At 40.1% G+C, this 144,179-nt stretch overlaps 2 protein-coding genes across 2 annotated transcripts in view; one reads left to right on the plus strand and one right to left on the minus strand.

The window, feature by feature from the left end:
- Positions 1-1,913: 1,913 nt before the first annotated feature.
- rspry1 (ring finger and SPRY domain containing 1) lies at positions 1,914-45,637 on the minus strand. The gene is made up of 14 exons (XM_052028115.1): positions 44,804-45,637; positions 35,473-35,525; positions 29,491-29,603; positions 28,105-28,231; positions 22,339-22,397; positions 18,297-18,363; positions 17,188-17,319; positions 14,730-14,845; positions 12,569-12,712; positions 11,747-11,858; positions 8,579-8,681; positions 5,422-5,574; positions 5,136-5,240; positions 1,914-4,077 (listed from the first exon to the last, which is right to left on the minus strand). Exons 1-14 carry the CDS (start codon positions 45,202-45,204, stop codon positions 3,981-3,983), a joined length of 1,782 nt encoding a protein of 593 aa, XP_051884075.1. The 5' UTR covers positions 45,205-45,637; the 3' UTR covers positions 1,914-3,980.
- A 53,567-nt stretch (positions 45,638-99,204) lies between these two features.
- The window catches only part of psme3ip1 (proteasome activator subunit 3 interacting protein 1), a 55,179-nt gene continuing 10,204 nt past the window's right edge, over positions 99,205-144,179 (plus strand). Inside the window, exons 1-5 of the mRNA XM_052028363.1 lie at positions 99,205-99,226; positions 101,966-102,104; positions 126,321-126,419; positions 128,297-128,418; positions 135,645-135,778. Coding sequence (XP_051884323.1) covers positions 101,981-102,104; positions 126,321-126,419; positions 128,297-128,418; positions 135,645-135,778 — 479 coding nt within the window. The 5' untranslated portion in view covers positions 99,205-99,226; positions 101,966-101,980. The remainder of the gene's footprint in view (positions 99,227-101,965; positions 102,105-126,320; positions 126,420-128,296; positions 128,419-135,644; positions 135,779-144,179) is intronic.

Raw genomic sequence — 144,179 nt, forward strand, 5'->3', positions numbered from 1 at the left:
TATACATATTCAGAGCAAATGTAGGCCACTCAACGCCTCCAGCCTGCTCCATCATTTAATAAAATCATCACCAACTTTTTCATTCCTGTCCACACATGATAAACTTTCACCGACCTCTGCTAAAAGAATATTCACTGTCTTTCTTCCTCAAAAGGGCAGTGGGAGTAGTTCCCATGACTCGTGATCCTCTGAGAAAAACAAAAATTGCCTCATCTCAGTTTTAAGTGTGATCCTTAAACAGTAATCTCTAGTTTGCACTGGAACTGTGGGCTGATGTAGCACGTAGTCCTGACACAAAGCTGGACATCCTAGTACCCAACTATGCTGCTATGCAAGTTGAAGAAAAGCTTGTACTGTGCCAAGTGCCTATGTAGCCTCAATTGCCACTTTCACTGGATAATAATCCCTCATAATTGTGATCTTGTAATCATCAAATGTTATGGGCCCTCATGCAGGGCAGTGATGATTCTATTATTATTCATGATAGCCCAATTTAATTGTACTACCTACTCTGTAGGGTGCCTGTCCATGTCCACTTTCTCACACAAGGGTGCAGGACTTTACCTCCTTTCAAGTTCTTGTGACCCAAGAAATCCCTGCTCATTTGCTCTCTATAATTACATGACCTACTCTGGCCAAAGAAATGCCCCATTATTATCCTTCTTTGCTTGCCTAACCCTTTCAGTACAGAATCACATCCCAAGTGAAATTGTAATTCAGAAACATCATTTTCATACTCCAGATCTAGACTCAACAAGGTCCTACACAATTGCAATAAGACTTGCTTCCTGTATTCAAATCCTCTCAAAGAAAAATGTACTATTTGCCATTAAGGACCTGCACACACTCACATTGGTCTTCAGTGATTTGTGTACAAGTATGTAAAAATCCATATGGATCAGATCAACTGGTTTTCCCCTTATCTATTCTACTAGTCAGATGCTAGAATTCCAGATTAGTCAATCATCATTTTCCTTTCAAAAATCCATGCTAACTCTATTCAATTCTATCATCCTTTTCAAGATGTTCTCTTACTACACATTTCATTATAGATTCCAGCATCTGAGTGGCATTTACAAGTTTGCAGATCATGCCCCTGCAAGACCCAAATCGATCATTAACAAAATATAAAAAGCACTAAGTCTCAGAATCCCTGCAGCAAATCCCTACAAATTGATTTAAATTTGTATTTTTTTTTACTTCATTGTACTGGCTAGTTTTGTGTTAAAGACTTCTGAAAGTAGAATGAATAAAAATTGCACCTTTAAGTACCACCTGCATTAAAGTCACTTACTATCGCTAACTTGATTCAGTATGTCACCGAAGACCCTTACAAATTTCTATAGATGTACGGAAGAGAGTATTCTGACTAGTTGCATCACAGCCTGGTATGAAGGCTCCAATGCACAGGATCGCACAGCTGACTGAGTCTATAACCCTGCAGAGGGTTATAGACTCAGTCAGCTCCATTATGGGCACAACCTTCCCCACCATTGAGGTCATCAAGAGGTGGTGCCTCAAAAAGGCAGCATCCATCAGTAAGGACCCTCACCATCTGGGATATGCCCTCTTCTCATTACTACCATCGGGGAGGAGGTACAAGAGCCCAAAGACCCAAACTCAATGATTCAAAAACAGCTTGTTCCCCTCCACCATCAGATTTTGGAACAGTCCATTAATCCTACCTCTATTCCTTTTTTTTGTACTATTTATTTTTGTAATTTATCATAATTTTGTCTTTGCACTGTACTGCTACTGCAAAACAAATTTCCCATCATCTAAGTCAGTGATAATAAATCTGATTCTGAAGATTCTTGATTCCAGTTCAAAATAATCTTGCTTTATCACCAATGATGACAATGGTACAAAACTGCACACATGCACAAGGCAAAAATAAACAATCCAGGATTTTACATGTGGTTGGCTCTGCATCTTCACTTATGGGAAGTCTTTGCTTGTCTATTAGGCCGGATGAGAATTTTCTGACACCCTAAACTTGTTAGTATTTACTGCAGACAAGTACTATGTCTAACGACCAGAGAACCATGTGGGTGGGGATAAAATTAGTGTTCATACTATCAAATGGTTAGATAGAGAGGCACAAAGAAAACACAAAAAGGTAACTTTTCCAAGATGTTCTCAACAAATTGCAGAGCTTATTTTCCACTCCCCTCTGGATTTTTTTCCTCCCAAATGCAGTCATGAGCAAGAGACTGAAACATCAAATGTTTTTCCACAACCATCATTTTGTGAAAAAAGAAAACAGTGTTGAAATAGAGACTACATTTCAATAGACAATTATGTAAGGTATTTCAACACTGCAACAGGTTAATTTCAGTTTACTCAGTGGTTATGTTTCTCAGTCTTTTCATGCTACCACTGTAAAATTACATAAAGTTGGCAGTTGTAAACAAAAGCTAAATTGGGAAATTGTATATTTTCTGACCAGATTATGCAAACAGACTAAACTATAGAAAACAGCTTGTGCAAGTGTCCTAAACATTAATGTACATTTTAAACAGTGCTAATAAAATGTGTCAAGTCTTTAAATATTCAAATTTTATTACGCAAATAATTCTGAAACACCAGTTGTTCTGGCATTTGACACTGGGCAAAGAATACCATTATTTGTTTTCATTTTTTGTACAGCAGTAAACAGGAATGTAGTGAGATTTTCCATAGTACTTTTAATGCAGTACAATATGATTGGGTTACCATTTGAATTCTCCAACAATAAAATATCACATACCAAATCAATCCAAAATAGCATTGCTGCTGCTTTGTCAAGCCCAATAATTCAACAATTACTTCCCAAACTGCTTCATATAAGCTTTGTAGCACATTGATTTATCCAGTTGTGAGAATCCTTTCAACTGCACTGTATTCAAAATACCAGTTTCATAATTAATCTATCAGCGCGTGCATTTCTGGTCCAATAGAAAATTAGGAGGAGAAAGCCAAAATCTATTGCATTACAAAATGTAGTAAATGCAATCATTAAGGACAAAGGTGGATGAAAACATCTTGGATCTGTAAAACACGTACTGTATTAAATAAATAATTTATAACCACAAGGCTTGGTTTTGTGGACGGATTACAAATGCTGTGTTCAAAACAAAATTTAAGTATGTTAATTACCACAGATGTTTTGTTAAAAAAATGTTCTTTGGAATCATCACATCTCAGATTCTACCAACTAATTTGGCAAATCAGAGCTTTGAGTAGTTCAGTTTTCTATGTATTTCTCCAACAAAAGTTGATACCATCACTCTTGTCACATGCCTGGGGCCTCATGGAACACTGCCTATAAAAAGTAAACATTTCTGCATACAAGTAATAACGTAAAGATGAAAATTTCATTATTCAAACATTTTTGCATATATCCTTCGCAATCTTCTGTAGTCCTTCGGAGCTACAGGTGCTGAATAAAAGTACAGCATTGAGAGCATTATCATCTTGCAGCCAGAAGGGGAAAAACAACAAATTAACCTCTTAATTCTTGAAACAAGCTGGAACTTGCATCTTTAAAATCAATTTTGTTTTGCGCTCGTCAAGGTGAGGTACGTTCATTGCTGATGTCCACGTCAAGCATTCTGGCCAGATATCATGCGAGCATAGGTTTCTCTACTCCGCTCCAACAACGTACCTCTTCCAAACAATCCAACTTTGTAGGAGCACTCTACTGTTGTAGCATACTGTTTCAACATTTCCCACAATAGCCAACCTGTCTCACTAATTTAGTGCTATAATTCAGCCTTGCAGGTGCAGTGTATTCATGCACACAAGGGACCTTGTTGAAACTGTCCAAACTGTTCCACTGGAGTTATGCCAAGTTAGGATCTTTTGGCCAATATGGTAATACGAGCATCCACACACATTGCATTTTGTAAGGTACATGTCCCAGCTCAATTATTTCATTCGATAGCACTTTGTATTAATGATGATGATGATCATGATCAGAACAGGTTTTAAGTGAAAATTCAGGAGATGTGTGAAATCAGCCTGGCACGGGTCTTTATTTCTTGACGGCACAGGGGACAGGTGTCCAGTTGCAAGGCACATTCCATGCAAAGGTCACTGGTTAAAAAAAGACCAAAGTGTTAAGCCTTTTTCTTTAAAAATATGCAACTGCCTACTGTACAACCATACAATTAATCTTAAATTTTTTATTTTTCTAAATTAAAATTGTGTAATAAATTAAAACATGAATACACTGCAGGATCACTGTGAAACATACTGGCTTAATGTTAGCACCATGTTACCAAGACCAACACAAAGTGAACATATTTTGAGTTTCCGCAAGACCAGTCCTCCCCCATTCTACTTTTCATAATTACTTTGGAGAAACCATCATAGAACATCAAAGGCTACAAAAACTGTTTGACATCGGTTCTTTAGCATTACCAAATCAATCATGCCAATTATAATGAGTCACCTTAGATTCGATCTTGTACAACTCCTACTGGTCAATGAATCACCAGAGCTTTTTTGATGGGTCCTTGCTCAAGTGATAATACGTTTCACCTGGCTGGGGTGTCTCGAACCAGGGAAGAGTCTCAAGCCAATCAGTACAGAAGAAATTATCAGCTAGAGAGCAAAAAGTCTTTGGAAGAGGGCTCATTGACAGAGCTGTACAGCACAGAAACAAGCCCTTTGGCCCAGTTCACCCATGCTGACCACAATGACTACCTTCGCTAATCTCACTTGCCCTCATTAGGACTGTATCCACCTACTTCTTTCCGATCCAAGTATCTCTCCAACTGCCTCTTATCTGCAAATACAGTCATTGAGATTGATAGATTTTTGGATATTAATGGATTTGGGGTCAGTGCAGGAAAACAGTACAGAGGTAAAAGATCGCACCAAATGGCGCAACCATGAGGGGCTGAATAGTTTGCTCCTGCTTCTATTTCTTATGGGAAAGATAGGAAAGGGGAAATTGCAGTTACTGTTTGGAGACGTTCACAAAGCCATGATAACTTTACTGAAACTACTGGAATGCTGAAGTTAATTAAAAATCTTCAATGGCAAAGTGCTTCAAAATTTTTAGGGGGTGGGGGGAATAGTACAGGGAATTAAAGATCACCCTGAAGAGAGTACTCACACACTTTAACCAAAACAAGACTGCAATATACCTATGTCCACAAGGTCTGAGTTCTGTGTCAGCCATCTCATCACAGCAGAGCGTGCAGCAGTTTTCTCGTATGCTCACTTGTTTCAATAAAGCGAGTCGTCTGTGTCTTAAATACAACACAATTGTCAAATTTTTTTTAAACATTATACCATCTCTCTTAATTCATTCACATTACTAATCACCACTACCACACATGCAGATAAACAGACTGGTTATGAAAAAAAAATACAATTTTTTAAAAAATACAGGATAAGGCAATTGGTCTGCTTCATACTGAATGTACTCACCTTGGTAGAATTATTTTCTCTTCTGGGGTCAAAGAGGCATATTCATTAAATGTGCTGAATTTGACATTTGGAGGATACTTGAATGGTTTTGCTCCAAAATTAAACTCGCATTGTTGGTAGGACATGAAACTAGCAGCAGCAAAGAAGCCAGATCTGCAATTAAATAAATTAAAAAACACTGAACCACACTCAGGATTTGATCTTAACTTTGGAGAAAATTTCTATAGTATGATACAGTGAAAAGATATACATAACAAGCAACAATATTTAAACTTTGGTGTTGAAAGGACAACTCATTAAATTTGAGGAAAATCCTCAAATCCAACTTGGAGATAAGGAGGCATTGTCTAAAGTTACACAGATCTTTCAAGAGTGAATTTAAACAACACTTTCACATGTAGATGATGGCACTCTCTGCAAATGACAAATCGAAAACCAGTTGTTAACTTAAAGATGATAGATATTAGTCAAAAGATTTTAAGGAATATGGAGTAAGAAGGCTGGTTCATTGAGTTACGTTTTAGAACAATCACAATTTCACTGACTGGCAGAATTGACCAAACGAACTAAAAGACTAACCCATTTCCAAAGTCTCTAACTTCACCCAAAACTATTGTAATCTTGGTTCTTCACTGCGTTTGGAAACGCCACTGGAGTTCAGAGTTCAATATCCTGCCTCACAACTGTTTCTAAGGTGATGCTGCAATATCCAAATGGAATTGTTTGAAATCTAGACATTTCTTGAAGTTCAGCTTGTGACTATTAATCCAGCTACATGGTTTCAATTACAGTAGCATGGCCATCTCGTTCCCACATTCAACTCAGCTCAGCCCAAAACACTTGACCTTACCTTGGAAGAGGATGACAGGAAGAATATTTAAGTGCTCCCCCCTCCAAAATCCATTTTTATATTGTCCACAATTTTGTCTCAGTCCCAAGATGCTGGATTCCAGATTTTGGATTTGCAACAACTTTTGTCATGACCAGTTTTTCTATTTATGCATGCAGTTTGGCCGCAATCCTAGATCCAACCTATTACTTCAGCTAAATAACCAGAAGGTTAGCCCAGGTAATGGGGGGAACTATATAGAAATTTTGGGTAGGATTTCTAGAATTTCCCACTGACAGCTGAAGGCAAGGCCACCAATGGCAGCATCATTAATCTGATGTGCAAAATGCCAAAAAAACTGAGGCAAACTGTGTCAAAGCAATTGTCAAAGGAGGTAGGGAGGGGGGTAGGGTCATGGTCAAATTTGGGAACAGACTGGAACAGACTGGAACAGACTGGAACAGACTGGAACAGACTGGAACAGACTGGAACAGACTGGAACAGACTGGAACAGACTGGAACAGACTGGAACAGACTGGAACAGACTGGAACAGACTGGAACAGACTGGAACAGACTGGAACAGACTGGAACAGACTGGAACAGACTGGAACAGACTGGAACAGACTGGAACAGACTGGAACAGACTGGAACAGACTGGAACAGACTGGAACAGACTGGAACAGACTGGAACAGACTGGAACAGACTGGAACAGACTGGAACAGACTGGAACAGACTGGAACAGACTGGAACAGACTGGAACAGACTGGAACAGACTGGAACAGACTGGAACAGACTGGAACAGACTGGAACAGACTGGAACAGACTGGAACAGACTGGAACAGACTGGAACAGACTGGAACAGACTGGAACAGACTGGAACAGACTGGAACAGACTGGAACAGACTGGAACAGACTGGAACAGACTGGAACAGACTGGAACAGACTGGAACAGACTGGAACAGACTGGAACAGACTGGAACAGACTGGAACAGACTGGAACAGACTGGAACAGACTGGAACAGACTGGAACAGACTGGAACAGACTGGAACAGACTGGAACAGACTGGAACAGACTGGAACTCATCACCTCTGCAAAGCTACTATGATCCAGTCATTCATTTTTAATCCCAAGGAATTTAAAATTGCCTCTTTCGTACTACCAATTACTTTGGCCTTTGGTTTTCCATTCTTCAATCTGTCAACAGCTAATCCACTACCACTCGTCCAGCTTTCATCTCCATGCAACCAGTAAGACTTCTACCTTCTCCCATCCTGGCACAATACAGCCTTCGGAACTCCATACTGAATTCAAAAACATCAGTCTTGAATCCCACATTCCCAGGTTTTTCCTCCTCTCCTTTTCCTCCTGTAGTTACAGATTTAATCAGTCTCCAATTTACACCCCCCTCCCTCCACCTCTTTGTCAACTATCACTACCACTGCATGTTATTCATTCTCTCCAAGTCTCCATGCTATCATGTTCCGCCTTGTCTACACTTCCCTAACTTCACCCAGTTCTGAAGGCCACTCACCTCAAATGCTGATCCCATTTCTCACAGATGCTGCTTGACCCAAGCATATCCTATGTTTTATTTTAGGATTTCCAGCATCTGCAGTAGTTAACTTTTGGACACAGGTGAATGGAGAAGGGTGGCTAATAGTTACATGAAAACTTGTTCAAATGTCAGTTATAAAAAACCAGTAAGATTTTCATACATGGATGTGAAACTGTGTCCTGAAACACACAACACCTTTCAACAACAGTGACCCTGAAAACAGCTGTATTTTACCCTACCTTTATTCACTTTTTGTTGGCTTACTCAATGTAATATTGATGAGGCTGCAAACTGATGTTTGAGATACAAATCCTTTCTTTGAAATCTCTTCAGGTTGCAGTATTAAAGTTAACATAAAGCAAGTACAAAACATTTGTATGGACCCATTCCAAACGTCCCAGGCAAGTCATTGTGCAAAGCAATGCCAAGTAACTTATAAAATGCCTCAAGGGCACGATGATTGTGGAAAATATTCCCTATACTATTGCAGCTTTCAAAAATAAACTGAAAGCAGTTATACAACTCATACAAATTAGATCAAAACACTGACAAAAAGAATCACTTAACAATAATGAAAAATGTATGAATAAAAATTGAAAATTTTAAAACAACCATACTGAAAAACTGTGTTCTATTACCATCTGAAACATCTGCATCAAGATGGCAACAGTGGAAGAGCATTTTTCAGCCTATTTTCAAATTTCACTATTCCAAGAGCAACTGGATTTATCAGTATTAATTTAAAGCAGTTCTTTCCAAAATCTACTTACGTGGCAGACGAAAAGACTTGCATCTCCGGGGGTAGCTGGTTTCCATTAAGATAGAAAACCATCAACTTCTTATTTAAATCCAAGAGAAATCCTATTGTGTCCCCTGCATGGAAAGAGCAAATGCAATCCTAGGTTACAGCAACACAAACAAAATGCTAGTCTTTTAAATATCACATTCTCCCCTCTCCCATCAGACAGAAGATACAAAAGCCTGAAAGCACGTACCACCAGGCTCAAGGACAGCTTCTATCCTATTGAACAGTTTCTTTGTATGATAAGATGGACTCTTGACTTCACAATCTACCTTCCATTCTTACATATTACTCTACATTTAAAAACAGCACATACAGAGAGCAGCACTACATGAGACAGTACATTATGTAAAGTTTTCTATATCAATTTTGGTCTTTGTTAATTGGATTTCACTAAAAAAGGGACAGACTTGAGAGCAATCAAACACATGAACGTTGAAAATTTTGAAGCTTCAAACGAGTAACTGTTGTTATAACAGAAAGAAATTTTGAAAACTTAAGTGAAAAAGCCCCTGCCAGGATTAACATCTGATCCTGCTACTTCACTCTTTGCTCATTTTCCACTCAGAATTTACAACACAGAAACAAGCCATCTGGTCCAAAAGGTCTACTTCCATATTCAGTGTCACCTACTCACACAGTAAATCTTTGTTTCTTTCCTCATCATGTTTATCCATCTTCCCCTTCAAATGCCACATTCAAGAGATACCCAAGTCAAATTGGGAACTCTATGATCTCAACAATCCTTGGGTGAAGTTTCGTCGGAATATCCTAAAGTTAACGGTTTCTCTTTCCAAAAATGCAGCCTGACCTGTTGAGCATTTCCAGCATTTTGTTTTCATTCCAGACTTTCAGCATCTGCAGTTTTCTTTAATGCTACTGGTTTTATTGGCAACTGTCCTTTTAAATGAATCCAAGTTCTGGTCTCTTCCCCAGCCCCCACCTCCATTAAATGTTATTTTCACATGTTGTGATGGCATAAGTTGGCTATGTCCTCAATTGACTCAACTATTCAAATATCTGTTGTTGGGAAACAATATACTGAGCTTCTTCCCTGATGGTTATAACCACTCCATTCTGGTATCATTGTTGTGAATGCATTTGATTTTAGGGTAGAATATTAGGCTGGAACTATGCAGTGATCAAAGTATGGTAAATTCAAGGTTTAACATGTCTGCTTTTCAATTCTACTTTACTTAAAATGAACCCATAGCAAATTTTCATAGCCAATGTGATATAGGAGTTTACATTTTAGTTAATACTGGGTGCTAATAAGCTTATGCAACTGATTCATTAAGACATATCGCACTAAAGGTTATTACATAAAATAGCTTGAAAACGGCAAGTTTGCTCCTATTGGGATTTTTAGCAAAACCCTTGATCCTCTCTCCGTACTAATGTACCCAGAATTCTAAGCTGTCAGGCTATTAGTGGAGTTCCAAAAGGATCATTACTGGGACTTTAAAATATTCAGAGTTTGGATGAAAATAAAATGTACCAAAGATTACTTCAGATGCAAAACTGAAGGGCAAAATGGCAGGGGGGGGGGGGGGGGGGGGGGGTTAGAGAGAGAGAGGAAAAAAAGACATTAAATAAGTGGATCAGATGTCAATGCTTTGGACAACCAAGAGGCACAAAGATCGTGAAGGAAGGAAGATGCAAGGTAGAGAACCTGATAAATTAAAGGCTCTTATGGCCTATTCCTACTTTTCTTACATTATGCTCCAGACTATATCCAGACAAATGCAGACCATCAAATGCAACTGCCTTCATGTTTTGTTCTGCCAGGGAAAGGACAAAAGCAGCACTTAAAGGATCGACTGGTTTTAATATTTTTCTCCCTCAATATTATTTAAAGAGTTCATTCTTGATCTCTGTGCCATTTCCTTTCCCCCTCAAAAATATATCCACTTGCCGATTGCTACAGCTGTGTAACAGACATTGTCCCTCATTTTGCCCAAGAAGCAGTCATTGCTCTCAATCGTGAATATTGTTCTATCAAGAAACTTTTAAGATACATCTCCATCCCACCCCGTTATCCATTATTACAACAATTTATTTTTTTTTAAAATGTATTGCACCTTTAGCATAGAAAAATGTTGCCAGTCATTTCAGAAGTATTTCAGCAAAACTTGACACTAAGCCACACACAGTAAAACTCCAATAATCTGTTTTCGGACTACTCCAAAATCCCAATAGTTCAGCATCTGGCTTTAGTGAAAGAAAGGAATGACGCAAATAGACAGGTGTATCTGCCCAAACTAATGCATTTAAAAAGGTACCAATGATGACCTACGATTCCCCGAGTTATGCTTGCCATGCTTCCCATCCACTTTCCAGAGGCCTGGTGTCTCGAAACACACCTGGTTACATTGGCTACACTTCCTTGAAAAAATTACCTGCTACTGTTTCCCGAGTTCCACTTAAACTTTGGGCTGACTGTAAAATTTATTATTCAACTGTGTAACGTTTAAAGTATAATAAATGTGATGGGGCATTAATACCAAAAAAAATGTTCTAATTTGCCTGAAAAAAATCTGCTAGTCTGGCTCCAGAATTCTGAGCCTGCAGGATTAAAAGGACTTTTAATGTGTTAGGATGGCACATTTTACAAGTCCTAAAAAGTAAATCACAGGTGCAATAAGACAATTTCACAGAGCCAAAGCAGCAAATAGCTCAGATGCCAATTCTGGAGTGATTAAAATCAGGGAATTGCATGTGAGTAGTTTCAGAGTGCAGCAAGGAGGGCTGTGGGGTTAGAGATTACAGGAATGGGGTTGGTGAAGCCAACAGGTTTTGGAAACAGATGAGAATTCAGGAGGTTTTGTGGATCAGAAACTAAAATGGATCAGCAGGCATTAGAAACAGTCAGTTTGAGAAAGCTCAACTGATTTTTTTTACTTCCTTATTTGGTAATCAGTGCAACTCAAATCCACTGATCAGCATAACTCAGATCAGGAATCGTGTCTGGATAGGTCAGTTATTTAATGAGCTTCTAAGAAACACATTCCATATTAATTAAATTCCACATTTATTGTTAGCCAATGAGGTGCATCAAATTCCACTGTTTGCTGAAATTAGGTTTAAATCTACAATAAAATTCATTAATGTCAAGTGAGTAAATGTCAACACTTACCTTCTTTCCAGCAAGGGTGAATGTGTGGTTCACTTCTGGCATTGTACCAAATTAGCTGCCGGCAGCCATCATATGCACAAGAATATTCATCATCTCCAATCCCATAACCCTCCTTTAAAAAGGAACATAAATCATTAATGCTCCCTTTGAAATACTTTGACAAAAGGTCATTGATCATGAATTTAACCATTTCTCCACAAATGCTCCCTGAGCTGACGAACAATTCCATTTTTATTTTACAGTTCATTAGTTTGGGGTAACCAAGTAGATATTTTTAATGCATTATAATTTATAGATGCATTTACTAAAAACACAGGAACCAAATATGTACTATTATTAAATACCAAGAAATTCAGCACTAGAATACCAGATGAACTCATGTTCACAGTAAGTAATAGCCACATTAACTGTATTTGCTCAAGAAGTCTTGAATGGCTGAAAAAAAATTGTTTTTCTTTTTTAAAGACTAAAGTTCCAGGTTAGACTCCATGGCTGTATGGAAGGTGCAGATCCCAATTGGGATCCTGCAGGGGTACACAAGTCCTAGATTTGAAAAAGGATGAATTATGAGGATTACTAATCCTAGACAGCTATTCAGTAACTCTTTCTGAAAGTACTGATTGATATTCACATCAGGATTGGATTTAGTTGTGGTGCTTTCCCCTACTACAAAAACCTACCACTCTATTTTCAGTTGTATTATCAGCTATTATGAAATGACTCACTACATTTCAACTTTTGAGATTTATTTGTATGAGTATCATAAATCATTTAAGAAATGTAAACATAATTTAGTTTTAAACAAAGATTTTGACAACTTACATGATTAAGAAATTTGCTATCCTTAGTTGCCCAACCAATCTGCATTACACCAGAAGTAATTACAGTTACTTCGTAGTACCATACGCCAGAATCCACACAGAAAGTACACCGGACACTTTCAAATGAAGATGCATCGCAGCGAGCCTGCAAAAGCACAAACAGACTAAATCTCCAATGCTGCAATAACCTTGGGGGTTAACAAAAAAAGCCAGATATACAAATTTCTGGAGAGTGTTTAAAAGTTATAATTTTAAAAATATTAGTGCAGCAGTATTTTGTGGCCTAAACTTGTATTGTTATAATATTCCAAGACCAGTGCAGCCTATCATTAAGGTCAGAATCTCAAAGTTAGCATAGGGCTCCAAATAGAATCTGGCTGTAGACTGTAAAACCATCTGTGCAATTGAAGCAATGCAATCAATAACTTGTCAAAGAATCGAGTTACCTGCCATTTTTCCAAATAATGCTGTACAATGTCTAAAAATACAATCAATGCAAAAATCACTGAAATAAATTCCCTAACCTGAAGGGTTAGATTAAGACATAAACTTTATATTCTATTGATTTTAGAAAGCTCAATATAAATGATACTAGATTACTGATGATGAAAGGAAATAAAGCAGTTGGGTGGTGCTAACATTTTCCTCAGTGAGAAAGTCCCGTTGAGGAAAGGGCAGGCATCTAAAACAAAACTCAGTACAACTAAGGAATTTAGAATATTTTACAAGGAAAACTCATTTTGTTGCTTCAGTTAAGGAGATATACATACTTACTGAGATCATGTCACCGTTCAAGTAGTTGATTTTTGTATATTGTTTAACTTTAAAGCCGTGTAATATCCAAATTCCAGAAGTAACTGATCACGCTAAAAATGAAGATGAAGGGCAAACACTCCTGCCTGTACATCCGATTTTATTAATCATTAAATATGGGACAGTGCCCAAATTAGGAGTTAAGTGACAGGAATTGGGAGGAGTCACAGGTAGATTTCCCCTCTTTGGTGCAGGGAACTCTATGGTGACCACAAAATTCTTACTACTGACTTGCTGATATCAGTTAACGGAATGATGATCAAACCAGAGTCTTTATCTGCACATCAAGATTCCACACTACAGGATACAATTACATTGCTGATGGGGTGTAATAAAGCAGGCAGAATTATTTGCATCAGTAGTAGCTAAACTGCCATTAACTTGTAAACATCTGTAACTGTGTAGATAAGCATATGGCAGTTTTCTGATAATGCAGTAGTGCAAACAGCCCTTAAAAACCATCAGAATGTCAATACTCAGTGGTTCAGCAGTTCATAATTTGGAAAGTATACTGGGTAAGTAGCCCATACTATTTAAATTTGCATTGATAATTTCAAAATGAAAAGTTCACAAAATGTACAAGAACTGGAGAAGATTGGTCTAAATTGATTGTGCATTTCCTTTCACCGTGAATGGGTTCAACTTTTAGGAACTAGGACAAGATCATTCGCCATTAAAATAATAGATCACATTCCTCTATTCCAATATCAGCAGCATAGCTTTTAATATTCTAAAATTACCCTTGAGAATTTTACACGTTTCAACAAGCACCTCCCCTAAATTCTGGGAATAAGTTTACACCTTCTTGGTCAATAAGCCCACCAGAAATTACTCCAGTAAACTTTTGTTGCACTTCCTCTAAAGCTAGTTGATTCTTCTTCAGGTAAGGAAATCAAACCTGTACCATGTTTTATGTGCAGTCTCATGAAAAATAAGGACCTTGATGACTACAGCAATATCTCTACTCATAAGCGATGCCTTGTGATCAAAGATTAGCATCTTATTTGGTTGCTGTATTTGCATGTCAACTTCGGGATGTACGTGACAATCCAGCACATCCAAATTCAACATCTCCAACTCTCCCAATTAAAAAACACATTTCTATTTTCCTGCCAAAGTGGCCAACTTCATGTTTTGTCACAAGCTTTCTATTTGCCTCATCTTCCTCTGTAATTATATTCAAATTCTATGCTTTTGTCCACCTGTTTTTATCCCTTTGCTTTTTTTTTGCTTCCTTCTCATAACTTGGGGCTCAGAGGTTGTATGAAATATTGAATTGCAATGTTTCAAAAATCACTTGAAGAAATAACATGAAATCCTACAGAAACAGTCCCGAGACAAACACTCACCTCTAGTCCATCTGGTGATATTTTGAGGTATTCACTAACATCATTGCTATTCAACATTGCATTAATGTGGCTGAGATTTACCTTCTCGTAAGTGAACTGCCTTTTCGGTTTCAAAACTACATTTAAAACACAAAAAGTTATTAGGCAGGACATGTAGCATTAAGAGGAATAGCACCCACAACCATTATGCTTTTAGATTAGCAGCAAGAGGCAACTCATCAATTCTGTACTAGGATTACTTTGTGCAGCAAAAAAAATACACCAATTAGCTTTGGCAATATATAATTATTCTCATCACATTTAAGTGCCGGGATATATCCATCGCATTAGAGGTAGCTCCAGCTGCAAAAGTGCAAATGCAAGAACAAATCATCTTGGAGGAGCTAATGTTTTCTTCCCCTCTAAAATTTATATTTGTAGGATGATAAACCTGTAGGCATTTATAAAACTCACCAAAAATTAAAGTGTGCCAAATTATCATTGCTTGGACAATGGATTTCATAGCTTGTGCAGACAGGTAACTCCACCCCCACCATAGTTAGATTACTAAAAGGAACCTCTTTCATAAGTCGGAGTTCAAAGCTATTATAGATTTTAAGTGAGCTTTGAGAAATTTGAGAGTTAGTGTTACTTAACGAGTACAGTCCAGCATGGCTGTCTCTAGGTCCAGACTATCACAGCTGATGAGGTAGATCTCAAGATCTCAAACTGCGAGTATGTTAACACCCACGATGTATTGGTTTTTACTTATGGTTCTTCTCAAGGGTGTTTAAAGCACCAAAATGTAGATGGATATTTTTCACAACAGTTTAAACTAATTACTGACTGGCTGTGGGACCTAGGAATCCAGCTCTGTGAGCAGAAGACCCACACTGACCTATATTGTTGCCAGCAGTCCAAATAAAAGTCTACTCCTGAACTTTAAAATTCAAAGAGAATGGATTTGTGAGCTGAGAAGAGGAGCTATCTGCTCAAAAACTACCCCCAATTATAAAAGTTTGCTTATTTACTTCATTTAAAATGGCAAACTCATCATTGCTACCATCTTGTCATTTCCAAAAGAATTTTATTTCTGCGATAGGCATTATGATGCAGCAGAAAGACAAATCTTTTTGCTTGTCAAACACTTGTAGCACGAGGGGAAATAAGTGGGGGAGAAAATACACATGCAAGTTTGGAGAAGAAAATCTTCCTTCAATAATAGCTAATGCAGACTTCAATAAGAGTTTAAAGTCCTCCACTTTCCACTTGCCACGCAAGGGTGGAGTTCAAGAAAGAATGGAAACAAGATCAACTCACTTGATTTAGATGCAATTATGAATTGGGATCATAGTGCCATTTAGCCATAGAATAGTAATTTAAGGTAAGATTTCACAAGAAAAACTTCATGAAAATATTACCAATATGCAGCAAAATTACACTTGTTACCTTAATGATTATAAAGTACATTGTAAAGATGTCCACCCCACAATATAATCAAAATTTTGTGATTAGGATGCACAAACCAGAACATTCCAGAGGTATACCATTGCCAGATTAGTGGACCTATGGAATAGGGAACTAACTAACGAGTGAATGCAAGCTTTCAATTCCCTTCTTGCAAGAGATGGCTAAAGCAGGTGTCTTCGTACAAGATGTTACGAAACATTGGACTCATGGATTAGATTAAGATCGAGCAAAGTATGGGGCCAGAAGCATTTACCAAAATTTCTATCCCATCCTTCTCCACTGGCTTGGGAGGTGGGATGTGGAATAGTTATGATTCTGTGCCTTTCTAAAGGCTGCAGATAGGGAAAGAGGGATGTGTGTGCAGTACGTTAAACATTTCAGTTGTGTGGAACAAGCTAGATGTAACAGTGGGTCTTTTCCTATCTACCAATGTTCATGCATTTCAAAGAAGCGAGGGGAACAGAATATAAAAAGCAGGGAGGTTATGACAGATGAAAAACGCTATGAATCTGGGGTCATCCATTTAAGACAGATAAAATAAGTTTTTTTTTAAAAATTCCCTTTGAGGGAATGTTTTTGGAACTCTTTCCATAGGTGGTAGAAGCAGCAATTTTGAATATCTTTAAGACAGGTAAGCAGACACTTGATAAGCTCAGAGGATAAAGCTTACCATAAATGGATGGGAATGCAAAACTGAGGTTTTGATCAGTTCATCTATGATCTTCAATGGAAAAAACAAACCCAAAAGATACTCTTGTATGTTCATATTCTTGTCGGCAGATTTCAAAATCTCTCTGGATACAATAGCTTCAATTTTTGTCCCCGTGTTAATATCAGAATTATTTTCATGCAGCAGTAAGGATTTTACCTTGGCATTGGGTACTTCTATTTATTCGGGTCTTGAATATACATCAACATCCCCATTGACGATAATATCACAAAAATTACAAGCATTCCATTTGAATATTTTAGCTCCAATTGGCATATTGTGTAAAAATTATGAACTTACATAAATTATCCAGACTCCACTGTGCACAGAAGCCAACTTGTCGTTTCAGGTAATCTCTGTGATTTACCCATGACTCCAACATTAGTAGTTGATCGCTAATATACGATTCAGAGACGGTTAATTTATTTTCACCTGCAATTTAAATTGCGTCATTTCAACAAGTACTCCCTCCTGAAAATTTCAAGGTACATACTTACTTCAACACTTACATTTGATAATACCTGCAGCTACAAAAAGTGTTTTTTTGTTACACAAGTACTAACAGTTGCAGTTTGCAGCTTCAAAATCCTGTGATACACCAGTTCAAATATTTAATATTTGTAATAGCACACAAATCCAATACTGAAACTTTGCCTTGCACTTTGTGCCTATGTTCAAGGAGCAAAAGTAGCATTAAATTTGTATGAAGATATTACACAAGGAAATACTGTGGACAATTCTGGTCTACATTTTACTGGTTAAACCGCAAAAAGAACATCTGTTGTGAAGTGATGCAAGATGGACCGAGCACATAGGGACGATCAAATTACAGGACTTCAAAAATGCAGAGCGCCTCAAGAAGGTAGACGTATTTGTTTTGGGGGGCGGGGGGTAATAAAATTAGGGACCATAAATACTAAACAATCACTGATGTATCCAATTAGGATTTGAAGTGCAAATGCAGGACATATTGCTACATGGAGTAGTTGAGGGAAAACGTAGGTCAAAACTTTCTGTAGCTTTCTTTAGATAATTAACTAGTCTAACTTTTCTAGGATGAATTAAGCCATAGTACACAAAAAAAATTCTAATGTGTACACTTTATAGGAACCTTTCAGAAATATGTTAGAATTTCAGTGTAAATCGTTGCCTTTTGGATGGAAAGGAAATATCATAGTTACCGATGTTCTCATGGGTTACATCACAGAGTGATGGAGACCATGACTTCACACACAATATTCCCAAGTCTCAACCATGCCGTTGGCTGCCAAGGGCCAGCGAGTGGGAATTTCAGGAAGAGTCATTCTGGCCTTACCCATATGCCCCAGCAATCAGTGCACTATTTCAAACAATATATTTACACCAAAAAAAAAAATCTCTCCTAGATCAGTATATTATCAAAAACTTACTTGTTTGTGCAAACTTCTCCAGGGCAATAAGAGAGAAAAGCATGACCATGGGGTGAGACTGTACACTCTGTAATATTAAGTGTTACACAATAAATAAATTTCACAGATTTGTTGAAGAGTTTTTTTCCCCAAAAAGTCTCAAGTCTTACAAATCAACATTTTGGATTCTTTCCCATGAATGTGCAAGCAGACAACAGATTTTATAGCTCGATTTGTAAATGGATGAACATCAAAGATAGATTGTTGTACAAATTACTGTTTTGAAGTAATTTACTGGGATGAGCCATTTGAAGGCAATCCAAGAATCTAAAAGGCACCACAAATTCAACTGAATTGGATTAAGAATCATGTAATACTAATAAACTCAATTACTATCTTACTAAAAAATAGAATTGAATTCTTATTCTCAAGAACATACCCTTAACTATGAAGTTAAAAATAATCCAATCACGCAAAAGCATTTTGTAACAAATTAGCGAAGCAGCTCCTCAAAACAGAGAGCCAGGAATCACAGGAAAATTAACCAAGTTGACCTTGGACTAACGCAAGATCCAACTCCACAAAACCAGCTGGGCCAGACATTTAGTCTGAGCTCAGAATTAGAGATACTAGGGCAAGAATAGGTGCCAGTGAGCACAATGGAGATTCACCGATTAATGTTTGAATATTTAACATAAGTATTGGTTGGTCCAGAGAAAGATAAACAGAGGGTCAGACAGATCTGCTTTTGATCACTTTGTCTAATATGGTTAAATGTTTAACTGATGGGCGAATCTTTAAAAAAGTAAAACGACACAGAAAAATGGAATTCTACTCCCTTCACTGCATTAAAGTATAACCAACACTCAATCTCTTTCTTACTTTCAGCATTTGGGGCAATGGTTAAATGAAAGTGTAGAAGGCAGCATATTTAAACTTAGTACATTTCCAATCGACGTGCAAATCACATAGGACACCTTTTCTGATACCCAAGTCTGTGTTTCTCAACAACATTCCTGTTAATCCTGTGCAGCACAAGAACTTTACCAAATACTTTCCCTTCAACAGTTTGAGTTGCTGCTTTTGGTAGAGGCATGAATTAGTGAAATTTCATTGGTGTACAAGGGAAAACTGAATGTATTATTGGGATCGGAGATCAAAGGCTTGTATCAAACATCTTCAGTACTGACCAGTTGGGCTACCAAGATGATGTTTAGAGAACAATGAGTATATAGAGCAAATGCTGGTAAATCATAAGGCAGACATAATCTACACAAAATAATCTTCCAGTTATGTCCATTAACTATGCCTCAATTGGAGTACATAGGCTTTGACTACAAATTTTCTTAAGACCACCTCATTCATCACCATGCAGAAATGCCAAAAGATCTTTTACTCATACATTTTTGTTTTACAAGATCTCCCAAGTTTTTGGGAGACTGCAGAAGATTTTTTACCACTGGCTCTTCCATCAAACCAAACTCACTTTTTCTGGAGTCAATTCTCAATTTCAAAAGTGCTTTTGTACCATCTATATTGTTGCTACAGTAACATACTGCATGTGAAAAAACTCAAATATTCTGCACAGGGTAAAGGTTTCCACCGTAACACTAAGTATAATGAAATACTTGCTGCAGGTTTTCTGTTGCTGAGTTGTCAGAATTTTTTCTTCATTGGATTAAAAAAACCCACTGCATCCAATGTCAAATTCTATACCCACTTCAGTAGAAAAAGATAGTATTGCATCCAAAGACTTGAACAGTTTGAAATGTGATACAAATATTTGGCTCTTAAATAAAATGCCACAGAAGTGCATGTGCAAATAATCTCTACTAAACCACTCCAATGATTTTAAAGATCACCATCAGGTCACCTCTCAGCCTTCAGAAGGAAGCCTGTTCACTATTTTCATTAATTTATAAGCCCTCATATCAGGGATGAAGGTTATGGAAATCTAGCAGTGGAGCAGATTCCAACAAAAAAAGATCAGCTGCAATCTTATTGAAAGGCATTGCAGGCTCATGGCCTACTCTTGATGCAGGATTTCCTCCTGAAACACTGACAATTCCTCTCCACCCACAGATGCCGTTTGACCCACTGAATTCCTCCAGTGGATTGTTTATTGCTCCAGATTCCAGCATCTGCAGTCTTGTGCCTCCAGGGCCTACACCTGTCCCTGTTTTAATGGCAGGTGACATGCCTCGAGGTTTAAGGTCTTAGCAGCTGAAACTCCAGCCACAAATGGTGGAGTCAAACTGTAGTGCAAGCTTGAAGCTGGAATTACAGATGCCTAAGTATCTGAAAATTATAGGGCTGAATGGAGATGAGGGATTTTTCAGAATAGAGATGAGAGACCAGAGTTTTAAGAAACAACATTTTTAAACACCGAAACATGGTTCGGCCAGGAGCCACTGTAGGTCTATAAATGGAGGGGATGATAGGCAAATGGAACTTTGCAAGTTAGCAGTATTTTTGGATAACCTCAAGTGAAAATCATAGATAGGGATTTTATGCTGCACATGAAATGAGGAAGAGGGACATTATGCAGGTAGAAATAGACAGCCTTAGCAATAACACTGATGTGTGCTATTGCACAGCTTTGGAATAAGATTACAAACTGCCTGGCTTGTTTCAGTGACAGGTAGGAGTGGGTGGCAAACAACCAGAGTTTGTGACTGGCACCGATAATGGTCTTTCCAAACCCTGACTGGAGAAAATTTCTGCTCAACCAGACCATACACGGACAGCCAAGAACTGGTGACAATAAAGGTAGATATCATCAGCAGCAGTGAAGGAAACTGGCAGTTTTTGGATAAGTGTTACTGAGGGGCAGCACAGATGACAAGTTGGAAGGGGCCAAGGATAGATTTCTTGGGGTCAAAGGAGGCAGTGGTATAGATGCAGAGAAAGGGTTATTGCTTGTGATTCACTGCATGACTTATTACAGTCAAACACAAAGTAGAATTTATTGTCATATGCACAAGCACATGTACGCACAGGGGCAATGGAAAACTTACATGCAGCATCATCACAGGTACATAGCACACAACATTCACAAGTAAAACAAATTATATAAAAAGCATAATTGGAACAAAAAAAGATCTATTGTAGTGTATCGTGGTCATAGCATTGCTATATTGAGGTAGTGATTAGTGCTGTGCAGGTTGGTTCCAGAACTGAATGGTTGAAGGCGAGTAGCTGTTCTTGAACCTGGTGATGCGGGACTCCAGGCTTCTGTACCTCCTGCCTGATGGTAGCTACGAGAAGATGGCATGGCCTAGGTGGCGGGATCTTTGATGACAGATGTTGCCGTCTTGAGGCAGTACCTCATGTAGATACTACTGATGGTGTGGAGGGATGTGTCAGATGTATTGGGCTGAGTCGACTTTTTGCATTCCTTAGTTAATTAAGATTTGTTAATTGATACTATAGGTTGAAGTGCCTAAGAAACTACTGAATATGTTTAGACTGCAAGAGAATTTATTCGAAACTTCAGTCAATTGATCTCCATTATATAACAGTTATGCATTATCCCAACTTGGGTGAATATTCTAAAACTGCATACCAAGCACAGCAAGTTCACACTCTAGCAGTTCAGTGACGCACAACCTAGACGACAAGCAGTGATTAACTACTGATCTGGCTTGATCTACAACCACCCAAGAACTCCAGCCTTGCTTCATTTACCTAATCATCGGCATTTCTGCCCTGAATCCCTGGAATATCACTTCTAAACTTTTCCACCCTATTTACCCAAAATACTCCTTTAAATTGTCCTCATGGTTCAAACCTTTGGTCATTTGTCCCAACACCTTCTCCTTTGGTCAAAATTATAATTTCTGATTGAACCAGAGTGGAGCACATTTAACATCTATGCAGTTTTGAATGAACTACAATATGTACAAATCAGTCAAAAAAAAACCCATCAAGATTGCTACCAATTGTAACATTAATGAATGAAATAGAATCAATTCCACTTTTCCCATTCTGAGTTTCAGCAAGAATACGACTACCCAATTATTTGGTTCTTTAAAGGAATAATTAATACATCATTCATACTCACCAAACTTTCCAGTAAATATTCCAAGGTGCCTGGGCTGAGAAGGCCAATGCTGGCAGGACCTACAAAAATTGGAAGTTTTTTTTAAATGTAGTTGTCCTCTGTCACAACAATTGCAAATTAACAAAAATTAAGGGAATTTAAGAAATGTTCACTTTCTGGATTTCAAAATTAACTATTACTGTTCATGAACCTACAAATTAAAGCAGTGCACTAGAGGCAAACACAATTTTGGGTTGCATTAGATTATCCTTTCCACGTCACACCCATAATTAAAGAGGCACACAATTAACCCAAGAATTTGATTTTTCCTTTAGTGCCAGGCTAGAGTAGTTGGAAATGGCTCCAGGGTCAGTGGTGTGTTCATCTTGTGAGATGTGGGAGTTCTGGGAGACCTCCAGACTCCCGGATAGCTACATCTGCATGAGGTGCATCAAGCTGCAGCTCCTTATAGACTGTGCTAGGGAACTGGAGATGCAGCTGGATGGCCTTCGGCTCCTATGGGAGAACGAGGAGTCCATAGATAAGAGCTACAGGGAGGCAGTCACTCCTAGGCTGCAGTAGGCAGGTAGCTAGGTGACTGTCAGGAGAAGGAAGGAGAATAGGCAGGTAATACAGAGTAGCCCTGTGGCCATTCCCCTGAATAACAGGTGTACTGCTTTGAATATTGTTTTGGGTTGGGGGGGGGGGGGGGGGTGGTGTGGAATGACCTACCAGGGGAAAGCTGCAGTGACTAGTTCTCCAGCACTGAGCCTGGTTGTGTTGTGCAGGAGGGAAGGGGGAGAAGAGAAGAGCAGTAGTGATAGGGATTCAATAGTAAGGGGGGCAGACAGAAGATTCTGTGGACGTGAAAGAGACATGAAAAGGAAAATGGTATGTTGCCTCCCAGGTGCCAGAGTCAGGGACGTCTCAGATTGGGGCCACAGCATTCTAAAAGGAGAGGGCGAACAGCCAGAAGTCATGGTATATACTGGCACCAATGACATAGGTAGGAAAAGAAATGAGTCCTGAAGGGGGAATATAGGGAGCTAGTTCGAAAGCTAAAAGCAGGACTTTAAGGGTAGTAATCTCTGGATTGCTGCCTGTGTCACACGCCAGTCAGGGTAAAAATAGGTTGATGGCAGGTGAATGCGTGGCTGAGGAGTTGGTGCAGGGGCAGGGTTTCAGATCTGTGGATCATTGGGATCTCTTCTGGGGAAGGTACAACCTGTACAAAAGGGACGAGTTACACCTGAACTGGAGGGGGACCAATATTCTTGAGGGCAGGTTTGCTAGAGCTGTTGGGGAGGGTTTAAACTAGTTTGGCAGGGGGATGGGAACCCAAGTGATAGGTCAGAGGTTGGTGCATTTATTGTACAAGTAGATGCAACATGTCGAAAGACTGTGAGGAAGGATAGACAGTTGAAAGGGCAAAATTGCAGCCAGTTGGATGGACTGAAGTGTGTCTACTTTAATGCGAGAAGGAACAAGGGTGATGAACTTAGAGCATGGGGAAGTACATGGAACTACGACGGGGTGGCCATTACAGAGACTTGGCTATCACAAGGACAGGAATGGCTGCTGGATATTCCGGGGTTTAGATGTTTCAGGGACAGAGGTAAAAGAGGTGGGGCAGTGGCTTTGCTGATCAGGGACAGTGTCACAGTTGTAGAAAAGGAGGATGTCCTGGAGGGATCGTCTACCAAGTCGGTGTGGGTGGAAGTCAGAAACAGGAAGGGAGAGATCACTCCATTGGGAATATTCTACAGATCCCCCAATAGCAGCAGAGACACTGAGGAGCAGATTGGGAGGCAGATTTTGGAAAGGTGCAAAAATAACAGGGTTGTTGCCATGGGTGATTTCAACTGCCCTAATATTGATTGGCACCTCCTTCGTGTAAAGGGGATAGATGGGGTAGAGTTTGTTAGGACTGTCCAGGAAGGATTCCTGACACAGTATGTGGACAGGCCAACCAGAGGAGAGGCCATTCTGGACCTAGTACTAGGCAATGAGTCTGATCAGATCACTTGGTGAGAGAGTATTATGGATTCAGTGACCATAATTCCTTGACCTTTACCAAAGCCTTGGAGAGAGATAGGAGCAGACAATATGGGAAAAAGTATTTAATTGGGGGAGGGGGAATTATGATATTAGGCAGGAATTTGGGAACATAAATTGGGAACAGATGTTCACGGGGAAGTGCACAATTGAAATGTGGAAGCTGTTTAGGGAGTACTTGCATGGTGTTCTGGATAGGTTCGTTCTATTGAGGCAGGGCAAGGATGGTAGAGCGAAGGAACCATGGCTGACAAGAGATGTAGATATCTTGTCAAGAGGAAGAAAGAAGCTTACCTAAGGCTTAGAAAGCAAGGATCAGACAGGGCTCTGGAGAGTTACAAGGTAGCCAGGAAGGAGCTTAAGAATGGACTTGGGAGAGTTAGAAGGGGGCATGAGAAGTCCTTGGCGAGTAGGATCAAGGAAAACCCTCAAGCTATTCTTCACATACGTGTAGAATACGAGGATGACTAGAGTGAAGGTAGGACCGATCAGGGATAAAAGAGGAAACGTGCCTGGAGTTGGAAGAGGTGGGGTAAGTCCTTAACGAATACTTTGCTTCAGTAATCACCAGTGACAGAGACCTTGACGTTTGTGAGGATAGCGTACGACAGACTGATACGCTGGGGCATGTTGATGTGAGGGAAGAGGATGTGCTGGAACTTTTGAAAAACATTAGGATAGATATGTCATGGGGGCCAGATGGGATATATCCAAGGTTATCATGGGAAGTGAGGGAAGAGATTGCTGCACCTTTGGTGATGATTTTTGTATCCTCACTGGCCACAGGAGTAGTGCCAGATGACTGGAGGGTGGCAAATGTTGTTCCTTTGTTCAACAAAGGGAGTAGGGATAAACCCTGGGAATTACAGGCCAGAGAGTCATACTTCAGTGGTGGGCAAATTACTGGAGAAGATTCTTAGAGACAGAATTTATAGGCATTTGGAGAAGCATGGGCTGATTAGGGACAGTCAGCATGGCTTTGTGAGGGGCAGGTCGTGCCTCACGAGCCTGATTGAATTCTTTGAGGATGTGACAAAGTACATTGATGAAGGTAGAGCAGTGGATGTGGTGTACGTGGATCTTAGTAAGGCATTTGATAAGGTTCCTTGTGGAAGGCTCATTCAGAAAGTCAGGAGGCATGGGATCCAGGGAAACTTGGCTGTTTGGATTTAGAATTGGCTCACCCATAGAAGACAGAGGGTGGTTGTAGATGGAGCGTATTCTGACTGGAGGTCAGTGACTAGTGGTGTTCTGCAGGGATCTGTTCTGGGACCCCTGCTCTTTGTGATTTTTATAAATGACTTGGATGAGGACGTGGAAGGGTGGGTTAGTAAGTTTGCAGACGACACGAAGGTTGGTGGTGTTGTGGATAGTGCAGAAGCTTGCTGTAGGTTACAACATGTCATTGATAGGATGCACAGCTGGGCTGAAAAGTGGCAGCTGAAGTTCAACCTGGAAAAGTGTGAAGTGATACACTTTGGAAGATCAAATTTGAAGGCAGAATACAAGGTTAATGGCAGGACTCTTAGCAGTGTGGAGGAACAGAGGGATCTTGGGGTCCACGTCCACTGATCCCTCAAGGTTGCCGTGCAGGTCGATAGGTTTGTTAAGAAGGCATACGGAGCGTTGGCTTTCATTAGTCGGGGTATTGAGTTCAAGAGCCGCGAGGTGATGTTGCAGCTCTATAGAGCTCTGGTTAGACCACACTTGGAGTATTGCGTTCAGTTCTGGTTGCCTCATTATAGGAAGGATGTGGAAGCTTTCGAGAGGGTGCAGAGGAGATTTACCAGGATGCTGCCTGGATTGGAAAGCATGTCTTATGAGGATAGATTGAGCGAGGGATTCTCTCTTTGGAGCAAAGGAGGATGAGAGGTGACTTGATGGAGGTGTACAAGATGATAAGAAGCATAGATCAAGTGGACAGTCAGAGACTTTTTCCCAGGGTGAAAATGGCTAACACAAGGGAGCATCATTTTAACGTGATTGGAGGAAGGAATGGGGGGGGGGGGCAAGTTTTTTTAAAAACAGAGAGTGATGGGCATATGGAACGCACCGCCGGCAGAGCTGGTGAAGGCAGATACATTAGTGACATTTAAGAGATTCTTTGGCACATGAATGATAGAAAAAGGGAGGACTATGTGGGAGGGAAGGGTTAGAGTAGGATAAAATGTCGGCACAACATCATGGGCCAAAGGGCCCGTACTGTGCTGTAATGCTCTATGTTAATGATGTATTTACACTGCAGAAATTCTTCGGGGAGGCTTTGCAATACCAATTTAAGAGAAATCCAGAATACTTAATTGTACATACAAAACAAGGAAAAGTTTCAATTTGGAAAATGGAAAATGAAAACAGAGAAATACATCTTTGAGAAAACAAATCGGGATGTTTTTCCTTCCTCACCCCTCCTGACGTACAATACATTACTTTGCATGATGTTGAAAATATTAGGACACTTCTTGCCTACCCATGCATCAGTACAATAAACCACAGCAGTTAACGTTTATGGGTAAGCTACCAGTAGGTTTCCCAGGCAATTTCACAAATCATTTAAATAATCAATCTCATTGGCATGGTGAGAGTATATCAGGTAAGTGATTATGTAATAACAAATATGCCAGTAAGCAGGGACACTAAGAACATAAACATCTGGATTATTAAACAGAGAACCAGGTTTCTAATTCAAACAAAAACCAAAGTGACATTTGATAGCATTATCCAGATTAGACCCGACATCCAAATGACTATTTCACTTTTATTCACAAGACCAAAGGGATATGATTTTTCACAAAAGAAAGCAGCCAATACTTTAAGGACTTTTGCACTCTGCCAGTAAAATTATAAGGATGAACTAACAGGCATCAGTACTGATAGGTAGTAATCCTCTAGCATTCTAACCCCAGGAAGAGTAGCAATTACTGAAAATATATTGTTTTTGAAAAGATTGCATTTCTTCTCTTTTAAAAAGCTCACAGCACATGCTTAAAGATAAACAATTGCTACAGGATTAAAAAAAAGAGACATAATTGAGAAAATTACAGTTGACGGCTTGGGAAATTATGAGTAAACAACAATACCTTAAATTTGAAAGCACACATTTTCCCACCATTTCCTCAGTTAACCAATATGACCACTTTGAAAAATGAGTATATACATTAAGAGTACATATGCCAGATTGCGCCCCACAAATGTGTGCATAATATATAACTGCATCAGTATGTGAAATTTCATGCAGTAAAGAGCATTATGCCAGACAATATCGATGACGCGATCACTAAATTACATGACACAAGTACCAGAAAACCTTTGTATCCATCTCATAATAATAGTACCCTGCACCAACTTGCTCAACATCTACCCTCCCCCTCCGACCCTCCTCATGCAGGCAAATCAGACTGTTAAGTAATGAATACCAAAGGCAATTAATTAATAAAGCTTAATTTAGTACTTCAATCATGCCTGCTCCACAGGTTAATACCTCAAGACTATCCACTGATTTCTAGTATTTGATTCTTTCATAATTTAATTTACTTTTCCCTCCCACTGTTGAATGGCACTAATTTCAACACATTCTGATTTCACAATAACAGTTTAAGCACAACTGTAACATTGTATTACCGGAAGAGAGCTTAGGAACTATCCAAGTTGTGGACTTTGTGCATTTCTGCTGACCATCACCCACACCCTCCACTGAAGGCAAAAGTGTTTAGAGAATTGAAATGGTATTCATACCTGCAAGCTTTTCAGCCAGACATCCCAGTACTGCAGTGGTGTTGCGATGTTTAGCTGGGTTGCAAGCATCCTGTTTTGCTAGAGACGCACTTAAATTCAACATTTCTGATAGTTTCTGTAATGCATCCTAACAAAGATATTTAAAAATATTTGACACTGTTCAATTTTATATTATTTAAATAAATCAACAAAACTATTTCCATGGAAAGCTTTGCTGTTGCAAACGTGATCACTTTATTTAAAATCTCAGTCTCCTTAAATGCAAGTCATTGCCAAGTTGAGACTAACTGTAAAAATATAGGAAGGTTATGCAGAAGTGGTAATGATTTTTTGTTATTTATTCCAAAGTTAGTCCAATTTGCACATTACTTGATAACTTTTGCCACCTTCTTTTATGCAGTTTACATTTAAATGTGCTGATCTTTACAAAGCAATATACATATTGTAAACAGTAGTTATACACCAGCTGAGGTGGAAAGAGAATAAGATGGATTAACCCAAGCATTTTCCAACATATAATGCAAGTTGGAGTGAACACTTAACATGAGAGAATAAAAAGAGACTACTTACATCTACTTATGGAAATTAATCTAATCTTGAACAGTAGGCAGGTATTGGAAAGAGACAAGCTTAGCAATGCTTACCTCTTAATCACAGAGCACATTGTAACTGGAAATCGCTACAAGTAGCATAGATTAATGTCATATTTTGTAATATTTTAGAAATGGACAGATGGGAAGATTTAAGAGAATGTAAGTGTACAGGAAGATCTCTCACTGGAAACTGTAGAAAACACATCTTGGATTGACTGGTACACAACTACCATATTTATAGACTCAAGCATAAATGCTTTGTCTTACTTTGTCTGATCTTTGGGTGCTGTTAAGTCCAGGCTATGTTGAAAGAGGTTAAATTACAATGGAACAACTGGAGATCAAGTGTACACATTATCCAACTAGTTTAAAAAACTTTGCAACATGTTTAATTGCCTCAAACTACAGTGCTGTTTGATAGGTCAATTCCTCCATTTTACAGCCATTCACAGGCTTGAAAAGATTGATTCAAAGGGGCAAGTAAATTACATCTATATTTATCATTATTTTATTGGATCAAGATTCTCCCTGCTTCCCCCCCCCCCCCACCCCCCAGACTACATACATTTTCGATACAACTTAAATGTTCCCTATTTAATAGAGTACATTATGTTTCCTCCTTTAGAACTTGAAAACTTGGATTTAAAATTTAGTAACTTCAAATGTCAATTACAATTTTATGAAAAATCATTGTATTCGATTACACCTAATATTAATGCAGATTTGCATCACTTAAGACTGTTTCTTCTACATTGGATGTGGTATATGATATTAGAATTTAAGAACTGCTTACTTTGGTTGGCAGTGGACACTCATCAAGCAGTAACGTAATAACAGCTGGCCCCAATGGATCTTCTAGAGGGATAACTCTGATCAGCGACTGCACTACTTCCAGCCAGCCTTCATCTGTCACCAAAAACAAAATGAACATTAAATTCAGCTCAGTCCAAATCAATGAAATATACAAATTTTCAGGAAGTCTCATTTTCACTTCAAATTGTTTTATTTAGGCGATGTGTGGTGGGAAACTTCACTTAATTATCTGTCCCAGAGCATGGCATTTAAAAAAAGAATTTTTCTTTACTATTTAAATGAATAGGAATACATAGGCGTTTCAGGTTTTAAAACCTTTGGACATTGCTCAAATTATACCATCAACTAAATACATATTCAAATCACTACTTCTACCTATCTTAAAGATGGTCAACTATCTGACCAATGATATCATCTACCTCAAGTCTACACCAGTTATTGAATGATAGCAGCACAACAAAATGTAATGCTAAACAAATGAAAAATGCAGAAAAATGCTTGGGGATGGTTGACAGAAAGAATTTTCAATTTGCACTCCATCCTCAATCACATTTGGCATATCAGTAGTAACATGTATCCATCAGAAAAATGCTAAGACGAAATTTGCAATTATAATGACAAAACACCACATATTGCCATGTTAAACATGGAAATCTATCAGCTATTGTCAAATTCATCACTATTCTAATGTGTACTCTTTTGCACCTTCAATGGAATTTCACCTTTCAATGCATTGATGACAATGTCAGTATGTATGGATTTTCACTGTTAGGTACCCTTAAAATTAAAAGTTTGTTACACAATTTGTAACTGGATTTTAGTTAGGTACTTTCGTCTCCTCTATGTTTCAATCTTTATTTAGTACACTATAAAAATGTTTAAAACACTTGTTAAAAATGTTGCATTTTACTTCTTAGTTTGCTATCTCTGATGCATTCGATGCAATTTACCACTCAGCCAGTTTGACGATATTATGTTGTTTGATGCTCGGATTTCTTTAGAAATGGTGTCTGACGGCAACGAATGAGAAAAAAGGAGTAATTTACCAAGACTGCTTGATCTCACTGATCAGCCCCCTGAAATCCAGACCATATTTTAAGAAAACTATTCCAAACAATCAAATACCTTCATGATAGAGATAACTTTAATGAAGTTGAGAAAATTACATTTGGGCTTTGTCAAATGGCCAGAATCGTTGCCTTATTCAAAAGTGCTGGTGTCAATGCAAGAGAACAAAAAGAAAGGTGGAATATATTATTTTGCTGCCTCATATCTGCTTTTCTAGAAACACAATGAAGATAAAAGTGTCAACAAATTATGACTATAGCTCTCAACTACACAAATCATTAATAGCCAACTGCTCTAATCAGACAAATGATTTCTAGGCAGAGACTTCACATTTAAAAAAAGAAACAAATCCTGTGCAGGTACAACACTTATTAATGGAAGAGAGCGTTCTCAATGCCACTGCTCAGTGAATACTGCCTGGTTGAGGATATTGCTTACTTTCTAATGAAGCAATGCATATTTTGATTGTCGAGTATTCAACTCAATTTCAACCATTTTCAAGAATTAAACTACAAAATAAAACCAGATTCTGAAGCCAAGGCTCAGTTAGTCACGTGAGTTTGTGCAAGACATGCTTGAATTCATCTTGTATACCAACCTTGGGGGAAAGAAAAGAACAGCTAGTCTACACATCTGACTCACTCAGACACGTTAAAACAAATCAACACAACCAACTCTCCACATCTCACTCATTAGTAGATATATAAACTTAAGAACACCAGAAGTAAAGAAATTCTGGGAATGACCAATTCAGGGACATTTTTTTCCCTACACCATAAAGGAAATAATAACCAAGTGATATTGCACAAAAACCTGTATACCATTTGCACCAATAACACAAGCTTTTGCAAGAGAACGTTCAGTTTATGAATGTTTACGAGTATCTACGACCACTGTTCAAACTGGCAGTGTGCACTGTACAGGTGCATTATAATCTCCATTACAAAGTTATTTAATTACATGCTATTAAACCCGCACCGCACATCAATTTACTGCATTATGCCCATTAAGTTCAAACAATTGGAGGCAGATTTTCACCATGTGGCACAGTTCTTTAAACCTTAAAATCAGCCAGGAAAAAGGTGTCATACCTTGAATTTATAATATTTAAATGTTATGAAAACACTCAGTGCACACTCCCATTTGTGATCACTGCTGTCAGCCTACTTAACAATAAAAATCCCAAAAATCAAACCTTCAAAAGGGAAGCTCCTAAGAGAAGGCAGCTCAAAAATAAAAACCAATAAAATCTGGACTGACACAAGATTTTTATACATCTTTGCCCATCATTAAAAGTAGAATTCCAGTCAGCTTCACCTTATGTACGCTGCACTGGCAGTTGTGGGAAAAAGCAAGAGAAACTTACACACTCAAAGTCAATTGATGTCCTTCAGTTTGCATTAATTAATACTTAAGCATATTACAGAAAGCTCACATACCTAGTCATTATTTATTCCAACACTTGCAGTTCAATGTTTTATTGTCTGGACTACAAATAATCTGCATATGCTCATTGTTACAAATCACTTGCATTCCATTGGGTTAAGATTTGAAAAGGCAAAAAAAATTAGCCCAAATTTCAGATGGCAGACTTCTAGCCACTGCAATCAATAAAATTGTAAGCAAGCGCTATACTGTCAGTTATAAATTCTATTATTAACAGCCAATTCCACAAGACACTTTTCTTCAATGTTTGGATCTGGGCAAGTGCCAAACTACTCAGCTTGTGGAACTTACTTTGGCTAGTTTAAGCAATCTCAAACCTCAAGGAAAAAAAATATACTCTGGAGTTCCATATTACAGACTCCTCCACAATAGTTTCTTCAATTATATTATCAGAGCATGTCTTGATTGAGAGATGAAGCCCAAATTATCTCTGAATACTTGCTCTTCTACAGCCAACATAAGAGCTACCAAGATTTGAGCTATGAGTGGTCAGCACCTGGAAGCCTATCTGCCAACTCATACAGAAAATACTTAGTAACTTAAATCAAATGACTAACAAATTTGTCTTGATTTATATAGCAATGAAGAGATTAGAAAAAGGTAACAAAAAAAAAGGAATGGACATGTATGACTTGAGTCTCAGAAGACTGCCAATGAGCAGAGGCAAATTACCAAAACATGGAAGTCTGGATTAGTGGGAAGAGAAATCGTGGGGAAGGAGGTAAAGCACACAAGTTTCTCCTAACGTGGAGATAATCAAGTCGGTGTTACAGATTTACTATGTTGCACAAAGGACAGAAGAAACTTTGAGAAGTTGAAAACTCAGCACATTTCAAAGTAGCCTCTTATTTCTTCTCTCAAGTGGCATTGTATGCCATTCAATTTTATTTAAACTATCTAGCAATTCAAGGCAACAGACCACAATCAGGCAATAAATACTAGTCTTGTCAGAACACACTTGTTTTTTTTTTAAAATGCTAAAGCCGCCCAGAAATGCCCTCATTTGCCACAAATCAACCATTATAGAATACATAGAAAATAGAGGCTGTACACTTTTTTTTAATTCATAGTCTGCTCTGTGTTTAAGATGGCCGCTGGGTCTCTTTCTCCAGCCCGAGTGCGGGAAACTCTTAGTGTGGGAAACATATAGCTCATTAAACAAATAGTTAGCCCATTCCTAGGAAGACACTGTTGATCTATTGTGTAGCTAATGGTTGTTATGGCTAATGTGATTAATAATTTTGTAGCAGTTCTGTAGCTGATAGTTTTCATAACTGATAAGCCTGGTGCCAGCAAGTCTTAGGACTCATAAGTAATAGGGGCACATTGTGATGTTTTATAACCGTTAGCCTTGTAGCTAATAAACCTAGTACCAGTACTCCCAATGCCCTTGAATAATTGGGGCACCCTGTGACTGAGTCAGGAAATGACTGTGGCGAAAGGCAAATGGTTGAAGGATGAAACTGTGGAGATAAGAAAGAACATGATGAATTGTGATAATGTAATTGAGCTATGAAAAAGGTATATAAAAAAAAGTTCGCCAGCTTTGCTCGGGGGCAGTCAGAGAGAGCAGTAATCAGAGGGTGATTGGTAACTGGCTATCTGACTGTCACAGATTTTGTTTGCAAATGGAAGTTTAACTTCTTGGAGAGTCCTGTGTCTCCTGGTTATTCTCAAATCTCGGTAAACCACAACACCATCAACCCCATATGGGAGCAAATTCCATTTGTGGCAGCAATAGGCATACTCAGTTCATTTTAACCACTTGTTCTTTTTTTTTGCTCAACTTCAGCAATGATTAATCGTCAAACCCAGAACCTCTCCAGTAGACGTGGCTTTGCATCATACTGGCAATGTTTTCTAAAATATAAATTGAAAGCAACTCTACTGAAAGGAAGCCCACTTACACAAAGGTCTTATTTTTTTAAATTAACAAATTTTCCAGACAAAAACACAAACTTTAAGGATATTAAAAAAAATAGGCTCAGCAATTATGAATCTTGCAGGAAACAAATTGCACTAATAACCAAACTAACAAAGGAACCCAAGGTTATTTTTAATGTAGCCCTGCATTTTTTTGCTTCATCATAAACAAGTTTTCCTGGAACTGTGTTAAGAGTTCCTGCTCGATATTTACAGAATTTCAACACTGACAGAAAGATTTACCATTTCCTTCATATAACTGCCATGGAGATAGAACGATGAAGTACCCTACAACAGAGTTAATAACATTTATGAAATGAAAGAAAGTAGGGATATGAATAAGATCTGGAACTAGACAGGAATCTACATTTTAAAGGTTACACAATACACTTATTGTCAGGAAAGAATGCCAATTTGAGACATAATGACTATTTGAGTTAATTGCTCAAGTCACATTTGTTAGGCCTTCTATTCATGCCATCAATGACTCAATAAATCAGTCTCTTTCAAAAGGTTATATTTATATCATCAACCTCGCTGGCAACACTACTTTCAGCACCTGAGATGCCTAACCATTCACTCTACATCACACTCTACACCCCAATGTTCCAAGATGGCAAGGTGGGCAAAACAAGCTCTGTTACACATATAAAAAACAGGTATTTCAGTTCAAATTAACAGATATTTTTTCTAAACATATTTGAGTTGGCTTAAACTTCATTCTCAAATAAATGCTCTCCCCTCTTCCACACAGAATGGTTGATAACAATATCATAGATGCATTTATAGGGAGGCTACATAATTATATGGAGAAAATAAAACACGTCAAAGAATGGAATGATGCAAGGATAAAAGAACACCCAAGCGGCCTTCCTAGAATGTAAAATTCCATACAAATTAAAAATAGTCCAATTGTTTGTAAACTCAGTTTTGCTGGTATTTTTCTAAAGATTAATGCAATTTTAACTTTATAATTTTCAGGAAAGTTCATAGCTTCCTACTCATTTGTATTTTTAAAACGTGCACTGAAAAACAGAAATAAAACAAAAGTCAATGACAATGCTCAATGTTGGAACCATACTTTTGCATTCTACCTACTATTGATACAATTGCCAAACTCCAGTATGACTACCATTCAGAACCAATTTATATAGTTAGGTAGTTTGGAAGCATTTTAATGTTGAGAATTCTTTTCTAAAAAAAAATCTTATGTATCAAGTTTATCTAACAAACTGAACAATCTGCAGTTTCAATTATTAGAAGGGGAAAAGGTGGGGTATTTAAGAAAATTGAGAATTCAGTCAAATAACGCTTCTTAGGGAAGAAATGAAACCAAGGACAAATGGAGAGTTGATGACGGATCCATGTACTTTAATTAGGTTCATAGCAATAACCGTGGCTGTCACTTAGATTTCTGACTCCAAAGTTTTATTTTGTGCACTGATAAAGTCACTGAATTAGCGATTTCATTTTCAACTCAGTTTGCATGAAGTTAGTGGCTTATTTAGTTCAGTTCAGAACTTACCTGTTTCTGCCATTTCATGCAAGGTGATCATTGAATATGGAGGCTCTTGATCACTGAAAAAAAAAGAAGTTACTCAGCATATTGCACCAAAAGTCACAATCTGCAGGAATTATCATTACAACAGCAAGCCTGCTAAAAACCTTAACCAGAGAGTTTTGTAACTCATGGTTCCTTTTCATTGACTTAAGCAGTGTACCGTATCACGAATCATCTGCATTTTATACTTTTTGAACTTTACTTGGCCAAGTATAATCAACTATTTGTCAGCTAACCAAATCTTTTCAGCAAGACAATGATTATACTGGTTTTCATTAAAATCCTAAAGATGCATCTCAAATCATAACTAACCACTTGCATTTTACAGATAGTCGCAATTAAAATTGTTGCAATCCAAACTGATGCGATGAAAATGGAAGCACAAAACGATCAGGAACTAAACCTTTCAAATATCATTGTTCAAATACATTTCCAATTTAAAAATGTGCACAATTTGATGTATTTTAATATATTTAAATATCTTTCCATCTTTTTAGACAGACCAGGTCACATAACCCTGCCTACAAATCCAACCCCGATTTAATTACACAAGTCATCCCTCTACTTTCAAGAACAAACAGGTCTGATTTCTCCTATTAGTCAACATAATTTTTTAAACAAGGTACACCGTACACTTTATGATCGGAAAAAGAGCCATCAATGAATGTCAATGAGATTACAAGTCATTATTTGTAAATGCTGTGGTCTTGTGTGTTCAGTTGCAATAGATAGCACCTGGTGCACTGAGAAGCATTTCAATTTGACTGAACAGAATAGATACCAAAATCTTGCAGCAATGCAAGACCATTGAGTATAGAGTCTTAATTCACTTTCTAAAACATTAGCCTTTATTTAAAAGCAAAGTCTGTTTCAGTACAAGGCTCTTACATATTGCATGTTCTTCATTTCTTCCCCTTTATACCAGACAAGGAGATGATTTGCTCATTACTAGCCTCACTGCCCAGGGACCCGGGTTCAATCCTGACCTTAGGTGCTGTCTGTGTGGTTTGTACATACTCTCTGTGACCACAAGGGTTTCCTCTGGGTATTCAGGCTTCCTCCCACATCTCAAAGATACGCAGGTTGGTAAGTTGATCAGCCACTACAAATTGTAGCCAGTCTGTAGGTGAGTGCTAGAATCAGGGGTGGGGGTGAGGACAGGTGGGAATGAAAATGTGGAGAAAATAAAGAAAGGGATTAAACGTGGGATTAGTGTGAATGGATGTTTGATGGACCGGGTAGACTCAGTGGGCTAAATGGCCCGTTTCTGAGCTGTATGACTATTATCAACGCTGTAGGTATTCAAAGTAGCAAACAACAAATTATATTCAAAAGTAGCTAAATTTCAAACTATTGGCCAAATTGTGTGGAAAGGCAAATCACCAGCACAAGTCTTGTGTTTACATGCCTCAACTTGTTCTCCTCCACCAACACTTTCATCCACCTGGCAGAACTTGTTCTCAACTTCAACAACTTCTCTTTTAGTTCCTCCCACTTTCTACATATCAAAGCAGCAGCCACGGGCACTCTCATATTTTTGTTGGCTATGTCAAACAGTCCTTGCTCCAAACCTACACTGGTACCCCTCCCCAATTCTTTCTTCACTACATCAACAACTGCATTGGTGCTGCGTCCTGCACTTGTGTGGAACTCATCAATTTTATCACCTTTGCCATGAGCTTCCAACCCTGTCCTCAAATGCACCTGGACTACTAGTGACACTTCCTTTTCTGGATCTCTGTCCATCTCAGGAGACAAATGATCCACTAATATCTGCAGTAAACCAACGGATTCGCACAGCAACCTGATCTACACCTCCCGCTGTCTCCCGTAAGAACACCATCCCCTTCTCTCAGATTTTCTGTCTCTGCTGCATCTGTTCTCAAGATGAGGCTTTCCAGTCACAGACTTTTGAAATGTCCTCTTTCGTCAAGAAATGTGGCTTCCCTGCATGTACATTTCCTCCACGTCTGCTCTCACCCCACCTCCTTTCCCCAGACAGGGTAGAATTCCCCTCATCCTTCACCCCACTAGCCTCTGCATCCAGCACTTCTGCCAGCTCCAATGGGATCCCACCACCAGTCTCAACATCTCCTCTTTCTGCTTTCCACAGGGACCATTCTCATGAACCCTTCCCCTGTCCCCTAGCACTTTGCGCTGTAACCGCAGGTGGTTCAGTTGTCGCTGGACCTCTTCCCTCACAGTTGAGGCAGAGTTTCATATGAACTTCCGCCAACCTTGTCTATTGCATTCAGTGCTTGCAATGTGGCCTCCTCTACAATGGAGAGACTAAGCACAGACGAGGCCATCATTTTGCAAAGCACCTGCACTCTGTCCACAGCAGCCATCCTGAGCTTCCAGTTACAAATCCTTTCAACTCCTCTTCCTATTCCCACACTGACCTGACCATCCTCAGCCTTCTCCACTGCCACGGCAAGGCCAAACACAAAACGAGAAGAACAGCACTTTGTATTCCACTTGGGTAGCCTACATCCCAGTGGTATAGACATTGAATTTTCCATTTTCAGACAACACACTCCTCATGTTCTTTTCCCACCCCCACCAGTACATCCAGGGTCTCTTTCCCTTTGTTCACCTTTTCCATCCCTCCTTCCCCTCCTTCGGCTAGAATCACCCCTCCCTACCTAGTTCCATCTGCCTATCATCCCTTCCTTATCTGGTTCCTACCAACTTCTGTCTCTACCCTTCCCTCTATTTTTCTCTTATGTTTCCACCTATCACCTACCAGCCTCTGTCTCAACATTTTCCTATCCCCTCCCAGCTCCATCTGCCCAGCATTTCCCCAACCCCCAAAATCTGGTTCCACCCATCCCATCTAGCTTGTCTCATCCCTCCCTCTCATCTATATACTGGTCATCTCCCCTCTACTCCCTCAGTCCTGATGAGGGTCTCAACCAGAAATGTTGATCATCCCTTTGCCTCCACGGATGCTGCTTAACCCACTGAGTTCTCCCAGCAGTTCATCTTTTGCTCTAGATCCCAGCATCTGCAGTCTCTTACTTTTCCATTGTACATATATAGACCTGTTGCAAATCTACAATGTTCTGACTGGTGCCTCTGTATCTATCATTCTGCTGCATTGCCATGACTTCACATGGATAAAGGAAGAGTCCAGATTTGCTGAGTTTCTCTTGCATTATGCAGGAGAATTTTTCTCACTGATTCAAAAGCATTTATTTCAATGGGGATTCTTAATCTGGAGAATTGCTAAAATGGTTTCCTTTAGTCTGAGCCTAATGTTTTCATTGTTTTATATACATTTCAGTTTTAAATCAAACTACATTTAGAATTCATACATCATTCAACAGTTTTTGAACAGAGACAAAATGCAAAAGTCTCAGAATGACATGACACTAAGCATCATTGTCAGATTTGTATTCTGTCAAAGATCATCAGTGCGTTCAAGGTGTAGACCCTTAGTAGTGTGCCCTGGGAAGTCTATTACCAGGTGAACAAAGCAATGATATTACCAAACAGAAACACTGAACTTTTCCTTTAACCATGGAACAAATTGCATCTCTAACCCAATCTCAGCTTGAATAACTATACAGAAAGATGTTGTCTTGCCAACTCATTGACAGAAAATACTTCACTCAAGATGTGAGAATTCACTTTTGTTAAATCATTTCCTTACAATTTCAATGTTGCTGGCATAGTCAGTATATCCCAAATTTCGTAGTGAACATCGTGGTTTGCTTGGCAATTTCAGTAGGCAAACTGTGTTAGTGGGTGTGAAATCACACACAAGTGATGGATGATGCACCTCATTTCATTAAAGGCATTAGGTCTTTAGCTAATTGGTCAAAACAAGATAATACCTGTGCTCTTCTTTGAAACAGTGGCATGGGACTGCATATTTCAACCCGACAGCAAAGACTACATTCAACATGGATTGGGAATCGAAAACTAGAGGACATAGTTTTAAGGTTAGAGGTGAAAGGTTTAATAAGAACCCGAGGGGAATATTTAAAAAAAACAGCAGGTGGTAGATAAATGGAACCAGCTGCCAGAGGAAGTGGTTGAGGCAGGTACATAAGTTGTATGTGGACAGGTATATGGATGACAAGCATTTAAAGCGATATGGGCCAAGTGCTGGGAAATGGGATTAGCTTGAATATACCCCTTGGTTGGCATGGACACGTATGATGGCAGAAGGGCCTTTTTCCATGCTGTACAACTCTATAACATTTCGTTTGTAAGAGCATCCCCCAAAAGGAGAGCCACCAATGGATTTAACAGCAAATCACAAATGACTAATTTGATTGTTTTTTCCTAAATGACGTAACAGAGGCAGGTAGGCAAGCACAGTGCATTTGGTATGTGCATTCCCACCCCCCCAAGGGTTTCGATAGATTTGCCAGCAACATTGAAGACCCTTGCTTGTTCCAATGCGTTCATGTCTTGGGAACACTGCAGACAACTTTTAAGTACACACTGACAAAATTTGGATTATTGTTAATATTGGGAGGACAGCAATAGACTCATGAGGTGGGGGAGGAACAAAGTGGAAAGGTGGAATATACAGATTGACGATACATGAAATACACATCTTTGGTAGAAAAAAGTGACAATATGGTAAATGCACAATTTTAAAGGCAAAGCAAGAGGTAAAAGATGCGAGGCTGTTTGTACACAGTTTTGCAGAATAGCAGGACAGGGAACTAAACAGTTCACAAAACATATGGGAACTGGACTTCTTAAACATTAGTGTGGAGTACAGAAGCTCGGAAGTCACAGTGAGCACCAGTTCAACCAGAACTGTGAATCCAATTCAGGAAATACAAAAGCTTTCAAGAATTAGAGATGGGGTTGTTCTATTACATGGAAGAGGGATTACAATATGTGCTTGGAGCCAAGATGACAATGGGGAGTATTGATATAAATATTTAAAATAATGGCATTAAGGCTGATAGAAAAAAAATGGAGAGCAACAGTGAAAGAATTCAACTGACTTGCAACAGTGGAGACAATATCAGGGAAAAACCTTCATGTGAAGGACGTAGTGATTGACAGTAGTGAACATAATTCAATTACTCAATTAAACAATGAAAATAATGTGTTTATAAAGAGCATCTTGGAGTAGTAAAGCATCCAAAAGAATGCAAGGTATTTTACGAAGGATTTTTGTTTCTAAAAGAAAAAATTTTGACAAGGGCAGATCACTAAAAGCATGGTCAAAGAGGAATACTAATACAAAGAGGTAGAATGGAAATTCCCAAGATCAGGACCTTACCAACCGAGATCATACTTTCACCATCTCTACTGTATGTACAATCACTGCTTCATTCATTTCTCCACTTTACTTTCACTTAAAAGTCTGGTAATCGTGTATGTGGAAATCCTAAAGTTTGCATGTCAGCCAAGTTGCTTCCCCACCCCACCCTTAGCTGTGCTGATATTGGACCCCAAACTTTCAGCAATTCCCCACTACGTACTATGGTATAACCATTTGAACAACCTGCACTGGAAAGTCCTTCAATGAAATCAATAGCGAGGAACGATTGCAAAGGACCAAAGTAAATTGTTGGGCTTGTCTAACTGAGTTTAGATCATTTAATAAAAATTAATAGTCTGAATAACACTACAGCTTTTAACAGTTTGAGTGCTTCCAAATATTAGCTTCGACAGCTGGCAAAACCAGGTATGCGGCCTGGCCACCAACCACCCCCCATATCAGTTCGCTGCAGCTTTTTATGGCCAAAACTCATTCTGCACCATGCTACTACCACAGCACCTTCCACCTCAGCACAAAACCAACTGTGGCAGCCCAACTGCCACAGAGAACATCTACATGGGAGCAGGCCAACTTCTCTTGGCAAGCATTCCTGTCTGGCAGCCACTCAGTGTTAAATACAAAAGTTTTGTTGAAGTTCAGCTTGTCACTTGGAGCAAATACCGGGCTATGTGGGAATGCTCACAGATTGCAAATCAGGATGTAAAAAAAATTAAATTATAACTATTTCACTGACTGAAATAAAAGTAGAAACACGAGAATGACATTACTATAGAATTCAACTATCACAGAGCACAATAATTCATATTCTACAATTCATTATGTTAGAAATATTTGCAATCCACACATTTAAGTTAAACTAAGCTATTTTACTAAAAGCTCACTTTACACCTCACACAACCTGGAACCATTAGGGTATTTTACTCTGAGAAAAGTCCTTGCCACATTTCCACTTTCTGAAGATTATACTGGCAAAGATGTAAAACACTCTGGTAGAATCACTGACATTAACCCCTAGGCACAAATTTAGTTGTATGTACATATTCCAAAAGCTGGCAGTTTCAAAATGTAATTATTGCCAACAATGGCAGCTTCACTGTTACTGCAAAAATCAGAACCTTTAGAATGAACAGCCCACTGACTACAAAACAGAAGAGTGGTGTGTGCACATAGAAGAGAGATCGGGGAAAAGATGAACGTGTTCAAAAGAAGAAATCACTGCTGAGACCACTTGTTTATCATTTACATAAATAGCCATCTTATTAAAAAAATTACATTGACAAGTAATACTAGTCCGCAAAACTAATCAGAAAATGTTGTTAAACACAAATGCAAAGTAATACACAAATCACTAAATTGAGATGTCAGTTAAGGGCATACAACAGGCAGAAAAAGAACCAGGGTCATTTTTAAAGGGTTAGAATTTAAAGCCGAATGGTTAAACTTCTAGGGAGTCTTGGTTAGACTGCACCTGGAATATGGTGTACAGTATAGCTATCCATTTACAAATTGAAGGTACAAAAGATTTAAAAGGAATATACAAGAATTCAGCAGTCATACCCATTAAGATTAATCAGACTAGCACCTCTTTCTTGAGCAAAGCGACCAGAGGCGACGATAGATCTAGGTGTTTGTTGAGATGTCTTTCCTAGCAAGTGGAAACAAATTCAATGGGGAATTTGGGAACAACTTTAAAGTGTATGCAACCTCCTGCCAAAAGGAGCTTTTGAAACAACTTGCGCAGATTCTTTCAATTGCATCTAGAGAAATGTGGCAAAATGGAAGAGGGGAAAAAATACAGATGCCGGAAATCAAACAAAACAAAAAAAATTCCACAAGCACACAAAGTTTTAAGAGGTGGTGAAGGTGAAAAGGGTCCATGAAAAGGAAGACAGAAGACGTGAGAAAAGAGCTGGTGCTAAGTAACTGGGGGGGGGGGGGGGGGGGGGGGGTGATGATAATAGGATAAAATTAGGAAACTAAAGTCTAGGAACAGAAATGGAAATATCAGAATTGTGACCTGAAATTGTTGAATTTTGAGTAAGAAAACAGTGAAGAGTCCAGATGAAAAATATTTCATTATTTTTTGAGCTCCATTAGAACAATCCAAGAGGTCAAGACCAGAGTGGGGAGAATTAAAGTGCAAGACAAAAGCTCAAGTTTTTGGACAGAATGGATGTTTTCCACAACTACATCAATCAATTTGCACCAGGTCTCCACCTTGCAGAAAGTACATCACGAGCATCAAATACAGCACCGATATAAAGAAATACTCAACTCTAAGACAGCATTCAACATAAAATTTAGTTAGCTAGTGGAAATTAATAAACACGGCATACTAAATGGCAAATAGCACAAACAAACTGCTATTTCATGCGGCGAGATTTCAGAAGGGCAGGTGTTATATATCTCATGCAGCTGCAAAGGAAGTGAAAGGGGCAGTGGCTGTTATTGGAGTGAACCAGAGAAGGGTTGGGGAAAAACAGCACCTTCAGAATAATGAAGCAGATGGTGATAATGCCTTTATTTCTGATATTATGTTAGAAAATAGTGGAAGAACTATTGAATGAGGCAGGTGGACGAGTGGGGTAAGGGAAGGACAAGGGAACCCCGCTGCAATTTTGGAGGATGAAGGGTTGAGAGAAGTGCAGGAATAGAACACACCTACATCTGGTAATCACTTCCTTTTTCACAAATGCTACCTGATCTGTTGGGCACTTCCAGAACTTTCACTATTTCAGATTTCCAGCCAAAGCTTTGCTTTTACTTGAAAATTATACCTTAAACTTCATTCAAACTCTTCCACATCCTCAATACAAGCATGATGGATCATGCCCTATTGGAAGCCATTCTAATGAAGCTAGCCTTTGAATTCCTCTTACAGAAGTTAGTTGTAATCTATAGACCAGAACTAGTTCATTCAGACCAAATGGGATTTGCCTATTCTGGCACAGCCAGACATCAACATCTTTTCCTAATTCATTTCTCTTCACCATATCCTCCAATCCCTCGATTTGCACCCTCATGTACATATTGGCTTTTTCTTTTTAAAAAATGGTTCAAATAATCCAGCAAATTCCATATTTTCAAATTTTCTTTAAGTCAGCATTCAACATAAAATTCAGTTAGTTACAATTGAAGTTAATAACCAAAAACTGCAGATGCTGAAGATTTGTAATAAAAACATAAAATACTGTATCTTGATGATAGGTCATTGACCCGAAAAGTTAATTGTCTCTCTCTTCTCAGATGCTGTCTAACCTGCTGCGTATCCCTAAAAAGGCACAAATTTACAAATGCAAAATTGGTATGGGGTCGCTAAACCACGAAGCACTATAATTTGCACGAGAACAAATTTCTTCTTTACTACCATCACAAATAAAAAGGAGTACGTGCCAGCACAGATGCGAGTACGATCACGTCCGATTGTAGTAATGTATATAGCATAATCAGATGGGCGGAGCCCTTTAACTCAGCAGTAATGAATCGTAACTCCATTAAAGCTCCAATAATGCATTTCTGAGAATTCGAAAACTGTGGTACTCAAATTACTTCAACATCTTCGGTTATCCCTTCATATCGTTTCCTCAACATGAAACGCGAAATTATTTCAAACTGTCACAATCAATACCACTGCACTTTGGTAAACCTGAGCTGCATTGCAATTGCCATCGCATCACATTCAAGTTAAAGCTCAAAAACCTGATCCTAGGAAGTTTTGACAGCCAGCGGGCAACTCAACCCTGCCGGAAATAAAGAGAGAACTCCTGTCATTTGTAAATCGGAAGTTAGACTTTGAAGAACTCTAAAATAATGTGCGACAAACTTCGCCTGAGTAAGTGGGACTTCTCTGAATTCAGAACTGAAGTTTTTGGAACTTGTTGACATTTTCCTGAGCCCCCTTGCAGGATTGCAGAGCTTTCCTCCAGATGCAAAATAAGGTGGGGTTTAAAGAGAACTGGGAGCCCGAACTGCAGGGTGGGGGTGGGGGTGGGGGTGGGGGTGGGGGTGGGGGGGGGGGGAGAGAGAGCAGCGACTTACTTATCCACTAGTGTGCGAATGACAGCCAGGGTATCCAGCACCAGGCCGTCCACGTTCTGCTTCTTCCTGCGAGGCTCATGGGGGCCCCGGCCCCTCCTGGGCGGCCTCACCGGCTCCCGGGAGCGGCTCCTGGGCTCGCCCTCGGCGTTGTTGTGATGCTGGTGGTGATGATGATGGGAAGAGGAGGACGACGACGATGGCGGAGGAGGGGGCGGCTGGTGACCGCGCTGGGCCGGGGGCGCCGCCGCGTTGTCGTCGGCGTCGCTGTCCTCCCGGCACACGCAGCTGTTCCCCATGCGGCCTGCCGCGCTGCGCGCAGCGCCGGGCGGCTCAGTGGAAAGCAGAAACCCTCGCACCAGGCTCCGTGTGGCGTGGAATAGGGTCCAGGCCGCTACGATCATCTAGGAAGGCTCCCGCCGCGACAGCGTCACCATCCTGTCCCGGGCGCCGCCTCTCACCGTGGCTCTAGCCGAGGGGGCACCCGAGCCGGGGCACCAGGCCGCCCGCCATCTTAGCTCGGCCACCGAGCGCCGCCGCCGACATCGCTTGGAACAAAACGGCAGCTGCCCCCGCCCCTCCGCCGCCGGAGCACCGAGCCCGGGGCAACCGGCCTCCGCCCACCCGTCGCGCTAATCAACGCGCTACCGCCGCGTCCTTTTCCCTCCCCCCTTACCACTACCACCAGCACCAACCGCAAGCAGTGAGCTCCGAGGCGGTCGCCGCGGCTGCTCGCCGTTTATTTGCAAAAGGCCCGCGCCGCTCCCCGAGCCCCTAGCCCCGGGCCCCGCTGATTGGCTGCCGGCTTGCTCCTGGCCCTCTGCCGCCCCCGGCGGCTGGCGAGGGAACCCCTGCTCCGATCATTGGCAAGTCCATTCACAGAAATCCAACCTTTTGGGGGGCGGGGTGGGGTTCTCGCCTCTACTTTGACAAGCACCAAAGGATTAAACTGTATGGCACAAGATAAAAAGAAATATTTTGCTCTCTCGTTAATGTCGAGGTTTATTACAAAAGGGAAATAGACATTTATTTAAAGCGATATAAACACAAAAGGCAAGCATTTTATAGATTGGCTTGCTTGCTACTTTCACAGAATCACATCCAGGAATCCTCTGGAATTGTATAAATGAATAAACCGACTCATATATTTCTTCACTGAGCAATGAAACACTGTTTTCTCAGTGAACAGCAGATCCTGGTCTTTGACCTGAAGCGTTAACTCTGTTTCTCTTTCCCCAGATGCAGCCTGAACTGACCTGATGAACATTTCCAGTATTTTGTGTTTATATTTCTGGAGATGATGTGCAGCAAACTCAAGGGATTGAATGGCCCAATGCAACCCCTACTTCTTATCTTCTTCTCTCAGCTTTAATTAGTTGATATTGAAAAGATCCTGAAAGTACTCAGCAGGTCAGGCAGCATCCACGAAGAAAGAAGCACAGTTGATGTTTCAGTTTGATGAATTTCATCAGAATTGGATATCAACTTCTATATAAACCATAGTTCTGCTGAAAGGTCATTCACTTAAAACTTTGTTTCCCCCTTCACAGATGCTGTCTGATCTGCTAAGTATTTACAGCACTTTCTGACTAATTACAGATTTACAATATAGGTCCTCCCCATGTTACAGCAGGTTTCTGTTCCTGCAAACTGTTCATAACCCGTACAGTTTGCAAATCGAAAATGCGGCTGTGAACTGAGTTCCCACGTGGTAGAAGATACCTGCAGCCCACCAGTAGCCGGCAAGTCCATCCCGCCAGTCTCCCAAATGCTCACTCATATGTTCAGGCTGTACGTAAGTTGGGCATTCGTAAACTGGAGAGGACCTATATTTTGCTTTTGGGCTATATATCTGAAACCTGTTTCGAGATTTTCTAGTCAAGGGAAACCCCGTCTCCACATCAACATTACTAAGCTGTTAAATATTGCCTGATTTCACTCAATTTCTCCTCAAGGCACAATTCATTTGTTCAATCTTTGCTGCATCCCCTCTAGGACAAGTATATCCTTCCTTATTTGTGGAGATCATAATACTACTTGGTATTCTGATGTGACCTCATGAATGTCCATATAATAGCAGAGGATTTACATAGAACATTACAGGCCCTTTGGCCCACGATGTTGTGCTGACATTTTATCCTGCTCTAAGATCTATCTAACCCTTCCCTTCCACATAGCCCCTTATTTTTCTATCATTCATGTATCTATCTAAGAGTCTCTTAAATGTCCCTAATATATCTTCCCCCATAACCTCTGCCAGCAGTGCGTTCCATGCACCCACCACTCTCTGTGTAAAAAACCTACCCCCGACATCCCCCTTATACCTTCCTCCAATCACCTTAAACTTATGTCCCCTCGTGTTAGCCATTGTCGCCCTGGGAAAAAGTCTCTGACTGTCCACTTGATCTATGCCTCTTATCATCTTGTACACCTCTATCAAGTCACCTCTCATCCTCCTCCTCTCCAAAGAGAAAACCCCAGCTCGCTCAACCTATCCTCATAAGACATGCTCTCCAATCGAGACAGCATCCTGGTAAATCTCCTCTGCACCCTCTCGAAAGCTTCCACATCGTTTCTATAATGAGGCGACCAGAACTGAACACAATACTCCAGTGTGGTCCGACCAGAGCTCTATAGAGCTGCAACATCACCTCGCGGCTCTTGAACTCAATACCCCGACTAATGAAGGCAACACTCCATATGCCTTCTCAACAACCCTATCGACCTGCGTGACAACCTTGAGGGATCTATGGACGTGGACCCCAAGATCCTTCTGTTCCTCCACACTGCAAAGAGTCCTGCCATTAACCTTGTATTCTGCCTTCAAATTTGATCTTCCAAAGTGTATCACTTCACACTTTTCCGGGTTGAACTCCATCTGCCACTTTTCAGCCCAGCTCGGCATCCTATCAATGATATGTTGTAACCTACAGCAACCTTCTGCACTATCCACAACACCACCAACCTTCGTGTCATCTGCAAACTTAGTAACCCACTTTCCACATCCTCATCCAAGTCATTTATAAAAATCACAAAGAGCAGGGGTCCCAGAACAGATCCCTGTGAAACACCACTCGTCACTGACCTCCAGTCAGAATATGCTCCATCTACAACCACCCTGTCTTCTATGGGTGAGCCAATTCTGAATCCACACGACCAAGTTTCCCTGGATTCCATGCCTCCTGACTTTCTGAATGAGCCTTCCATGAGGAACCTTATCAAACGCCTTACTAAAATCCATGTACACCACATGCACTGCTCTACCTTCATCAATGTGCTTTGTCACATTCTCAAAGAATTCAATCAGGCTCGTGAGGCATGACCTGCCCCTCACAAAGACATGCTGACTGTCCCTAGTCAGCCTATCCTTCTCCAAATGCCCATAAACCCTGTCTCTAAGAATCTTCTCCAGTAATTTGCCCACCACTGAAGTAAGACTCACTGGTCTGTAATTCCCAGGGTTATCCCTACTCCCTTTCTTAAACAAAGGAACATTTGCCAACCTTTGATCATCTGGCACTACTCCTGTGGCCAGTGAGGACGCAAAGATCGTCACCAAAGGCACAGCAATCTCTTCCCTAGCTTCCCGTAATAACCTTGGATATATCCTGTCCGGCCCCAGTGACTTATTTATCCGAATGTTTTTCAATAGTTCCAGCACATCCTCTTTCATCACGTCGATATGCCCCAGCGTATCAGCCTGTCATACGCCATCCTCACAAACGTCAAGGTCTCTGTCTCTGGTGAACACCGAAGCAAAGTATTCATTAAGGACCTCCCCTACCTCTTCCGGCTCCAGGCACATTTTCCTCTTTTATCCCTGACCGGTCCTACCCTCACGCTAGTCATCCTCTTATTCTTCACATACGTGTAGAACGCCTTGGGGTTTTCATTGATCCTACTCGCCAAGGACTTCTCATGCCCCCTTCTAGCTCTCCTAAGTCCATTCTTAAGCTCCCTCCTGGCTACCTTGTAACTTCCCAGAGCCGTGTTCTTGTTTGTTTGTTTATTATTTGTTTGTTTATTCTTATACTGCAACCTCTTATGTTTTGGTGGTATGTTTCACTACTTCAGATCATTCCAAACACTGAATGGCCAATGATGTACAATCACTCTTGTAAAGAAGGAAACATAGCAGCTGATTTTCACAGAGCAAGCTGTTATTAAGAAATAGGTGATAATAATTCAATAAAATGTTTTTTAGAGATATTGGTTAAGGCACATATATTGACAGAGACACTGGTGATAACTCCCCAAGGAAACACAAGAGACTGCAGATGCTGTAATCTGGAGCAACAACAATCTGCTGGAGGAACTCTGCCAGTCAATCAGCACCTGGGAGAGGGGGGAGAGGAATTGTTGACGTTTCAGGTCGAAATCCTGCATCAGAACCGTTGGCAATTTAAGTGCAGTGCTAAATGTGGCCATAATTTCATTCATAAAAGTGCCAATCTCTTATTTTAGTGTGAATAATATTGTACTCAATGAGCTTCAGCAAAAGACTAATTGATTTGGTTTGGTCATGTTGGTTCATTGGCTGTTGTTTGAATTGCAAAATAAAACAGGATTCCCTACATTTACTTGAAAGGGCAGGTTTATGGGAACTGAGTTTAACCTCTCATTTAAAAGAAAACTTCACTAATACGGCACTCCCTTTGCACTGCATTGAATTGCAAGTCTGGATTATGTTTACAAGTCCTCAAGTGGAGTTTGAGGCCAGACTTAGTTCAATGGGAAGCAGATCAATAAAAGAGCTAAATTGACATCAATACATTTTGCTTGGTTTGTTTAAGTTGATGGGCAAACCAAAGATGTTTCTAATGGATCTTCTCATGTGTATGGCTGGATCTTTGTCGAGAGGACCAGCATATGAATGATCACCAGGTAAAAATGACTGGTTGCTTGCCATTTTTAGAGTTACAACTGATATTCTACTGTTCCTGGATTGCCTGTAACTCAGAATCAGAATCAGCTTTATTAATGTCGTGAAATTTGTTGTTTTGTTGTAGCAGTACCGTGCCAGACATAGTCATAAAAATTACTATAAGTTACAAAAATAAATAAATAGTGCGAAAAAGGAAATAACAAGGTAGTGTTCGTGGATCGTTCAGAAATCTGAGCTGGAGTAAGCTACCTAGACCCACCATTTAATGTGATCATGGCTGATCTACTCCAGGCCTCAACTCCTCCTCTGCAGATCCCCAGAACCCTCAATCCCCTGATCTCTCAAAAATTTATCTACCTCCACTTTAAATACTTGTAATTATCTAGCCTCCACAACTCTCTGGGGTAGGGAGGTCCAGAGGTTCATTACCTTCTGTGAGAAGAAATGTCAAAGTAACCTGGCTTTAAATGACTAGTGTCTTATCTTGGAACTATGTTGCTTTATTCAAGAGTCTTCTAGTTGTGAAAATATCTGGACATCTACCCTGTCATGTCTCCTTAGGATCTTGTATGTATCAACAAGACCCTTCCTCATCTTCTAAACTCCAAAGAACAAGACACAATTGGTTTAGCCTCTCTTGATAGGACAATCCTCTCATCCCAGGATTTAGCCTGGTTAATGTCATTTGGACTGGCTCCAAAGCTACTATATCCTTGCTTAGGTAAAGGGAACAAAACTTTGTGCAGGTTCTTTTTTAACTGCACACTGAATTAATGCACCCGAGCTCAGATAAATTAATGGTTTACCAGTTGTTTTGCAGTTGACAATATCACTTCTATTATTTGTTCATATTAATTGGTTACTATTACATTGGTTTATATTAAAGGCAATGTTGCCACTTCATTACTCAAAGAAGCTATCACTGTAGCCAATGGGTTGCTTCAGTTGAGGATTCCACATTTTGATTTGGGCTTTTGAGTAACATAGTACTTGACATCCAAATGCATAGCAAATTATTCTATTGTGCAATTTAAGAAAGATGTTTGGTGAGACAAACATGGAATTTAATTAGTTTGTGTCTGATGTAGCAAGAGTAATAAAACAATCAGATTATCATTTTTTTCTTTGAGCCACCTACACGCTGGCACCTGTTGATCAGAATTTCTTTTAAAGCAGTAATTTTTTTTTAATGAAAACTGGCTGCAATATTCTAAGCAGTATCTGCAGGATCTGTAATAAATGCATGAGATTCACAAGAAGAGATCTCAGACATTCAATTCAACATCTACGTGGAGCACAAATTTATCTCTTGTCTTTGTGAGACATTCTTGCCTCTTTCGGTGTTGACTCTGGCTGTTTTGTAGTAACTACAATTTAACTGCTTCATGACAAAATCAGGTGTGATGATCCATGGTGTAGTAAGTATTGAAAAAAAAACCTTTACATTTGTATTTTTCTATGCATGACTATGCGTGGGCTTCCTCCGGGTGCTCCGGTTTTCTCCCACATTCCAAAGGCGTACGGGTTAGGAAGTTGTGGGCACGCTATGTTGGCGCTGGAAGCGTGGCGACACTTGCGGGCTGTCCCCAGAACACTACGCAAAAAGATGCATTTCACTGTGTGTTTCGATGTACATGTGACTAATAAAGATATCTTAAATGGCCTTTATGTGGGAGATTAAAAAATTGCCAAGTGTATATAATAAACAACTCTTTGTCTCAATAGGCAAATACATTGCAATGAAAGTGAGATCAGATTTTAACAATGTTTCCTGATCAGAGCTGAGACATTGAGGTAGACACTGTAGTTTTTGTCATTTGGTTTGAAGGAAAAGACTCAGTTAAACATTCTCATTCAAAGTTACTTTCCTGTGACTAGCACTAGAGGAAGGAACTTCTCAAGTGTTTGTTTTAATTATAATTAAACCAAGCAGATCTGAGTTATGTTTGCCAAACTCTGATATGGATCAGATCACTGAAGTCACCCAATAGATGCATTGCAGGTTTAACCATTTTATAGTGCAAACCCAATAATAAATCAACAGATTATCTGTAGAGTACTGTAAAATGAAATGATACGTGTAGGGGATATGCAAAAGAAAATGCAGAAACTTGCATTCAAATACAACCAGAAACAGTTTTTATCTACTTTACTTATATAGCAGAACTATAGTCAAGTGGAAGTATGTGATAAAGCCAGGATATGATTGCCATAGGTATATGTGTTCAGAACTAGTCACTTTTTTACAGCAATTACTTAGAAGATGATAAGAAAGTAGGACCTGGTAAAATTAACAATGGTCAAGTTGAATAACATAGGTGCATTTAATGGGAAGCTGGATAACAGGAAGAAAGCTGCTGGATTGAAATGAAGATGAGGGGGAGGAGGCTCAAGTGCAGCATAAAAATTAGCAAAGACCATTTGGGCTGAAAGGGACCAACCTGTGATGCAGATTCTGTGCAACATCACATTTTATTCCATGAGCTTGAGATTCCAGACCTCGATTTTTGCTGTTAAAACTATGTCTGTCAAAGCAGTAAAACGGTCACAATATTCCAGTGCATGGTTTAAAATGCAGAGTTATCAGGCTCCCTCCTGTAATGCTGCACTGTTTCAGTTTTAGTGGGCATTATGGAAAAGCTCCAGTTGAATTGCTTGCCACTGTAAGCACAGCCATACAGTTAAGAGCTTATCGGTCAGCCTTTAAAGACACACATACAGAACACCACCAGCACCCCTGGAGCTACTGGAATACTGATGACTAGGACATGTCTGCACGCTTTTCAAGAGGACAGGGAATGTACAAATTTAGTGAGAGGGATCGAGAGAAACTGATGGACAATCTCACCCACAGGGATGCCCTGCTGTTCAAGGAAGCCACAACGGTTAAACCTGCAATTATTCTTGTGGGTAATTTCACAGATCTGATCCACATCAGACTTTGGCAAAGATGTTTCAGATCTGCTTGATTTGGCCACTGGCTGTTACTTTAATCACAATGGAAACAAACGCTTGAGAAGACTCTCCAGGGCTACGTGAATAAGGCTGCCACGGAGGTCTCTGTCAGGAACAACATACCCTGCAGTTAAAAACAAAAATGATCTTGTAAGATCTGTCCTGCTGTGTTCCCAACTTAATTTTTTTTTCTACAACCCTTGCTTTCATTATTTCCACTCTTTTTCTCTCTCTTTTCCTTTTCCCAACTGCTTTCCGTATACCTCTTTCTCTTTCACTGTCTCTGCTGTTCTGTCAGTATTCTTCCTTTCTCTCTGAACCTGCTGTTTTTGATATCCTTGTCTCTCCCCATTGCTGCTATTCCCTCTCCCTCTTCGTGCAGCTCTCCAACTCTCCCCACTTCCCTTTTCCTGCCTGTCTGCCTCTTCTTCTTTATGTGCCTCTGCCTTTCTTCTTCTCTTCCTGCATAGCTCTCCCTGTCTCTCACTCACCCAGTCTCTGGTCTGCTTTGTTCCCTGCTCTTGGACTTGCTGTCAGCTGCGAGGTTTTCAGGACTTGCACGTTGCACCAGCACTTCCAACAAAGACAGACGTTCTCAGCCAAGCAGCAACAGGCAACACAACGGCCAGGAGCCTGCAGCTGGATCAGGAGAGCATCAGCAATTGCTTGAGCAGCATGGACTGGGGGCTTTGCAGAAGCCAAAGCTGGGGGCTATAGGGTTGTGAAGGGCTCAGGAGATGAGGGGAATTCTCACAGCAGTGAGGGAGAAACTTTCACGAGGTGGATTTCTGGAATGCTATTTCAAATATTCTTTAAGAAACTTTCTCATTCTCCTCCTGCACCCTTAACCTACCTGTCTTCTTTTTCCCTCTTCGTCTGTCACTCTTGCTCCATTTGCTCTCTCATTCAAGCTACTTCTGCTCTCCCTTTAACCTCCATGAACCACTGGCCTTCTCACAGCACCTTTCCATGCAACTGCAGGAGATGCAACACCTGCCCTTTTACCCCTTTTCTCTCTCTCCTTCTGCGAACTCATACAGTCCTTCCAGGTAAAGCAGTGATTCACTTATACTTCTCTCCATTTAGAGCATCCAACTTTTTCCACAGAGGGTGTGAGTATATGGAACAAGCTGCCAGAGGAAGTGGCTGAGGCAGTTACAATAGTATCATTTAAGAAGCACTTGGGTAGGCACATGGAGGGGTGGGGCTTAAAGGGATAAGGGCCGAACGCAGGAAACAGGGACTAGCTGGGTGAGCACCATGGTTGGCATGGACTCATTGGGCCGAAGGGTCTGCATCTGTGCTGTTTTGCTCCATGACGCTATCTGATGCTCACAATGTGGTTTCATTTACCTTGAAAATATCAGATGCAGATTGGAGAAAGGCTTTGCTGCCTCTGTGGGTGGTGAGCTGATTGTTCTCACTCTTCCCCTATCCATGTTTATTTGCACTGGCAATCTGGTCCCTGAAGCCAGATCTTCCCCTCAAAAGTGGCAAGCCCCAAAATTCCTTTCTCTGTCCACAAAGATGATCCTGAGCTTTCAGTTGATGTGAGTCGAATACTCAATCCTCCATTCCACTCTGACCTCTCTGTCTGCAGCTTCTTCCTTCGCTCCAACAAAGCTAATGGAAACTCAAGGAAAAGCAACTCACCTTCCATCTGGTCACACAGCAGCCTTTCTAAGTTAACAGTGAGGGTTCTCCCAAGGGTCCGAGGTGAATGAACAACAAATCAGCCAACTGCAACCCTGCAAGAGGGTGAAAAAATTATCTGCTTCAAGCCTTCTGGCAATGTCCATCTTCAGTCATCCAGCAACAACTGTTCTACAATAATCTGGAACTGACTCACTCTGCTTTTCCCTCGAGAAACTGGTGTTGCCTTTCCATTACCGCTGAGAAGAAAGGAAACTCACCCAATCAATTTTCTTCACTTTCCAATATCTTCACTTTGGAGCCATGAACCACAGTGGGTCGTAGGTATTTTTGTTTCAGAGAGGAAATTTTTTAATGATTAGTTGATACCTGTGATACTTTTGATGGTCTTGGCATTTTGTAGTGAATCCAGTGTGGCTGAAGACTTCAACTCAGTTTTTATGGAGGAAAGTGTTGACTTTGTGCCCAGCAATATTGAAATTTAGGCTAGGCTGCCTTTTGAATGCATCCATTTGGAACTGAAGTGAGAATGAGACTGGGTCATTCTCTCTTCTCTCCTCTCCCATCAGGCAAAAGATACAGGAGTCTGAAGGCACGTACCACCAGGCTCAAGGACAGCTTCTATCCCACGGTGATAAGACTATTCAACGGTTCCCTCGTACGATGAGATGGACTTGTTTGACCTTGCACCTTATTGTCTACCTGCAATGCACTTCCCTGTAGCTGTGACACTTTACTCCGTATTCTGTTATTGTTTTTACCCTGTACTACCTTAATACTCTCTGTACGACCTCAATGCACTGTGTAATGAATTGATCTGTACGAACGGTATGCAAGACAAGTTTTTCACTGTACCTCGGTACAAGTGACAATAATAAACCAATACAATTTGTTTGACTTGGGTATTTTACAGCCCAAAACAATGGACATTTAGTTCTCATCAACATGAGTCCTGTTCCAATTCCAAATTTCAGAGGTGAAAACTCAGTATTATACATTTCACATCAAAAGCCAAATTAGCAAAGCCTCTGATTAGTAATTGAGTGAGTTAATGCTATGTTTATTACATGGAAATTTGGGGTTCTTACCACCATTTAGTATGGGATATTGGTGCTGTAAGGATTGAACAGGTTAATGATCTGCTTTTAAGGTTGTTTTGCGGATGCAGTTATCTCTCCATTCCTCGACGAAAGCTGCCTTACTGCGAAACTGACAGCCCAGTCCACAATACACATCCAGAACATCATTGAAAAAAACTGTGTGTTCTCTTCTTCTGAACACGACATACAGATCACAGAACATTGCATTCATTCAAGCACCAAGATGGATACAAACGTCTATCCAAGAAATATATAATGGAAAAGTTTTCCAAAAGATTCAACAAAAAATTTTTGAATTTCTCCTTTAGTCACAGGGACGTGCTGGCTGGTGGGTTGATTGGCCATTGTAGGCTGTCCCTAGTGTTTAGCTGAGTGGTAGAGTCTGAGGAGAGTTGATGAGAATGTAGGGAGAATTAAAAACAGTGGGATGAATGTAGGATGTGTAAATGGTTGATTGTCAATGTGGACAAGGTGGACCCAAGGGCCTGTTTCCCTACTGCATCTGTCTAGGACTCTAACATCTTACAATAATATTTTGTTTACACTTTTTAAAGAAACCTGTTAATTAAAGAAAATTGATTATTTGACAAGACTCCACCTTAACAACGGGAGTAGGGGCAACTCTGGCTGCTCAACAGCATTGAGAAGGGATGATATATTTGGGCGCTGTTCTGTGCAGCCAAGCTTGGGAACATCCGAGGTCCCACCCAGAGCTCTGAATTAAGATCCAGCAGGACAATTACGTACCCGCAGCCTCCAAGTCCACCCATCCCTTTTGTGTTCAATAAAACCCATATGCCAGGTTCGTGCCGCGACCTTTTCCCGTCTGTTCGTTAATCGACAGGCGAATCGTTTCTTCGTGTTGTTCCCAAGGGAGATGCACGAAGGTATGAAAGTAATAGTTACACAGAAAAGGATACAACGACGTGACGTCAATCGGCGAACGTTACCTTTGGTTTTGTATTTTTCCAAATAATGTAGAACTGCTGGAGGACAAACGTCATTCAGCAGCCAACACGATCATGTACCAAGAAATTATTTTCGACCAGGCTGTTCGAGGAAGCGTGAAATCTACACTTGAAGGGTCCCTATCATTTCTGTCCACACCCATCACCGCGCTCTCACCTTTAAGTGGCACTTCACCCGTCCCACTTCCACGTCTACCGTTACACAGGACATCAAAACCCCACATAAAATTATTTACACGTATGTTGCATTCAATAAACGTGTTTAAAAATTACTCACCCTGATAAAACGGTAAAGAAGTATCACCAACAAGTCAGCATGCAGCTCTCGTAATGGTAAGAGATGGGAGTAATGTAGATATTCTGAAACAACTGTTGGAGACAATCAAAGTCATCAGGACCGTGGAACTTTGGTGTTATGTACTCGGCTCCAGTAATATCAGATAACAACAATATAATGCTGTGATCTGAGCTAGGTACTTCTAGCTTGTTGAAAACAACTCATCCAGCATAAAACGGAGAAGTTGAGTGAGTAACAGTGTTAACCATTAATAAAAGTAGCAAGTATTTTATTTCGTTGTTGTTACAAGAATGGGTACTGCTTCAATATAATTTAAAGAGTGCAGGTTACTGTCTGAATCAAGGCACAATAAATCACAGTACAAGGAATACCGTGTTAATGCCCTGAGCTGGTGCATAAAACCTTAGTTAGCAAAAGGAGTTACAGTACTGTGTAGTGAAGAGTGCTCTTGACAGCCACCACTCATTACCCAGAGCAATTGATATAAATATCACCAAGAGCTCCCTGCCAGGGAAAAAATAGAAAAGGTGAGGCTGCATATTGTGACGACCCTACGGCCAGCCAGAGTGGACATGATTGGGTAATTCTCCTGCCAATCAAGCGTGGCGCTCATGAGGCTGGAGGTAATTTTAAGCAAACACTGAATTTTGGAACTGTCCTCTAATTGCACTTTTCTGCAGAAATTATCCGTTGATGTGGTTTCTGTTTTGTTCACTGTTCTGTTTTGTTCATGCTCCATTTACGGAATAAATTAACTTGGTGTACAACAGACGGCTCGTTCATACTCTGTCCCACCTTCAACTCCTTGGCTGCACAGGATGTCAACAAACTAAATGAATATTTGGTTGGTTGCTTTTCTTCTTTTGCTGTGAATGAAAATTGCTGAGAGCCATGGGCTCATGGACAAGGTTTGCTATTCTTTGAAGAGCCAGATTAATGAAAAGAATTAAGTTCTTGCATTTATTTAACACTTCTCATGCCCAAAATTTCACAAAGCAAAATCGCACAAAAAGCAATAGGGTAAATGGTGAGATATTCTGAGTCCATGATGTTGAGATAAATATTAACCAAGGTACTTTATCTGCTCAACTTCAAAATAATACTATGGTATCTTGTACATCCATCTGAGAGGGATTTTAATTTAATGTCATCCAAAAGATGGTTCTTATGATTCTGTTGCACACTCCAGTACTGTACTGAAGAGTCAATTTAGCTTTTGTGCTCAGATTTCTGGAGTTCAAACTCAACCATGAACTCTGACTGGTGCATTACTGAATCATAGTGCATACTGTGTGATGAATTGTCTTGCATACTGTTCGTACATATCAAGTTTTTCACCGTACCTCAGTACAAGTGACAATAATAAACCAATACCAATAAAATAGACATTGAATTTCCTTTAGCTCTTGTGCTGCCCACAGCACCAACAACTTGCACATGTTTTTCAAATGTAGCGAGACCTCCCAGAAGCTTGCACACAGTGTGAGATTAATTGTCAGTGAAGTTCGGGACACAGAAGGATTTTGAGCATGGTGAGGCAGACGACAAAGTCAGAAATTGGGTAAGGAATACCAGAAGTCAGGAGATTACTGGCTTGGTGAGCAGTGGAATGAAATTCCATCAAAGTTCAGATGAAATCTATCTTAAAAGTGTAGATGGTAGGAGAACTTCACTGAAGGGCTGTGGAGAGGGAGTCACAGGGAATTGGTGAGGTAAATCTAAGTGGCATTGACAAATCTGGAAACCCTCTACCTATGTTTGCAAAATGTCACGACGCTGATGACAGTAAAAAAAATGGTGTTGCCATTGCTTTATATGTGAGGGGAGTCTTTCCAAAAGATCCCAGTCTGGTTTATTAAATGAAATTACCAATGAAGTAGATCAGTTTTCTTTTGAATACTACTTGTTACCAAGTAACATGGTTAAAGCCTACTGTTTGGTACTGTTGAAATTCAGTTCCTCAAACCTTGCACTCAGCAAAATGAATTTGGGAACCACTGGTTTATATTTAGTTTATGTGGATGTCACTGAGCTGGTGATTCAGATATATTTTTGGATTTGACTTGGGGCCAGCTGCATCATTTGGAACACAGATGTTTAGTTATGTTGTTATATTGTACGTAGCAACAACTGTCACAAAAAGATTAAAGATCCATCCCTCAGCAATTCTTTACCTTGGTCCAGAAAATGTCATCATGCTGGAAGACATGCTTAGAATTGCAGTGTGAAAGGAATTTAATTTGGAGGAATGATAAATGCCTTTGTCTGATTTCTTTTAACATTGGGAGCCTGTTACATACCAGCGACCAAATGGACTTGACAGAGTGTGAATTTGATCCATTGCCAAGGAGGCTCCACTGTACACACTTGGAACATCCACACAATGGGGACAAATGCATGTGTACTGTATTCTCACATACACAGACAGTCTATAGTATTGTCATTCAACCTGTTTGTATGATTTGGCTGTTACGGCTTAATTACTGACACACACAAATGCAACCTCTTTCATGGAAATCTATATAAATTACATAAAGAATTATGAATTAAAGTAAATGCGTATTGGTTAGGTGTTTCTAACGTGATAATATTTACATAAGTTATTTACATAAGTTAAGCTCATTATTTTTAACACACAGCTAACAAATTGAAATCAAATATTACTACACAAGTGTTTATGACAAGAAATAGAGACTGAGTATGTCTGTGCTTAAGCTGATGGCAATACATGTTCCCACATGGGTCCTTAGAGGAACATCTCTTCATAGGATCATAGAATTGTACTGCACAGAAACGTGCTTTTGGGGTCCACCTTCTTCATGCTGGCCAGGATGTCTATCTACGCTAATCCCATTTTCCTGCATGAAGGTTGTATCCCTCTACACCCTTCCTATCCAAGTACTTGTCCAAAAGCCTTTTACGGTCATAGAGCCATTGAGCTAAACAGCACAATAACAGGTCCTATGGCCCAATTCATCCACGCCGACCAAGGTGCCTACCTGAGCTAGTCCCACTATACATTGTGATTGCATCTGCCCTCACTATCTCCTCTGGCAGCTTGCTACAGACATTTACCACTCTCTGTTTGAAAAACTTACCCCTCACATCTCCATTAAAGTTCTACACTCACTAGGAAAAAGATCCTGACCATCTATCTTATATATGCCCCTCATAATTTTATAAACCTTTAAAACATTACCACTCAGCCTCCTCTGTTACAAAAATAATAAAACTAGCCTATCCAATCTCTCCTTATAACTACAGCCCCCATTTCAGGCAACATACTGGTGAATCTCTTCCACACTCTCTCTATCACTACCACATCCTTCCTATAGTGTGGCAACCAGAACTATGGACAATACTCTAACCAATCTTTTATATAGCTGCAACATGAGGTCTCAACTCTTATACTCAATGGAGACGCAAGAGACTGCAGATGCTGGAACCCGGAGCAAAAAACAAACTGCTAGAGGAACTCAGTGGGTCAGGCAGCATCTGATAGTTGACGTTTTGGGTTGAGACCCTTCATCTGGACTGAAGGGTCTTGACCTGAAACTTCTACTGTCCATTGTCTGCATTAAGTTCCACCAACTGGTTAAGCTCAGCCCAACTTTCCAGCTGATCTATACCTTCCAGTATCTTTAGGAAAGCGTCTTTGTTATCTACAACTCCGCCAAATTTCGTGTCGCCTGCAAACTTACAAATCATATTACCTATACAGTATTATCATCCAAGTCATTTAATACGTATTACAAAGGTCCCAGCACTGATCCCCGCGGCACACCTCTTGTTACGGACTTCCATTCAGAGAAACACCCATCCACCAGTACCCTCTGCCTCCGAACATCAAGCTAATATTGGATCCAGTTTTCCAACATGCCTCGTATCACTTGTGCCTTAATCTTCTGGGTCAGCATACCACGCGGAACCTCGTCAATAGCCTTACTAAAGTCCACGTACGTTACGTCTACTGCTCTACCTTCATCAATGTTCTTCTTTACCTCTTCAAAAAACTCAGATTTCCCCTGCACAAAACAATGCTGACTCCTCCTAATCAGTTCCTGCCTTTCCGAGTGAACGTAAATCCTGTCCCTCAGAAACTTCCCTACCACCAATCTAAGGCTCACTGGTCTATAATTTCCAGGCATATCCCTCCTGCCCTTTTTAAACCAGGGGACAATATTAGCTATCCTCCAGTCTTCTAGTACCTTGCCCATGGCTAATGAAGATGCAAGAATCTCTGTCAGAGCCCTAATAATCTCCTCCCTTGCTTCCGTTAGTATCCTGGGATCGTCAGGCCCTGGGGATTTACCCAGCCTAATGGGCTCCAATATTCCTCGCACTTCCTCCTTCAGACATACCCCAAAGTGTCAGCGTACCCCTCCCTTAACTCTTCAGCCTCCATGTCCTTCTCCTTGGTGAATCCCATTGAGAGGTATTCACTTAGGACCTCGCTCATATGCCGTGGTTCCAGACATAGATAACACCTTTGTTCCCAAAGGGGACTTATTCCTTCACTAGCTACCCTCTTGCCTCTAATATACTTGTAAAATATTTTAGGATTCTCCTTAATCCTCTCTGCCAAGATCATTTAATGGCTCCTTTTTGCCCTAATGATTTATTTCTTCTCCCCTTTATCCTTAATAAACCTCAAGTGACTCATTCAATATCAATTTCCTATACCTGACATACACTTGCTTCTTTTCCCTAATCAAACCTTGAATATTCTTCATTAACGCTAAACTTACCATATTGGCCTCTTACCCTTATAGGGACATGCAGACTCCCAACTATCTCACTTTTAAAAGCCTCGCATTTAACAATTGTAGTTTCCTAGCAGCTGCTCCCAATCTACTTCCACCAGGTCCTGTCTTACACTATCAAAATATGGGTTGCCACAGCTCAGGGACCTAACTTGAAGGCCAACTTTATCTTTTTCTATGAGTACCTTGAAGAGGTACATCATATAAATATACCTTCTCTGAAGATGACTAACTCGAACTCTTTTAATAATCATTTGCATTACTGTCAAGAACATTTGATTCATTCTCCATCTGCAGTGACAGAATAATGAACAAGGTACTTTGAGAAGTACTTTTATATGTGAGGGCAACTATTGGTACTATTACTCAGACAGGCAATGTCAAGGAATCACAATAAGGCATGAATTGTGAGAATGTACGTGGAGTTTGGCAGCCGAAATTAAGTTACAAACTTCATGATTCCAAGAATGTAACTCTACATCCAATAAATGTTATTTTTAAAACAGATCATTGGTGAATCGGAAAATTGCAAGTTAAAGTACTAACAGAAAAATATTAAGACAAATTAAACTTCTTAAAAATATGAGATTTAAGACAAGTGTTTACATCTTCTACACTTCTGCATCTACAGAAACTGGCATCATTTCTAGAGTTTCCTGAAAACATGCAAGCATGTAAGGGGAAAAAATGGGCAAGACCGGTGCTGGCCCAATTCATTGCACTAATTATACTGCAATATTTAACTGTGCTCAGCTGGTATCATTCTAATCCTGAATTGGGAGAGTTTGGGCTCAAGTACCACTTCAGTGGCTTCTATGCAAATACGGAGTCTGAAGGAATCACTGCACTGATGCAGGTGAAGTTAACTGAGATATTAAATTGAGGGCTTGCCAGCTCTCTTAAATCAATGTAAAAGATCCCCTTGCAACAATGTTGAAGATGAGCAGGAGAGTTAGCTCTGTTCTAGCCAATATTTATCCTTCAGAAAACATCACTAAACCAGGCTGTCTCATCAGTGTTACGCTGTTGTTTCTGGGGGTTTACCTAGCAAGCTGTCATGATTCCCACATTACAACAATGACTACACTTCATTGTGAAGAACTATTTTTTGACCTATTAAAAGTTTTTTTTCTAAAGCATTATTAAGTGTTTCAGAATGTTTTCCAAAAGGGAAGAGAAAAACACATTGTAAATGCGGGATTTCATTGCTTATTTTCATTTCACAATTGCAGGTTATGTTAAGTCCTGGGTGAAACAGAAATAAGGCAAGAAATTTGTGGCAATCTCAGGGAAAGGTGGAAATTCCTCTCTAATTCCCTCACAAAATCTAACAAGGTCCAGAAAGCCATGGTTACATATGATGCATTATTAGCCATGCACAACTATTCTCCTCTGCCCCATTTGTCCCAATGCCTGTAAAATCAAGAGCAGCTGGGAATATTTCTGCCCCTCAGGCTAATCTCAAGGCTCATAGATTTCATACTTTGCATTATTTTCATATCTTCCAATAACCCTGTCTGCCAAACAGGCTATCCAATAACCTTGTGAAATTTATAATATCGCCCAGTTCCATTGCTTCATTATGTAGTCTAAAACTGCGTGTCTTCTTGTTTATGCTTTAATCCGTAACCCTTTGAATGAGAGCTTCTGTTGATATTGAACATTACTAAGGGATCAAGCTTTTTCATTCCCTTTAGAATATTAAATGTCTCAAAATGATCACCTGTAAGCTGCAAATTAAATATCCTTAGAGCCTGTAGTTGTTCGTCCAAGCCACGATACTCACTTTAAGTTATTAACTTAATTACTCTTTGTATTTCCTCCAAGGCCTGGATATCCCCTTGTGGTACAATTCCAGAAGTGTAATCAGTGCAAGAGTCGGATATGAACGAATGAATCATGCAAATCAATTAGTATTTCCTGTTACTTTAGTTTCAATCCTCAAGGTATGAGTCCTAAAAATTTTTTTTCTCTGGGTCTCCATATTATGCTAATGGTTTAACAATGTTTTTTTTTGCAAACTTCTTTACATGTCTCTGATCTATTTGCTTTTGGAATTCCTGTAGATTGTTTCCAGCTACCCTGGCAAGTTTTCCTAACTGCTAGGGAATCTACACAATGGCAGTTAACTTCAGATCAGGCTCTTACCAATTTCAACCACCCATCTATATTACAAAGAAACCTAAAAAAACAAATTATTCCCTTTTCATTTCTGACACTGAGTACACAAGAGAATTCTTCGGATAAAGGTTGTCTATTTCCTCTTCTGACAGAGGAACTAAGGATGTAATTCCATCATCCTGTCACAGTATGACACAATGCAACAACAAAGCAAGAATCAGACTGTGCGCATTTCAAAACATTTTGAAGTTCTACTTGGTACTGGTGCATTTAGTGACTGGCTTTGTCCTGGACAATCTGGATTACCTGGGATCTGAAGGCTGAGCACATGTGGCAATGAACCAAGTAGGAACCTTTGGACTGAAAATATTGCTCACAACAGAGTTCATGATGTGCCTGCCCTGGTATCGGGGTAAACCTGCTTCATCATCTGGGAGACACAAGTCATATCTCTCTCCTTCTTCGATTACTCTTTTTCGCTTTCTCTTGTTTGGTGACACCAAATGTCTCTATCAGCTCATTAGGAAACATCAACATTATCCCTTTAATCCACAAGATTTGGACCAAATACTAAGGAACAAAATGTCTCTGGGAATTCTTTTGAGTCTTATTTCCCATTCTAGTGTGGAATGTACAAATGAACACCGAGCTCCCAGCATGCTTGTAGCCAGGATCCATGGGCTCCAGATCTCCTTGCAGTGTCATCTTACAGCTTAGTTTTCTTCCTGTTTGATCTCAATGTCATCGGCTAAATGCATTTTCCTGATGACACCACATTGGTGTTAATGAGCAGCCTCATTTGGACAGGTTAACATAACTTATGAACAGTGTTATAAAGAATCAGGATCAAGGCAGTGTGAGACAACATTTTGCCTGACTTCAACTGTTCCTCTGCACAATCAGCTTCTCCCAGGGGATGCGTGCAAGGGGGAGGGACAGCAGGGGCACCTTCAAATAATTATCCATAAGTATATGTTTAGCGAGGTTCTAGTGTCATAGGGATGCAGCCATACACAATTACCCCATGGCATTAAGGGGGCGTGCATTCACCTCTGTAAACCAGCTAACATAAAGCCCTGTAGATCCTGCTCCTTCGATTTGATGCTCACGTTTGACACAAAACAAAAAATGAAGGAAGTAGTAAATAACACATTGCATTTGCTAAGCTCCATTCATAGCCAAACGATCCCCCTTAGTACATCATAGATAATTAAGTGCTTATGAAGTGCAGACACTGATGTACTGTGTGGTAAACAAGGTCGTATATTTGTAAGTAGGAAAATCCCTCAAATGGCATCATGACAGCAAGTTTTTGTTGGTTGCTAGTTGGCTCAAACTCTACTACTCTTCTTTAGAGTGGTGCCATGATTTTTTTTACATCCATCTTTAAGATGGACTGAGAGGGCCTTGGTTTAATATCTCTTCGGAAAGATAATTGCTTACAAGTTCTTCTGTGAGGTGGATTGCTTTAGTTTGAAAGATGGTCCCCATGCACTGCCAGTTTATTGCACCTTTTAAGGAACAATTCCGAGACTGGTAAATCTGACAGTGGACCACAGCGCCAGTGACCTGGGTTCAAATCCGGCTGCTGTCCGTAAGGAGTTTGTATGTTCTCCCCGTGTCTGCGTGGTTTTCCTCCAGGTGCTCCGGTTTCCTCCTACATTCCAAAGAGGTATGGGTTAGGAAGTTTTGGGCATGCTATGTTGGCACCGGAAACATGGCGACACTTGCGGGCTGCCCCCAGAACGCTCTATGCAAAAAGATGTATTTTACCGTGTTTCGATGTACATGTGACTAATAAAGATATCAAGAGTGACAGCTCAGGTTTCTAGAGTGGTATTTGAATCCATAAACTTTGGATTCAACCAGAGTGCTTCTGCTCACAGCTTCTCTTGAAGCCTAAATGAAGACCGACTGTGGTACGGGAAAACAAATTTATTTCCCATCCTTAAACCAATCTTGGCACGATGTTCTGCTAATTACATGATTGAGCTACATAACTAGATGACTGTTTTCTAATCACTTTGTAGGAAGCTGCAAATGCCCATTTACTTCAAAGCACATAGACTGAGGTTTGTATTGCAGTTTCTCCTACAATCCAAAATACATCCAAACACAACTTCAAGGTATTTCACCTGCCATTGAAATGATTTCAAAGTGCAGCCGATAAAATTAATGATGGATATAAAGACTAATTGCTTTATCTATTTACTGTAATGCAGAATTTATGAGGCTCTGTTAGTAATCCAGCACCACAAAGGCAGTGCACCTACACTAAAGATTTAGATGCCTGATCTTTGAAGAATAATTTTCAGATTTACTGGACTTTTCAATAAGTAACATAAAGGCAAAGCCTAAGCCCATCCTGAAGTCCCACACTGAGTTTCACATCTCAGCTGAAGCTCCTTGCGGGGGACTAGACATGCATATAGAATGTGGGTGCAAGCCAAATCTCAGTTTCTGATTTGCTTCAAAAACACTTGACTGGAGATAGTAGCTATTTTTGCATACGTTTTCAGTTCTTCTCAAGCTTTCAATTCATTAGTAAGGGTGGAACTTCCAGCCTTTCTTCCTGCCACTTTTAGTTGGAATTCCTCCTTATTTATGTTCTTATTCTGTCCAATGCTCCCAAATTATTTTAAGCTGCTGTTTGCATTTAAATCACACTGTAAAATATCTGTATTTGTTAGCGGATTTCCTTGGTGATGAATTTTCTGGCAAGGTAATGGCAAGTTTAATGGACACTCTATTCTTCCTGTGCAAGTAACTCAGCTGAGGAAGTGAAAGTCTATGAATCATCACAGATGGCTGAGAATTTACGTTGCTGCACCAGACGCCTCAAAAAAAAACAGTAGCTCACCATCAATCCCTCAGAAAGTTTCAAGAATTTGCTGCATTTGACACAGTTAAAACCATTTCACCTTGAAATCCTTCAGGACCATTAAAAGGACATCAAAGCATCATTATGGGGAATGCCAATGACCACTTTCTGTTGGGGCCTGCCGCACAATGACCAAAATTAAGTTGTCCCCATCACACATCTCTCTTCACATGCTTTGGAACAAAGAGAGACAAATACAGATAGAGTCACTGAGGACTATGTCAGGGTCGGGGTGGGGGAAGAGGGTGTGTGATAGAGAATGAGGGCCGCTGAGAGTTGGCAGCTTGATCACAGACGTGATCGAGTGCCTGGAGGGACAGGAGAGGTGGGAAGTCTTTGGTAGTAGTCAGAAGATAGAGAGGGAAGTGACCCAAGGTTGGGGTCTGGTTGGCGTATAGGGGGACATGGGTGCCAGAAACTGGGGTCTGGGAAGGGAGAGCAGCTGAAGGTTGGAGTATTTTGGGGAGCCTAGGGATTAGACCCTGGGGGTTGGGTTCAAAAATTGGGGTCAACCAGTTGCAGAGAGGAGGGTGGTTGGTGTCAGCACAGTGAGGATGGTGTATAACCTGTGAATAGCAGCTAACTTAAAAATCTAAATGACGTGGATTGGGTTCTCAAGTTTGGGGTTAGGAGCTGCTCCAGGAAGCAACCTTTAAGTAATGTGACATTATGGTTGCAACCGATGAAAGTTACACCTTGGAATAATGTGATCTAACATCCCAGGCATTGCTCTGAATCACATCCATTCTAAGAATCATAAAACCTGGTTGAATTTCCAAGATGGCATGGTTCCATCCTGAAGTACAATGTGTTCCACTCCTAAAATAGGTGATCTTCAGTCACGGAAAACAAAAACAGCTGTCCCTATTTTTGTTTTTCTTTCTATGGTTATGAGTCTAATTCACCATATTTCCTTCTCCATCTCCTCTACTTTTCTCTGCCCTTTAATTTCATTTGGACAGTTGATCCTATTACTCACTCTGTGGTCATGCCAAGAAACAGATTGCCACAAAGTGGAGTAGAACACAAGATCTTCAGTCAAAGGAACTTGAGATGAAACACACTTCGGCTCTCGTTCCAAAGGTGTCGTGAACCTAGCTTTGAGAGATCATTCTTTAAAAAGGACCACAGCCCACTCATTTATTAATTGATTGATTTTTATGTAACAGTGAATAACTCTTCTGTATGTGCAATTTCACTTATGCCTTTCAGGAGTTACTGGAATATTCAATTCGTCCAAAGATTAATGCTGTATTATTCATCCCTTTTCTGTACTTGATTATTTGTTAGTTCTTTATGCATACTATTTATATGCATTATATTTTTGTGTTCGGCAGTTGGCTAAAGAGCATGTATCCTCGATTCTAGGAGAACAGAGAGAATTGATGCTAAATATGCCACAGCCCTTGAGAGCTTGTACTGAGGATTTACTGGAATGATACCAGGTATGTGAGAGACTCAACAAGCTGACATTCTTTACTTTAGAACAGAGAAGATTAAGAATATAGTTAATGAAAATCTTAAAATGAATAAGTGTTCTGATAGAGTTAATTGGAAGCAAGTCAGCAAGCTGAATAACCATTTAAGACCATTTACAAAATAATCAGAGGGCAGATGAGGAGGATATTCTTTCATGCAGTCTGTTATTATGATCTGGGAAGGTGGTGGAATCGGATTCAATAGCAATTTATTCAATACAACAACATAATACAATAAGATGGAATGAGTCCGATGGGTCACAATGCACGGGTCTCTACACAACGGGGGCAAAGGCATACCCAACATTGCCCTCATTCAGTGTGTGTGACTACATCAGGCTGTGATTGGAACCGAAGAATGCAGGAACCAGATGCCACTGCAGGCTGAAGTTCCACCTGTCGCCAGTGTTGTGAAGGATGGGCCTGGTCCCATTGCTTTGCAATGTCCCAGTCAGCTGGTCATTGCCGCACTGCCCATCCCGAACTCACCAGTAAGCACCAAGACCTTGCTTGGCTGGCAGTGAGAGGTACCCTCCTCGTCAGATCCTTCCTGTATGGCCAGAATATCACTCCCAAACAACAGAAGGGTGTACCACACCAGAGAGCAATATGGGTGGTGTTATGTACGCAAAAAGTGTGCTAACTTTATTGTGTATAAGATCAGCAACACTGAATGTATAGACTGAATGAGACCAAGAACGTAAACAGCTTTGCGCTGTGTTCTTCTTTTGTGTATTTATTTTTATTATAAGGTTTATATTTGAAATGTGAAAAACAGCCTCTCAAACACTCTGATGCAATGCTTGTGGAGGAATCATTAGTAGCATAGGTGTATTGTAAGGGAATGCATCGAATTGCTTACTACATGAATATAGATAACAATGTGTCCCAATTGTATTCACAGTTTCTATTTTTTTATTTTGAAGAGAAAAAGCTCTACATTTTAGAAGGGCCAGATCCTGCCAGCTAAAGCCACTGGTTCCAAATGGAACAACTAGCATATAACCATTTAAGTAGTAAGGCTGGGACTTCCACCCATGTTATGAAATCTGAATCTCTCAGTTCACCCTGTAGCTGAACACACCACCACCCACCTACCCCAGCTTGCCATGGAGTCTATTGGGTGAGCCCAAGACCCCAATAATTTCATGAAGATTGAAGGGCTGTGGCTTAGGACGAGAAGGGGAAGGCAAATTCTTTTGTTCTGTTATTTAATTTTAGTTTAAAGTTTTAATTATTCTTGTGTATTTATATGTTCTTAGCTGTGTGTTTACTTGTTTTTGTAATAATGTTTAATTTTCCAAAATTTCAGTGTTAGACTTTAAACATCACCAAAATGCCAGGGACATTTAAAAATATTACATTAACTTTGCAGGTCTTATTCTCGGAAAAGGTCAGACTGTAGCGACTCACCGTCCGAGCAAGTGAACCGGCTCAGTGGTCGGGTCGTGTGTCGTCAGAGCAGCGAGGCCCAAGATGGCGCTGGGCCTTCGTCTTCCCCGAGCGACGGGGAGAACCTGCGCGCGGGAAAAGTTGGATGACGTAGTGCATATGTCATTTCCATTCTCGGTGGGTGGGAACCGTTCCTCTTAAAAGGCCCACGCAAGGCAAGTACCCGGTTTTCAAAGACCTTCTTATTCAGACCTTCGGCCTCTCCCGTCGCGAGCGCGCCGCCCGCCTGCTTCATCTCGACGGCCTGGGGGACAGATCCCCATCGGCCCTGATGAACGAGATGCTGGCCTTGGCTGAGGGACACAAGCCCTGCCTGATGTTCGAACAGGTCTTCCTCGAACAACTACCCGACGACATTCACCTGCCGTTGGCCGACGCCGATTTCAGCAACCCACGCGAGGTAGCCGCCCGGGCAGATGTCCTGTGGAAGGCCAAGTGCGAGAGCGGGTCGTCCATCGGCCAAATTGCCAGGCCACGAGCCCAACGCTTACCTAAACCAGTCCCAGCAACTGAACGACCACACCCCAGAAACACATGACGACACTGGCGAGCAGCTGTGTTTCTACCATCGGAGGTGGGGCGTGGAAGCCCGTTGATGCCGCCCACCCTGCAAGTTTCAGGGAAACGCCAGGGCCAGCCACCGCTGATGGCTACAGCGGCTGGCCGCTGACACAGCCTCCTATTCGTTTGGGACAAGCAGTCCGGGCGTCGTTTCCTCGTCGATACTGGAGCAGATGTCACCGTTTTGCCCCCTACCGGCCGCGACACTCGTAGCAGGCAACAGGGTCCCGCACTCAAAGCCGCAAACGGCACAACGATACGGACTTTCCGTACCCGTACAGTTCAATTACAATTCGGTGACAGCCGTTTTACCTGGAACTTTACCCTTGCTGCCGTCGCCCGGTCACTCCTGGGAGCCGATTTCCTTCGGGCCCACAGCCTGTTAGTCCACCTGTGAGGGAAGTGGCTAGTGCACTCCAGAACTTTCCAAACCTACTTCCTGGGAGAAGCTAGCCTACCAGCCCCGCGCCTGGACTCCGTTTCCCTGTCTGGCAACGAGTTCCCCAAGCTCCTAGCCGAGTTCCCATTGGTTTTGGCACCTCAGTTTACAAATTTGATGCCCAAACACTGGGTGTGGCATCACATCATTACTACAGGGCCACCCCTTCATGCCCGAGCACGACAACTACCTCCAGACAAGCTCCGCCTGGCAAAGGAAGAGTTCCGCCGCATGGAGGAGCTGGGGATCGTTCGCTGGTCAGACAGCCCCTGGGCCTCCCCCCTGCACGTGGTCCCCAAAGCCACTGGCAGGTGGAGGCCCTGCGGTGACTACCGCAGGCTGAATGACGCCACCACCCTGGACCGCTACCCCGTCCCTCACATCCAGGACTTCGCGGCGAACCTACACAGGGCCCACATCTTCTCCAGGGTGGACCTCGTCCGGGAATACCACCAAATCCTGGTCCACTCTGACGACATCCCCAAAACTGCGCTTATCACTCCATTCGGCCTCTTCAAATTCCTTCAAATGCCGTTCGGCCTTAAGAACGCCGTGCACTTTCCAGCGGCTGATGGACGCGGTAGGCCGCGACCTGGACTTCGTGTTCATTTACTTAGATGACATACTAATTGCCAGCTGTGCCCGCCAAGAACACCTTTCCCACCTCTGCCAACTGTACTCCCGTCTCCGTAATTTCGGCCTATCAACCCGGCCAAGTGCCAATTTGGACTCGACTCTATCGATTTCCTCAGCCACATAATCACCAGCAAAGGAGCAACACTCCTACTTGCCAAGGTAGATGCTATCCGCCATTTTGCACGTCCTAACACGGTCAAAGGCCTGCAAGAATTCCTGAGGATGGTCAACTTTTACCATCGGTTCATCCCTGCAGCAGCCCATATCATGCACCCTTTGTTCTCACTGATGTCTGGCAAGGGCAAGGACATCGCCTGGAACGACGAGGCTGTGGCTGCCTTCATTAAGGCCAAGGACGCCCTGGCGGACGCCACGATGCTGGTACACCCTAGGACAGACGTCCCAACCGCTCTCATGGTGGACGCATCCAACACCGCGGTCGGTGGGGTACTGGAACAACTAATCGAAGGCCATTGGCAACCCGTGGCGTTTTTCAGCAGGCACCTTAGACCACCCGAACTGAAATACAGCACTTTTGATCGGGAACTTCTAGTGCTGTACCTGACGGTCTGGCATTTCCGGTACTTTTTAAGAGGACAGGCCTTTCACCGCTTTCACTGACCATAAGCATTCGTCCTTCGCCTTTTCCAAGGTCTCCGATCCCTGGTCAGCTTGTCAGCAGTGACATTTGTCCTACACTTCCGAATTCACAACGGATATCCAACATTGTCTCCGGAAAGGACAATGTCGTTGCTGACGCACTTTCCAGACCGACCATCCACAGCCTGTCCCTGGGTGTAGACTACACGGTCCTGGTTGACGCACAGCAAGCTGACGACGAGCTGCCCAGTTACAGAACCGCAGTCTCGGGCCTGCAGCTCCAAGATTTCTTAGTCGGTCCAGGTCAGCAGACCCTCCTTTGCGACATCGCAACAGGTCAGCCCTGCCCTATAGTTCCTGCAGCCTGGCGGAAATGCGTTTTCAACTCAGTACACGGGTTGGCACACCCGTCCATCAGATCAACTGTCCGACTGGTCACCAGCAAGTTCGTCTGCCATGGCTTGCGCAAACAGGTCAGTGAGTGGGCCAGGGCTTGCCCGCACTGCCAGACATCAAAAATCCAACGACACACCAAGGTCCCGCCACAGCAGTTTGAGCCTACCCATAGGAGGTTCAACCACATCCACGTCGACCTCGTTGGTCCTCTGCCAGTTTCAAGAGGAGCCCGGTACCTTACCATTGTGGACCGGTTCACGAGGTGGCCAGAGGCAACCCCTCTATCCGACATCATGACTGATTCCTGCGCCCGGGCGCTGCTCACAACTTGGATCTTGCGCTTTGGTGTTCCTGCCCACATCACTTCAGACAGGGGCGCCCAGTTTACCTCCAGCCTCTGGTCTGCATTAGCGAACATGCTAAGGATGCAGCTGCACACCACCACGGCCTACCAATCAAACGGGTTGGTGGAACATTTCCACCGCCATCTGAAATCAGCCCTGATGGCCCGCCTGCAAAGTCCTAACTGGATCGACGAACTGCCTTGGGTCCTGCTCGGCATACGCACTGCCCCCAAGGAAGATCTCCACGCTTCGTCAGCTGAACTCGTGTACGGTGCGCCCCTGGTCGTCCCGGGGATATCATACCCGCCCTTCGGGGCCAAGAGGAACAACCCACAGCAGTCCTGGAAAGACTGCGCGAGAGGCTCAGCAGCTTGGCACCGATTCCCACTTCGCGGCATGGTCAAGCCCCATCCTGTGAGCCCAAGGAACTATGAGCCTGTAAGTTCATTTTCATTCGCAGGGGCACACCCCGGGCACCGTTGCAACGACCATACGAGTGGCCATTCCGGGTCATCAGGAATAATGGGTCCACCTTTATTTTGGACACTGGAGGCAAGGAAGAGGTCTTCACGATGGACTGCCTCAAACCAGCCCATTTAGATCTATAACAACCGGTCGAGGCCCCAACACTGCGACGCAGAGGCTGACCTCCTAAGCCACGGCTAGCACAGCCCGTGAACCTTGGGGACCATATTGCCGGTTCTGGGGGGTGGGGGTGGGGGGTGGTGTTGTGTAGTGACTCACCGTCCGAGCAAGCGAACCGGCTCAGCGGTCGGGTCGCGCATCGTCAGAGCGGCGAGGCGCTGGGCCTTCGTCTTCCCCAAGCGACGTGGAGAACCCGCGCGCGGGAGAAGTTTGATGACATAGTGCATACGTTATTTCCTTTCTCGGTGGGCGGGAACTGTTCCTCTTAAAAGGCCTGCACAAGGCGGGAAGATAAATCAGTTTTGTTCTGCAACTGATCAACTAGTGTCTTACTTTCGCATTGCGGTAGCAGCCGTTACAAGACAGTGATTTTGGCTAGGAAGCCTGGGCCAGCCAGATATGGCCCATTACTTCCTGTTGGGCACAAGTAACACTGGCAAGGCATCATTTAATATCCATAGGTGACCTTGGAAAATGACAATCAACCATCATGCTTGATTGTTGTATGCTTTGTGGTGATGGTTCCAGTGGGAAACCCAGGATAATGACTCAGTTACAATGAAAGAATGACAATGTATCTCCTGGTTAAGATGGTCTGAGGCTTAAAGAGAAAATTGGAGGTAATGGTATTCCCACAAGGCTACTCCAATTTATTATTCTCAACGGTAGAATCTGGGGTGGAAAAATATTCCGTTGAAGTGACCTTGTGAATTATTACAAGAGATCTATAAATTATGTATAGTGTAGACCAGTGGAGCACAATATACAGCCTGTGGGACAGTTCTGTCTGGCCATCTCTGAACAGCAAGCCATGTATTTACCTATCAAGAAATAGATGGAGCGAGTTCACCAAGCTGGATCCTACTTGCCAAAGCCCTACATAGCACAGGTCCTTCCTGTCTGCCAGTTAAGTCATACGTCTATGCTTGCCAGCTGTCAATGAGTATGTACGTGAAATTCCAAAACAACAAAAATATTCAAAAACTACTAAAAACGAATAATTTAAAAAATAAAATTAAATACACAACATTACCATTACTTAGGCAATAGATGCAGTTAAAATACATAGAAATTAAAAGTAAATTCATTTAACTTAACTAATGCAATCCAATAGCTTGCTCAGGTTCAACCTCTAGGTTTCCCAGCAAAATTGCGAGGGAACTGCTGGAAATTGGCTTTCTACTGCTGGACTCCTTAAGCATTGAATATAGGTACATAGCCCAAGCAACAGCAACACGAACCTCATGGGAAGATCAGGACCTCCATGTTCTCATGAATGGCCCTGAAAAGTGATTCTGTTTGCCAATCTGCCTCCCGCCCCAAATAAAAGCTAAGCACCCCCTACTGTAGACAGAACAAATGGTAGCTACAGCATTTGATAGCAGGAGTACGGAATCCAGTGGCAGTGCCAACCTGGAGGGGAGTGGATGAATAACCAAGAAAAGCAAATTAAAAAATCATTCAGAATTTCAGGGGCCAATACGTATCCAGTCATTCACAGTGGAAATTGAACACATGGAAGAGAAACGTGATAGTGCGGACAGTTAAAAAGCCTGTCAACACCAATTGCTTAGGCTTGTATGAATAAAGATGACATGGGTGAAACACTGGATTTTTATTTATACCTCAACCTATACGCCACACAAAGACAGCATCTTCAAGACATGAGGGATAACTGAAAAAATATGACATGTAAAACATTATGTGACTGAAGAAAGTTGGGAAGTCACGCCAATAAACAGCACACTTATTGAAAATGAATGGCAAGAAATATTCATTACAATAACAAAAATAAAAACAGCTTAAAGTCTTCACTTACCTCACCAATGTGTCTACTTCAATTCAAATCTCTGAGAAAGTATCTTGAAATATAATTGCATTCTTCCTTTTGCAATTCTGAATAACATCAACATTGAACAGGTTCAACAGATTCAAAACATCCTCGTGCACTTCAACGTCTCACATTTTCAGCATTCAATTTTTTCCGTTCTTCTCTCCCGGTATCTCAGATTTCCTTTATTTCCGACCATTTACATCAACTCTGAAAAGACCTTTAGTTACTCACTAGCTCCACATGCAGCTGACACTACCACCACTTGTATCAATCCGAGTCTCCACTCTATCAAAATCTTTCCTTTTTTTTCTCTTTCCCCTTTTGTTCCTTTAACTTAAAACTTGTTTTATCTGTAACTTTCCTGTATATTCATCTGTAAATGATAAAATTCATTGACTTGAAACATTAGCTGGAAGGATCCAATACCCCCTACTACTTTTCAATGGTTCTCTCAAACTATATCATGTTTAAACTTGGAAAAAATTAGGAGTGGCACTGTTGATCCTTTGCTTAAATTTGAGGAAGTTTGGAGTCCATTTATTCAATATTTTCAGAGGAACGGAGTTGACGACATAATATTGCTCTGTTTCTATTGAGAAATTTTAGTCCAGTTTATTTCTGTTTTTTTTTCTTTAGCTTAGTTTGGTTTGATATATTGTTTATAATTTTTCTTATTGTTTTGGGGATTTTTTTCTTTCTTTTATATTTTATAATAAATCTTTTTCTTTTATATTATATTCATTCACTAACAGATCGTTGGATCCACAGATTTTTCTTATACTTTACTGTTCTTTATGATTATCCATGTCATGATTGTTCTCCTGATCTCTTTGTATTACATATATAAACATTGATATATTAATCTTTATTAATTTGAAAACTAATAAAAAGATTGAAGAAAGACCTGAAACATTACCTCAGTTTCTCGCACCACGGATGCTGTATGACTTGCCGAGCTTTCCAGCATTTTCTGTTTCGATTTCAGATTTCCAACAGTATTTTCCTCTTTAAAAAAAATCCTACTTTTATTTTGTCATCTCTCCTTCAGGATACCTGTGCTTCATTTTTAGGTCTTTAAACGTCTTTTAAGATGGTCCCTGATCCAGTCTTTAGTTAATTCTAACAACATCTACCTCTGAGGCTGGATGCCAAATTCGTTTGCCCTCACTGCTCTGAAGGCGCCACACAAATCCAAGTTGTTGTTATTGACTGACGTTGCTTCAGACTGCGTCCGCCTGAACGCAGCGGATCCCGGAACCTTTGGAAGGGGGAACCAGCGGCGGGGGGGAAGGAGTTGTGGGAGCGACGAGCAAAGCGGTGCCGGACAGGTGAGGGTCCCGGAGGGGGGCTGCTCCTCCAGGTGTGTGGATGTTAGTCGGACCCCAGGTTCGGGTGTCTGCGGCTGGGCCCGGGGGGGGGGGGGGTGTTTCCTGGGAAGTCGGCCGGGCCCCGAGCTCGGGCCCGGCTCCTTTCCTGGGGTTACTTCGTCTCCAGTGGGGATGCGGCTGAGGCCGGTGATTGACCCAGTGTGGTGCATCCGTACCGGGCGGCAGGTGAGGGAGGTCAGTGTACTCGCTGCTCCTTCCACCCACCAGGGGACGAGCCTCACCAACAGTATCGAGGAGCCGAGCTGCTCTCTGGTTCCATGTCAACGTCCCTCCCTCCCTCCCTCCCTCCCATGGCGTCCCACGACCCACCAGCTGCTTTAGGTCTTGGCATATCATGTACCAGGACACTGGAGACCACCCAGATTTTGCTTGAATGAAGGGAGTCCGAGCATTTGGCGTAATTTTAAACGTTGCCAGATCATTTAAGAGTGTGTTGGAAACACTTGCGCTCAAACGTAGATTACTTAAAACGTGAAATCCGTGGATTCTGGGGAAAATCAAGGCGTTAAAAGTTGAGCAGGCAAGTCAGGTGGATAGAATTGTCAGATGACCCATGATTGCGTTGAATGGTGAAGCAGGCTTGGCTGGACTGTTTTGTATGTTCCTGGAACCACGTGATCTTTTACATGCATGTGAAGAGGCAGATTGGTAGCACTCATTACTCTAGTGAATATGTGTTCAAATCTGACGTTGGTGTTGAACCTTGACACTTCTAACATGGAGACAAATGTGCTACCTCTGAACTATTGGTAAACCCAAGAAACTGAGATCCAATTATTTTGTCCTGTTTGTATCATGAAGGTACGGTGAATTCAAAATGATGGGATGAATCACCATGTCTATTGGATTTATGCTCCTGTAGATTCTAGGAAGTTTACATCAGTATAATTAGAGAAAAACAGCAAATTGTTTTTTGATGTCATTTTGTTTGTTAGTGCATACATATGCATGTAATTTCTTCAATAAAATATATTTCAAGGAGAGAGGAAGATGCATCTCAATGGTGAAAGAGCAGGGTAGGAGAATGAATTGTTCTAACAAGGAGGAGATGTGAACATAATATCCCATGTATTTTTATTTGTAATTTGTCAATTAATCACTGGTTATCTGTTTTTAAGCTGATATCTGGCTGCAGTGTTTATTGAATATTATTCTGTGGCTCATTTTATAATTGATAAATTACTTTGAAATCCATTGCTTCACTTTCTATGGTTTTGTTAAATGTGATTCTCTGTTCCTTGGACATCTGATGTCAAAAGAAGACAGTTTAGCTCTATTTAAACAAACAACATCTTGTTAATTTCTATAATTCCTACTGTGGAAAATTCAAACAGATCAGTGGGTACTGCAAGCTCCTTCTTCAAGGCTGCCCATGCGCAGTTATTGCTGTAGAGGTAGTTTGTCAATGTGTGACCTGTTGCTCAGTGTGGTGCCTTTATAAATTACTGTTTTGGTGAGGTCTGAGAGCTTAAGGGCTTTTGTAATGCTATTACAGCGCCAGTGACCCAGGTTCAATTCCAGCTAGCAATTGTCTGTAAGGAGTTAGTACGTTCTCCCTGTGTATGCATGGGTTTTCACCGGGTGTTCTTGTTTCCTCCCACGTTCCAAAGATGTATGGGTTAGGAGTTGTGGGCATGTTGTGTTGGCACTGGAAGTGTGGCAATACTTGCAGGCTGCCCCCAGAACACTTTACACAAAAGATGCATTTCACTGTGTGTTTCGACATACATATGACTAATAAAGATATCTTATCTTAGAGTTTCAGTATGCAACTTGTCCATTATTCTATACTTGGGGTGAAAATAACAGATTCTTGAAACGACCCTTTGCCATAATTAATTTATTTAGCTTATAACTGAACAAAAGATTGTTTTTTGACAGAAATTGTAAGCAACCTTTGTTTCGTGAAGGCTAGATTAATAATCACTACCTTTTTGATAATATTTTGAGGTTCAAGTGGAGAATTTTTGTGAAAATTAAATAATGCCTAAGAAATGCCAGAGTATTTGTGGTATGTTCCGTTTTTCTATATGTTTACTTGTATGAACAATTGTCAGTTTTAACCTTCCATGGGTCCAGTGCTGCACCTTGCCAATTTAAAGAGCTGGTTCTTGAAAGAAGGATGAAATGGAGAGCACAACGTTCTGAATATTAAAATATTGTCAGTGGTTCATGTAGTTTCTGACCCTGGAAAATGACATTACTTTAAAAAGACTTTTTAAAGGAGTAACTTTTAGTTCTTGATATTGTTTCTGGCCAAATAGCTTTTCTATTTTATTGTAAAATTTAGAATTGATTTGATTTAATCCCCATTTGGGCACTGAGTAAATTAATCTTCATTGTAATACTATGGCACAGAAGGAGGCCCTTCATAGTCGAGTTTATTGTCATATGCACAAGTATACATATGCACAAGTGCAATGAAAAACTTAGTTGCAGCAGCATTACAGGCACATAGCATCATATAAGCAGCATTCACAAGAAAAACCTACATTAAACAAAATTTATACACAATTTTTACAAGGGAGAACACAATTAAAACAATAAAGAAACAAGTTCATTTTAGTGCAAAGTGGTCATAGTGTTCCTAAACTATAGTGATTAGGGTTGTGCTGGTTGTTTCAAGAACTGAATGGTTGAAGGGAAGTAGCTGTTCATGAACCTGATGGTGTGGGACTTCAGGCTTCTGTACCTCCTGCCCAATGGCAGCTGTGAGAAGATGGCATGGCCCGGATGGTTGGGATCTTTGGATGTTGCCTTCTTGAGGCAGCACCTCCTGTAGATACCACCGATGTTGGGGAGGGATGTGCCTGTGATGTATTGGGTTGAGCCTACTACTCTCTGTAGCTACTTGTGTTCCCGTGCATTCAAATTCCTGTACCAGACCATGATGCAACCAGTCAGGAGACTTTCAATGGTACATCTGTAGAAGTTTGTTAGACTGTTCGGTGATAAGCCGAACCTCCTAAGAAAGTAGAGATACTGGCGTGCCTTCCTTGTGATTGTATCTATGTGCTGGGCCCAGGACAAGTCGTCCAATATGTCAGCGCCCAGGAATTTAAAGCGGCTGACTCTCTTCACCGCCGATCCCCCAATGTAGACTGGCGCATGTTCGCCCACCCCCCCCTCCCCTTCCTGAAGTCAACAATCAGCTCTTTAGTTTTGCTGACGTTGCGCGAGAGGTTGTTGTTGCGACACCACTCAACCAGGTGTCCTATCTCGCTCCAGTAAGCTGATTCATTGCCATCAGTGACTTGTCCAACAACAAGTGTTGTCATTGGCAAATTTATATGTTATTGGAGCTGTGCTTAACCACACAGTCACCTGCGTATATTGAGTAGAACAAGGGGCTAAGCACATTGCCGTGACGTGCACCTGTGTTGATAGTCACCGAGGAGGAGGTTATTACCAATCCTCACTGCCTGAGGTCTGCTGATGAGGAAGTTGAGTATCCATTTGCAGAAGGAGGTACTGAGGCCTTGAAGCTTGATTGATGAGTTTGGATGGGATGATTGTGTTGAACGCCAGGCTGTAGTCGATGAACAGCAGCAAGACGTATGAGTTCCTGTTGTCCAGATGGTCCAGAGCAGAGTGAAGAACCAGAGAAATTACATCTGCTTTTGACCTGTTGTGGCAGTAGGCAAATTGAAGCGAATCCAGGTCATCTCTGAGGCAGGAGTTGATTCGCGCCATAACCAACCTCTTGAAGCACTTCATTATGGTTAATGTAGGTGGGAACCTCAGACCGTAGAAGCAAAAGGTTGAATATGTCCATTGATACTCCAGTCAGCTGGTCTGCACAAAGCTTTAATACTTGGCCAAGTACGCCGTCTGGATCAGATGCCTTTTGGATTCAACTTCTTGAAGGATACCCAGACATTAGCCTCAAAGACTGAGGTTACAGAATCATCTGGAGATGTGGGGACTTGTCTGGGTGTGCCGTAGTTCTCCCTTACAAAGCGTAAGTAAAAGGCATTGAGCTCATCCAGGAGTGATGGGTCGCTGTTAGTTATGATAACCAATCTCACCTTGTAGGAAGTAATATTGTGCAGGCCCTGCCCACAGCTGCTGGGAGTTCATCTGTGATTCTAGTTCAGTACAAAATTGTCCCTTTGTACTCTCAATGGCATTCTGAAGGTTGTACCTAGACTTCTTATATGACTCTGGATCACCAGCCCTAAATGCCACAGATCTAGCCCTCGGCAGATTGTGGATCTCCTTGTTCATCCAGGGCTTCTGGTTGGGGAAGACTCAGAATATTTTTGGAGTACACACTCGTCCACATATGTCCTTACGAAGTTGGTGATGACTGACATATTCATTCAGCTCCTCCGCCTCTACCGTGTAACTTTCAGCCTATTGAGTCCATGTCAGGTACCAGCAGAGCAATCCCATTCCCTCCCTCCTTATTTCCCTGTATCCCTGCAACTTATTCTTTTTCACATGCACGTGAACTCCCCTTTGATTCCTTTGCCACCATCTACACAAAGGAATAACTTACAGTAGCCAATCAGCCTGTCAGCACAACGTTGGAATCTGGGGGGAAGCCCACAAAGTCATGAGAAGAATGTATAAACTCCTGAGGTCGAGATTGAACTTGAGTCCTTGGGGCTGTGAGGCAGAGGCATAAATTGTTATGCCACCTCTTCACCATTGTGATGCTCCAAGTACTGAGGAAATGCTGCATTGAAGTAGGTGCCACCTTTTTGATGAGATATTAACAGACCCAGGAACAGACAGTCCGTTGAATGAAGTTCCCATTCAAATATGAGCCAGATGTTCCAAGTGATGCCCTGGGCAAATTTCTCCCTAAAACAACAAATCATTTGGGGAAAAAATGTAGCTGGTTAGTTTTTGGTAGACCTGCTCTGTGCAATAAGTTTCTGAGTTTTCCTGAATAACAAAGCTGACTGATTTCAAAATTACGTAATCTGATGAGAGGAGCTTTGACCTGCGAAAAAGTCGAATAATGAATAAGACAGACACAGCATGCTTGAGTGTAGCTCTAGGAAGTTTAACTCCTTATGTTGATTGGTCAAACTTCACTTGACTTGCAAATGCTTTTTACATGTTTATTTCAGTCTTTTAAAATCAAGGAAAGTGTCATAGAATTGTTCAAAATTAGGAAAGTTTTGATTGAATAAGTAAGGAGAAAAGATTTCCAGTGGTTGAATAGCTGGTAACTCAAAGACAGATTTGAGATGATTGGCAAAAGAAGCAGGAACAATTGTTATAATCTGGAATGCACTGCTTGAAATAATAGAGGAAGCAGATTGAAAATTAACTTTTTAAGAGCAAGATTAGACTAATTTGGAGGAATATGGAGAATGACTGGGGAAATGGACTGATGCAATGGCTATCTCAAGGAACTGGGTCAGGTATGATTGATTGAATGGCCATCTCCTGTGCTGTATCATTCTCTACTCTTGGGATTTAAACACACACTCAATCATAGAATCACAGAAAAGTTACAGCATGGAAAGAAGGTCTTTTACTCTGTGCAGGAGCATCCAGCTTGATCCATTCCACTTCCTTCTTCCCAGTGACCCAGAAATTCTTTTCTCTCAAATATTTAACCTGTTCTATTTTGTCTGCAACAATTGAATCTGGCTTCATTGCTACCCAGATTGTGCTTTCCAAAGGGAAAAACTCATTATTTTAAAAATTTTCTTTACATCACTTTTGGTTCTTCTGCCAATCCCCTTTTTATAATAAAATCAGAACATGTTAGAAATACTCAGCAGGTATTTGCTCTCCGCAAATGCTGCCTGACCTGCTGAGTATTCCTGATGTTTTCTGTTTTTATTTAAGGCTCCTGGTATCTGCATTTTTGTTTTGCAGTTTTTTTTTCATCTTCATTTTATGTCCTTTAGTTATTGACCCTTCCATTATTAGGGATAGTTTCTCTCTCTATACTCTGTCCAGATCATTCATAATTTTAAATACTTATACTCTCACCACCTCCTCACTCCCGAGGGAAAACAATCCCAACTTCTTCAGTCTGTTCTATGTAACTGAAGTCCCTCATCTCTGGAATCATTATGTTTGTTGAAATTGTGTAATTGTTCAGGTGGTATTTAGTTCTTTTCATTGCAGCAGAGATGTGGGATTGGTATTTACTGACAGTAGCAAGGTGCATGCGCTCAATGCGGTCTGACAAACTCAAGTCTGCACTCACCTTAGTGCCTCTCTCCCAGGGGTAACTTTTGGATGAAGCTGGCTCCAACCTTGACAGGGCCTTTGCTGAATAAATCCTGTTGTGTATGATTTATGTTAATTTAAGTTTATAATGCATAATCTATGTTGATATAAGTTTATGTTAACTGATGTTTGTCATGTTTGTAACATACTGTGCTGCTGCTACTAGAAAAAAGCTAATTTTCATGGCACTTATATGTATGTATTTATGTTTATATGTGCCTAAGACAATAAACCTGTTGAACTTGTGTAGGAAGGCCAGAACCAGTCTTATCCATGAAACTGCTGGAAAAGCTTTGACAATTGCCTAAGCCACACTCTTTGCCTCAGTCAAAGCTGTCAAAAACTTTGAATATTTCTGGCATTCAGTAACATTCAAAACCCCACTAAAATTTAGAGGTTTAAAAAAATACAAAACCCAACATTTGAGAACATTTTAAATTGAAATAAAATTAAGCAACAGCATAAAAGTACTGGCCCTTGCCTAAATCCCTGAGGCCATTCAACTCCATTGAAACAAGTGGAGGAGAGTTGCTTGTGCCAGACTCATTGCCAATTGGTGAATGGATTCCCCACTGGAAATACTGAACATAGAACATTATAGCACAGTACAGACCCTTCAGCCCACAATGTTGTGCTGACATTTTATCCTGCTCTAAGAGCAAGCAAACCCTTCCCTCCCATATAACCCCCCATTTCTCTATTATTCATTTGTCTATCTAAGTCTATTAAATGTACCTAATGTATCTGCCCCCACACCTCTGCTGGCAGTGCGTTCCACACACCCACCAATCTCTGTGTGTAAAAAAAAACTCACCCCTGACATCCCCCCTTATGTCTTCCTCCAATCACCTTAAAATGATGCCCCCTCGTATTTGCTATTGTCGCCCTGGGAAAAAGTCTCTGATCTATGCCTCTTATCCACTTGTACACCTCTATCAAGTCATTTCTCGTCCTCCTTCTCTCCAAAGAGAAAAGCCCTAGCTCACTCAACCTATCCTCATGAGACAATATAAGACTATTCTCATAAGACATCCTCATAATACCATGGAAGATGTTTTGGCATTTCCACATTTGCATCCACATAAATCCCTCACTTCCTGAGATTTATGAAGGGAACTGTGAGTTTCAAGCAGAACTGCCAGCATTTTCCTGCAAAATTTTCACATTTTTGTTTGTTTTGTATGTTTATGTCATATAGAAAATACATTTATTGCTTTGCGAACGCAGTATCCTTAGTTTGAAACAATATTGTTTAAGTATATTTAAAAACTAACTACCAGCTAGGTGATAATACTGAGGAATGAGAAGCCTTTTGGGTGAGCTGCTGCTTATGGTAGTCAAATGACTGATCCATGCAAATAGTGACATTTGGTGCCGTTGGTTGGTCTTATCTGGGAAAGTAGTAATAGTGAAGGCTACGATTTGCCTTAGTGCTCATTGCTTTGGGAGGTGAAAATCTTCCAGCTCTTTGCAGAAACTGATGAAGACCAGTTTGACTCAGCTACTGTTGCGGATACCCAACTTCTATTTCATTTCAGGACAAAATATCGCAGGGCATTGGTTGCCCATGGAATTATCCCCCTGAAGGAAATCAATATCGTCACAAAAGGAGAGGAAAAAGTTGGTGGGGTGGGCTAGATCTTACATGTAGATGTATAGTTAGTAATGAACAAAGTTGAAGGTTAACTATTTTAAAAAAAAATCATGGAGCTTAATATTTCTGCACGATAGTGTGACTGAATGAGTGATGGTTCTCATATCAAGTCGAGTTTATTGTCATATGCACAAATACAGTGAGGTACAAGTACAATAAAAAAAACTTGCAGCAGCATCCCAGGCACGTAGATTCAGACAACAGCACACAGAGGCAGCACTTCCTTTAGATGCTTTCAATGGTGGGAAGGGCTGTGCCTGTGATGGACCAGGCTATGTCCACTACCTTCTGCAATCTCTTGCATTCCTGTGTGTTGGAATTGCTGTACCAGGCCATGATGCAACCAGTCAGTATACTTTCAACAGTGCATCTGTAGAAGTTTGTTAGAGGATGTGGTGACATGCCTAATCTCCTTAAGCTACTAAGAAAGTAGAGGTGCACCTTTTTCGTGATTGCGTCTATGTGCTGGGCCCATGACAGGTCATCTGAGATGTTAATGCCCAGGAATTTGAAGCGGCTAACTCTCTCACCTCCTACTGACCAAAGAGAACTGGCACGTGGTCTCAGACTTCCCCTTTCTGGTTTTGTTGACATTGAGCATGAGTTTGTCCTTGCGACACCACTCAACCTGATGTTCTGTCTCACTCCTGTACTCTGACTCATCACTGCCTGTGAGTCGGCGAACAACAGTGGTGTCATCGTTGAATTTATAGATGGTATTGGAGGTGTGTTTACAGCTCCCTTTGTAACTGGATCCTTGACTTCCTGACCAACAGACTGCAATTAGTAAGGATAGGCAGCAACACCTCCGCCACGATTATCCTCAACATTAGTGCCTCACAAGGCTGCGTCCTCGGCCCCCTACTCTACTCCCTATACACTCATAACTGTGTGGCCAGATTCTGCTCTAATTCCATCTACAAGTTTGCAGGTGATATCACCGTAGCAGGTCGTATCTCAAATAACGATGAGTCGGAGTACAGGAAGGAGATAGAGAGCTTAGTGACATGGTGTCATGACAACAACCTTTCCCTCAATGTCAGCAAAACTAAAGAGCTGGTCATTTGAATTCAGGAAGGGGGGTGGTTCACATCAATGGTGCTGAGATCGAGAGAATGAGAGCTTCAAGTTCCTAGTAGTGAACATCAGTAGCCTGTCCTGGTCCAGCTACGTGGATGCCATGGGCAAGAAAGTGCACCAATGCCTCTACATCCTCAGGAGACCAAAGAAATTCAGCACATCCCCATTGACCCTCAACAATTTTTATCAATGCACCATAGAATGCATCCTATCCGGATGCATCACGGCTTGGTATAGCATGTGCTCTGCCAGAGACCGCACGAAACTACTGAGAGTTGTGGACACAGTTCAGCACATCGCAGAAACTAGCCTCCCCTCCATGGACTCTGTCAATAGTTCTCACTGCCTTGGTAAAGCAGCCAGCATAATCAAAGAACCCAACCACCCCAGACATTCTGCCTTCTCCCCTCTCCCATCGGGCTGAAGGTACAAAAGCCTGAAAGCACATACCACCAGGCTCAAGGACAGCTCCTATCTCGCTGTTAAAAGGCTATTGAATGGTTCCGTAGTACAATAAAATGGACTCTTGACCTCACAATCTACCTCATTATGACCTTGCACCCTATGTCTACCTGCACTGCACTTCCTCTGTAGCTGTAGCACTTTATTCTGCATTCTGTTGATGCTTTTCCCTTGTACTATCTTAATGCACTGATGCGATAGAATGATCTGTATGGATGGAATGCAAAACAAAGTTTTTCGCTGTACCTTGGTACATGGGACAAGAATAAACCAATTTAGTTGTGGGTGTAAAACGAGTAGAGCAGGGGGCTAACCACTCGGCCCTTAGGTGCACCTGCATTGATGGTCAGTGATGAGGAGATGTTGTTGCCAATCCATATTGATTGAGGTCTGCTGATGAAGAAGTCAAGGATGCAGTGGCAAAGGGAGGTGCAGGGTCCCAGGTCTTGGAGCTTGGTGATAAGTGTGGAGTGGATGATTGTGTTGAACGCCAAGCTGTAGTAGATGGACAGCAGCCAGATGTACGCATTGCTGTTATCCAGATGGTCCAGAACAGAGTGGAGACTCAGTGAAATAACACCTGCTCTTGACCAGTTGTGGCGATAGGCAAATTGAAGCAGGTCCAGGTCCTCCCTGAGGCTGGAGTTGATTCGCACCATAACCAATTTCTCAAAGCCCTTCATTACAGTGGATGTAAGCGCTACTGGACAGTAGTTATTGAGGCAGGTCACCACACTCTTCTTGGGCACCAGTACTAAAGGTGCCCTTCAGAAGAAAGTGCAAACCTCAGACCCAAGCAGAAGCGAGGGGTTGAAGAATTTGCCTTGAAAACACCAGCCAGTTGGTCTGCTCAGGTCTTCAGCAGTCAGCCAGGTATGCCATCGGGGCCAGACACTTTGTGTGGGTTCACCATCTTGAAGGATGCTCTGACGTCGGAGACTGAGATCACAGGGTTGTCAAGGACTCTGGGGGCTCGTGTGGGTGTGTCATCATTCTCCCAATGTATAAAAGGCATTGAGCTTATCTGGAAGTGATGCATCATTGCCACTTATGCTACCTGGTTTCGCCTTGTAGGAAGTGATGGCGTGCAAGCCCTGCCCCAACTATCAAGCATCCATTCGTGACTCCTATTAATCTGGAATTGTCTTTTCATGCTTGCATTGGCCTTCCGGAGGTAGTACTGGACCTCTCGTATGACTCTGGATCACTTGTCCTAAACATCACAGAGCTAGCCTTCAGCAGATTACAAATCTCCTGGTTCGTCCAGGGCTTCTGTTTGGGGAAGACTCAATGTTTTGTAGATACACACTCGTCCATGCAGTTCTTTATGAAGAACTGTAGTTCTTCTGCCTCCCTTGAGCAGCTCTTCATAGTTCTCTCCACTGGTGCCACGCTCTTTAGTCTCTGCCTGTACACAGGAAGAAGCACTGCCAGGTGGTTGGATTTACCAAAGTGTGGCTGAGGGATGGAGCGGTAGACGTTCCTGATGGCGATAGAGCAGTGATCGAGCTTGTTTGGTCCTCCAGTATTGAAGGTGACACATTGATGGTAATTAGGCAGAGACTTCTTCAAGCTAGTCTGGTTGAAGTCCCCCGTGACAATGAGGAAGGCATTGGGATACGCCGTTTCATGCTGGTTGATCACAGCGCTCAATTCCCCAAGTGCTAGCTTGATGTCTGCCTGAGGCAGGATGTAGACTGTAGTCAGAATGATGGTGGAGAGAATGGTAGGTACTTAACCATCAGATGTTCCAAGTCAAGAGAGCAGGAATGGGATAAGACTGCTATGTCTGTGCACCATGTTGAGTTTACCATGAAGAGACTGCCACCTTCTCCTTTCCTTGGATGCTACTGTCCAGTCCATAGTGGATGGAGAAATCCTCGGGCTGGAGTACCGTGTCCGGAGAGTTGGAAGTGAGTCATGTGTCTGTGAAAGAGATGTACATTGCAATTTGGAAAAAAAAACAGGCCAGGTAACAGATCTCGCATCAATTTCTATACCAATCCCACAACCATTATCTCAATGTCACTTAATAAAATTATGTCATTGACAAAATAATTGCTTTGCCTGCTTAAACATTATTGTAACATTGCCATATCCTTCTTAATCAGTCTGTTGAGTGTATATTAGATGAAGTACACAATAGTTATTGAACGTGGCACGAGTGAAACTAGCTACAGAAGAGAGGGGAGAGTGGAGCTACTACAATGATTAGTGCTTCATGTTTTCATCTTGCTAAAAGCAAGTTGAAATTCTGTCCAGTTCACAAAGTTGTTGTGATAGCATCAAGTTTGTCCACCAGGTGGAGCTCCATCAATGTCTTTTCTAATCCTGCCACACTGAACAACTTTTCAAAAAGCTGAGTACCACCAATCAAATTCACATGCTGCTGCAGCCTCTATGGAACCAAAGGGCGATGATGTTTAATGAATTCATTAGTTGTTGTTTTTATGTTGCTTTTGTTTCCGTTTATGGCACTGCATTAACCAACGTGATCTTCCTGTTCTTTTACCTTTGGCCAACTATCAAGCATATTTAGACTTGGCAAAATTTGCTTCATATTTGAATAATTTCGGCATTTTAAGGCATTTATTTTATTTTTCTCTGTGTTTTCTTAGGTGTGCACAAAATTAAGGGTGGCAACAACAACAGGAACACAAATTTTACTGCAGTTTAGCCACCTGCTGTGACAAATATTACTGCTTGGGAAGATCTTTCCCAACTTCAAGCGGAACATGCTGTACACCTGAATGATGCAGAGAATAAATTGCTTGTGGTTCCATTCTGGACCAAGCAGATCTAGCTGAAGAAGTAAGCAGTTGCTCCACAGGTCCAGCTGAGTCTCTAGTCAGTGGTGACCTCCAGAATATTGATGTTGGTGGTCTTGCGAATGGCAATGCCATTGAATGTCATGGGTCAATGATTAGATTCCCTCTTGTTGGAGGTGATCATTACTGGGAACATTTTTTGGCCCAAGTGTTATTTGTCACTTATTAGCTCACGTCTGAACACTGTCTAGGTCTTGCTGCATGCTGAGGAGTTGCAAATGGAATTGAACATCATGAAGTCATCAGCAAATATATTGACTTTGTATGACTCCAACCTCTGATGTGTTTTCTCTTTCATGCCCACTGACTCCAGTTCACTGGGGTAATTTGAAGGCATACTTGGTTAAATGCTGCCTTGATGTCAAGGGTAGTTGCTCTTACCTCTGGAAGTCAACTCTTAAGTTCATATTTGGGCCAATGTTGTAACAAGATCTGGAGTCGAGTGGTCCCCGTAAAAACCCAAACTGGGCATCAGTGAGTAAGTGATTGGTGAATCGGTGCTGCTGATTGGCATTGTGACAATAGCTTCATCACTTTCATGATTGAAAGTAGACTGAGTGTCATTAGCCTGATTGGATTTGTCCTGCTTTGTGTGAATTGATTACACCTGGGCAATTTTCCACATCGTCAGGTAGATGCCAGTGCTGCAACTGCACTGGAATGGTTTGGCTAGAGCTAGTTCTGGAAGACAGGTTTTCAGTACCAGAGCTGAGATGTTGTATGGTCTCATACCTTTGCGTGTGGTGATGTATAACCTTGACTGACTATTTCTGAAGTCCTTTGGGCTTCAAGTTGTATGTGGCATGGCATATTTTAAAATTGTCTAGATTTGCATGAAACAGTGAAAATTTCCCTATGAGCACTGCCCCTAATCACAATATTGTGTCAGAATTTAATTTAAATAGCATTAGACAAGATATTGTGAACCTTATGATCTGCTTTTTCTGCAGCATTGGGATACTCTGACTGTAATTGTGGTAGGGTCCTCACTCTTTAGTTTAAAGAAAAGAAAGCTTTTGATAACTATTAAATTGGATTACTATATGTTGTAATTGGGGTTTTTGATCTTTTGCTTTTATTTCAAGAATACTTCCTTAAAATCTTGAGTATAGTGTGACAGAACATTGATGTGTTCCTACATGGAGAAGAAATGTGCTTCATGAAATTAACTTTATACTCTGCATGCACAAATGTCACTGAATTGAAAAATATTTATTCAATTTTCAGTGTCATTATTTCACTAACTGATGTGAAGGAATTTATGAAAGGGAGTAATGTTTTTCTGTAACCTAATTTGATGTGACATCTCTAAGAAGCATGTGATTATTACTGTTTTAATGAGTTCTCTAAATGAAAAATTACATGAATGAGGTAGTTTGAGAATATAGATCTCTGCCCATTTTGCTTTGATGGAGAGAAATTATTACAGATTTATAAAATTTGCTCAATAAAAACTTGTTGAATGCATACCAAATTCTCAGATGCCAATTTTGAGAACTCACAGATCAATTTAAAAATGTCCCATTTAAAAATCTTTGGCACTTCAACACAAGGGATAGAAAACTTTAAAAAAAAATGAAAGGAATTGAATGGGAGAAATTGCATATTACACAGATAATAGCATAGACTGGAAAAGACATGAAGTTGAATGGTTAAATGTAATCTGGCAATTATAAATTATTGGTTTGATTTTTTTTAAACTAAGAAATCTATTGAGAGATTGTTGAGCATTTAATGAAAATGAAGGACCTCATTCAAGATCAAATGAGCTTGTTATTTATTAGTCATAGCAAGCAAATTTATTAATTTATTTCCAAACATTAGTAGAATGTCCAGGTGAAGATGGGTTTAGACAATTTGAAATTTAACTTTGGCAACCTTGACCATTAACACAGATTAGAGGTGAGAATTGGAGAGCTGTATGCAATGGAATAGTTCACCAGGCACATTTGTTCACAATGTTTGTCATTGACATTAGTGCTTATGTTAAAAGATGCCTAAGGTTGCAAGTGACATTGCATTGTATGAGAGTACAATAAATACAGAACATTCTGGAAATAGCAGATTTAGGTAGTGTACGGGAAAGAAACAGGTTGCAAAGTCATTGTCTTGAAACATTTTATTTCTCTCTCCACAAATGCTGCATGATCTTTTAGTGTTTTGAATATATTCTACTTTTAGATTTAATCATCTGCACTTTTTTTTACTTTGCAATTATTATTTGGCAGTGCAGATGACATTAAAGAAATAGATTAAAGTTCTGGAAAATTGGTTAGAAACCTAGCAACTAGTCCATTGAATTTTTAACAGCAGTTAATAATGAGTTGTGATGGTTGTAATAAAGACAGGTGGACTTGATTATGCAGTCTGTATGTGGTATTTACAAGTCAAGATAAAGATGTGTCTGGTTGTTAATGGAGTATTGGGAGCATGTCACAACATGCATAGATCTTTTGACATAGCTATGAAGAATGGTTGATTGCATGCCAAGCCCCAGTGCATATCCCCTATTTGGAGGGGCTGGAAAGGACAGGTATGACAATGAGTTAAAGGCATTCAGTAATACACTTGCATAAAGAAGTTAATATAATTGTTTTTTTCATACACAAAAGTTAAGGTTATTTGAACTCAGAGAGAGATCAGCAAGAAGGCGTTGGGTACATTTTACACTACACAAATAAAAATGGATGGCTTTAAACAGAAGTACTATTGAGCTTAAAACAAAAGCATTGCTTTGGGGAATATTCTACCTCTTATTTTAGGAAATGGTGACTTAATTGAGACACTTAAATGAAGTTGGGACTCCTGAGTAATCAAACAGCAGAAGGATATATCCTAAAGTTGACAGAGACAGTCCCATCAAGTCCTGAAAAGAACATGCATGCCTTCTCTCATTCTGTAGCTAAAATTTGTAGATATTTGAAGTATTTTGACGTCAGACTGAACAAACATTAAAGGTTGTTATCCAAGGAAAAACTTGGGTAACTTTATTCAAATTTTAAAGGAATAAACTTACTATAGACTTGCATGTATTATCAATCAGTTGTTCCGCTTTCCTCCTTACCCAGATGACTTTATTTAAAGGCAGTTCTCAATTCTATATTATTTTGTTTTGTACTGTATCATGGACAATATAAATTCAAGGATTTTAAGATGGTGATTAATACTGCTTTTATTTAAAATAAGTTGTACTGAGCAGTCAATTCACTCAAAATTATGTCTTGACTATTTGCACTTATCTATTGTCACAAACAAAGCTTGAGAAATTTGATGTGAGGTAACAAGTGGAACATTGAAAACCATCTGGAATGGCACAGTCTAGGGCAGAATGGGATTTTAATTATACCAATTGCCAATTTTGTTTTTTCGCGTAGAAGAGTAGATAAGTAAATGCAAATAAATGTTCAATAAGCATTGTCATTGAGAGGCTATTGTTACATTTTACAACTTCACTTGATTTCAAGCTCATGGCCAGAAATGTAGTTCATCCCTGATCCATTGCACAAAGCAGTCATCTTCACCTTGGGGAACAGGATATTTATTCTATTGTCATTCAAACATTGCCCTTTGTTACCCCAGCATGAATTTGAAAAGACCTTCTGTGCTTCCAGCAACGATGATTATGTCCTTTATTTATTGTTTGCCACCTTGCTAATTAAGTACCAGACATTTGGTATTAATAGATGCTTAGACTCCAACAGATATTAGGCATGAATTCCTCTTAGACAAGTTTGTGTCTGTCTTGGCATCCTCTATCAAGCCATCCAACACTGAGCAGTAACCTAAATCATCTCAGTTGACTCTCAGCCTGACCATCCTAGTCATTTGCAAAGGCACATTGAATATGGGAGGAATAGAACACGAGGAGAGGGAATTGGAGCAAATAATCCAGATGTTGGAAATCCAAAGCAAATGCTGGAAATGCTTAACATATGGAGCAGGGTCAGCGGGGAGAGAAATTAGAGTTGATGTTTTGGGTCAAGATCCATTAGAAGTAGACAGGTGAGAAGATGCTTGTTAAGTTACAAAGAAGGGAAGGCAGAGAGAACAGAAGGATGTCTGCAAGAGGGTATTGGTTTATTATTGTCACTTGTACTGAGGTACAGTGAAAAGCTTGTCTTCAAACCGATCGTACAGGTTAATTCATTACACAGTGCAGTTACATTGAGTTAGTACAGAGTGCATTGATGTAGTACAGGTAAAAACAATAACAGTACAGAGTAATCTATTTCAACCTATTATCAAAGGCAAGGAGAGTAATGCTAGAGATGTATACAATAAATTAGAGCATTATTACTACAAATTGTTTTGGCTGCTATATTGCAGGAAAAATGTGTTTGTACCAGAAAGCTGCAAAGAAGATTTAGGAAGATGTTGCCAGGACTGCAAACTTTAGCTGTGAGGAAAATTTGGATAGGCAGTGGTTGTTCTTCAGAATAGAAAGTCTGAAGTGAGACTGAGTTGAGATGAGGACTCTCATAAAACCAAGGGGTATATATTTACAGTCATTGGTAGAAGGATTAGAGAGGAGATGAAGAAACAGTTATTCACACTGATGGTGATAGGTGTTTAGAACATGGCTTGAAAGGATGGTTGTGGCAGAAACCTTCATCACATTTAAACAGTCCTTAAAGAGCTGTGAGAGATTTTGCACTGGAACGTGGAATTAGGTTGAGTAGATGTTTTTCAACCAGCATGGACATAATGGACCAAATTGTGGTTTCCTGTAATGTAAAATTTGTATGATTCTCATCTTGTCTATTGCCTTGCCATCCTCCAATAAAACATTTCTGCAGCTGAGCAGACTATGAGTAGGATTCTACTTGTTTGGTTATATTCTTTTCCATTTGTAGCCAGACATTAAGCAGTGATGGGTTCTTTTCCCTGAAATGAACTGCTGCACTAGGATTGCTCAGGGATTTATCCTGTCCTCCTTGTTCTCACTTATGTGCTACACATAAAGGGCATAATTTGAAAAGATCTGCAGAGAAGTGCAGATGTCACTCATCCTTATCTTGCTGTACCTCTCTTGACCCCTTCACAAGCTCCACCATATTAGACCTCAAGGATAGAATGAACATAAATTTTCAGCAGTTGAATATTGGGAAGCTTTTTTTTTGTCAGACTCATTCTCTTTGCTTTGATTCCATCCTGCCCACTTGAAGCTGAACCAGACTGTTTGCAACCTTGGTGTCATAATTGACTAAGTTGAGTTTCAGTCCTCAAAGACTAAATATTTCCATATTTGTAATGTCCCCTACCCTGCCATGTCTCAGTTCATTTACATCTTAAAGCCTCTTCCTAAACTTGGCTTTTCCAAGACATCGTTGGCTGATCTCCCTTGTTGAACCCTTAGTGAACTTATGCAAAACTGTACTGTTTCCCAGTCGCCCTTGTACTTGCTGATACTTATATAATGGCTCTCAGTTAAGCAGAGCCTTGATTTTAAAATTATCTTTGTTTCTTTTAAATACAAAGATAATGGTCTTGAGCCTCCCTCTTTTTGTACTGTTCTCCAGCCCTATAACCCTCCAAGGCATATGTGCTTTTCATTTCTGGCCCCTGTCCTGTGCTTTCAGTTGCCAAAGCCCTAAGCTCTGGTTATCTGAAACATCTCCACCTCTCCATTTGTTTTTTTTTCCCTTTGGATATGCTCTTTTAAAGTCTTCTTCTTTGATTAAGCTTTGGTACCTTGGTGCTAACGTGTTAATTTAATTCAATAATGATCCTTTGAAGATTATTGGGATGATTTTGCCACATTAAAGGAAACTGTTGTGTGCACATCATTTTTCGGTTTGCTTTTACAGAATAATATGAGATAACGTGATAGTAATATGGAGTTGAGGATAGAAAACAAATGTATTTCAAGGTACTTGCCACCATTTCAGATGTATTTGAGTTTTTAAATTTAAGATTTTTCCTCCATTTTGTTCACAAAAATGAACATTTTTTTCAATTTTTTATTAGTTTTCAAATTAATACAGATTAATATATAACATCAATGTTTGTACATGGAATACAAAGAGATCAGGAGAACAATCATGGCATAGATAATCATAAAGAACAATATTAAAAAAACTGTAGATCCCACGATCTCTTAGTAAATGAATATAATATAAAAGAAAGGAAAGGATTTATATATAATATAACAAAGGAAAGAAAAAAAAATCCCCAATCAATAAGAAAAATTATAAACAATATATCAAATCAAACCAAACTAAACAGAAAAATTTCAAAAAATAGAAAGAAAAAGACTGGACTGAAATTTCTCAGTAGAAACAGAGCAATATTATGTCGTCAACTCCGTTTCTCTAAATTGGAAAGTTATTGAAAGGGGATTTATATCATGTGAAAATATTGAATAAATGGACTCCAAATATCTTCAAATTTAAGCGAAGGATCAACAGTACCACTCCTAATTTTTTCCAAGTTTAAACATGAGATAGTTTGAGAGAACCATTGAAAAGTAGGAGGGGGTATTGGATCCTTCCATTTAAGCAAAATGGATCGTTTGGCCATTAATGTAGCCAAGGCAATCATACGGTAAGCAGATGCAGCTAAATGGCCAGACTCTATCCTTGGTAATCCAGAAATTGCAGTGATAGGGTGAGGTTGTAAATCAATATTCAGTACATTTGAGATAATGTTAAACATGTCTTTCCAATATTTTTCCAAAAGAGGACAGGATTAAAAAAAAGGAACATTTGAATGACCATGAGATCAGTAAAGATAGTAAGTGGATAAATGTGAGCATTACAGCTGGTAAGACATTTGAAAAACATATGTGAATTGAACAGCTGCTATAATGCTAAAAATCCTTTAGAAAGCGAGTAGCTGCAGAAAGTGACCAAGAGGGGCATATTGGTGAATTTAGCCATTACGTTCCCAGTGGGCAGTAGAGGAAATAAGTTTGAGTAATGGAGAATTTTCACTTGTACCATGTCTTTCACCCCTAACCAGTCAAGTCATACCATAGCATTCCATCTACAGCGCATTTTGAATTAGGGAGGACGTTCCCATCCCACTGTGGAGCACAGATACTTTCACTCTGGCACAGCAGAAAATTATGCTTTGTTCATGGATGGAGGCTGCGGTCATGTTGGACTCCCTGATTCTCACAGTTTCAGGTCACTAGGCCTGTAACTCCAGCCCCAGTATAATTCTAGATGATTCATTCAAATAAGAATGGATTGTAAGAAACACTTTGTAGATTTAAAAAAAATAGTTGGGTCATATTAAATTCTTTGTTATGTTGTGACTTTTAAATGGATGAGTAAAATTGATATGAGAAAATAGGTAATGATATTATGTCTCCTGAAATATGAAATTTTATCAGTCTAGTTTAAATTGAAGTAAAAAGCTATTTCAACTCTAAATTCTTCAGAATAGCATGCAATATATAATGATCCACAGCCTTAATATCTGTAACAAATTAGACATTGGTCAAAGTAATTGAAATCCTTGTTTTTCTCTATTGAGACCAAGTTTTAATTTTGCTTTAAATGTCAGCTTGTACTACATTAACCTTCATTAAAAATTTGTTTCTACTTTCAGTAGAAATTTCCCAGTGGTACTTTCTTCTAGTAATGATGATGTATTTTCATGTCAATCTCCTGCTGTGCTTTATTTTTGTTTGGTTTTGGTACTGAAATGTGCCCTCAGTTTATGAGAGCAGCCCAGTGAGTTACTTTTTCTTTCCCCATCTTTCCTCCTCCTCCCTGTTCGCGGGTAGACTTTCTTGGAATGCCCCTCTAATTGAAGTTGATGCTTGGTGCCTGTGCATGATAGGAGAAATTGTTTTCCAACCAGCCTGGTTTAATTGTGACAGCCTTGCATACTATTAGGCTGAGGTCAAATCTCTAGTCAGTAATTTTTCAATCGATTTGAAGTATGGTCAGGAATGTTTGCTTTCTTAAAATACTGAAGATTCTAGCACATTTGTAATAGCCTATGCGTACTTTCAAGATATCCTGAAGAGTTTCACAACCGACCAAGTACTTTTCAAGTGCAGGCACTGTTGTAATGTAGGAATAACTGTAATAATTTGTTCAAAGCTAGATTCTATAAACAACAGAGATAAAGTGCCAGAAAATCTTCTGTACTAAGATTGGTTGAGAGATAAAATTTCGTATTCCTCTCCCACTGAGCCAAATTAACATTTTTCTCAGTGGTAGATGAATATGAAGAAAAGCAACAAGAATATAAATGGGAATGATGGATTTTGATCTGTCTATCTGGAAAAAAATTTGCATTCTCTACTTGGAAGCTGTTGTTTATGATTAAAATGTCGGGTGTAGGGTAAGCCGATCTGTTTGCAATCTCTGCAAATAAATTTTCAAGTGCATCTTTTTAAGGTTGATTCTCTATGGAAAGCTTCGTCTGGTTGCTGGGCCAGTCCATCTTCTGTGATGTGTAGTCCATTGCAAACTGTTTACCATTGTCTTTTTCATCATCCATTTCTTCCCAGATGCTATGCCAAATTCTGAATGTTTTCATGCCCTCTTCAGAAGCCTCCTTGAATCTTCACCCTGTCCTGCCAGCTGATCCCTTGCCAGTTGAGAGCTACTAGTAAAGGACATCTTTAGGGATTTGTCCATTGACCATTCTGCAGCTATATCTTGGGCAACATTGGTTGGATGTGGTGGTAGCACAGCACCTAAATTACCAGACTAGTAAACTATATTCTGGATTAACAATCCTTGGTCTCTAGACAAGCTGTTCTAGTACAGTTACAGCACTTGCACCTACCTGAAAAATGCACTTGAGGGTTTACACTGGAGAAGAGATTCACCAGGATGTTGGGTGGGATTGAGCGTTTCAGCTATGAAGTGAGATTGGATAGGCTGGGTTTGTTTTCCTGGGAGCAGAGAAAGCTAAGGGGATCCTGAATGGGGTATACAAAATTGTGGGGCACAGATATGAAGGGTATTGAGAAATGTTTTTCCCCTTACCAGGCATTTATGACCAGAAGACATAGATTTAAGTAAGATAAGAGTTAGGAGATTTAGAGAGGATTGGAGGAAGAATTTCTTTCACCTAGAGTGATGTTGAAATCCAGAACACATTGTTTGAGGAGATGGTGGAACATTTAAGAAGTATATGGGTGAGCACTTTAAATGCCATTCTGTAGAGGGCTATGGGCCACATGCTGGAAAATGGGATTTCTATAGATAGGCTCTTGATGGCTGGCATGGACACACTAGGCATGTAGAGCTGCTGCCTCACAGCTCCGGCAGCTGGATTCAGCCCTGACTTGTGTGTGGAGTTTGCACGTTTTTCCTGTGACCACACGTTATCCTCTCGATGATCTGGTTTCCTCCCGCATCCCAAATACGTGTGGTTTGGTAGTTGGCTGTTGAAAATTGTCCATAGTGTATGGGTGACTAGTAGAATCTGGGAGGGTGGGGGGGGGGTTGGGTGTAGGTGTTCATGGGAATGTGGGGAGAATAAAAAGAGATTAGTATAAGTTGGTTCTTGATGGACTTGGAGGGCTGAAGGTCTTGATCATGCTGTATGACTTCATGATTCTATGACTCAATGACGGCCTTTCCTGCCATTTAAGGTCAGATGTGGAGACGTTAGTTGCTGATTCCTTAACTTTCAATTCTATTAGCATCTCTGCAGCCAGCAAGACTGAAAACATTCAGGCATGAACTGTTAAGTGGCAAATAACATTCTCAGTATGCCAGACAGTGGTCATTCCCAAAAGGCGAGAATTGCCCAACCTGCTCTTGATATTGAATAGCATTACCATCACTGCGTCCGCCAGCATCAATGTCCTGGGATTCACTGACTGGCCAGAAGCATGTTAATTTTGTGAGGATGAATGAGAAGTAGTTATGTGAAGTTGGGTAAGAAAGCAGTACGCAGCTTTTGACCTGTCTGGGATGGGGTAAATGGTCACTTTTGGTCGTATAAAATACTGTGTTCTTTAAACGATCCAGAAACAAATGGAGGGACTGATCAAGTATGTCAGATGATGTATGATGGGTAAGTGTTTATTTTGTGGCTTGCTTGATTGCCTTGTGACGATTGGGAGAGTTTCCCTGTATTACTGTTGGAATGGTCTTTCATAATTTGTCTTCAGTTCAGTTTTAGCTAAAAGCTTGACTTCAAAACTTGCCTTTTTCATATGTTCAAATCTTGTGCAGCTTTGTACTGTATTTCATTATTATATTGATCAAGGTACTAACTTCTAGATGTAGCCAAAATTTGGAAGGATAGAATTCGTAAGTGTACTAATGATCGTTGTGAGTGTTCAAAACTTCATACTTTCCTAAAATTTTGATGATAACAAGGGTCAACCATACCAAGGATACAAACCCATGGTTCAGAGCTTAGTGGCACCTCTAGGGGTTGGCATTATATGCTTGGAATGCACCACACTGCTGTGACTGAAATGGAACTTTTTATATTTATGTTATTTGCACTTCACCATAAACAAGTTATTTTGCGAAATGCCAAGCTTTTTTCTAACAGGCATTATTGCTCTGCACAAAATGGAGTGTACCAGTTCTGTGGATTGTCCTGCTGTATATGCAGTGTTGCATTAGGAGTTGCTTGTTGATAATTGACTCCTCTTTAACACTGCATTTTGTATGCTGGAGTTGTTGTTTTGATTGGTATGTGCTTTGTCTGTGGAATTTAAATGCATGAAAAATTTGGTTATTCTGAATTTGTGGGTTCTGTTAGTGGAATGTAATGTCTTTTTTACTGTTTAGGTTTTAGTTTTCTCATTCATTTGTAAAAGAAAAAAAATTGGACATCCATTGCAATGATGAAATGTTCAAGATATCCCCTGGAGGTAACTTTCATGAAATATAAATCTGTATAATTTCTTCTCATAAATTTTAACATCTTTTTAATATCGCACATCATTCAATTCTGGGTGAGCAAAACATACAAGACTATTTATTTTCTTTGGTTAGTCTGCGATACCTCTGGCTTCTTTTATAATCGCATTAATTTTGGGATTATTCTGTCTGGTTCACAAAATAAGATTGTATGTAGTCACCATGTTCCTACTATAGTCGGAAATTGCAGCCCTCTTGTGATTCATTTGCATTTATCCACAAGGAATGCCAAAGGATTCTTAACAGAGAAAGATGGACACCATTGTGCTTTAAGAACTATTTAAGCTTTTTTTTAAAGAAAAAGTAAAAATAAAATTAACCACAAATATTCAATTTGCATTTAGAAGGAAATGGAATAAAATTCAATGCAATTTAATGGTTTCTTATTTGTCGAAGAACTGTTGTTATAACAAAATGTCTCAACGTCTGGGAGCAAGGGAGCATGGTATGAAATAGTTGATTTGGATAATAAATTTTCTTTTGTATATGGTGCCTTTTAATACAAGACATCACAAGTGACTTCACACAGCATTATCAAACACAAATGGACAATCATAAGGTATGAGGGCAGAAGACTTAAAAGCTTAGCTGAAAAGGTTGGCTTTTGAATAACGTGAGGGAACTTGAGAGATGGTGAGATTTAGAGAGGACATATTGGAGCTTAGTACCAGTTAGTTAAAGGTACATTCAGAAAGTGAGGAAAATTGTTTTTGTTCAAGATCCTAGGCTGCGGAGTGTAGAGAAATCGCTGAGGGTTTGGAGATTGGGAGTGGGGAGGCCATTGAGAGATTTGAAAACTGTTCGAGAATTATAAAATTTGAGGTTTGGATTCACTTGGAGCTAATGCTGGTCAGTGAGTATAGAGGTGAGAGGTGAATGGATATTGGTGGGACCAAGAATGACGACAAACTAGATGCATAAAATGGCCAAATTGTAGTGTGGGGAAGTTCTTTGGATCAGCCATGTTTATGAAGATAAAATTATCTCTCCCCAAGCTGATTAATCAGACATTTTGTCTATCTTCTGATGGAAAGCATGTTGGCACTGGGAAAATCCTTTTACAGAACACTACAGCACAGTAGAGGCCCTTCGGCCCACAATGTTGTGCCGACATTTTATCCTGCTCTAAGATCTATCTAACCCTTCTATCCTTCATAGCCCCCTATTTTTCTATCATTCATATGTCTATCTAAGAGTGTCTTAAATGTCCCTAATATATCTGCCCCCATAACCTCTGCTAGCAGTGCGTTCCACACACCCACCACTCTCTGTGCAAAAAAAATTACCCCTGACATCCCCCTTATACCTTCCTCCAATCATCTTAAAATTATGTCCCCTCGTGTTAGCCATTGTCGACCTGGGAAAAAGTTTCTGACTGTCCACTTGATCTATACCTTTCCCCTAAAAACAAGTTGACTCTTATGAAAGGAAGTATCAAGAATTTATTGGATGATCGGTTGCTGATAATCTACATTAGTCTTTAGCTTTTTCTGTCGTACAATATTAAATTGGTCAGTGAAGCATCATTTTGCTATAACTTTTAATTTACACGTGGTCTCCTTTGGTGTTCCTCTGTGATTCCTTTAAATTTGAGAATGGCTTTGTTTGTCCAAAAAGTAGTTTTTATTTACTTTGTAATTTTGTATTATAGACATTTGACATTTGAAACCTTTTTTGAGGCAGGGACTGTATATGCCAGAAATAGATGCGTACATGTAATCCGTGAAGGTAATGAATTCAAGTACTGACATTTGAGACACAGGACTTGAATCATGCTGCAGGCTTTTAGTATGGAAATGCATAAGAGAGAGTTTCAATTTATATTTGCAGATTTCTATTTTTGTCACCTGGTAATGAGAATCAATGGAAATAAAGTACTTTGGTGGAGAGGATAGGAATAAAAGTTGATCTCTTTCCTGAAGATATTCCCTTCGATAAATGACAACTACCTGATTTACTTTCACAAATTCATACTTTGGTCTCAATTTCCCATTGAATTGAGTAGTCCATTCATTGATTAATGATGAATGAAAAGAGCCATCGACCAGTTGTCGCTTCCCCCACAGAAAATGCTTATTTTCTGGGATGAATTTTATTTTCTCTTTGTTTTATGATTTCTAATATTTGAGTGGTGAAATATCAAGAGTGAATGTAACAAAACTGAATTCAGTTAACAATAGTACTTATTACCTTAGTTTTGCATAACCTTTTGGCATTAAACTGTCTCCATATATTTATTTAATTTAACATTTCTTCAAGCCAGTTTCTGTGGCTGTCTTCATTGCATATTCTGATTGCCATTATTAATAATATGGCAGTTTCAAAGTACAGGTAGCTGTCAATGATAATGTTGGTTTCCCATTACATATTTGAATATTACATTGGGATTAGAAGTGCAAAGGACTGTTTTGCTAAGATATTGGTAGGAAGGAGTTCTCACTCGCGTAGCTGAGGAAAATGACCTAGTTCATTGTGTAAAGAGCTTATGACTGAAAACAGTCTGGATGCTTTCACTCTTTGAGTGCCCAGTTTTGAATTCTGTGTTGGGGAGTTAAATCTGTGGCTTTGGGAACTTTTAACACAATGATATATTAATGTTTAGGTGATGTTGCATTCAACTTTTAAGTAGATCATGTTGACAAATTGAGGTGGGACAGCAGTAAATGTCAAATTATTTAATTGTTTTGCAGTCACTTCATTGAAGAATGGACAGTGGGACTGAAGATAGCCTCATTAAGAAACGGTTCGTAACTGAGGCCGAATTAGATGAAAGGCGCAGAGTAAGACAGGAAGAGTGGGAAAAAGTTCGGAAGCCTGATGATCCTGAAGGTACAGCACTGTTCTGAGTTGTTTTTGTGGATCAGATCTTGTGAAAAATATGAGGAAGGATATGGACCGCCTTAGTGGGAGAAAAACCTTCAGTTCTTTTTCCCCTTCAAAATTTAACAATTCAAGAGTTTGCTGTTATGTTGAGCTATCATTGCTCAAGATTTTTTTTTACTGTGTATGATATGTTCGTCCACTTTGCTTAATGATTATCAAGTGCTGCATTTATCAAAAGAAAATATTTGCTGTGATTACTAATTTGTATCTGAAACCAAGGGCTAAAGTATGAAGTTAAAAGTAACAAATTTGAAAAGAATGGAAGAGAAAATGGGCTAAATCCTCTTCACAAACAGTAACCATTGCAAAGATTATAGTAAACAACATGCATTTCCAGGGACTATTCTTGTTTTATAAAATTGTAAGTGTTGCTCTGAAGGTAACTATGCTATGCAATGCTTCTGTTATGTGACCTGAGAGGCAGGGAATATAACTTTTTTGCTCTTCCTGTTTTTGGAGGAAGGTGCCAACAATGAAGTTAAGGGGCAGCCGCCAGTGACGAGTGTTATTTTCATTGACACAGTCACTCTGCTTTGGTGCACTGAACCTCCATCCTGTTGCACTAAAAGGTTATTTACCTGAAACATATAACAGTTTCTCTCTCCACAGATGCTGAATACTTCCAGCAGTTTCTCTCTTCGTTTCATTCAACACTTCAGTTTATGACATGATCTGTGTACTATTTGTTCCTTTGACAGCCTTCAAGCTGAAAGTATAACCTTCAAACAGCAATGCAGTCGCAAATCTTTATGTCAACTAGGGATGTTACATTGTTGTAATTAATCTCCTCTCTGAATTGGCTCATTCCAGCACTTGAGAAATCAGATCAAAGTGTGCAGCATTGCTAACATTGAAAGTTACACTACACAAATGACAAAATTGACAAGAGGGGACAATAAGGCAAAAATGCTTGCTTTCTGATGTGAAACAGATTTAAAATTTCATTTCCTATCTTGATTGCAAGAGTAAATTCAGCATAAACTGTTACCGTGCCTATAAAAAAAATAAATCAACCTTTAGGAGTATGTTTTGTGCTACTGTGGCAACTGTCCAAAATCATCCTGATGAGATGCTGCTCCTGATCCATGTCCAATTGGGCCACACTTCTCTCTCCTTAAGGAAGGGAGCTCCTACTTTAGTTGATTAATGAAAAATGTGCTTACATGATAGTTTGGAAATTCCTTCCCATAATGCCAGTCCACTGCTGGAACTGAGCGACTGTCTTGTCCTGTGTTTGTTGCCAGCTGGTCAATGAAAGACATTCCATCTCTGAGACTGTTTAGACGAGAGACTGATCCCTGGGGCAAAAAGGATGATGCCAAGAGTAAAAATTGAGGAAACTTAGGCTTTACATTCTTGGAAGGAAGTCTTGCACAACTATATTGGGGGAAAGAAAAATATAATTTTGAAGTGATCATACTAGGATTTAATAAAACTCTGATTTTTGGGCTCTCATTTCATCTGGAAACCAATCCCCTGTAAAACACCTCTCTTGGTATTGTGCACAAGTTCTTCAAATAGTCTGAATTTCCTCTTGTGCTCTTCACTTTGGAAAAGCTGGTTTGTGAAACAGCTACATTTTGCTGAGAACTAAACTCTTCCCAGAATTTTGGAAGTGCATAATTATAGATAAGAAACTCATTCATTTCAATTTAGTTGCTTTAATTTTTGCGTCTTGAGTCTATAAATGGCTTCCCATATGGTGGTTGCCTTCTGTCATCAATGCTATTGCATCCAATTGAAAGAACAGACTAGTGTTCCACAGCTTCAATCTGTTGCTGTTCTAACAATGGAGGAAATTCACTGCGGGCTCAAAGCAGTTCAAAATGAAGAAGTGAGTGTCAGAGTGACACTATTACCAGATATGTACTTCTTTTCACCCCCTCCGCACTGCCCCCCCCCCCCCCATCCAATTTGGTGTATTGCATTCAGTGCTTAGACAATATGATATAAAACTGTACTCCCAAGAATTGCAATGTGGTCTCCTTTACTATGGGGAAACCAAAGGCAGATTGGATGATAGCTTTTTGGAACACCTTTGTTCAGTCCAAAGGAGTGACCCTGAACTTCCATTTGGCGGTTCGTTTAATTCTCCATTGCACTCTCACTCTGACCTATTTGTCTCTTACCTTCTGTGCTGTTCCAATGAAAGCCAATCTAAGCTTTAAGAACAGCACCTCCTCTCCCATCTGGGCAATTACAGTGTTTTATATCTCTCAGGCCTGCATTTATTCTCTTTTTTTCTTTGTTTTCAATCATCATCTAATTATATCTCCTCTAGACAGATGAGCTGCAACTAGTTACTGGTTGTGTTATGCATTCTCTCCCAGGCTTCATTCTTTCACAGACATTCCCTTTGTTCTTTCCACGCCTCTCTTCGCTGGAACTTGAGACATGTTTGATTTCTAACTTCCCAATCCTGATGAAAGAGCAACCTGAAATATTAACTCTGTTTTTCTCTCCTTAGATGCTGCCTGATGATCTGAGCATTTCTAGCATTTTCTGTTTTTGATTATTCAAAAAGTGACAAATTACACTTTGTCTGCCTAAATCTAAAAACTAAGGTCTGGTTTGAAATATTTCTTTGAAGATTGGGAGAGGCTGTATCACTTGATTTCACCACACCTTCTGGTTCCTTTACCAGTAAAGGGATATCAAGGCCAATTATGCTACCTGACCAAGTGCAGTGACTGTAACCTTGCCTCTGATTTCACCACACTCCTCAGCTACTGCTAGTTGTTGAACTGGATTATTTGTAATCTTTGTATTAAGCTTGATTTGAAGTTGAACTTCTTATCCCAAGACCTGCCAATTATCGTGCCTGTTTATTAAATCCTTATAAGATCCAGCTCAATAGACTGTTTTTGTAGATTGTTGATAAAATAAATTGGCAAAGACATCCTTGATAATCAGCTAAGAAAATAAATTCCAAAATCACTGGTCTGATCTTGCATGGTATTCCAGGATCCTGGAGTGATTTCACAATATCTTGTGTTCAGTGCATGTCTTCCAAAAAATCAACTGATATGGGATTGATTTTTTTATTAAAATAGATAATCAGCATTTTTAAAAAAAAAAGATGTTGGTACTGTTAAGCTTCTTGGCTTTGTTAAAAGTAAAAGGCACGTCCATCACATTTGATCTACTGACCAAATGCAGTACTGGCTAAGTTTTTTATGCAGTCAGTGTGCCATCTTATGATTTTAAATTTGAGTTTTATGTTTTTATTAATGGTGCAAATGTCAATCCCAAAATTTTACCCATTATCTATTTCACACCTTTAATGTAACTTCTCAAAAACGAGAAATCCAAGCAAACTTCTAATTAACAAGAGGAAGAAAGTGCATCTAAAGATTAGCACTGCTGGAGAAAGAAACTGGTTTAGATAAAAAAAAAACACGTGAACTAAAAACAATGCCAAAATCATCTGTATGAAAAATTAGGCTTTCATTTTGGGTTTCTTCATCAGGGCCCTTTTTATTTCAAATGCATATTGTACCGCTATGTGTTTCTAACAACTTACACTGTAATTTTAGATTTCCAGTCCTTTTCAGCTGAAATTCACCAGATGCACTCCAAAGACAAAAAGTGTTGATTACATGCCTGAAAAATATATGGGAATGTATGGCCCGGGGTGCAGGATGGTAGCTGGACAACTAGTGGGATCGAAGCAACTATGGTGTTGATACTCTGACCAAGGTTTGAAAACATTGCAGATTAGAAAGCTTGCTGTTTGGATACTTTGCTGTTAGAACTGAAGGATGGTGTGATCTAGGTTTAATGTTGCCTTTAATTCTGATGAGGCTGAGAATGCTTTGGTGAAGATCCCTTTAATAATTAGAGATAAAGCAAGTGTTAATGAAACAAATCTTTATCTGCCCCATAACTATCTGTAAACATGTGATACCATCATGGCCAGCAATGGGATTACTTTCCTTGTATTTTTTCTGCATGATAATTCTAAACCCCAAATATAATTTCAGTGCTTTGGTTTATAATTTTAAAAAATCTCAGCAAGAAAATTCTTTGAAGAATTGGAATAACTTGTGTCCTTAAAATAATTAACGTTGGCACAATGCATGCTAAGCAACACAAAAATCAGATTGCTTCATCTCAGTGAAGGATGTTTCTTAAGTTTAAACTCTTGAGCTGGCTAACTCTGCTCCCAGCTGTGCTATGTAAATCTTTGTTTTTGAAAGGAAACCATTTCAATCAACCTTACAGAGAAGTCGATAAACAACTAGTATTGGATTGGATTTTGCATTAAAAATAATAATGAATTAAAAATCTGCCCCCTTTCTAGATCATTGTTCAACATGAAGATCAAGCAGATTCTATCAGAGGTACCCCACTCCATTAGAAAGGGTGCTTTACCATTCTTCACTGGTTGATTTGGCACTGAAATCTCAGCAATCACTTAATTACCCCCCCATCTTTCACCAGAGAAAGTTGTTGCTGGAACATTTTGATTAAATTGCAAATGCAGTAAATGATAATATTTATAAGTGATAATTGTAGGCAGTTATTTTGGCTTTGAAAATTTCACTTTACAAGCCTGGAGTCTATTGCCATAGAAGTTAATGTTGGAGATTTATTTATACTTGATTACAGCAATTTTAAACCCAATGTCTTAGTTGATTTTGCCATTCTTGGTTTAAGCTCTGCACGTCTTAGTATTCTTTAACCTGTTCTTTTATATTGAATGGCCTCGCTGTTTCTTCTGCTGCTCATAGACCCCAGCGCTATTGTGAGGGCACCATGCTGGATCAGAATCCAGATTAGTGCCAGTCTCTCTGATGTTCCGGAAAATGTTGTGGTCAGTAGTCGGTGAGGTGAACAGGAAGTATCCTCAGCAAAATCCAGGGCAATCCGCAATGTGTTTGCAGTAGACATTGCACTGAACCAGCTTATCAGTCGGTAAATAATGTTCGCAATATCTATTCCAAACTAATTATTTTATAATTAGCTTTAATGTACAGAGTTATCCTTGTAATCTTATCAGCATTGGTAATTAGCCTGATCTTTCTGAAAGAAAGCAAATTGATATTTTTAATATTCTGCGCCATAAAGAGTTGAGTTATAGTTATGGATGTAAATAATTGCTAGTTAAATTGAAAGAAACTCAGAGTCATTAGCATGACAAAACGAATTGCATTCCAGTAACTTTAAATTGTGCATTCTACCTCTTTCCTGCTTGCCAGCAGAAAAAATCATTTCATGAATTAAAAAAAACATATTTTCATTTGGTTTAATTTAAGTGACCCAAATACTAGTCTTAGTACGAATAGGATTTGAAAGGATGTGCCAGGTATTTATTCAATTATGTCTTTTTTTTAATTCATGAAATTAACATACAACATTGAGACAGCAGATTTGACACTGGAGATCTGGGTTAGCTTGGCTGAGTGGTTGGAATGCCAGTCAAAGCTCGCCTATGTATCTGATTGCTTCGTGAAGCTTTTAAAAGAATGGACTGAATTTAATTGACCTGGAGAATGCAGGCCACAATGTTTCCACAGGATTTACTGCATTTTATTTTTTTGGTATATATCTATACAAGATTTCAGTTAGTACTTTTGTATGGAACTTTTTTTTTATTGATGTCAGATGAAGGATTGTGATTGTGGTGTCAAATGCAGTGAGAGCTTCCACTTAATGTCGAGAGGAATCCTTTATCCTATTCATTGAAACATGTTTCATTTCTCGCCACAGAGATCATAATAGGATCATAATACACTTAATCTCATTCATTTTCCTCTCCATTTGGTCTTAAGAGCATTTTTTCTGGAGCAAGGAGAGTAGACTGACCTATTACAAAACTTTTTTTTTAAATCTTTCATGACAGATATGTTTTTGCATTATTTTCCCAGTGTTCCCACTAGAAAAGTAAATTATTGATGTGAACAGCTTAAATCAAAAGCTAAAATTGGGTCCAATTAATATGCCACCTGGGAATAATTCAGTTAACTAACATCGAATGACAATATTACAATTTTTTTTACTTGCATTAGTAGTTCAAATGGTATTTAAAACTGATCTTTGCTTTTGATTTAAAGCAACAAGTCTTTTTAAGAACCTTTAATATGCTACTTGCTTCCTGAACTTTGCTCTGTTTTGACCCCTCAGATACTTTCTATGTAAGCAATATTTAATTGACCACGTGGATTCCTAAATGGCTATTTTAATTTTTAACAAGCCAACTTTAAATGTGTTTCACAGCAATCCTTAATCGCCATATAAACTGTATATATAACCTGATTTTGTATTCAATGTGGCAGGCCATTGCTTTGATTAGGAAATTGGACACCGCTTTGGCAATACCACCGGAATTGATTCACTTTTGTCTTTGTGCTTGTTCCACTTTGCATTGTGATCCACTTGCAGGTTGGCTATCTAATTCGCTGTGGAACATTTGATCTTCATTAATTTGCAGTCAAATAAGTGGGTCAGATCATTGAGCTGCATTTCATTCATCATATTGTGACCTAACATTCTAAATATACTGAGTTACGCAAGAAAATATCAGGGTGATTTCCCAAAAACTGGGAGTTATCGAAATGCAGCTGAATCTGAATGTCCTTTCCAATAATCTTGCCAAGGACAGCATGTAGATGAGAAGTAAAGGGGGGGGGGGGGACAAATATAGATCCTTGGGAGACCCTAGCGTTTGTGGTGTGGGAGTGAGAAGAAAAGCCGTTGCTGAGTCACTGGCTCCAAATGGATAGATAGGAAAGGAATTGTGTGCATGTGATCCCATTCAGCTGGAAAGAAATGGAGAGAATTTGGAGGAGGGTAGCATGGTTCATTATATTGAAGGCATTAGACAGGTGGAGAAAGATGAACTAAGGATCCTGGTGCTAAGAATGCCTGAATATCTTTCAAAATATTTACTCTCTCCTTCCTCTTCTGAAGATACGGAAGGCCTCCAGACCTGTTGGAGGCCTTCTGTCTCTTCAGGAGAGGAAGCTTGTGTTGTCTCACCTTGGTGATCATTCATTATGTGTGAGTTTAGAATGTTGGCAGGCCATTTTACTGTGGAGTACATCTCAGTTGGTTACCTTTCTGTGAGCAACAACAAACGTGGACAAACTTCTTGGATATCAAAGGATAGAAGGTAGGATGAGAAAGCCCTTTTGAGATCCCGCCCCCAGAATGTTGTACGCAAAAGATGTATTTCACTGTGTGTTTCGATGTACATGTAACTAATAAAGATATCTTTTATCTTTTGCCTGCTGAAGGTGAGTGAATATAATGTGTTTCTTCAAATTTGTTTGATGACTGGCAGTAACTTTACCAAAGGTGTCCCATAGTGGGCAACATCCAGAATTAATGATTGCAATACATTAGTTTGGGATTAATTCCCACACCACATGCAGCAGCACTTTCAGTCATGTTTGAAGACAAAAGTCTTCCAGATAAGTTATTGGTGTCATTATTTGGGCTTTGCATGCCACCACTTCACTGACAAGTGGCTGGGATTTGAAAATGGAACATGCAGTTTATGGGTAAGAAAATGTGGGTGAATTTCCTTGCCTTTTCTCTAATGAACAGCTAGCATTTAAAAAAAAACTGTCTCAGAAATTATTCATTTATTCATTCCCAGCATCATTTGTTACATTAGTGGACATTTAATCAGGAATTTCTTTTAAGACATATTTTCTCAACTAGTTTCTCTAGTCACTTGCTCTCCTGCATCACTGTGACTAAATTGTACAGAGGAGAAGATGTGGTTTTGTGTTTACCTATTTTGAATATATTATAAGTTAGGAATAATGGAGTCCCAGACCAGCCGTCCATTGTGGCAAGTCTTTCATCCATAACGGACTACAAAATGAAGTCAGGCAACATTACATCCCTTCCTGATGAGCTTAACGCATTCTATGCACACTTTGAACAGAAGGGGATTGGAATGCCACCACCCACACCGACAGCCTCCAATGCACCTGAACCCACAGTCACCGTTGCAGATGTAAGATCGGTCTTCCGGAGAGTGAACCTGTGGAAAGCATCTAGCCGTGTTCCTGACCGTGTCCTTAGATCCCTAGCAGATCAGCTGGTGGGGGTATTTGCAGACATTTTTAACCTCTCCCTGCTTAAGAAAGGCAAGAATACATGCCTTAATGACTGCTGACCGGTGGCTCTGACTTCTACCATCGTGACGTGCTTTGAGAGGCTGGTCATGGCACGCATTAACTCCAGCCTCCCAGACAACCTCGATCCACTGCAATTCACCTACAGCCAAAACAGTTCTACGGTGGATGCTATCTCCCTGGCCCTACACTCATCTATGGAGCATCTGGACAGTAAAGATTATTGTTTACTGACTACAGCTCTGCCTTCAATACTATAATTCCAGGCAAACTCATCACCAAACTCCGAGACCTAGGACACAACTTTGCAGCTGGATCCTTGACTTCCTGACCAACAGACTACAATCAGCAAGGATAGGCAGCAACACCTCTGCCATGATTATTTTCAACACTGGTGCCCCACAGGGCTGCATCATTGGCTCCCTACTCTACTCCCTATACACTCATGACTGCGTGACCAGATTGGGCTCTAACTCCATCTACAACTTTGCAAATGATACCACTGTAGTAGGCTGTAACTCAAATATCGATGAGTCGGAGTACAGGAAGGAGATAGAAAGCTTAGTGATGTGGTGTCATGATAACAACCTTTCCCTCAATGTCAGCAAAACAAAAGAGCTGGTCATTGACTTCAGGAAAGGGGGCAGTGTACATGCACCTGTTTATATCAATGGTGCTGAGGGTGAGAGCTTCAAGTTCCTAGGAGTGAACATCACCAATAGCCTGTCCTGGTCCAACCACATAGACACCACGGTCAAGAAAGCTCCCAAGCACCTCTACTTCCTCAGGAGGCTAAAGAAATTTGGCATGTCCCCTTTGACACTCACCAACTTTTATCGATGCACCACAGATAGCATTCTATCTGGATGTATCGTGGGTTGGTATGGCAACTGCTCTGCCCGTGTCTGCAAGAAACTGCAGAGAGTTGTGGACACAGTCTAGCACATCATGGAAACCAGCCTCCCCTCCATGGACTCTGCCTATACTTCTTGCTGCCTCAGTAAAGCAGCCAGCATAATCAAAGACCCCACCCATCCCAGACATTCTGTCTTCTCCCTTCTCCCATTGGGCAGAAGATACAAAAGCCTGAGGGCACATATCATCAGGCTCAAGGACAGCTTCCATTGTGCTGTTATAAGAATATTGAATGGTTCTCTAGTACAATAAGATGAATTCTTGACCTCCCAATCTACCTCTTTATGACCTTGCACCTTATTGTCTACCTGCACTGCACTTTCTCAGTAGCTGTGACACTTTATTCTGCATTCTGTTATTGTTTCACGTTGTACTTAATGCACTATGTAATGAATTGATTTGTATGAATGGTATGCAAGATGTTTTTTTTTGCTGTACCTTGGTACATGTGACAACAATAAACCAATTCCAATTTAATATCTAATGTTATTAGTATCCAAGTGAGCTGATTGATACCATCACAAAAGTTATGTTTAGTGACATGAGTGAGTGTGAGTAAATGAGGAATGGTAACATTGAAAATATACATTTTATCCAACTTTACTCCCCCTCTATTCCATTTATGCTACTGGCATTTTTTTTTAAAAGACACTTAATAGACTGAATCTCCTCGGTGTAGGTAGTGCCTCATGGTTGCTAACCAATTGTGACAGAGCTCTGAACCATGGACTTGAATCATGATAATTGCACAGTACAACAACAATTCAGGTAATCAAACCCTGTGATTTATTCTCAAAAATACAAATTGCCAGTAGTAAAGGTTTCAACAATTTAACAAGGTATTTAAACTTAAGCTTCTCATACCATTGTAATCAACTGTGTGAACTAGGCTTCCAAGTTAGCCAATGATCTGCCCTGTCAGCAGTGTGCTTGCAATTTGCAATCCTATATGCAAAACAACCATGCTCTATACTGCAAAAATCTGGTCCCCTTTCCTCCTCCAAATACACCTTCTAAACCTGTGTATAGCAATACAAATTCTGCTTCATTTTGATACTTCCATATATAGCTATGGGATATATTAGATTCTCGGGACAATCTATGAATCATGTGATCCTGTTCATAACTGTGCAACTACCAGATGGTCCTTTTGACGCATTAATCATAGGTTTATAACTCCTTTTGTGCTTCAAATGGGACTAACTTTCATGTCCTTGTGTACTCTTTACAGTTGTATAAATTTCTTTTGTTTCTGTGAGAATCTCCCAAAATCAGCCAGCTGTATTTCCCTCCTTATTTTGAGGGGGAAAAAAAACAGTTTTGGCAAAACAGTGACAGCTTCAGGAATTCTTTAGTTCAGTTTAAAGTCTTGTTGGTTTCACAGTTGTCTGGGAATGTGATCAATTTGTGGAAAACCAGTTTTTAGGTGCTTACTTACATACCAGCAGTTTGGGGATCTTGGGCTTAAAGCTCATTATGTCTTGAGCTTTGCTGGTGAAGGCGTTTATGGTTATAGTGGTATCATATCAAATTGTAATGGTTTCTTGCTGTAATGCTTTCTTGCTACATCTGTGAATCTACTGCATATGATGCACTAGGCATTGAATTAACACCTATTTGCAGATCGGTTATTTAGTTTGCCACAATTCAGATAAGTTAGCACTGCTTTCTCCTGAGAAAGAAAATACTACGCCAGCAGACCAATGCACGTCATCCAAGTTTCTACATGGGATAATCAATTAAGTGACATTCCAATTTACCAACACGTAACTGAAGTTAAATAGTAAGAAACTGTTATACAATCACTACAGCATTGCTACTGGGTAACACTAGACTGGTAGTGTAACTGAGGAATTTTACTGAGCATCAGCACGTCTCTGAAGTAAGAAAAGTAGAATTAGTATGTAATTGAAATATCCTTTGAGAGCTCAGTTCTCAGATGTACTGATATGTACAAAAGGCTTTATCTTGGTACAACCTTCAGATATAACATTTCAAATTCACACTGATATGGTGATCAAGAAAGTGCATCAGCATGTTTACTTAGGCGTCCGAGAAGATTTGGCATGTCCACGAGGATTCTCTCGAACTTTTACAGATGTGCTATGGAAGGTATCCTGATGGGTTCATCTCAGCCTGATGTGGCAACTGCTCTGTTCTGGTATTGGTTTATTATTGTCACTTGTACCCAGGTACAGTGAAAGGCTTGTTTGACAATCCAATCATATAGGTCAATTCATTACACAGTGCAGTTACATTGAGTTAGTACAGAGTGCGTTGACGTAGTACGGGTTAAAAAAAACAATAACAGTACTGAGTAAAGTGTCACAGCTACAGAGAGTGCAGTGCAATAAGGTGAAAGGTCACAAAGTAGATTGTGAGGTCATAGTCCATCTCATTGTATAAGGGAACCGTTCAATAGTCTTATCACAGTGGGGTAGAAGCTGTCCTTAAGTCTGGTGGTACGTGCCCTCAGGCTCCTGTATCTTCTACCCGATGGAAGAGAAGAGAGAATGTCCTGGGTGGGTGGGGTCTTTGATTACGCTGGCTGCTTCACCAAGACAGCGAGAGGTAAAGCCAGAGTCCAAGGAGGGGAGGCTGGTGTCCGTAATGCGCTGGGCTGTGTCCACAACTCTCTGCAGTTTCTTGCAGTCCTGGGCAGAGCAGTTGCCGTACCAAGCCGTGATACGTCCAGATAGGATGGATTCTATGGTGCATCTGTAAAAGTTGGTGAGAGTCAAAGGGGACAAACCAAATTCCTTTAGCCTCCTGAGGAAGTAGAGGTACTGGTGAGTTTTCTTGGCCATGGCATCTATGTGATTTGACCAGGACAGGCTGTTGGTGATGCTCTCAACCCTCTCGACCTTAGCACCATTGATGTAAACAGGTGCATGTACACCGCCCCCTTTCCTGAAGTCAATGACCAGCTCTTTTGTTTTGTTGACATTGAGGGCAAGGTTGTTGTCATGACACCATTCCACTAAGCTCTCTATCTCCTTCCTGTACTCCGACTCATCGCTGTTTGAGGTACGGCCTACAATGGTGGTATCATCTGCAAACCTGCAGATGGCCGATGGAACCTGCAGAGAGCGGTAACCACAGCCCAGTCCTTCACAGGCTCGTCACTTCCTTCCATCCAATCCATCATGGTGTGTTGCTTCAGGAAGGCTAAGAATATCATCGAGGATGCCTGCCACCCCGGTCATTCTCTTTTCTCTCTTCTACCTTCTGGGAGAAGATACAGGAGCTTGAAAGCCCGGACATCCAGACTTCAGCTCCTTCCCCTCTGCTATCAGACTTGTGAACCAATCACCTTTTTTACACCCCCTTCCCAGTGGTGCTGCCACATTCTCATACACTTAATTCTACCTCTCTCAGTTATTCTGTTATTGTCACTTTAGCATTTCTTCACTTTAGCACTACTTCAGATTGCACTACAATCTTTACACCATTCTGCTGTTTTGAGGACGTCGTATTTATTGTTATAATTATTATTACCATGTATACTGTTTAGTCTGTGAGCTTCATGCGAACAAGGGATTTCATTGTACACTGGTCTATGTGACAATAAACTAATCTGAATCTGAAATAGATAATGTGAAGCTGCTTTCAGCCACTAATTTTGCATTTCATGTTAAAGACGAATCCCCAGGAGAATTCCTCACTATTCAGTTAATTGGAATTTTCCAGATATGCTAAGGGATGTGTAATGGCTGGCACAGAAGAATGAGAACAGGGGAGTTCTCTTAATTATATTGTAGCATCTTTTACTTCTGTTTGAGTGCTAGTTTAATGTTGCTTTTTGTGCCAGGAATCTCTGATAATGCAGCTTTCTCTTCCTGTGAAGTGTTCATCAGGTTTGGTACTCAAGGCTCATGAAGTGGTCTTGATCTTTCAACCTTCAGACACACAAGGCAAGAGTACTCACATGAATTTGAAGGCTGCATACTATTTTGTTCTTTTGTAGTTTGAATCCTGTCTCTGCAATAGCCAAGCTTCACCAAGTTAGATTTGTTATTTTGCAAATTTATTGCTAACATTATTTGCTCACTAAAAATCTTAACTAAAATGTACTGCAGTTGTGGGACAGTCTTGCAGGTGGAGAACTGAGTGGCAGAGAATCACAACTGCTTGCTGTTAAGTAATGCTCTTAATCCAGTTAAACAGCTTAAAGCGCCATGGGAATGCTTATTAAACAAAATAGAACTGTGGTATATAATTAATGATTTTAGTACTTTCTGACAGAGATAAAATCACATAGGTGCAGAAGATGATTTACTGTTTATTGATTAACAACCTGAGCAGTGATGTTTTGGCTGTCGTAGAATTGTCAGCTGTCCAATAATCTTCAATTGGACAACTGTTAGGTTATGATGAGGGTATTGAGTAATACTTTATGGAATCAAATCTTTTTGTGATTAAGGTGTAGGTAATGGAGATAATGTATACCCTGATTCTGAAATTTCTGTTATTTTATTTTCTCCGCTAGAATATTATGGTTTTAAAATCACTTGTAATTCAGATCACTGGATAACTATTTACCCATTATCATATTTGGTGTTGCTGTAGAAATTGGAGCAGATAATTTAGGCTAACATGTCAGTGTGGTGCTGAGAGAATGATTGTCTAAGCCCCCATCTGCTTTCTGAGGGCAGTAGATTGATTAAAGCACAATTCAGAGTGGAGGAATGGAGTAACCTTAAAGATTATTTGTAATGCATCTTACAAATAATCTTGCTGTTTGTAGCATCTTTATGTGAATTAACTTCACCACAATAATGACTGCATTTCAGAAGTGCTTCATTGGCTTGAAAGTGCTTTGGTACGTCCTTTCAGGTGGGCATTATGTGAGTTCTTCCATCCCAATACAGTGCATGGGCAAAGTAAGATTCCGTCGTTAAAAAATTGGTTTTCAAATTCACACTAATAGTTTCCAAAATGCATAAATGTAACAACTTTGATATTAATATACTGTTATACCCTATTATCAATTTGGTGTTGGAGCATGGTAGTTGTACAGTTAGCAGTGAGATAACTCACTGTTAGGTAGGCAACCTGATTCTTCAGCACTCTGAAGTCAGGAATACCTTGCACGTTTTGGACATCACACAATCTGCAGTTTAACTGTGGCTCTCTGCAAAGGCAAGCTTGCAGTGTTCTGAAGCTTTGCATTTTCAACAGATGTTCTCTAGCTTGTTCTCCATACATCAAAATTTAAGTCACTGCTGGGCAGCATTTACTGCATGAATGCTAAACTTGAGGGAACTTGAGAATCCACCATAGATCTGTGTGCTGTGTTTGAGATCCTCTCTGAAAGGGGAAACTAAAATTTCCTATTTTGTAGAAAGTCTTTGATCAAACGAGAACATATCATTGAGCACTTCATTGAGGGATATGTGTTTGTGTGTTACTAATAAAGCTGTTACTAAGGGTTTGCATGGAAATTGATCAGTTTTTTGAAAACTTCTTGGACAAATATTGATATTCTTTTTGGTAATAGTTTATCAAAAGACAAAGTGCAAGATTGGAAATAAAACCACACACACTTTCTGTGATTTATTAATGCAAATGACCGTAAGAGTAACTAAGTTTGTTTGTTTTCCTGACTTCTTAGTCTGCACTAACTTGCTTTACCCTTCGATTTGTGTAGCCAATCTTCACTGAATTATTTCATACTGATCCTAGATGGCAGACAATACAAATGAAATTAATTGTATCAAGTGTTTGGTTATATTACAGTTCACTAAGTCAACATTCTGCTGCTGTAGAAAACATAACAGACAATGTTGATCCAGCAAGATTCCACAAGAAGTTTATGATTAGTCTCTCCTTAGCATAAAACAATGGCGGATTGAGTTTTGGATTGTTCAGGATTCGGGGAAGATCCCTGCTCCTGTTTACTTGTGCCAAGGAAGACAGAGTGACTGTATATATGCCCCTTACGAGGAGAAACTGAGCAAAAAGTACATCTCTAATTACAAAGTGCACCTTAAAATTCAGATTAATGATGGTAACTGAGATCTTAATTTGGTTAAATAAATGGGAGTAATTTTGTATTAAATGCCCTGTCCTGATGTGCGTTAGCACTTTATAATTGTGGTTGATCTTGAAAAACCAAAATCACATGGTTTCCATTCTTGCTTTAATAAATTTCTTGTCGTCTTAAAATTTGCAATTGCAATGCTCAAAATAGTGCACTAAAAATAAACGTTATTGGTTACTGTTTTGTGCTCTAATTTTGGAATTATTGAATCGTGCAACAATAGCTACAGTATGTGGAACTTGAAGAGGTCAAACATCCACTTTACACCGAGCAAAAATGAGGGTGCAGTCATGCACATTCTTTAGTTATTTTGTTTTTCTATAAAATCTTCGCATGACTGATAATGGGATAAAGCTGGTAACTAAGTGAATTATGAAAAGCTGAAATTGTAACAATTCACAGTTAAATCATTGGTGTGGGAATCAATGCAGATACACTTCCTGTAGTACATTGGAAGAAGTAAATAACGATCATTTATTGAAGATTTAAAATTCCTGTTGTTCACCTATATTTATTGTCAATGCCAATGGGCAAGAGTATTTTTCTTGCAGCTCTGGTTAATTGATCCCAACTTTTAATATCCCCCCTCAATCTTGTGCAGATGTCCTGAAGAACTCTTGCACCTTGTGAATAATAGCTGCTGGTAGACCTCATCATTTGGTATAAGCATCATATATTTTTAATCTCCAGCAGCCAGTGGCTGCCTTAAGGTTAGATGAGCATTTGACTAAATGTCTAGGGAATTGAAAGAATTATGCCTCCAACGTGGCTGTGGTGTGCTTTTGTACAATTGTAAAAAAAAAATTTTTAAAAACGTGAAGGAATGCATTCAGAGGAAGTATTGCAAATGCAAATTTGGTGCGATTGAAGCCAATAATCATTGGTACCTTGTGTTTCTTTTTCCCTTGTACGTAATATATGCAGACATATAAAATACAAACCCATTTATCAATCTCAATGACCTTATCAAGCCACCATCCTGAGTGTTGGTAGGTTGCAGCATTCTCTATTGGAGAAGTCAGTCTTTGGATGACTAAAGCAAAACACAAATTCAATATACCACCATTTTTGTCCAACAATGGTTGAATTGGTGCATAATGGCTGTGAAACGAACTGTTCACATTTTTCTAAACCTTTGTTAGGTCTTCTCCAGAACCCCAGCTTAAAGCACACTCAATAACTTGTCTTTTGTTTTCCTTTGTGCATCTCTCAATTTTTCAGTAGGTGGGTTGATGAGGTGAGGCCATTTTGAATGGAGAAGCCAGTAACAACTAATGATGGGTTAGTAAGCCACATGTCAAGGTTTTCTGGAGAAAAGATGGGTGACATTGTAAGCACTGCAGAGGAAACATTAAATTGCAAAAAGCTTTTAACAATTTAAATGAATGGACAAAACCACACCAAATGGATTTCAAATGCAAATGCATAAATGTGTGATCATCCACTTAGGCCTAACAGGGCTGGAACAGAGTACTTGCTAAATGATGAAAATCTGAAAGTACTGGATGCCCAAAGATAATTATGCCTTGGATAAGTGCAGAAAATAATCAAGAAGGTCATGGATAAGTGCCTACATTTAAAGGATTGAAGTAACAGCAGGTCTCCAATGTGCCTTACTTCGACAAAACGTGCAGTATTGTAGATGTTTCTGACCACTCCACATTTGGAAAACTATATTGGCCTTGGCCCAAATGCCATGTAGATTTTCCAGAATCTATCATCTCCAAGCATTACTATGTACCAAACTATTTACAGAAACTGGTTGTATTCATACAAATTTAAAGGGTGATTTGACTGAGGTTTCCACAATTAAAGGGGACTGATTCTATTTCTACTGATGGTGAGGTTCAGGACTGGGAGACATTGGCTAATTAGAGCCAGCCAATGCAGGAGTGAAGATGGGCAATTATTAATTTTAAATCCTGAAGGTGATAGTTTTTTGTTAATCATAGGGATGAAGGCATGTAAGGGAAAGGCGAGAACATTGTCACAGATCAGACAATACTCACTGAATAACAGAACAGGCTTGAAGGGCTAAATGATTTACTCCTTTTCCTATGATTCAGTGCCGTGAGATCTGGACTGTAACTGCAGCTGCTACATTTGGCATTGGCTTGGCTTTAGAACTGGCAAGGAATAGATCTCAAATACCTATGCATAAATTAGTTAATCTAATATCCACTTTAAAGGCAAGATACTATTTTCACAGAATAATGGGCAACAAATCCCAGAATGCCTTTTGATATGAATTGAATTTGTCTTGTTTGCTGTAAGTCATTGGTTTTGATGCATCCTTTACATGATGTATAAATCTCGGTTGTTACAAAAATAATGTGCTGGTTCTCAGCAGACTAATTGATTTTGCTCGCGCACTGCATTGTAGGTGCTCTGTGAGGAACATATGTTCAGGGGCACAAATAGATTAGAGTTCTGGAAGTTGGTCTCATCAGCAGCATAGCACTGAATTTGAAGTCCAATTCCCCAGTTTTGGCAGTAACATTCCAAAAGCAGTATTTTCAGTGCTCTCACAATGTATGAACTCTATTGCTATGACAACCCAAGAGGGTCTAACTTTGGTCTGATGATCTCCAGATACTGTGGCACAGAGAAGAAAATTCTCTCTCTCGCTCTCTCTCGCTCTCGCTCTCTCCCTTTCATCACCATGCTCTTTTTGAAAAGGTATAGAAGTAAACAGCTAGATTTTAAAATGGACCTTACCAAGAATAATTCATTAAAAGGAGAAAACACTTGTACTGAAAAAAAGTATTGCATAAATATTAACCATGCTGTCGTATTTTTCTATCCTGAATTCAGTGAGCCTCTGGTTTAATATTGATTTACAAGTCTGTATTATTATCATTACATGAAGACAGTCAAACCAAGCCAATTTGATACTACTTAATTTCTCAGCATTGAAGGATCACTGCATTTAAGAGTTAATGGGATCTCAATAATTAGATTCCTGAGGGTAAGGAGGATGTTTATTCAAATTTTCTTGTGTTGCAATGTTATTTATAGCACAGTTTCCAGTAAATTGGGTTGAGCATTTGGACATAACCTGTATGTGAAAATTGCAGTGTCCTCCCACAACACTAATAACTGTCTTTTCAACATTTAACAAGGTTTTTACATGCCCTGTACAGCTTTTAAATGTAAACAAGCTGTAACTGACCAACGAATAATCAGAGGCACAGTTGGATGCAATTTTGGAATAGCTTAATGGTCCTATTTTTACTGTTTATTTCGCTGAGATTGGGCAAACTAACTCTTTCATGTGGTGATGAATCTGTACACATCAACATTCTTCCTCAGCTTGATTGAACATTCCTTAAAACGTGGGTCTTTTTGTTTCTAGTAGTATTACCTTAGGCTCTCTAGGTTACCATACTGTGCACAGTTCCTTAATCAACCCATTGAGGACTTGATCAATTTTCAAACCTGTCCTGTAATATTTCAAAAATGTATTGTAACACTAAGCTTATATCCATGGGGATATAGGTTTATTGACAAGACAACACGCCTTCTCTTAGCATGTTGAGTCTTTGAGCTCACGATACATCAGTTACATTTGAGAAGCAGGCACACCACATTACTCTGCTACCCGATACAATTTCAATATAAAAACAGGGATACAAGGAAAATGGTATGAGGCCATTTCAGTTCCTTGTCTATACATTGGTTGGATTCTGTTCATCTCATCCATGACAATCCATTAATTTTCAGTTGTGGGTCATGTGAAGAAATTTGACTGCAGTTACTGTAAAGTCCTCATCAACTGCATTTAGCATGAAGGTCCAGTTTCACTTTCAGTATTCAAGTCCATTTGGTAGTCATGACAGAGCATCTGCAATGGCATTCTGCCTGGAACTCTACCCAATTGTATAACATAGAACAATTACAGCACAATTCAGGCCCTTCGGCCCACAAAGCTGTGCCGAACATGTCCCTACCCTAGAAATTACTAGGCTCACCCATAGCCCTATTTTACTCAGCTCCATATACCGATCTAACAGTCTCTTGAAAGACCCTATCGTATCAGCTTCCACCACCATTTCCGGCAGCCCATTCCACACACTCACCACTCTCTGAGTAAAATAACTAAGATGTGATTTTGGAATTCTTTACTTAGAGGGCATTAATTTCTTTTAATATAACCAATGACTTTCTGGATTTTAAAGGAATCAAAGAATGTGGTGATAGGACAGTAAAATACTGCTTATGGCAGCCATGATCTTGTTGAATGGTGGTGCAGGCTTGAAAAACTGAATGGCCTACTCTCCCGAATTATTCATATTCCTTTGCGTGCCTTTACTCTCGGTATAACCACTCAGGGCTGTCCGTTGGCCTTCCCTATTCAACACTAATGTGGTCAAGCTTGATGGGTGTTGGTCTGGTGACACCAGTGCAGCATCCCTCCACATTGAGGCTTGCAGGTTGTTTGACCCCGGCGTATCTTTGAACAATGTGCAGTCTGATGCAGTGACAACCTGCCAAACTCCAGTCGGGAGCCTAGGGGATATGCTTGCCAAAGATTGGCAAGTAGACGTCAGATCAGGCAATCTGATCCACTGTCCTGAAGCTGTCGTGTTATTGAGAGCAGGCAGATCACGTGACCCTCCTCCGTCACAGTACAATGTACACCTAGATTTGCAGAAAGTAGCATGTTCCACATTTAGAGATGCATTGCAGAACAAAACCCTGCAATCTCAGATTGTTTCAAGTGAAGAAAAGAAAATACCCTGTTACCTTTCATAGAATCACAGAACAATACAGGATGGAAACAGGCCCTTTGGCTTAACTTGTCTATGCCGACTATGATGCCCAACTAAACTACTCCCTTTTGCCCATGTTTGGCCCCTATTCCTCTAAATCTTTCCTATCAATATTCCTGTCCAATTGTCTTTCAAATGTTGTTAATTTACCTGCCTCAACCACTTCCTTTGGCAGCTCGTTCCATATATCTACCATGCTCTGAATGAAGAATTTGCCCCTCGGGTTCCTTTTAAATCTTTCCCCTCTCACCTTAAATCTATGCCCTCTAATTTTTGATTCCCTTTCCCTGGGAAAAAGACTATGTGCATTCACCCTATCTATGCCCCTCATGATCTTGTACACCTAACCTACCCAACCTGTCCCTCAGGCCCTCGAGTACTCGTAACGTTCTCATAAATTATCTTTGCACTCTTTCCAGCTTAGTTGCATCTTTCCTATAACAGGATAACTAAAACTGTGCACAATACCAACATGTAGGATGTTCCAAATATGCTCTTTAAGAAATGAATACTCTTCCCATATGTCAGTAGTATGGTATGTAACTCCATGAGCATAAGCAAGATTAGGTACATATGAACACATTTTCTTCAAGATACAACTTTCACACTCAAGTTCCAAGGTTCTTCACAGGCAATTAAATCTAATTTCTATTTTAATGCAGAGTAATCCAGCAATTAATTGGCACAACAAGCTACAGAAAGAGGTTTCTGCGATGTTTGTTGCAGAATGAATGTCGCCAGGATAAAAGGAGAACTTTTCCGCTCTGAATGGAAGCTTTGAATATTCACTGAGAGGAGAGTACACGACTCATTGATTCCTTCATCGTGTAGCACATTCATGATTGTGGACATGTCATTCTGGATTATACACTACACAGGAGTGGGAATAAAAGTATGACCACCTGATTCTCAGCTGCAAGTGCTATCTACTGAACCAAGGCTGATGTCTTGTTGATGCAACATCTAATGTTGTCAGGAAATTTGTGAATAGCATGAGATAACCATCTCTGCAGCAAGTCTGAACACCGATACCTCCACTTTTAGCAGATAATTGCTTAAACTCACAATACTTCAATTGTATCTGTTTATTAGTGTGAATTGTTTTGTCCATTTCCTAATTACTATTACTGTGTATAATGAGTGAATGCGCTGCAAAGCACTTGCTTAGCCTATAATCGGTAAATGTGCTCCAAATCTCTTCAGACACAAGGTTAGATTTTCTGACTGGCTGAAGGAGTTCACTGAGGGTAAATTCTTTCTTCTGGTGCTGCATCGTCCGGCCTGGCAGGTCTCTGGAGTTTACCTGCATCAGTGCTGAGTTAACTAATCTCAATCAGGATGGTGTTCGAGACTCTGCTCTTTGATTTGGTGTGTTAGTCGAGATCTCTGCTCCAATCAATTATTGACTCCTGTTGGGTTTTGGATATAGATAAGGTCTTGTTTTCATGTGATGCCCTCCACGGTTGAACAATCTCCCACACTCACTGAGTCTTCTGTTCCTTGGGCAAGGTAACAGAAAGGCTGTGAAACTGTGTCCTTCCAGGAGACAGCAAAATCACAAAAGAGAGAAGGCCGTTGCATGTGAATAAATGTTTTATTAATTACTATCTTGATGATAGATGGGCGATGCTGAAAATTTACTTATTCAGAATAATTTGGTGCTTATCTGAGATGTATTGATTGTTAAATATATTTTGTACTCCAAAAAACTTTCAATTGCACACTTGGATAATTTTTGAACATTTTTTGATAATTTCTGAATGGAGTTAGTTTATCAACGCTTTATTAAGTGATGAATCATTGATGTATTAAGTATAGCTGCAAGAATTAAAATGTCCCTCAACAGCAACTACAATAAAAGAGGCACATTCTGTTCCAAGTGATAATCTGAACACTTAATGTCTGGTTATGTTGCAAAAGACAGTCAGTGGAATGCCATGTTGTATTGACTATTAACTCTGAAATGTGAAATAGATTGAAACATTGAATTATGTCTGTTGAAGTTAAAAAGTCCTTGACTGCAATTTAAGGAGAATTATTTTCATTTTGTCACATTGGTGTCCAAGTGAATTCCATTTCCAGTAAAGGCCTTCATCGTAATATGAAATTTTGATGGAGAATTGTATCTTCAAGAACAAAATTCTATTTCATCTCAATTATTTCATTCTTGGTGCAGAAGGGAAATGAGTCAACTTTTTCCGGCATTTGCCAAAATTCTCTTTTGTCCCATATAAAATATCTGAACGAGTAAACAACTGGTGAATGGATTAAAGCTAATTGTGAATTCCATTGGTGTTCTAGTTTCATGCTGTTGAAGCCCCTGTAACCCCATCGTTTTCAGTGTATGCACTAGTGCTAGACAGAGCTATTTACCTGTGAGATTTCGTGCCACATAATGCCTGAAGGAGAAACGAGGCAGGATACCAGGGTACAGAGAATGCATTAGAAAAGTTGGGAAGTACCCCACTTGTCAGGTACCTGTACTGGGAAATCTGATGGGCAATTTAGGGTCGTCCTGCATGCTTGGGCTGTGCACGACCCCTTAAGCTAATGAGACTGAGCACTCGAGGTTCCCATTCGATGATCAAACGCAAAAATTTCACTGCAAACCTGTAGAAGTATCTTCTGTGACATGGGTGCCATTGATTGAAATGAGACCTTTGCTTGAAATTGAGGAGCCCCTTGAATCATCCTTGAGTGTCGTTTCAAGGAGGCCTGTTCATTGTGGTCAACCAGAAGTACAGCAATAAGAAGTCTAATATAACCGAGGACTGGAAGAGAATGATAGTTCTTAGTGGGAAAGTGCCTAGCCTTGGTACGTCCACCTAATCCCCTCTCTGAGTCATGAGTGAACCCTTGCTCAATTACTTAACACGGTAGTGTCTAAGGACTCTCATTGAAAGTCCTCAATGCAGTTTTGAGATATTAGTGCATGAAGTACCACGAGCAAAGAGACTAAAAACCTATATTACAATAGATATAATGGAAATGGGCTGATTAGTTATTATTGTGCAATTATTGCAATGCCAAGAAAAGAATGTGACATTGTGTTGATCATAAAGCTTCTGTTTGCACCTAAGTTGGATTGGGATGTTGGGAAAGCAAATACTGTATTTGTGTTTCATCATTTGCAAATATTTGATCCTAGAGTGGATAGGAGAGGGGACAGTGCATTTGGAAGGGAGTATTGAAATGAAATTGTGGGAACATTGACAGAACATGCTTCAAACTGTCAATAAATCTGGAGTTCAAAACATGGTAATGATAAATTTGCACTTTATCTGCTGGATTTTTTGTCATGTGCAACAAATTATTCTACTTGTGCTCTCACTTAAGGTCATAATCTCATTTTATTATGCAGATTGTTTTGGGTCACATTGCTTAAATTGGTGAGAATTGATGAGATGAGTAATTGCTTATAAATTTCAGCTTGCATTATAAAATAATATTGGCTTCTGATTTTAAAGTATCTTGCATCAGCAATAAAGTACGGTGGTCAAACATGAGCCTGTTGCATTTTTTTTTACAGAGGGATCATTTTCAATCTGTGGAACAATCTTTGGAAGATATAAAATGGATTTGCATTTACCACTTAACTTTAACCCGTGGTAATGAAGATACCATGAATTGCAGCAACTTAACAAATTAATATTAAATACTTATGTATGCAAAAGTCGATACTAAATTATATTTTTTTCTTTTGAAAGAAACTGGTTCTTGGATCGATATCTCTGTGCACTCTTTTGTGTTATTCCACTTTCAGACTCTTGGTTAACATTTTCTAGTTCTTCCTTTCAGAATTACTAAGCTGTTTTTCTAATTAGATGACTTTCGTCCAAGATAGTGGGAGATCATTAAAGGATGTGGGCCCAGGCAGCTATGTGTACACAGTAATACATGTTTATTTTGCCTACCCCTGAAGAAATTGTTAAATTTATGATCCTGGCCCACCACTGCTTTGGTAGTTTTTGTGATTAGCAATTTGACTTGTTTCAGAATTATGCAGTAATGTCCTTTATAGAGTAAAAAAAATCATTTTGTTGAAAATTTGGAACACAAAATTTTCTCATTGTCCATGAGTTGCAGTCTACCTACCCCATTGAATGACGTCTGGGGATTTAAACTCTTGATAATAGTTAACAGCAGCTTGGTTCCTTTGTACGTGCCTGGCATATGTTTCAAGGCTAGAATATGATGCCACTCCTTTAAATAATGTTCACATGTAACTTACAAAAAAAGTACTCAATAAATTTAAATTCTTAAGAAGTTACAAGACAATTTGATTAATTGAAAAAGGACTAAACTGGGCATCGCCATTAACGTTTTCTTTGTTCCATTGCAGAATGCCCTGAGGAGGTTTATGATCCTCGATCATTGTACGAAAGGCTTCAAGAACAGAAAGAGAAGAAACAGTCTGAATTTGAGGAGCAGTTTAAATTTAGTAAGGCTTCTTCTGTGCATTGCTTCTGTGGACTTGCAGTTAAAAGCTTCCAATTGCTGTGGCATCTCTCTCAATATGGGTATCTCTCTTTTGGAAGTGGGTTGACTACAGGACTGCTTGCTGAGAGGGAAGAATGTGTGGTGCAGTTCAATAATGTGTATTATTTTGTCGTAGTGAACTGAGACCTGCAAATTTGAATCAAGCAATAGATTATTCCCTTGCTTGGAGCTGTCAGAAACATCCTCGACTGAATGGTGGCTTCCTGCACCATAACAATTCTATGAATCTACTCTCGGATTCAAATTTTCAATTGTATATATAAAGATACAAAATAGGGGGCAGTGAACCATCCTTGTTAAAGAATTATAAAGGCTTTTGTTCATGAGAGGTATTGCTCTTGTAACCTAATACCATTTTTGGAAAAAAGTTGAGAGCATTATTGTAGTAGGAACAAATAAATATTGATTCCATTGTCAATATTGTGTTATTCCAGTACACCCCTCCCACTTCATAATTCGCCAGTGTCTTTTGTAGGGATGGAGTCTCACTTCTACAATCTTGTTTAAACTTCACAATCATAGTAAAGCTCTAATAATCTGGCACCCATAGGATTTTGGTGCTGCCCGATCAAAAAATTTTCCAGACACGTTTATTTTATTTGTTACTCAGTAGTATAATAAATTTCCCAGTGAATTTAGTGCCTTTAAAGGGAACAGAACCTAATCAGTTTCAGCTTGACCCCAGCTCTAACTGCAAACCTACCCAGGTTCCTGACCCCTGTCACTCGTGGCTCCAGCTGCTCACCCACTCACAGTGCTAATAAAAACACAGCCAATCTCACAAATATGCATATCCATGGAAGGTAGGTCTATAGATGATGAGGACTTGCTAACTAATAAGTGAGCTAGGTGTCGAACCGGTGGAATATCTAAGCAATCAGTTACTAGATTATTGGAGGTTTTTGTGCATTGGATTTTGAGGTCTGTCTGTTTATAATGTTGCATGTGACGAGCCACTTCTTTTGCTTTGTGGTATGCTGTTGTGGGTACACCAACTTGGAGAAATAGTTCTCAGAATGTTAGAACACCAAATTACCTGTCATTTTGGATGTAAAAAAAAGTATTTTGCCTGCAAGGCTTATCAAAATGTCTACTATATGAAGTAGACCATAACCAGAAACCTTTCATTGTCAGGATTGAACATTTATCTTGGCTGCTCTGTGAACATTGGACTTAATTTAAACCAAAAATAACTTCAGATGCATGTGTTGATGCCAAATGTGTGAAGAGATTGCTAGCTCATCTGGTAACACCCATGTTTTTATGCATAAGCAATGTAATAAATGTACATTTATTTCTGTGTGTGATAAATTGTTTTTTGTTTATCTGTATATTTATTTTCAATGCAGTCCTGGGTATAGAAAAATAAGAATGTTGTAGTGGCTGCTACCGCGATGTGCAAGCAAGACACTAGTCGATGGGCTGCAGAACAAGAACTGATTTATTTTCCCGCCTTGCGCGGGCCTTTTAAGAGGAATGGTTCCCGCCCACCGAAAACGGAAAATGACGTATGCGCTACGTCATCAAACTCTTCCCGCGCACGGGTTCTCCCCGTCGCTCGGGGAAGACGAAGGCCCAGCACCATCTTGGGCCTCGCTGCTCCGACGACGCGCGACCTGACCGCCGAGCTGGTTCGCTTGCTCGGATGGTGAGTCGCTACAATGTATTTATTTTTGCGCACCATAGTTTAAAAAAAACATTATGTTCTGTTTAAAATAATCTGTGAATAAGTGAGCTTACTGGGGTTGTCTGGTTATGGGTTTTAATTTTCTTTTGATGAACATTAGAAAATTGCTGTGTTTTTATCATTTCATTCAGAAAATATGGTAAGAGGTCTCGACGAGGATGAAACAAACTACCTTGATGAAGTTTCCAGGCAGCGGTTGCTCCTAGAGAAGCAAAGGAGAGATGAAGATGATAAAGAGCTGAAAGAATACAGAATATCCTTTTGTTCAGCATCAATTGAATCTTGATTGCAGGGACTTGGAAAATTTAGTTTCACTTCATCATAAAACTGAAAGCTTTCTCCTTTGTAGATTCAGCTTAATTGTATGGAATTTTGGCTCCTAGATTATCTCTAACTGACTCAAGTAAAAATTCCTCCCTTTCATTTCACTTTTAGTGAATAAAGAGATTCGCCAGAGGCCCAACATTTGGATTGTCAACTGGGCTTTTGCTGCTGGGTTCACTGGCAAAATGAAGTCAAGTTATTTTGATAGTCAACTATAAAGTATGCAGCATAATTTCTTCAGCAAGCATTTGTGAAACTGGAGAATGCTGAAATCTTAGCATTTACTGGATAATTTCTCTGATTATGTGCAAAATTGTCACTTTTTTTTCCTCCATTCTAGTCCTGGCATTTTTGCTTCTGTCACTCAGTCTTTCTAATGTGCTTTTGCTGTCATTCTACTATCAACTTTTGACAATCTTGTGTCTGATCACCTTCCTGTACTCTTCACTCAACATAAACCCTATCTTACCTGATAACTCTTAAGCGTTTGCTTAATATCTTGTATCCTTTCACTTGACCTGCCTTGAATGGGAGGTTGCATTACAGTCATGTCCTTCTTTCCTGAGTTCCATGTTTTAATGCCTCCAGTCATGTTTCTGCTGCTGCCTCTGTACCAAAGTCTGTAAAGGCACCCCATGGCTTATGACATCACTGCTTGTCCTGAATTGACCAGCAGTCTTTGATACAGAAGACCCCAACGAACCCCTGCTTCTGCATTTTTTCGTGCATCTCCCCAGAATATATCCTTGGTTCCATCTTTTCTAATTTACATGCCGTCCCTTGGCAGCAGAGTCAAAAATGTAGCCTCAGCTTCCATGTGTACATCCGTGTTACCCCACCGACTTGGATTGGTCATGCTGTTTGCCTGAGATCTAGTGCAAGGTGAACAAAAATTTCCTCCTGCCAAATATTGCGAGGAGCCAAGCCAGTATCTTTGGTTCTCATTGCAAGCACTCTTCTCTCACGGTAAATGGAAACAAAAGCAAATTGCGGACGTTAGAAATCTAAAATAAAAACAGAAAATGCTGAAACACTCAGCAGGTTAGGCAGCATTTTTGACCTGAAATGTTGACTCTGTTTAACTTTCCACAGACTGATCTGCTGAGTGATTTTAGTAAGGCGTTTGACAAGGTTCCACATGATAGGCTTCTTCAGAAGGTCAGAGGGCAAGGGATCCAGGGAGGCTTGGCCGTGTGGATTCAGAATTTGCTTGCCTGTAGAAAGCAGAGGGTTGTGGGGCAGGGAGTGCATTCAGATTGGATGACCGTGACTAGTGGTGTCCCACAGGGATCGGTTCTGGGACCTCTACTTTTCGTGATATTTATTAATGACTTGGATGAGGGGGTGGAAGGGTGGGTTAGCAAGTTTGCAGACGACACAAAGGTCGGTGGTGTTGTGGATAGTGTGGAGGGCTGTCGAAGCTTACAGAGGGATATTGATAGGACGCAGAGCTGAGCTGAGGAGTGGCAGATGGAGTTCAATCCGGGGAAGTGTGAAGTGGTACACTTTGGAAGGACTAACTCCAAGGTGGAGTACAAGGTTAATGGCAGGATTCTGGGTAGTGTGGAGGAGCAGAGGGATCTGGGGGTTCATATCCACAGATCACTGAAAGTTGCCTCACAGGTGGATAGGGTAGTTAAGAAAGCTTACGGGATGTTAGCTTTCATAAGTCGTGGGATCGAGTTTAAAAGTCGCGAGGTAATGATGCAGCTCTACAAAACTCTGGTTAGACCACACTTGGAGTACTGTGTCCAGTTGTGGTTGCCTCATTATAGGAGAGATGTGGAAGCATTGGAAAGGGTGCAGAGGAGATTTACCAGGATGCTGCCTGGATTAGAGAGTATGCATTATGAGGAGAGACTAAAGGAGCTAGGGCTTTACTCATTGGAGAGAAGGAGGATGAGAGGAGACATGATAGAGATATACAAAATATTAAGAGGAATAGATAGAGTGGACAGCCAACGCCTCTTTCCCAGGGCACCAATGGTCAATACAAGAGGACATGGCTTTAAAGTAATGGGTAGGAAGTTCAAGGGAGATATCAGAGGGAGGTTTTCCACCCAGAGAGTGGTTGGTGCATGGAATGCGCTTTCTGGGGTGGTGATGGAGGCTGATACGTTGGTCAAGTTCAAGAGATTGTTAGATAAGCATATGGAGGAATTTAAAATGGGGGATGTGTGGGAGGAAGGGGTTAGATAGTCTTAGGCGTGGTTTAAAGGTCGGCACAACATGGTGGGCCGAAGGGCCTGTATTGTTCTGTATTGTTCTATAGCTCATTGACTTGTGTTTCAATGTACTCCTGGTCAGCCATCCTTGGTCATAGAGTCATACAGCACAGAAATGAGCCCTTTGACTCACTATGGCCATGTAAACCATTAAGTACCTATCTATGTTAATCCCATTTACAGGCACTTGATCTGTAGCCTTGGTGTTCAAGTGCTTGTTTAAATACTATTTCAATGCTGTGAGAGTTTCTGCATCCATCACTCCCTCAAGCATTGTGTTCCAGATTCCATTCACCTTCTAGAAGGAAAAAAAACTCCTCTTTAGAACCTTCTAAACCTCTGACCTTAAATCTACACCCTCTGCTTTCAAACACTTCAGCTTTGGGAGAGAAGTTTCTTACCACCTACACTATTTATGCCTCTGTCAGGATTACCCCTTCCCCCGCCCCTCAGCCTCCTCCGCTTCAAGAAAATCAAACCCCACCTATCCAATCTCTCCTCTTAACTGAAACATTCCATAACTGGCAACATCCTAGTGAATCTCCTCTGCACCTTCTCCAATGTGACCGTGCTCTTCCCATAGCGTGGCAACCATAACTTCACAAGTAATCTGGTCGTGGCCTGACTATTGTTTTATCAAGTTGTACCATCATCTTCCTGCTCTTACATTGTGTGCCCCAGCTAATGAAATAAGAATCCCAAATGCTGCCTTAACCACTTTATCTACCTATACTCTCATCTTCAGGGATCTTTGAACGTTTACGCTAAGCTCCGTTTGTTCCTTGGTACTCCTTAGGGCTCTATGATTCATTGTGTACATCCTAGCCCTATCAGTCCTCCCAAAATCCATCATTTCACACTTAACAGGATTAAACTCCATCTGCCATTGGTCTGCCCATTTGACCAGCTCATCAATGTGATCCTGTGGCCTAAGGCTATCCTTCTCACTGTCAACTACACCACTAATTTTCATGTACCCGTGAACTTCCTAATCATGTTCTATTATTAATGTACTTAAGAAACAGGGACTGATCCCTCAGGTGCACCACTGTCACAGGCTTCCAATAACAAAAACAACCCTCCACCACCTGCCTCCTATTATTAAGCCAAAATTGCATCTATTTTCCCAACTTCCCATGGATCCCATGTGCTGTAGCCTTTTGGACCAGTCTCTTAAGTGGGACTTTGACAACGGTCTTAAAGTCCACATGGACTACAAGCAAACTGCCCTCTTTGATGCATTTTATCTATTTGAAAAATTCTATCAAATTGGCCAGAAGGGATCTCTCCCTGACAAAGTCAAGCTAACTTTCTTTTACCAATCCCTGTCTCTTAATTTTTTCCAATAAAGTCCCTGTAGAGTCATTAGCCTTACTCACCTGTAGTTTCCTGGCTTATCCCTGCTGCCCTTCTGAGTAAAGATATCACATTTGCTGTCCTCCAGTCATCTGGCACGTCAGTTGCAGCCAAGGCCCAGCAGTTTCTCCCCTTGCCTTCTGAATCAGCATGGAATACATCTCATGAGGCTCTGGGGATTTATTCATCTTTCAGCCTGCTAAGACCTTTTTTTAATGTTAACTTGTTCTAAAATTCTCCAACTACAATATCATCCTCTTTAGGGAGTACAGATAAGAAATATTCATTGAAGACCTCCTCCTCGATCTACCATCCATTAGCTTAAGATTACTTAAAACTCCATGGCCCATGTCCAAACTTGATCCAAGTCCCATTCATCTGTTGTCTCTGTTTTTGTTGACCTGCATTGGTTCCTGGTTAAGCATTGTCTAAACTTTAAAGTTCTCGTTCTTGGTTTCATCCTCCTCCATGGTATTTGGTCGTTCCAATTTCTGTAATTTCCTCCATCACCTCAATCCTACTAGAGAGTTGCTTCTCGAGTTCTGGCCTCTTGAACATCCCTGAATTCAGTCACTCCACTACTGGTGACCATGCCTTCATCTACAAAGGCCTTTTCTCTGCCTGTTTCCCTCTCTTTCCTCTTTTGAGATGCTGTATGTCCCTCCTGTTTCCTTTCTTAAAACAAAGTACCTTCATCTGCATTAATTATGTGATTTTTGTATTAAATTTTGTTTGGCATTAAGCCACATGAAATGATTTGCTGTCTTAGAGATGTTTTAAAAATAACTAGTTTGTATTACCATTTTTTCTCCTCTTTTGTCTCTTGGTTTCTGCAGTGCTTTTTGATAAGACTCCATGGATAGGCTGTGGGCAGCTGAAGATCACTGTATATGACGGGATCATGTTACAACTGTTTATGTAGATTGAAGAGTGTTTTCTGTCCAGAGGGTGTGAGCTGTTGCACACGAGCTGTTATATGTTGCTTTACCTCTCAGTTGAAGTTCTTAATGATTGAAGAGAACTGTCCTTGCAATTTAATTTTTTTTTTAGAATCTTTACCACTTTGATGCATAACAAATCATACAAGCACAGCTTATTAGTATGGAAAGGTTTACTTGCCTGCAAAGCAGACAGCTGGTTGCTGTTGGATTAAATAGGCTTACAAAAATGTGAAGGATAAAAATTTGAATAATTTTGTTTTTAATAAATTTCACATTGGAAATGAACCTTAATTACCTTTAGTAAAGTCTTAAAATGACCTTAATATTTAGGTCATAGAGCTATACAGCACAGAAACAGGCCCTTCGGCCTAACTCATCCATGCCAACCAAGTTGCCTAACTGAGCTAGTCCCATTTGCCTGCATTCGGCCCATATCCCTATAAACTTTTCCTATTCATGTACCTGTCTAAATGTCTTTTAAATATCATAATTGTACCTGTTTCTACCACTTCCTCTGGCAGCTTATTCCATAAAGAAACCATCCCTCAGGTCTACTTTAAATCTTTCTCCTCTCACATCAAACACATGCCTTCTAGTTTTGGACTCCCTTACCCTAGGGAAAAGACAGTGGCTATTCACCTTGTCTATGCCCCTCACGATCTTATGAACCACTATAAGGTCCCCCTTTAGTCTCCCACACTCCAGGGAAAATAAGTCCTAGCCTATGCAGCCTCTCCTTATAACTTAAACCCTTCAGTCCTGGTGTCATCCTTGTAAATCTTTTAAATGTTACTTAATTGCTTGAGTCGTGAACAAAGATTAAGAGAACGTGAACTTGACGATAGGTTGGTTTGCAGCAAAGAACATTGAGGCGTCTTAAGGAAGAGCTAAATAAATGTATAATTGGAGGGTGGGAAGGTAGAAGAATATGTTGAGTTGGGGAAAAGGGGGTTGAGAAGGCCCATGTAGAGTGTAAAACATTACAGACCAGTTGGTCGACATGGTCTGTTTTTATGCTGTACATTTTATGTAATTCTGTATTTTTAGTCATTGTACGGTTGCTAGTATGCTGGAAGGCAAGGTATCAAGTGAACTTTGTTCCAGGGGACATTCAACGGGAGATGTTGCAGAAGAAGGCCAGGGGACTCGTCCTTCAAAATGCTCCATGCATTGAGCAGGCTGCCAAAGAGTTGCATTTGATTATAAAACTGTTAAGCACCCAGCAGGTCAGTCAACATGAGTGGAAAAAGAAACAGAGCGCTGATGAAAGGTCATCAGCCTGAAACATTAACTTTCACTCTCTACAAATGCTGCCGGATCTGCTGCGCATTTCCAGCACTTTTTGTTTTTTTTAATTTCAGATTTCCAGCATCTTTGTTATTTTGATTTTGGAATTTGCATTCAGTGCCAATGAGCAAAGAGGAATCTTGCTTCAACTTGGCAAGGAGGTTTTGCATGATATTGAAATATCGAATTTGGGGGGACAACTCTGCAAGCATAATGATGGGCCCAACAATTCTGCAGTTCAGCATAATGATGGGTCCAACAATGGCCAACATCTCAACTTTCATTTCAACCTGGAAGCATTTTAATAAACATCAAAATGACGTAATGGAACCTCGGATAATGCCATCGTGGCCCTAGATAAAAGTGTTCTGTTCCCTGAAGACGTTCTGAAAATATGGACTTCTGATGAGTCATTCTTCTCCTCCTCTTCCTAGAGCTTTGTACATCTCTGCTCTCTCTTTGCTCATTATTTGAGTCATGCTCAATGCCTAGAGGAAACTCTGTTAGCCTTCCAATGCCAGTGAGCCACTTGTTTATGTCCTTATGTTCTATTATAGCTCATTCGTTGCCCGTCCATCTCTCCGATAATGTATTGTTCTTTTGAAGTAGGTTTTAGTTATTGATCAGAAAAGAGTGGGAAGACTCAACAGGGTCAGTTGAATCTGTGGAGAGAAAGTTAATGACTTGTTCTGGTACAAAGTCATCAATCTGAAGCATTTACCACTGCTTCTCTCTGCACATATGTTGCCTTATCTGCTGAGTGTTGGGCACAGTATTGTAAGGTCTGAACATAGTCCATTATGAATTAAGTAATGTGATGTTAAATATTGTTTGTGCAAAGTAATTGCAATCTCCACATGGTTGTATTCCACCACTCCAGAAACACTACATAAAGCCCTACCTCTTTCTTGCATGTTATTCAACACAATTTGTACAGTACTTGAATCTTGATATATGTAGTACCTTGCATATATCTATGCTAAGTAATCCTTTCATATTTTTTAGCTTTGGCATCAGCTGCTCCCCCAGTTAAGTATCTTCTGCTTTCTGCCCTGTATGTGACTGAAGATCCACTAATATGGTTGAGTCTTATTTGCCACCTTAGCTTGAGGGCAATTATAGCTTGACAATAAATTAATGTTTATATCCTGTGAATGAATAAAACAAAATTTAGTCAGTCTGAGTCAGTTGTCTGTTGTTGGAGGATGGCATTGTGACCAATGAAGTGTTTTCAATTATTTTTTGATTCTCACTTGTTCTTAACAGGAAAATTCTGAAGCACGAGGGTCAAATTTCCAGAAATGTAATCCGAAATTGTCCGTTTTAATCCTTAACTGTGTAATAACAGTGCCCGCACAAAGCTAACAGCAAATGTTGAATCTAAAAAAGACACCGAAAGGAAAATGGCTGCGAAGCCAGCAGAAAACAAGAATAAGTTCTCTCAAGCAAAGCTGTTAGCTGGAGCTGTAAAACGCAAAAGGTTGGTATCCATTTTGGGGGAAAAAAAAATCAGTGAGACACAATAAATATGACAAGCAATTAAAGACAGTGATTTTTCTTTATGCTCCAACATTAACAGTGGTCCTGAATAATTAGTTGCCCAAGCTTGATTGTACATTTATTTTTGTTCATTCCAATCAAAGTTTTTATTGCTCTATAGTTTGCTTCAGTATCAAGTGAATATTGTTCAATTGAATATTGTCCATTTGGGAACCTTGATAAGTGCATTTGTCAGGCTATTTGATTACACGGGTCAATGGATAGGGATAATATTCAGAAACCCTAGTCAGTGTGAATTAATTTTTGCTACTGTTTTACCTTGGGTGCTCTGAGGTAAATTGTAATCCTTTTATTATGGCCTTGGTTAACACAGCTAATTTGGACAGCCAGCGTTTGAACATAATGCTTCCTGTTCTGTTTCCCTTGGATGGTGCAGGCTACTAATTTGCATGGGAGGTTATTGCTGGATCAATGGTTTTATTTTAATTTAAGATTGAAAGAAACTGCTTCAAGAGTTTTGCATAACACAAGTAGAATATTATGCAATCTTGTATGGCATCTTATTTGCGTATTGGTATATAGTTGAACTTGTTCACCTGCTGTATGCTTCAAGAGAGAAATCGCTTGAAGAAAACCAGATTAAACATGTCATTTTACCACCTTATGCTTTTATATGCAAGGATTCTAACTGAAATTGTCAATTAGTACCAGACTATGATCAGTTTCGCTGGATGGTCTTGCACTCATTAGAAACTGGGTTCACACTTGTTGGCCAATGTGTATAAAAGGAGACATTTAAGCACTTGTTTGGATGTTGAAAGCAGTTAATCATTGTGGTAAATTGTAATGCAGTTTTGTTTTCTGGAGAGTGCATTTATCTTGCCCAATTTGTTTTAAATTCACCACTTCCACTCACTTTTTTTCTCCATGTCTGTTTCTCTAGCTCCTCACCTCTTTTTGATATCTTGGATTTCTGAGCCCTCTGTCTTTTTCAGTACAGTGTGGAACAATTATGTGCATTTAAATCCCATTTTCTACATGTGGAGCTATAGTAACATTTATAGCATTTGCAATTTTCTTTTTGCCAGAAATTAGTGTCAGTTTCTATGCAAGTATAAACAATATCATCATCCAGATCCACCTGGACAGTCTCTAATCCAGGCTCAAGATTTTTCATTTCTCCAGTCCTTGGTTTGTTATTTGGTAATGAACTTAAAACTCAGAGTATTACTCTATTTGGGGAACTGGATATTGACTATGCAATCTGGAGTTCTTAGCTGCCAAGATTCTTGTGCCTATTTTGAAGACACTTTTACTTCTTATTTAAAAAAAAGGGGCCTTTTAAATAATGGGTTTATCAGGGGTAGAATTGTTCAGCCAAATAATCATATCAGTTAATAAAGTCTGAGCATTGCCCCCTCGTTTGATTTTTATCTACACAATTCCTCTCTTATTTTGTTGCAGTATGAGCAGAAAATTTTTATTATTGTCACCGTGGGCTTTGTAATCCTGTTGAAATTTTGCAAAAGTACATGAAGTTTAATACAAGAACATTTGCTATATCGGGCTTTAGTGTTCAACAACACATCCAACACATTATTATTGAACAAAAATCAAACTTTGTGTCATCACCTCTGCACTGAACATTTTTAATATTCAACTTCACTGTACATTTGTAACTCACAATCATAACCAGCTGCTTTGGATTGGTTGAGATCTCTACAACTGGTCTAAGCATTTTTGATATTGGGATTTTGGTGAAGGCAAGCAAAGGCAGTGGCAGGGGAAAATCAGGCAAAGCCACATCAACAAGCTTCTTGCTCCTTACTGTTGTTTAGTGACTCCTGCCAGATAGCAAGTGAGGACATTTTAAAAATTGCCCTTTTCATTGGTACCTGTAGACTGGAGATGGTATGGATGATCCCCACAACTCCAGTATCTTTCTGAAACTGATGAAAAATATCGATAGAAACATTGGAAAATCATTAATTCGTGTTTTTTTTAAGGAATAATTAATTTTAACCTCTAGAATCCCTGGATGATATGGCAGTACAGTTAGAATGGGTTCGGTTAATGCTGGTGTCATTCCCAGTTACTTGTCTCTTCTCCCTTTGATTTGGGCTGTTACAAAGGAAAGTGAATATTTATTGTTCATTGTTGATCAGAACGGGCTATCAGAAATAAATTTCAATGCGAGGTCACTGACCGATGTTGATTGTTTAGAGATTGAGTTGTGCAATTAACTTAAAGACACCATGGACACACATCCTGCTTTTAATAGTTCAATTAAAACAAGAAATTCAACATCTTGAGAAGTGAAAGAGGACATATTAAAATCAGCTAGTTTGTGGTACTTGGCAATGTTGTTAGGAAAAGTGCAGTGTGTTTCCCAGGTAGCCATGGGCCCAATTGCCAGCTGGATGTTGGAGCGTACTCTGCTTCCTGGCTCACATACTGGCCATAGTATAGTCACCCTGGTCTCCCCACTGACCATATATCAGTTTTGACCTTGATACTCCAGATGAGTTGTTGTAGGTAGAGTTGTTAGTTTGGATGCTGATTTTTTTTTTTGAGACCTCATTAGTTGACCTTGTATCAGAACTTTGGCCTTCCTTTGCATGCTGGGTGGTTCTTGAGCTGGCCATAGTGCACACCCTTTGGCAGATGTTCTTGAGGTATGTGCTCCTCATGTGCCCTGGGGAGTCTGTGAATATCCGGCTTACTATGCAAAGACTGTAAACTGGCTTTTGAGCCAGTCTACTCTTTCTCATTGCCTTCTTCTAGGTCTCGTGTTTGCGAGGGTGATCATAGATTTTTGTTTACTATCTGCAAGTGATAGGAGAGCTGATGAGAGCTTCACCATTTGTGTACTGCTTTTGTTCCACTCTTCGAAATACCCATTTTATCTTTAATTCCTTGGAATTTAAATAGTGATATTGTTGAACAGAACTTCCTAATTAATGGCTGACCTATTTTCTAAATCCTACTTTTTGATCACTTTTGTGAAATATCAGTTAGCCGGAAGCTGACCATTGTTCTAAGTTAGGTCTTGAAATTAATGTCAGATTTTCCTGAGCAATCCCGCGATTCTGTGTGGATCTGCAGATATTTTGTTCCAAACCTGTCAGGGACCTTGGGACACCCGCAAGAACATGCAGGTCCTGAATGTCCTGACAAGTGTTTTGCTGGCTGCACTCTGATGTTGGAATTCTTGTGTCCAGCAGCGGAGCATCAAATTCTGACAATTTCCCAGCAATTACGCTCCCTGCTGGCGCAGCAACTTTGTTTTAATGGAGAGGAATGGCTGCAAGGGAGAGAGTTAGGTTTCAAATCGTGTTTTGAGTTAATTGAGTCTCATGAGTGTGGTTTTAGTGTTTTTCAAGTGTCCATTTATTTAAAAGAGATTTGTGAATAGTTCTTGAATGTCCTCGACAGTGGGGAAATCCGGGGCTGTATCTTTGCCAATTGTCAAACATTCCAGTCGGCAGGGCTTGTCATTTACAGCTGCGGGGCACTGCATTTACAAGAACTCACTAACCGGGTTGAAGCTGGTTTTGTTCATGATGCTGCTAAAAGATCTAAATTGCTATTTGAATGCTCAATAAATGAATAATTCTGGTACTATAAAAACAAACTACCTTTAGAGCAAATAAGAAGATGATTATTGACTTGTCTGGGGAGTGGAGGCTGATGCTGTCCATTGTATAGGCACAGGCAGTGGATGGTTCCAAAGAGGAGACGAAAAATATATTTTTTAAAATGAAATATTGAAGGTGACACTTATTTATTCAAAATACAGCAGTGTTCATTTTCAATACAAAATGAATAATCTTAAATAATTTTAGCCCGAAGCTCTCAATTGAGCACAGCTGCTGAAATTATCCATTATGTTTATAATCATCGTTTGAAGAGTGGTGCTTTGGCTCTACGTATTTAGATATTTGGATTTGGAGCTGCAGCATTTTTCTTTGAACTGTAGCATTGGAGAGTAGTAAGGGAGGATATTTTACTTACTGGAGGCAATTATGTCCTGGATACAGAATGTCATCTTCCATAACTACTATGTTATTATATTTCGCATAGTTGCTTTAGCATACTGATTCAAATCAATTTGGCTCTGCATTCATGTTTCTCTTGTACAGCAATTAATGTAATTATCAGTGACAACTTGCTGAAATGTAATTGACGACCAGCTCTTCTGGAATAAAGTGATACCATTACACATGGAGATTATGAACAACTTGTAGAAGCAGCTCAGGCTGGTGAGTCTACTCGGTCATTACTAAGTTGCAATTACTTTGGAGACCTTGAATAAAATTTCACCCCATACGAGTATAAGTAGACTGAGTGGCTGTTGGACATAATTATTTTCTGGGCCTTGCCTTTTGGAGAATTTCAGAAATGGTGCCTGTGATTTCACGAAATGCTGTTGGAACTGGTGTGTAAGGTTCCATTGCTGGACCTGAAAACTCTTCCTCAAGCTAACTCAAGTGCCTATATAAATTTAATCCATAACCTCATCCTCGTGTAAGAGCAGAGTTCTGCCGGTTCAGTGATGCCAAGTATTTTTCTTAAGCTTTGCTTCATTGTGTAATTCTGATAGGATTAGGAATAATTGAGTGGCTTTGGAGTCCATAGCTTCAATGCAACGTGGGATATTATACTGTGGACTTGTTCCAGAAGATAAAATTAATAGTTAGTTCAATGTAGTAGCCTAGCAGTTCTCACAGTTTTGTCCTGGTAGTTTTAACAGAAAATTATTTTTGGCTGTAAGCCTGGTCAGTGTATGTAATGTTTCATAATTTGTTCATTTATTTACTTTTCCAATTTGTGTATATTTCACAAGTTACATTAATCAAGTTAGTGCTTTATTTTCTTTCCAACTTATTTATTGAAGCAAACAAATGCACCATGCCAAATTTCACTGTTCAAGTTCCATGATTTACCCACATATAATAATTACATTAAAATGTAGACTTAAAACATTGATGTTGAAAGTTTGTCATCTGAGTATTTTAATCCTGGCACTTTGAAAGGAAAATTGTCCAGTGGGAAAGAGTTTAAAGTCGCAATTAGAAAATGAAAGGTCCTTTCATCCCAACTTGACGATTGGGCAAATTTAAGATGGGGTGGTGGGAGGGGATATGGCGCGAGGTGGGTGGAGGATTGTTGTTCGGAAAGTGGATTTTATTGGAGACAATATGCTGTGGAAGAAGATCCAATAAGTGAGAAAGCAGTACTTGCAATGATTCTATTCTGATGTGTGTGCCTTGTGTAATGAGCATGCCTTGTGGAATGGGCATTCCTTGCAACAGAGTATCAGAGGAACCAGGTTGCTGAGGGAAAAAAAAATTACAATAGCAGTTCCTGGTGATTGGTGCGGTCAACTTCTTTCCAGTGAAGAAACTTAAACTAGTTAAATGTTTCTTCAGTCATATATTATTGTAACACAATGATCACAAAACTGAAATTTGCTGGTAATTTTGAGACTCGGAGCAGACTTGGTGGGCCGAATGGCCTACTTCTGCTCCCTTGTCTTGTGATCTTGTGACAAGGCAGATGCCTTGCAAGAGTAATTTCATGTGGTGTGATTGGAAGAGGGAAAGCAAGGAATGCAACTGTACATTCAAAGGAGTATTGCAGTGGGGAAGAATGCAGGGCAGTGGGATTAGCTTGAATTTCTCCAGCAATGAACTGGCATGGATATAATGGGCTGTAGCTTCCACTATTTGCTGTAAATTTTACAGACAGCAATGGATGAGGTGTTCTGCCGAAGTAATAACCGCATTGAGATAATTTTGTTTTCAGTTAATTATTTTCCCTTAGAAGAACTGATTTCTTTTGATTGTACAGTTTCACAGACATCGGTTGTATCACCCCCCACCCCAATCCCCAGTACTTTGAAATCATTCTTTTTACGTTGCATAGAAACTGAATGCATTTGACCACATTGGTGCAGTACAATAAGGTCCAATCCTGTCTATTCATAGATACTATTTATTTTACGATTATTAGATTCAGAGTGGGAAGACTGCTTATTTTTTAATGCATTCCTTAAACTCTTATATAGAATTCAGTGATAGTTTGTATTGGACTGGGTGCTGCTATCACACCATGTGGTGCTTTCATTAAGTCGGCTATTCATTTTGTGGAAGCTTTAACGCTGATGTCAGGCTGCAAGATATTTACATCTAATTTGAGATGATTCATCAAAAGAAGTCGAAAGGACCTTTTTGTAGCAACTTATTTGTTTTTTTTCTTGTCAGCTTGTCACTTCGTTAAAACCTTTTTAGAATCATGCCAAATTTCATGTTGTTCAGTTGCTTTAAGTTTTTATTTTATTAAGTTTACTTTTTATACAATTACAAACAAGCAATGTCGTTGTATATAATTAAGCAACAAAATGCATACATAGTGTAATGTGACATTTAGAAAGTACTTTGAAACACTGTTGTGGGATAATTTATTGCCCACCCATCATTGCTTTAAGTGGTGGTGGGATTTCCAGTTTAGGTTTTACAGTTGAGAAGCTTGAGAGATCAACAGGATGCAGCCATGTCAGTAAAACTCCGGTAATCTGACATGTATGGTGGTGCTGGACTAGCAAATTCTCTGGACTATTGGATGTTATTTGTATTAGTACCTCAACACACTAATTCACTTTTTTTGTTATTATTCAGTATTATAATAAATTTTCCTGTGAATCAGGAAAGTTTGAAGGGTGTGGGAACTGGGCATGGGTGTGCGGAGAGAGAGCGTGGGAATCAGGACCTAGAGACTGCAGGAGCCAATGCCCCGATGACTGGAAAGAGAGCACAGGAACCAGGATCCTGATGAGTAGGAAGGGAGTGCGGGAACAGTGACTCAGCTGAGTGGAAAGGGAGCGTGGGAAGTGGGGCCCAGGTGAGTGGAAAGACAGCATGGCAAACATTACCTGGTGAGCCAGATGCTGAACCATCAAGGATTCCAAGTAGTCATATAGGGGATTAAGGGAGTTTTACTGTAATGTGGGACTGGAGTAATAGGCATGGTTGAGAGAAATTCATGTGGCTTTTATGCAAGTCGGGCAAGCTTCATTCTATTTTTCTTATTAGCTCACTAGAAATTTGTCCGGTTGAATTTAAACTAGCAACTGCTAGTTTGCTTATTCAATACCGTAACAACTATACCAACAGTCACTTTTGTACAAGTTAAGATAAAGGTTCATGGGGGAAGATGAGTAACTTGAGCAAATTTCTGTATTATGCTGTTTTCTCGTTTTGTCAAAACTAAACAGTCTAATTTTATACCTCAAGATGTCACTAGTACATAATATATTGCTGAAGTTTTGCAACATGTTTTTTTTCTAATTTTTTTTTGTCATGAAAACATCATTCTTTACGGGGAATGGCAAGTAGGCTTCCAAACTTCCTTCATTTGCGCCCTTGAGCTAGATTTTCATTGGTGATTGAAAGGAGTTTGGGTAGATGAGCACTCAATGTTTGTTTCGTCCTTCCTAGATAGCTTTGTAGACATTATTTGGGGATTAAAAACAGAAAATACTGGAAACATTCAGCAGGTCAGGCAGCATCTGTGGAAAGAGAAACAATTAATGTTTCAATTCTGGGACCCTTCATCAGAAGAGGATAAAAGGGCTTCTGGTTTCCTGCCACTTTAATTCCCCATTCCCGTTCCCACTCTGTGGCCTCCTGGACTGTTTTATAATGAGGCCCAATGCAAGCCCATGGAATAAGTTATCTTTATTAGTCACATGTACATCGAAACACACAGTGAAATGCATCCTTTGCGTAGAGTGTTTTGGGGGCAGCCCGCAAGTGTCGCCACACTTCCGGCGCAAACATAGCATTACACCTCATCTCCTGTCTGGGCACATTGTAGCCTTTTGGACTAGATACAGAATTTGAGGGGAGCAAAAATCTGTTTTAATTTATGTGCATGAGGAGCAAAAGGAAAAAGTTGTGATGTTATTCAGAAGGTTACGAACGTAGCACTGAGGATGCAAAGTGTCTGTCAGAAATGCAGTCACCTTTATAAGCCATGTGACAGGTAGTCTAAGAGGGGAAATGAAACCTCATGTCCAAAGATTGTGTTACTTTTTTTAATTGCTAGACCAGTCAGTTGTTATGCCTAGTGATCTATTATCCATCAAAAATGGTTAAGTCTTAATTATTGATTGCTACCTTTCCATTAGCAAATATCTACAAAGTAACAAAAATGCAGTTGTTTGGTCTTTACCAGTTTGCAGGTTTAAGAGAGTTAGATGCCCTTTAAATCAGGTGTTGACTGGGGGAAAATAAGCTCGCAATAAGAGGTTACAAAAATGCTTCAGGAACAAATTTAAGAAGAACTCCAAACATCACCTTAAAGAGGATATCAAATGT

This window comes from Pristis pectinata, chromosome 13 (assembly GCF_009764475.1).
Source record: "Pristis pectinata isolate sPriPec2 chromosome 13, sPriPec2.1.pri, whole genome shotgun sequence".
In the NCBI taxonomy this organism is placed as follows: domain Eukaryota; kingdom Metazoa; phylum Chordata; class Chondrichthyes; order Rhinopristiformes; family Pristidae; genus Pristis; species Pristis pectinata.

Excerpts from the sequence above, each read along its gene's own strand:
- rspry1 (XM_052028115.1), bottom strand. The coding sequence starts at position 45,204 with ATGATCGTAGCGGCCTGGACCCTATTCCACGCCACACGGAGCCTGGTG. Across the intron at positions 17,320-18,296 it reads GGAGAAGTTTGCACAAACAA|GTGAAAATAAATTAACCGTC; the intron begins GTAAGTTTTTGA and ends TTTAAATTGCAG. Across the intron at positions 12,713-14,729 it reads TATCACCAGATGGACTAGAG|GCTCGCTGCGATGCATCTTC; the intron begins GTGAGTGTTTGT and ends GTGCTTTTGCAG.